This window comes from Ovis aries, chromosome 2 (assembly GCF_016772045.2).
Source record: "Ovis aries strain OAR_USU_Benz2616 breed Rambouillet chromosome 2, ARS-UI_Ramb_v3.0, whole genome shotgun sequence".
In the NCBI taxonomy this organism is placed as follows: Eukaryota; Metazoa; Chordata; class Mammalia; order Artiodactyla; family Bovidae; genus Ovis; species Ovis aries.
The window spans coordinates 27,371,345-27,510,390 of record NC_056055.1 but is presented as its reverse complement, the minus strand read 5'-3'; the positions used below and the strand labels follow the sequence as shown (position 1 = coordinate 27,510,390).

Here is a 139,046-nt window from a genome sequence, read left to right as displayed (position 1 = left end):
GAAGAGTTCTCTGTAGCCCAGAGGATAGAAGTCTACCTACTAGAAGAAGTTACAGGCCTACAAAAATTCAGCTCAGCAGAGTGGAAAGAGCCAAAACTGCACACATTCAGAACTTAACTACCATGGCTGAGCACATGCATTGGTTTGATTACTTCTCTTACCAGGCCAGGAGTGAAATACTTTTCATACTTGGCTGATGAAAGGATTCCCCTCTGACTGACTTTGAAGTATGTTCTCCTTCTTGAGGCCCTTTCAGCACTGGACTCCATGAGGGCATTACAGAGCACTGCATTATCCGTAACTTCAGTGGGAATATCCTACAAATTTTGTCCTCTGAAAAAGACTGAGCTCACTCTATTGCTATTATATATGTGTGTGTGATACACACACGCAAACATACATACATATATAGAAAGTGCATGATTTCTTGCCACTTCTGTTTTTTTCCTGTTTCAGAGAACTTGCTGATGCTCTTTGAGATGAAGTGCTGCTATTTTAAAGTTTCTTCATCTGTTTGCATAACTCAGAAACACTATGCTGATCTACTTTCTCATAGCTTCAACCAACTTCCCAGTTCTATCTGAGAAAGAGTATGTGCTTTCATCACTCTGGATTCCATGAAAATAAACATATATCATACTTCAATAGAGAGGAAGTTTCTGTATTTCTCTCTTAAATGGAGGACACTTGCTTATATGCTTGGGTGCTATTTCTGGCTGTTCTCTAGAGGTCTGAAAAAGTTTCCAGAGATAGTATATTGTAGACAGAGTGTGTGCCCCAAGTTCTTGATATCTGAAGGCCCCCAAATAATTTGAGGATAATTTGAGGAATTGTTTAAAAGTGACAGCTTACTCACAGGATCTTTGTTGTTCAAAATTATTAAGCATTGATACATTTTCAGTAAGAACCACACTTCCTTTGCTGCTTTTTATGAATGTGACCCAAGAGTAACACCTTACCCAAGGAGCCCTTTTCAGTATTGAAGTGAAAGTTGCTCAGTCGTGTCCGACTCTTTGCAACTCCCAGAATACTGGAGGAGGTAGCCTATTCCGTCTCCAACGGATCTTCCCGACCCAGGAATTGAACCAGGGTCTTCTGCATTGCAGGCGGATTCTTTACCATCTGAGCTATCAGGGAAGCCCTAATATCTGGGCTTCCCTTATGGCTCAGCTGGTAAAGAATCCGCCAGCAATGTGGGAGACCTGGGTCGATCCCTGGGTTGGGAAGCTCCCCTGGAGGAGGGAAAGGCTACCCACTCCTGTATTCTGGCCTAGAGAATTCCATGGGCTGTATAGTCCATAAGGTCACAAAGTCAGACACGACTGAGCGACTTTCAGTGTTAGGTGGTTGACAATTATTTACAGATAAAATGATAGGAGAAAGATTCAACAAATCCTGTTACACAGTGGTGGATTATTTTTTAGTTATGCTTTTAAGCATGAGCTGATCTCTGATTAGCCCAGTGCTGGCTGACAATAAAACTGATTTACAAGTAATCACAATGGAGCCATTCAACAGTAGAGCTGTAGTGAACCTTCATTCTAAATTGTCAATTAAAGTAGCTAGTCACTAAAAATAATGTCCCAATAAGATTTTAATATAATAAAATCTTTTGCCCTGAAAAATAAAAGTTTCATACATCCACTGCAATTTACATCACAAGAGAAGGCAATTATGCCCTTGCCTCCTGGCTTTCTTGATTAAAATTAAAAGATGTTTTACTCTTCAGATTGCCTCTTTGGGAGAAAAGTTATATTTTTAGAATACATTCCCACTTACCTAACCATTTGATTACAGTCTGCAAACATTACTTGGTTTTGATTTCGTGAATTGCCTTTTCATTTCTTTCTCCTCTTAAGAATAAAACAGACTACTCAGACATTGAATTATGTTGAACCATACTGAATGGCCATTTCTGCAGGTCAAAAATTATCAAATATGGGCCATTTTATACAGTTCAACCGAATACTAAATTTCATTTTCCCGGGGCCAGTAGGTGACATTTTCTAAATTATTTTAGCAAAGTTTAGATGATCAGTTACTTTCTAAGGATATCCTTTATGCTCAGAGTTCCAAAAAAAAGAAAGAGATTAATATAAAACTATTCTTTCAGCAGCTGATTTGTGCTCCTCTGAGCTTCCACTCTGCTGATGCTGGGGACACCCAGGAATCATTCAGTCATTCATCCCTCCATCAGGAGCCAGGTCTAGTGAGTGCAGGCCTGTGTGTCACCTGTTCATGCCGTCTCCTTCCATCAGCACCCAAAATGGGTTCTGCATTGTCTGCCACTTAGCTACCCGCTTCAGCCCACACCTGCATTCTTTCTATACAATGGTGGAAGAGTAATTCTCAATACTTCATTATTGTTAATTCTGAGTGTCCTTCAAAACTCAGCTCTGCCCCTTCAAACTATGTATTAATTAACAGTTTGTTAAATGTAATTAAATTCAACTACCTGATGACCCCCAGACGTAGGGAGGTGTCATGAGCTGAATTAAGTCCTAAAATTCATATGTTGAAATCCTAGCCTCTAGTACCTCAGAATGTGACTGTGTTTGGAGACAGGCCTTTTAAGAGGTGATAAAGTTTAAAAGCAAAGTCCTCCGTATGTGTGTCTCACGTGACTTAAACGTAAGATGCTGGATTTGTTGGTATTTCTTTTCATCCATGAAACTGCTACTCCTGGTGTAACACTGGTGCATAGGGAGGACTCAACAAATGTAATATGGGTAAAAGGGAAGAGGGTTGAGGAAAGGAAAGTAGAGCCCTGGTGTCAGTGTATATAGAAAAAAATACCTGGGTCAGTTATGTTTAAAAATGGGTTATTTGCAAAGCAGAGATAGAGACACAGATGTAGAGAACAAATGTTTGGACACCAAGAGGGGAAGGTGGGATGAATTGGGAGATTGGCATTAACATATGTACACTATTGATACTACGTATGAAATAGATAACTAACGAAAACCTACTGTGTAGCTCAGGAAACTGCAGTGCTCTGTGGTGACCTAAAAGGAAAGAAAACCCCCAAAATAGGGGATATATGTATATATATAGCTGTGCTTTGCTATATGGTAGAAACTTAACATAGTAAAGCAACTATACTCCAGTAAATATTAGTTTAAATAAGTAAAAACAAGGAAGTGGAGTGTATAGGGGCATAACGGAATATATCTTCGCTTTGCTATATGGTAGAAAATGTATAGTTGCTATACATTGTAAAGCAACTATATTCCAGTAAATATTAATCTAAATAAATAAAAACAAGGAAGTGGAGTGTACAGGGGCATAATGGAAGTAATGGTTCTCCACTTCATTCAACAGGCCTCCCTGATAGATCAGTTGGTGAAGAATCCACCTGCAATGCAGGAGACCCCAGATCAGTCCCTGGGTCGGGAAGATCTGCTGGAAAAGGGATAGGCTACACACTCCAGTATTCTTGGGTTTCCCTTGTGGCTCAGCTAGTAGAGAATCCACCTGCATTGCGGGAGACCTGGGTTTAATCCCAGGGTTGGGAATATCCCCTGGAGAAGGGAAAGGCTACCCACTCCAACATTCTGGCCTGGAGAATAAAACATCCCATGCCAGTAGACTAGCCAAGTTACATATATCTAGAGTAAGCACTAGGAAAACTGTAGTAATATACTCACTATAATCAAGATGGAATTTTTTGTATTTTCAAATAACTACAACAGGAAAGAGAAGAAGAATGAGGAATACAGAAAACAAACAAACACAAATAATAAAATGGCTGACAAATTCTAACAATTACCTAAATTCAGATGGTCTAAATGCACCAAAGACAGATTGGCTTTGTAGATAAAAATGACTAATAAATCCTGCCTTCCAGAAAGATTAAAATACAATGTTATAGATAGGTTATACATTACTTATTAAAAACAGAATGGTTTATTAGATAAAGTAGACTCTAAAGCAAAGAAAATTACAGAAACATTTGTTTCTGTTGTTTAGGCGCTAAATTGTGTCTGACTCTTTTGCAACCCCATGCAAAAGCCACAGCCTGCCAGGCTCCTCTGTCCATGGGGTTTTCCAAGCAAGAATACTGAAGTGGGTTGCCATTTCCTTCCCCACAGAAACGTTACACAGTGGTAAAAGGATCAGCCCACCAGGGACACATAATTCTGAGTAAGTCCACACCAACCATCAGAGCTTCCAAATACATGAAGCAAAATCTGGTAGAGCTGAAAGGAGAAATAGACAAAGCCACAGTTAGGCTTATAACTTTACCATCCCACTCTCAGCAACTGAGAGACTGTGCAAAGCAAAGAAAGCAAAGCTGTAGAGTCACTGAAACATGTGCATGCATACAACAGTGGCTTCCACATACACAAATGCACACGACAAACACAGGCTCCTATGCAGCAGTTCTGACTGGTTTATCTCAGGACCACTTTGCTCTCCTAAGAATCAATGAGTTCCTCAAAAAGCTTTTGCTTATTTCTATTATGTAATACTTATCCATTTTTATATATGTATTATATAATTATATATATTATATAATCATACATTATATAATATAATTATATAACAATTATATTGTTATAATATGTAATTATATAATATATAATTATACATATAATTATAACAATTATATAATTTTACATATTGTTATATATAATTATCTATTATATTTTATATATATATATATAGGGCTTCTCCAGTGGTGCTAGTGGAAAAGAACCTGCCTGCCAATGCAGGAGACAATAAGGGTTTGATCCGTGGGTCGGGAAGATCCCCTGGAGAAAGGCATGGCAATCCACTCTAGTATTCTTGCCTGAAGAATCTCATAGGCTGAAGAACCTGGTGGCCTATAGTGCATGGGGTCACAAAGGGTCGGACACAACTGAAGTGATTTAACATGCCCAGACACACCACACATACACACACACACACACATATATATATTAGTAATTGACCCATTCAGTACTTCTTAATATAAATATTTTTAAGTTAGTGGCATTGTTTTTAATTTTTGCAAATCTCTAAGTTCTGACAAGAGAAAACAACTGGATTCTCATATCTGCCTTGCATTCATTTTGTTATACTGTCACACATCTTGTAACCACTGGAAAACTACACTGTACATTCATGAGCATGAGAAATGCACATAACATCTTAATACTCTAATGAAAAAGTAAAGGTTGCAGACACCTGAGTCTCAGGTCCCCTACAGGTATCCCTGACAGCGTATGGCCTCTATCAAGTCAAAGCTAACAGCCCAAAGCTCCTTTCCAAAGCCTCCCACAAAGGTGATGCTGCTGGAAGTGGATTCAGTTTGACAAGGAGAGAGAAATGAGTGCAAAGGAAGAGGGAAAGGAAAGTTGGGAGAGGAATGGAAAGTATGAGGTTTTTTTGTTTGGGCTATTTTTTTCATCACTTTTCAAAAACCACAGAGAAAGACATCCTGAAACTATAAAGCTAGGGAAGCAGTTCTGCCCCATCTCATATAACATGAACAACAATCCCATATACAATTATTTTAAAAAGATTAATGGGTTAAATTTGGAATAACATTCCTATAAATAATGAAAGAATGCAGAGATATATGCTTGCAAAATAAAGACGTCTAATATTTAAATGAGCTTTAAAAATTAAGATTATAGGTGCTATGATAGGATAGCAAAAAAATAGAATATGAAAAATTCAGAAATGAGATGATTGGTTAAAAACAAGGTCTGGAAAAAAAAAAGATGAACTCGAAAGAATTAGAAATAAAGAGGAAAATTTTGAGAAACTGAATATTAAACTGATGGATGTGCTATGTGCTATGCTGCTTCAGTTGTATACAAATCTTTGTGACCCTCTGCACTGTAGCCCACTAGGCTTCTCTCCATGGGATTCTCCTGGAATGGGTTGCCATGCCCTCCTCCAGCAGATCTTCCTGACCCAGGGATTGAACCTGTGTCTCTTATGTCTCCTGCATTGGCAGGTGGGTTCTTTACCACTAGCACCACCTGGGAAGCAAAAAAGCAAATAAGTCCAAGAGAAACAAAGGAGGGAAGGAAGAAAACAAATTTACAAAGTAAAGTTTAAGAAGATTTGAGAAAAGTGATAGATACAGAGGACAAAGAAGATTCAACATAAGTATAACACGTATATCCGAAAAAGAAAGCTGAAATAATGGGAAAAAATAAATAATAATTTTTAAAACTACACTATCAAAAAAAATTGCTCAGTGAAAGAGCAATGTACTTACAAGTATATACTAAAAATTTACTCCATTTACGTGGAAAAATCAACCCAGACTGGTCAACAGTGACACATACTCTAGTAAAATCATTGGTTTTTAAAGGAAAAACAAAAGACTCTTTGGACAGACAAAAGACCAAGTTATTTAAGCTTCCAGTTCAAGATGGCAGATTAGAAGGACATGCACTCATCTCCTGCAAAAGCACCAAAATTGCAACTAGCTGTTGAACAACCATTGACAGGAGGATGCTGGAACCCACCACAAAAATATATCCCATGTCCAAAGACAAAGAAGCCACAGTGAAATAGAAGGAGCACAACCACGATGAAATCGAATCCTACACCTGCTGGGTTGGTGACCCATAAACTGGAGAACAATGATACAAAAGGAGTTTTCCCACTGTTGTGAAGGTTCTGAACCCCATGTCAAGCTTCCCAGCTTGGGGATCCAACAAAGAGACTGGGAATTCTCAGTCTTTTTGAAGGCCAGCAGGATTTGATTATAGGACTTCCACAGGACTGAGGGAAACAGAGTCTCCAGTCTTGGAGAGTACAAACAAAATCTTATGTGTACCAAGACCAAGAGAAAAGGAGCAGTGACCCCACAGGAGACTCAACCAAAGCTACCTGCTAATGTTGGAGGGTCTCCTGTGGAGGCGTGGATCGACAGGGGCTTACCACAGGGAAGGGGGCACTGGCAGCAGTAGTCCTGGAAGGCCCCCCTTGGCTTACACCCTCTTGAAGGTAACCATTAACCCTACCATAGAGCCCTAGACCCCAGGGATGGGTTGCCTCAGGCCAAACAACTAACAGTGAGGGAGTACAAAACCTCATCAGCAGATAATTGGATAAAATTTTACTGAGCAAGGCCCTGCCCACCAAAGCAAGACCCAGTTTTTCCCACTGCCAGGCCCTCCCATCAAGAAACTTACACAGCCCCTTAGCCTCCTCCATCAGAGAGCAAACAGAAGAACCAAGAAGAGCCACAATCCCACAGCTAGAATAAAAACTACATTTAGTCAGTTGGTCAGTTCAGTCACTCTTCATGTCCGACTTTGCAACCCCATGAACTGCAACACACCAGGCCTCCTGTCCATCACCAACTCCCGGAATCTATTCAAACTCATGTCCATTGAGTTGGTGATGCCATCCAACCATCTCATCCTCTGTCATCCCCTTCTCTCACCTTCAATCTTTCCCAGCATCAGAGTCTTTTCAAATGAGTCAGCTCTTCTTATCAGGTGGCCAAAGTATTGGAGTTTCAGCTTCAACATCAGTCCTTCCAATGAACATTCAGGACTGATTTCCTTTAGGATGGACTGGTTTAGTCTCCTTGCAGTCCAAGGTCCTCTCAAGAGTCCTCCAACACCACAGTCCAAAAACATCAATTCTTCGGTGCTCAGCTTTCTTTGTAGTCCAACTCTCACATCCGTACATGACTACTGGAAAAACCATAGCTTTGACGAGATGGACCTTTGTTGGTAAAGTAACATCTCTGCTTTTTAATATGCTGTCTAGGTTGATCATAACTTTTCTTCCAAGGAGCAAGCATCTTTTAATTTCATGGCTGCAGTCACCATCTGCAGTGACTTGGGAGCCTAAAAAAAATAAAGTATCTCACTGTTTCCACTATTTCTCCATCTATTTGCCATGAAGTGATGGGACTGGATGCCATGGTCTTAGTTTTCTGAATATTGAGCTTTAAGCCAACTTTTTCACTGTCCTCTTTCACTTTCATCAAGAGGCTGTTTAGTTCTTCACTTTCTGCCATAAAGGTGGTGTCATCTGCATATATGAGGTTATTGATATTTCTCCTGGGCATCTTGATTCCAGCTTGTGCTTCATCCAGCCCAGCATTTCTCATTTTGTACTCTGCATGTAAGTTAAATAAGCAGGGTGACAATATACAACCTTGACATACTACTTTTCCTATTTGGAACCAGTCTGTTGTTCCATGTCCAGTTCTAAATGTTGCTTCCTGACCTGTATACAGATTTCTCAGGAGGCAGGTTAGGTGGTCTGGTATTCCCACCCTTTGAATAATTTTGCAGAGTTTGTTGTGATCCACACAGTCAAAGGCTTTGGCATAGTCAATAAAGTAGAAATATGTTTTTCTGGAACTCTCTTGCTTTTTCAATGATCCAGTGGATGTTGGCAATTTGATCTCTGGTTCCTCTGCCTTTTCTAAATCCAGCTTGAACATCTGGGTTCACAGTTCAGGTATTGTTGAAGCCTGACTTGGAGAATTTTGAGCATTACTTTGCTAGAGATGAGTACAATTGTGTGGTAGTTTGAGCATTCTTTGGCATTGCCTTTCTTTGGGATTGGAATGAAAACTGACCTTTTGCAGTCCTATGGCCACTGCTGAGTTTTCAAAATTTGCTGGCATATTGTGTGCAGCACTTTCACAGCATCACCTTTTAGGATTTGAAATAGCTCAACTGGAATTCCATCACCTCCACTAACTTTGTTCATAGTGGTGCTTCCTAAGGCCCACTTGCCTTCACATTCCAGGATATCTGGCTTTAGGTGAGTGATCACAGCATCATGATTATCTTGGTCGTGAAGATCTTTTTTGTACAGTTTTTCTGTGTATTCTTGCCACCTCTTCTTAATATCTTCTGCTTCTGTTCATACAATTTCTGTGCTTTATTGAACCCATCTTTGCATGAAATGTTCCCTTGGTATCTCTAATTTTCTTGAGGAGATCTCTAGCCTTTCCCATTCTATTGTTTTCCTCAATTTCTTTGCACTGATTACTGAGGAAGTCTTTCTTATCTCTCCTTGTTATTCTTTGTAACTCTGCATTCAAATGGGTATATCTTTCCTTTTCTCCTTTGCCTTTGGCTTCTCTTCTTTTCACAGCTATTTGTAAGGCCTCCTCAGACAGCCATTTTACTTTTTTGCATTTCTTTTTCTTGAGGATGGTCTTGATACCTGTCTCCTGTACAATGTCATGAACCTCCGTCCACAGTTCATCAAGCATTCTATGTATCAGATCTAGTCCCTTAATCTATTTCTCACTTCCACTAAATAATCATTAGGGATTTGATTTAGGTCATACCTGAATGGTCTAGTGGTTTTCCCTACTTTCTTCAATTTAAGTCTGAATTTGGCAATAAGGTGTTCATGATCTGAGCCACAGTCAGCCCCTGGTCTTGTTTTTGCTGACTGTATAGAGCTTATCCATCTTTACCTGCAAAGAATATAATCAGTCTGATTTCGGTGTTGATCATCTGGTGATGTCCATGTGTAGAGTGTTCTCTTGTGTTGAAAACTGCATTACAAAAAGTTAATCAGGATGAAAAAGCATAAAGTTATGTCCCAGACGAAGGGACAAGATAAAACTGCAGAAAAGCAACTGAATGAAGTGGAGACAGCCAACATTCCAGAAAAAGAATTCCAAATAATGATAGTGAAGATGATTAAAGATCTTGTGAAAACAATGGAGAAGATGTAAGAACTGTTTACCAAAGATCTATAAGAACTAAATAACAAACAGACGAATAATACAGTGGGAGAAATCAATAGCAGAATAACTGAGAAAGAAAATCAGATAAGTTATATGGCGGAAATCACTGCCACAGAACAAAGAATACAGAGAAAAGAATGAAAAGAGAAAAAGACAGCCTAAGTGACGCCTGGGACGACATTAAATGCACCAACATTGGCATTATAGGAGTCCCGGGAGAAGAAAGAGAGAAATGACTAGCCTGAGAAAATATTTGAAGAGATGATATCTGAAAACTTCCATAACATGGGAAAGGAAACAGTCAATCAAGTTAGTAAACACAGAGAGTCCCAGGAAGGATAAACTCAAGGAGGAACACACCAAGACCCATAGTAATCAAACTCACAAAAATTAAAGACAAAGATAAAATATTAAAAGTAACAAGGGAAAAATGTCAAATAATAAACAAGGGAACTCCCATCAGGCTATCAGCTGATTTCTCAACAAAAACTCTATAAGCCAGAAGGGAATGGCATGACAATATATTTAAACTGATGAAAAGGAAGAACCACAAATACTCTACCCAGCCAGACTCTCCTTCAGATTTGGTGGAGAAATCAAAAGCTTTCCAGACAAGCAAAATTTAAGAGAATTCAGTACCACCAAACCAGCTTTACAACAAATGCTAAAGGAACTTCTCTAGGCAGGAAACATGGCAAGGAAAAGACCTACAGAAATTAAAACAATTAAGAGAATGGTATTAGGATCATACATATCAATAACTACCTTAATTGTAAATGGATGAAATGCACCAACCAAACAATAGACTGGCTTGGCAGATGAAAACATGTGCATGAATGTACTTACACTTACCACATCACTCTACTTGACCTCCTAAACTGTATGTAATTATTTTATATTGTTAGGTTAATCATGTTTGCATTATGATTTTCAACTGTAATTGTCTTATTTTTCAGTCTGGCTATTGATTGTGAACTAAAGAGCCTCTTGATGAAAGTGAAAGAGGAGAGTGAAAAAGTTGGCTTAAAACTAAACATTCAGAAAACTAAGATCATGGCACCTGGTCCCATCACTTCATGGCAAATAGATGTGGAAACAGTGACAGACTTTATTTTCTTGGGCTCCAAAATCACTGCAGATGGTGACTGCAGCCATGAAATTGAAAGATGCTTACTCCTTGGAAGAAAAGTTATGACCAACCTAGACAGCTTATTTAAAAGCAGAGACATTACTGTGCCAACAAAGGTCCATCTAGTCAAAGCTATGGTTTTTCCAGTAGTCATGTATGGATGTGAGAGTTGGACTATAAAGAAAGCTGAGCGCCAAAGAATTGATGCTTTTGAACTGTGGTGTTGGAGAAGACTCTTGAGAGTCCCTTGGACTGCAAGGAGATGCAACCAGTCCATCCTAAAGGAAACCAGTCCTGAATATTCACTGGTAGGACTGATGCTAAAGCTGAAACTCCAATATTTTTGGCGACCTGATGTGCGAAGAATTGACTCATTTGAAAAGGCCCTAATGCTGCGGAAGATTGAAGATAGGAGGAAAAGGGGATGACAGAGGATGAGATGGTTGGATGGCATCACCAACTCGATGGACATGAGTTTGAGAAAGCTCGGGGAGCTGGTGATGGGCAGGGAAGCCTGGCATGCTGCAGTCCATGGGGTCGCAAAGAATTGGACATGACTGAGTGACTGAACTGAACTGAACTGATTGTGGAAACTAATAAACCACTTTTACTATTGTTATTATGTAACTATTACTCACTTAACATCATTGTATCATGATCAGTCAACAGAAAAATAACAGAATACTATATCACTAAAACTACCATCTAATAGAAAAACCTGTAATCACTTTTTAAAATGCAGATGCATATCAGAATTATCTTGGAATTTTTTTTAAAATACAATGCCCAGATATTTCTTTTTTCCTCTAGAACTCCAGATACGTTTCTAATGAGCAGCCATGTTTAAAAGTACTGGACTCTATGATGATCTTTTACTTTTAGTTTGTTTCACTTTTTCTATTTCATATTCAGTGCTCCCATTTCGTGTAGCTTATGTTTTCAATTTCTACACCTCTTTTCTTGATGTTCTTTTTCAAACTTGTATCATGTGCAGTAGAAAAGCTGTTGTTCACATATATGTAAATAGTATATATAATATATGTATCTTAGAAAATGTATGAATTTTTGCCTAACTAAAATTTTATGACATTTTGACTCCACTTGTTTGACTTCAGTTCAGTTCAGTTCAGTCGCTCAGTCGTGTCCGACTCTTTGCAACCCCATGAATTGCAGCACACCAGGCCTCCCTGTCCATCACCAACTCCCGGAGTTCACTCAAACTCACATCCATTGAGTCGGTGATGCCATCCAGCCATCTCACCCTCTGTTGTCCCCTTCTTCTCCTGCCCCCAGTCCCTCCCAGCATCAGAGTTTTTTCCAATGAGTCAACTCTGCGCAGAGGTGGCCAAAGTACTGGAGTTTCATCTTCAGCATCATTCCTTCCAAAGAACACCCAGGACTGACTTAGTATGAATAAAATGCTAGATGTCTAATTTAAAAACAATAGATATGCAATAAGCAACAAAGATTTACTATATATCACAGGGAACCATAGCCAACATTTTGTAATAACCTATAATGGAAAATAGTCTGAAAAATAATATGTATGTATATGTATAACTGAATCACCTTGCTTTGCACCTGAAACATTGTAAATCAACTATATTTCAATAAAATATATATATTATGAAATGAAAAATTTTTTAAAAGACCAAGCCATTTAAAAGGGAAGTAAAATTAGATTGACTTCTGACTTTTCAAAAGCAACACCATGCCAGAAGCTAACGATACTCACACAAGTATCTTGCTAAGATGTCAATATTATCTAAGCTATGTACAGATTTGATACAATTCCAACAACCTTTTTTAAAGAGATGGAGAAAATTATTTTCTTTCCAAATCATGCAGCTTTTATATATAAAGGCCACACATGTGTATCAACATAAAATAACTCAGAGAATATTATTCACTTGAGTCCTTCCCGAGGAGTCTTCTATGACTCAGGGTCATTCTAAATCTAGCCCAGTGCTTGTCTGTGTACAATGCATGAGCCATAGGAAAAGTTTAAAATGTCCATGAGCCCAAGTTTATATAAATAAGTGAGCAATAAATAACTGGGAAGATGAGACAAACCTCCTATGAAGAATTCCAGATTAATTTAGGTAGATACTCTTCTCTTTCCCCGCTAAAATGCACTCAGTAAGTTGCTTCCAGAAAGTATAAGGTGGAAGGGGCTGGGGAAGGGAATCAGTTTACAGTGGCAAAAGCTGCAAACAGCTCCTGGCCAGAGAATCAGAGTCAGCATCATCAGTGTTAAGTCATGTTGATAGCATGTTCCCCTGATGTGATATGAGGAGAAAGGCACTTTACCTCCGTGGTGGTGGTGGTTTGCTTCAGTCACTAAGCCGTGCCCGACTCTTTGTGACCCCATGGACAGCAGCATACCCTGCTTCCCTGTCCTTCACTGTCTCCTGGAGTTCATTCAAATTCATGTCCACTGAGTCGGTGATGCCATCCAACCATCTCATCCTCTGTCGCCCCCTTCTCTTCCTGCCATCAATTTTTCCCAGTATCAAGGTCTTTTCCAGTGAGTCAGTTCTTCACATCAGGTGGCCAAAATATTGGAGCTTCAGCTTCAGCATCTGTCCTTCCAATGAATATTCAAGGTTAATTTCCTTTAGGATTGACTAGTTTGATATCCCTCTACGGTCATCCTCCCCAAAACCCATAATTCTACTCTAACCATGAGGAAAACATCAGGCAAACCCAAACTGCTGGACATTCATCAAAAAACCTGGGAAGTCCTTCTCAAAACTATCAAGTTAATCAAGGACCAGAAAATCTAAGAAACTGTCACAACCCAGGGGAGGCTAAGGAGACGTAATAACTAACTGTGATATCCAGGTTTGAATACTGGAACAGAAAAAGGACATTAGGGTTAAATTGTTGAAATCCAAGTAAAGTGTAGAGTTTAGTTAAGGGCAATGTACCAATGTTGATTTCTTAGTTGTGACAAACGTATTGTGGTGATATAAAATGTTAACAATAGGGAAATTGAGTCAAGAACGTACAATAACTCTACTATTTTTGAAACATTTGTGTTAGGCTAAAACTATTTTTTATTTCTTTTTTTGGTAGTATGGCAATTAAAAAATTTTTTATATTGGAATACAGTTGATTTACAAGATTCTATTAGTTTCAGGTATAAAGCAAAATGAATTACTTATGCATATATTTGCTCTTTTTTAAGGTTCTTTTCCCAGATAGGCCATTACAGAGTATTGAATAGAGTTTCCTATGATATACAGTAGGTCCTTATTAGTTAGCTATTTTACATAATAGTGCATATATATCAATCCTTGTCTCCCAATTTATTACCCCCCACCTTACCCCTTGGTAACCATTAAATTAGTCTGTGCATCTGCAACTCTCTTTCTGTGCTAACACTATTCTTTAAAAGCTTATTGTTTTAAAAAGACAATCTTAAGGTGTATTATGGACTAAATCTTGGTATCTGTCCAAAAAACTCATGTATTGAAACTGTAACCACCAATGTGTCTATTTGGACATCAGGCCTGTGAGGAGATGATAAAGGTTAACAGGCCCTAAGGGAGGGGCCCTAATCTGAGGGCTGGTGCCCTTATAAGAAGAAGAGACACCAGACTCTCTCTCTCTCTCTCCCTTGTAGGGATGCAGGGAGAAGATGGCTGTCCACAAGTCAGGAAGAGAGTCCACACCAGGAACCAAACCTGCCAGACCTTAACCTCAGACTTACACTCTCTAGAAATGTGAGAAAATAAATTTCTGTTGTTTAACTCACCCATTCTATGGTGCGTTGTTATAGCAGCCTCAGCAGACTAATACAAGGTGTATGATGATGTGTGGTAGTTGTGTGCACAAGAGGCAGTAGAGCACTACAGAGAGGGACAATCCGATTGTGAATTTGTGATGCTACGGTACAGAGCAACCTGCGAAATATTTGCCAAAACTAGAAACTGAATCCAGAAAAGGCAACGGCAACCCACTCCAGTACTCTTGCCTGGAAAATCCCATGGGTGAAGGAGCCTGGTAGGCTGCAGTCCATGGGGTCGCTAAGAGTCGAGCAAAACTGAGTGACTTCCCTTTCACTTTTCACTTTCATGCATTGGAGAAGGAAATGGCAACCCACTCCAGTGTTCTTGCCTGGAGAATCCCAGGGACGGGGGAGCCTGGCGGGCTGCCATCTATGGGGTTGCGCAGAGTCGGACACGACTGAAGCGACTTAGCAGCAGCAGCAGCAGCAGAAACTGAATCACATCTAAGTTTATCAGAGGATCATGTGGAAGACAACATGAGGATACAATCAGAATCTCCATTCTCTGAGAAACTACACAGGACAAATGACCTGGTTTCTTGAATAAAGCAGTCACGAAGGAAAAATTAAGGAGAGAATCTATAGATTTTAAAATACCTATCTGCCAAATGCAACATATAGACCTGGGCAGAATCCTGATATTAATAAACTATTATAAAACAGTGATGACAACATATAGATATTTGATGATATAATGAAACTGTCATTTTATGTTTTTTAAAAGTCATATTTTAGAGATATAAATCAAAGTACTTATACATAAAATGATGCAATGTTTGCAATTCATTTCAAAATTATCTAATGGGGGAGAGGGTCTCCTAGGATCTGGGCAGAGTTATAGATGAAGCAAGATTGGTCATAAATTAATAATTGTTAAAGTTAGTTGTTGAGTATATGGGGATTCATTTTTTTCTATTTTTGTATACTTTTGAAATTTTTCAAAAAGCAAAGTTTAAAAAAAGAAAAGCAATATGTGCAACATATTTTTTTTAACTTACATAAGTTTCTGTATATGATCTTCCCTTCTAGCCAAGATGGAAAAAAGCAGGGGCCATAGATATCTCACTCCTGTAACAAATACACACACACACACACATGGCCCATCACCACTACCAACAACAGCAACAATGACAATATTAGGAAACTGGACCTCAGGAAAAAAAAGACAGTGATCTCTGAGATATGGGAAACAAGTGCTTTGAGCCTCACTATTGACACAGCTTACTGCTCTGAGAAAGTTTCTGTGGCAGAGGAGAGGGGACTGAGAACAGCTTTGCAGCTTCCTACTGGAGGAAATGGAGCTGAGAGTCAAGAGGGACCAGGAAGCTAGAACTTTTGGACAGAGTGCCACCAAGGAGGGAGCTTCACAGGCCCAGAGATCTGCAGAGGGACCCCTTGGGTGCTCAGCTGAGTACTGATCATCTCTAGGATGAGGTCATTACCATACAAACAAAGAGAAAAGAAGAAGAAAAAAAAATGAGACATCATTGCCAAGGGTCAAGAAAGAGCATTTGACAAAATCCAACATCTATTTCTGATAAAAGTTCTCAGCAAACAATAGAAAAGAACTTCCTCGATCTGCCAAAGGGCATCTACAAAAAGCCTATAGCTGATGCCATATATAAGGATGCCATGTGTAAGGATGATGTCCCCATAAGATTAGGAACAAATCAAGGAGGGCTGCTCTCACCAGTCCCATTAAACATTGTACTGAAAGTTCTGGCAAGTACAGTCAGGCAAGAAAAAGATGTCAAAGGCATCAGGAGTAAAAAATAAATGGTTTCTGTTATTAGACATAACCATCTATGTAGAAAATCTGATGGAATTTGCAGAAAAACTATGAGAAAGTTTCATAAAAGTGAAAGGATACAATATCAATATATAAAAATCAATCCCACTTCTATGTACTAGTGATGAATAATCTGAAATTGAAAAATAAGGGCAGGGCATCCAAAAGATGAAATACTAAGGGATAAATCTGACAGAAGATGTAAACAACCTGTTGTATTAGATTTTTAGGGCTGCCAAAACAACTTATAACAAATTTGGTGGCTTAACAATAACAGTAATTTGTTCTCTCGCAGTTCTGGAAGCCAGAAGTCTGAAATCAAAGTGTCAGCAGGGCTGTGCTCCTTCCAAAAGCTCTAGGGGAGGATCCTTCCTCCCTCTTTCAGCTTCTGCTGACTTCAGGCACCCTTCAGTGTGTCTTGGCTTGTAGCATCATGACTCATGTCATTATCACTCATTATCTTCATGTCACCTTCTCCTCTCTCTCTTACTTGCCATTAAACTTAAGGCCCATCTGGATAATCCAGGATGACCTCCTCATCTCAAAACCTTTAACTATATCTACAAAGACCTTTTTACTAAATAAAGTCACACTCTCAGACTCTGGAGATTAGGATGTGGACATATCTTGAGGGCTGGAGCCGGGGCTGGGGGGCAATGATTTAATTCACTACACTTGTTCACTGAAAACTACAAAATATTGGCAAGAGAAACTTACACCTAATTAAGACAAGTTACACCTCTCCAAGAGTCAGAGGACTCAAGATTGCTAAAATGTCATTTCCCTCTAGGTTCTATGCAATCCTATCTAAAACCAACCAGGCTTTTCTTGTAGAAATTAACAAATAGATTCTAAACTTTAGGAGAACTTCCTGGCAGGCCAGTGGTTGGGACTCAGCTTCCACTGCAGGGAACATGGGTTCAATTCCAGGGAATTAAGATCTTGCAGGCTATACAGCACAGAAAAAAAAAATAAAATAAAATTTATATGGAAAGGCAAAGGACCTCATACATCCAAAACAACTTTGAAAAAGAACTAAATTGGCAGGCTAACACTACTTGATTTCAAGATTATTATAAAGCTACACTAATCAACTGGACATGGAACAACAGACTGGTTTCAAACTGGGAAAGGAGTACGTCAAGGTTGTATATTGTCACCCTGCTTATTTAATTTATATGCAGAGTATATCATGTGAAATGCTTGGCTGGATGAAGCACAAGATGGAAACAAGATTGCCAGGAGAAATATCAATAACCTCAGATACGCAGATGACACCACCCTTATGGCAGAAAGTGAAGAGGAACTAGAGAGCCTCTTGATGAAAGTGAAAAGGAGAGTGAAAAAGCTGGCTTAAAACTCAACATTCAAAAACACTTAGATCATGACATCCGGTCCCATCACTCCATGGTAAATAGATGGAGAAACAATGGAAATAGTGACAGACTGTTTTCTTGGGCTCCAAAATCTGTAGATGGTGACTAGCCGTGAAATTAAAAGACGCTTGCTCCTTGGAAGAAAAGTTATGATCAACCTAGACAGCATATTCAAAAGCAGAGACATTACTCTGCCAACAAAAGTCCATCTAATCAAAGCTATGGTTTTTCCAATAGTCATGTATGGATGTGAAAGTTGGGCCATAAAGAAAGCTGAGCACCAAAGAATGATTATTTTGAACTGTGGTGTTGGAGAAGATTCTTGAGAGTCCCTTGGACAGCAAGGAGATCAAACCAGTCAATCCTAAAGGAAATCAATCCTGAATATTCACTGGAAGGACTGATGCTGAAGCTGAAGCTCCAATACTTTGGCCACCTGATGCGAAGAACTGACTCATTGGAAAAGACCCTGATGCTGGGAAAGATTGAAGGCAGGAGGAGAAGAGGACAACAGGGGATGAGATGGTTGGATGGCATCACCGACTCGATGGATATGAGTCTGAGCAAGCTCCAGGAGTTGGTGATGGGCAGGGAAGCCTGGTGTGCTGCAGTCCGTGAGGTCACAAAGAGTCGGACATGACTGAGCGACTGGACTGAATTGACACTAATCAAAACTGTGATATTTTGTACAAATAGATCAAAGGAACAAAAAAGTCCAGAAACAGACCCGCATATACATGAACACCTGATTTTTTACAAAAGTGAAAGGCAATATAATGGAGTAAGGATAGTCTGCCCACAGATGGTGCTGGGACAATTCGGATATTTGGATATTTACATGAAGAAAAGTACTTGGATCCATATCTTGCACCATCTACAAAAATCAACTTTCAAATGTAAAATCTAAAAGTATAAACTTTCTAGGAGAAAATATATGTTACATTAGGTAAGCCAGAGGTTTAGATATGACACCAAGAGTGTTGCTGTGAAAGGGCTGGCTGCCTGACCTGCATGGAAGCCAATACTATGGTACAGACTTTTGAGAAAAGAAAAAACTTTATTGAAAGATCACCAGGTAAGGAGATAGGAGGCAGGGCTCAAATCTGTCTTCCCATCCAGGATTTCAGGTGAAATTTAAGGGGTGAGCTGGATTGACAAGTCTTGGATCAGTCCGTATATTGTGATCAGCTGCTGGAAACTGGAATTTCCTTACTGAAGGACTGCTCACTTCATAAAGGGCTCCAGTGGCAGCATTTCTATTCTTCGAGTTTTCTAGACTGAAGATTCTTAGTTCTGGTGTCATTTGGGAGACACGTGTATTGCAATGCACAGGGCTGTCTCTGTAAAGTAGCTCCAGGTTTGATTAATCAACTTGTTTTAAGGAAGAAAAATCTGATTAAACTACTCGGTGTTTAAAGCTTCTGCTCTTCAAAAACACTGTTAAGAAAATGAAAAGACAAGCCATAGACTAGGAGAGAATTTTGCAAGACATATAACTAATAAAAGGCTTGAATCCAGACTATATAAAACCTCTCAGAATTTAACAAAAGGAAAAAAAAAAACAACCTAAATTCTTTAAAGTGCAAAAAAGATTTGTATGCAACACCAAAGATACAAAGTTGACAGAGAAGCACAAAATGAGATGCTAAGCATTATCAGTCAGAGGAATACAAATGAAAGCCACAATGAGATATCACTTCACATCTTTCAAAATGGTTAAAATGAAAAAGACTGACCATACCAAGTGTTGGTGAGGATGTCAAGAAACAGGAACCAACCTGCACTGCTAGTGGGGATATAAAATGGTACACACTTTCGAAAACAGTTTAGCAACACCTTAAACAGTTAAACATGCACCTGCTATGTGATCCAACCATTACATCCCTAGGCATTTACCCAAGAGGAAAAAAATGTGTATGTCCCTACTAAGACTTCTACATCAGTGCTCATATCAGCTGTATTTGGAATATCCCCAAACTGGAAACAACACAAATGTACATGAGCGGGTATGGAGATAACTAAATTTTGGTTTATCTGCACATGGAATGCCATGCAACAATAAAAAGGAATGAACCACTGAAACAGCAACAGGAATGGAAAAAAGAAAGAAACAGGAATGAATCTCAGCCTAATTGTGCTGAGTAGAAGTCAATCTTCCCCCTACAAAAGTACATATTGATGATTTCAGTTCAGTTCAGTTCAGTCGCTCAGTCATGTCCGACTCTTTGCGATCCCATGAATCACAGCACGCCAGGCCTGCCTGTCCATCACCAACTCCCAGAGTTCACTCAGACTCGCGTCCATCGAGTCAGTGATTCCATCCAGCCATCTCATCCTCGGTCGTCCCCTTCTCCTCCTGCCCCCAATCCCTCCCAGCATCAGAGTCTTTTCCAATGAGTCAACTCTCCTCATGAGGTGGCCAAAGTACTGGAGTTTCAGCTTCAGCATCATTCCTTCCAAAGAAATCCCAGGGCTGATCTCCTTCAGAATAGACTGGTTGGATCTCCTTGCGGTCCAAGGGACTCTCAAGAGTCTTCTCCAACACCACAGTTCAAAAGCATGAATTCTTCGGCACTCAGCCTTCCTCACAGTCCAACTCTCATATCCATCCATGACCACAGGAAAAACCATAGCCTTGACTAGACGGACCTTAGTCGGCAAAGTAACGTCTCTGCTTTTGAATATGCTATCTAAGTTGGTCATAACTTTTCTTCCAGGGAGTAAGCGTCTTTTAATTTCATGGCTGCAGTCACCATCTGCAGTGATTTTGGAGCCAAAAAAATAAAGTCTGACACTGTTTCCACTGTTTCCCCATCTATTTCCCATGAAGTGATGGGACCAGATGCATAACTCTAGAAAATGGAAAAGTAATCTGTAGTGCCTGGAAACAAATGTGTGATTGTCTGGGGTAGGGCATGGCAGGAAGGGAGGAGTCACAAAGGAATACAAGGCGACTTTGGAGGAGATGGATATGGTCAATACATTGGTTGCCATATTGGTTTCATGTCAGAACCTATCAAACTGTACACTTTAAATACTGTATGTTGATTGTACCTCAATAAAGTTGTTTAGATAAAATAAAAATGTGCAGATGATGAAAGAACATTTTGGAAAGGAGTACATTAGATGTTCACAAAGGTTTTCTCTGGGAGGGGATTGGAATGGGTCGTTACTGTCAAAGGGGACTGGGGCTTTAAGCGCATTATTTGAAATTTTTTTTTAACACAAATAGACCCACATATTAACTATGTTATTTTTTAAAGTTAAAAAAAATGGCTGACACACAAGTGGGCTCTGATGTTTGTTGACTCAATCTTCAGAGAACCTTTATGAGCTTTAATATTTTTACAGTGGGAATTTTGTTTTCACAATCTAAAATACCTTTAAATGAATTGAAATGTATTTCTTATTTTAAATATTATTTTTCCTGAGAATTTCTGAAGGACTGAGTTTGGAAAAATCTGCTTTTTAACAGATGTCTTACGTTCTCTCCTCAGTATTTTTCTAGACTCTGACTAATGCATGAAATTTTTTGGCCACCACCCTCAGAACACAACCTCTGTTACCAGATGTTTGTCTTCCTGCTCTCTATATTTAAAGGATTCAGAGACGATGTGGCCGTTACAGCCGCATAAGGATTTTTTTCAACAATTAAAAATTTTGACAACCACAGTATCCACAAACTAATTAAATTGAGGCACAGAAACCTCAGTTTAATTAAAGAGCTTCAGAAAAAGTTCAGCCGGTTGCCTCCTGCAATAGCACTGATGCTGTGCCCAGGAGTCATCACCCCAGGAATTCTGATAGACAGAGATTCCTGGCTGCTGCCCAGGGACTGTGAGTCATGAAGAAACTCTGTATAAAATAAACCTTCAGGCAAATGAGAAATGGTCCTTTAGAAAGTACTGTCTGAGCCACAGAGCAGAAAGTTGAATTAAATATGGGACCATCTAAATTCTTTCTCTCTGGCATCATCCATTCAATCCTCACTTAAGCACCTTCAGGTCTCCTATCCCCTTCTTAGGAACTGGGGATACACAGCTGGCTCCCCTCTAGGGGAGGAGGAGGAGAGGCTCCCAGGCTGGGGAGGATACTTGAATGTGGCCCACAGAAAGTAGGGGGATGAGAATTCTAGACAAAGACACAATCATGCAAGGGCTTCTGGCCTTTCGTCCTGAGACCAGATCACTCTGTGCCTGGATTGTAGGAGAGGCTGGGCGAGAGAGAAAGCTAGAGATGGTTTTGGTGCCAGTTTTCAAGGGACTCCCTCCTTTTCCACTCTTTTAAATCCATATTCCTTTACTTTCTTTAGATCAATTCGGTGTTGACTCCAAGTCCCCATTTCCCCCCAGAGCTGATGAAATATCTGATTGAGGTTGTTCTGGGCCCCAAGATTTGGCTGAGGTTCATGGATCATTTGGAGCTGAGATGTTGAATATCCCACAGGCCTGGGACCTCTTCCCCGCTGGCCCACTGGGCTTGTGGCCTAGGTGCCTTCAGCAAGGCTGGAACACATATATATTTTCTCCTTTAAATACCGAATTGTGTCCTAGAGGCTGGCACCTCCCAAGCAGCCAGAGATTGAGCCACCTTCCAAGATGAGTGTATAGATGGCTGTACATGCTGTCTGCTTCCCTAGAAATCCTGACAAACGGCTCCAGGAGTGCAGAGACCTGTCTTCTGATTTGGGATCCGCTCTTGACCCTGAGGAAATCACTTTTCTTTGACCCTTTGTCTGACACTGGCCAAGGAGATGGCTTGTGCAGGAGCTCTTGTAACAGTCAGGAGAAGGTGAAAAAAGGACTGTGACCCTCTCCAGGGCAGCCATGGGGGGCATTCTGATGGGGAAGGGGGTCAATCATCTCCTGAAGCTGTCTCTGGCACAGAACACTGATGGGATGACCAGGAAGAAACGAGGACCTCCAGGATCTGTTCCTCCCCCAGCTCCAAAAACCAGGCTTGTCTGGAGAAGCCCCTTCCTGAACTCTCTCCCAGTGCCTGATCTCACATTTCATTCCTTCTCAGCCCTTCACAGCATAACCAGCCACCCTGGCTCAGCCACCTCCCTCAAGAAGGCTGTCACTCCAGTAGTTGCTTATTTTAAATTCAGGTTTATTATTAATATATATGGAGCTTCCCTAGTGGCTCAGTGGTAATGAATGCACCTGCAATGCGGGATACATGGGTTCAATCCCTGGGTTGGGAAGATCCCCTGGAGAAGGAAATGGTAACCTACTCCAGTATTCTTGCCTGGAGAATCCCATGGACAGAGGAGACAGACGGGCTATATAGTCCATGGGGTCACAAAAGAATTGGACGCAACTTAGTGACTGAACAACAACAAGAAATATTAGATATAATTAATTTACAGTCAAAGTTTCTGCTTTTCATGTTCTTGTTGTTCAATCACTAAGTTGTGTCCAACTCTTTGCGACCCCATGGACTGCAGCACACCAGGCTTCCCTGTCCTTCAACATCTCCCAGAGTTTGTTCAAACTCATGTCTGTTGAGTTGGTAATGCCATTGAATCATCTCATCCTCTGTCACCCTCTTCTCCTCCTGTCCTCAATCTTCCCCAGCATCGGGGTCTTTTCCAATGAGTGGGCTCTTTGCATAGATGGCCAATGTATTGGAGCTTCAGCTTCAGCATCAGTCCTTCCAATGAATATTCAGGGTAGATTTCCTTTAGGATTGACTGGTTTCATCTCCTTGCAGTCCAAGGGACTCTCAAGTGTCTTCTCCAACAATACAGTTCAAAAGCATCAATTCTTCGACACTCTGCCTTCCTTATGGTCCAACTCTCAGCTCCACACTCGACTGCTGGAAAAACCATAGTTTTGACCATATGGACCTTTGCCAGCAAAGTGATGTCTCTACTTTTCAATACATTGTCTAGGTTTTTCATAGCTTTTCTTCCAGGGAGAAAGTCTCTTTTAACTTCATGGCTGCAGTCACTACCCACTGTGATTCTGGAGCTCAAGAAAATGAAGTCTGTCATTGTTTCCCTTGTTTCCCCATCTATTTGCCATGAAGTGATGGGACTGGATGCCATGATCTTCATTTTTTGAATGCTGAGTTTTAAGCCAGCTTTTTCAATCTCCTCTTTCACCTTCAATAGGCTCTTTAGTTCCTCTTTGCTTTCTGCCATAAAGATGGTGTCATCTGCATATCTGAGGTTATTGATATTTCTCCCGGCAATCTTGATTCCAGCTTGTGCTTCATCCAGTCCAGCGTTTTGCCCGATGTACTTGGCATATAAGTTAAATAATAAGCAGGGTGACAATATACAGCCTTGACATACTCCTTTCCCAATTTTGAACCAGTCTGTTGTTTCAGGTCCAGTTCTGATTGATGCTACTTGCCCTTCACACAAGCTTCTCAGGAGGCAGGTAAGGTGGTCTGGTATTCCCATCTCTTGAAGAACTTTCCATGGTTTGTTGTGATCCACACAGTCAAAGGCTTTGGCATAGTCAATAAAGCAGAAGTAGATGTCTTTCTGGAATACTATTGCTTCTTCATGTTCTGCTGCTGCTGCTGCTGCTGCTGCTGCTGCTGCTAAGTCACTTTAGTCGTGTCCAACTCTGTGCAACCCCACAGAGGGCAGCCCACCAGGCTCTACCGTCCCTGGAATTCTCCAAGCAAGAACACTGGAGTGGGTTGCCGTTTCCTTCTCCAATGCATGAAAGTGAAAAGTGAAAGTGAAGTCGCTCAGTCGTGTCCAACTCCCAGGTACCCCAGGTACTGTAGCCCACCAGGACCCTCTGACCACAGGACTCTCCAGGCAAGAATCCTGGAGTGGGTTGCCATTGCCTTCTCCGTCTTCACATTCTAAGTTTTGACAAACACACACTGTCTCGTAATCACCACCACAGTCAGGATACAGGACTGCTCCATGCATAGAGAAAGCCCCTTCCTGTCCTTTGGCAGCCCTCACCCCCGGCCCTGCACCCAATCATCTGCTTTCTGTCCCTATGGTTTTGCGTTTCCAGAATGTCAGACAATATGCAGCCTTTGCAGGTCTGGCTTTTCTCAATTTCACAAAATCCATTTGCCATTCGCCAATGCTGCGTCCATCTGTCGTTTGCTCATTTTTGAGTTGAGGGAGTTTCTGTTGTGTGGACAGACCATGGAGTGTTTATCCATTCCACCAAGGACACTTGGGTTGGTTCTAGCTCTTGCCAATTGTGAATAAAGGACATGACGATACATGAGCTGGGGTAGGTTCTCCGCCCATAACTTGGTTTCTCTTGGTAAAAAGCCTAGGAGAGGGATGGCTGGGCCAGGTGGTAAGCAACTTTATAAGATGCTGCTCTTTTTAATTGTTTCCTCCAGAGGTTTTACTTTCTCACCTCTGCCTCCATTTCCTCCCTTCTCCTGCCCCGCCTTCACTTTGTCCACAGGTTCATGGGTAATTGTCTTTCAGCTCCATCCCTTTGTCTCCAACCCTCCTTCAGTCTCTAGGTTTCCCTCTACCCTCTCCTTGCTTTCTAAAGATGCGTCTCATCATACTCATCCCCCTCAGCCTCACTGGAACCTTGCCTTCTGGACACCAAACTGCCACCTGCACCACTCAGGACTCAGGGGTCTCAGGACCTCCATACCCTGAGCCCTCCTGCTCTGTTTTCACCCTTCCTTCAGTGACATCCATCCTCCTGTGTCCACCCAAGGGAAATCTTTCTCTGTGTGGCTTCCTGGGGCCCAGGTCAAGTGACAGCAAGAGTCTGGATGCAGACTGCTGCCTCCCTGACCCACCTGCTGTTGACTGCCAGGTCCTGGAAGGCAGGGGTGGCTTCTCATTAAAGTCTGATCCCCCATCCCAGTAGGCAGCTGGCACAGATTTGGTGTCCAAGGCTTGTGAGCCTGCCCAGCCATATGATTTAAGCATTGAGGACATTTACACTTTACCTACAAGAAGTCTGGAGCCAGCTCACTGATGTCAGTATCAATAGTCTGGATCAGTGTCTCTGCTGATCTTCAGGGATTTACCTATCATAGATGGCTGCTGTAGCTCCAAGATCATGTCTTTACACAACTGTCAGTTCAGTTCAGTAGCTCAGTCGTGTCCGACTCTTTGTGACCCCATGAATCACAGCACGCCAGGCCTCCCTGTCCATCACCAACTCCCGGAGTTCACTCAGATTCATGTCCATCGAGTCAGTAATGCCATCCAGCCATCCCATCCTCGGTCGTCCCCTTCTCCTCCTGCCCCCAATCCCTCCCAGCATCAGAGTCTTTTCCAATGAGTCAACTCTCCACATGAGGTGGCCAAAGTACTGGAGTTTCAGCTTTAGCATCATTCCCTTCAAAGAAATCCCAGGGCTGATCTCCTTCAGAATAGACTGGTTGGATCTCCTTGCAGTCCAGGGGACTCTCAAGAGTCTTCTCCAACACCACACATCAAAAGCATCAATTCTTCGGCGCTCAGCCTTCCTCACAGTCCAACTCTCATATCCATACATGACCACAGGAAAAACCATAGCCTTGACTAGACAGACCTTAGTCGGCAAAGTAATGTCTCTGCTTTTGAATATGCTGTCTAGGTTGGTCATAACTTTTCTTCCAGGGAGTAAGCGTCTTTTAATTTCATGGCCAAAAAAAAAAAAAAGAGTGGGATATTTCCCCTTTTTTATGGTGGAAAAATTTCCCAGTAACTTTCTGGCAAAATCCCCCTAATGTCTCATTGGAGAGAAGTGGGCCGTGTAATGAAGCTAGCCTAAAGATCTGAGTGACTGGGAAGGGAGATGACATTGCTTTTGGGGTCTTGCCTCAGTCAGAGACACCTCAAGATGGAGCACCATATTGTTCTTCATCCTGTTCGTGACGCTAATTGTCTTGCTATTCACACTGTTCGCTGAACTCATCGTAGATAAGGTGCAAGTGGGAAAGCTGGAAGAAAACTTGAGAAGCTGTAGGAACTGCAGACATGTTTATTCTTAACTGACTGATGCAGCGGCCGTAGCAGTTGATGCTCTATATTTTCTCCTCTGGTGGCTAACCCAATGGACACAGCCATGAGGCAGCGATAAATGCTTTCTAGGTGGAGCTCACATATCTGAGTACTGCACACAACCTGTGACCAAGTGAGTACTTCATGAAGGGCATGCGCAGTGCTATAAATGATCTCAGCCATTACACAGTCATTATTTACAAAACGTGGGGCCAGAGAGCCTGGATATGCCATCTTAGCTAATTTGCTCTTTCCCTACAAACACTCTGGAGTCTTTAGTGTAGTTGGGGACCTGTTAGCAAGACAGAAGACAACACCTCTGCAGAGTAAGCAACAAGCTCTGCTACACTGTCCACAATCCTTTCTGTTGTAAGATGGTATTCTCAAAATGCTTCTAGCTTATCACCATGGCTTATAATACTTGCTGCTTTGTTTTATCAGTTAGGATTGCAAACCCACTCCATGGTGGCTTTGCTTACTCATGTACATTGAGCTGGAGGGAGGTGAGTACCAGCATCAGTGCTGCTAATCACTGATGTTGGGCTTCGTATTTGTAAGCCTCATGGTTGCAAAGTGGCTGCTGCAACTCCAAGTTCTACATTTTCATACAAGGCAGAAAGATGAAAGAAACTGTGCTGAAATTTGCATCAATCTCTTTCATCAGGAAAGCAAGAAAGTTTCCCCCAAATCCTTTCAGCAGACTTCAAGGCAAGTCCCATTGGCCAAAAGCTTCTGATATGACCATTCCCCAATGTCAGATAGTTTGACGGGACAGAGTTGATATTTCTGGCCACTGTCTTGGAAGACAGTCAGAGAAGACATGGCTAGTGGGCTGCCTGGGACATCCACACCTCTCCTCTTATACCTGCCATCTCCTTTGGACTGCGAGCTCTCTACAAGCAAGGATTTGCCTTGTCTGTGTTCATGAATTAGAGTCAGTTACACAGGAGCCATGTGGTAAGTAAACAGGGTGGAATGTGCAGAGTATCCAGTCCTAATGAGCCTGTAGAGTGGCTGTCACTGTCATGAATAATGAGCATGTTAAGCCTCTATGTGACCCATCATGTGTCTCAGACGTGTTCAGTCCTTAATCTGTGTTTGTCAAATGGATGCTGAGAGCATATGTAATGGGTTTTTACTCCTTTCTCCCTGCTCTCCATGGTTTCATGAACACATCTAGGAGTGTAGGGAAACTGTATATCTCACTGGGAACATCTGTAGAAGGACCTCATCTCTTCAGCAACAGCCCATCAGAAGCAAAGGAAGTGTATATCACCAGCTCTGCCAACTTCATGAACTGAAGCCCTGGGCAGGTTATTCGACTTCTCCAGGCTTCAGTTTCAGTGATGCAGATGAAAGCTAATGACTTGAGCCTCTTCCAGTTGTGGAGATTAAATGACAGATAACAGTTCAATCCCTGAGTCAGGAAGATTCCCCTGGAGGAGGGCATGGCAATCCACTCCAGTATTATTGCTTGGAGAATCCCATGAACACAGGAGCCTGGTGGTCTACAGTTCATGGGGTTGCCCAGAGTCAGACACAACTGAGCTACTGAGCACTCAATGCAATGTGACCACTGCCTGGCCCAGTCTGGGTGTCCAATCAATGCTTCTTTTTAAGACTAGTTCATCTTCTGAAGAACCCACAGTCCAGCTAAGACCTCTAAAATTGCCCCCTTTGTGACAGGGGTGGAGGTTAGGAAAGCCAGAGACTAGATGCACAGAGTTACAGGGCTGGTAGGGATTAGCGAGGAACCAGTTCCACATATTGTGGGTGAAGAAACAGGAGAGGCTAGTAGTCACCGCTTATAATCACCCAGCTCATAGACTGTGAGCTAGATAGAGGCAGGCTTCCTGTTCCTCACTCAATCCCACCAAATCCTAAAGCTGAAAGTATGCATATGAGGTGGACTGGATTCCAGTTATGTTTATCTTCTAAATTAGGCACTGTCAGAAAACTCTTTCAGTAAAGAGCTGGAAAGTAAATATTTAAGACTTTGTAGGTCAAGTATGGCTTCTATTACATATTCTTGGGCTTTTCTCGTGACTCAGAAGGTAAATAATCTGCCTGCAATGTGGGAGACCTGGGTTTGATCCCTGGGTTAGGAAGATACCCTGGAGGAAGGGCCAGTATTCTTACCTGGAGAATCCCCATGGACAGAGGAGCCTGGCAGGCTACAGTACATGGGGTTGCACAGAGTCGGAGACAACTGAACGACTAAGCACATTACATATTCTTGCTTTTTTAGTTTGTTTTTTGTTTCTTACAATGCCTTAAAATGTGAAAAATATTTGCGGCTTGTGAGTTGTACCAAAAATAAGCTGTGGGCTGGATTTCCCTGGCAGGGCATGGTCTGCCACCTCCCTGCTAATACGTCCTGGGGCCCTGAGTGTCTGGAGGCCCCTTGCGCCTTCCATCCTCTGAGGAAAGCCCGGCTGGGTCTATTGTGACCGCATTCCACGCCTGTTCTAGAAGCCTGGCAGGGGCTGGCCGCCAGGAGAGGCAGACAGCTGTGGACGCCATGGAGGCCCTGGGTGCGGTACTGTCCTGCCCCGTGTGCATGGAGCTGTTTACGCCCCCCGTGCTCCTCCTCTCCTGCTCCCACAACTTCTGCAAACAGTGCCTGGAGCTGATCTTGGTGGGCCAGAACTGCACCCATGCCAACGGACAGTTCTGCTGCCCAGTGTGTAGGAAAGTAAGAGAGGCTTGGGCCCTTCTGCTGCTGACATAGCAGATTTCTTTCTGGTGGACACATCTTTGAATCTCTGTGATAAAAGAGCTAAGGTTATTTGGCCTGCAAAATGAAGACTGGCCAGAACTCACATCTGTGAAGGGTTATCAGCAGATTTCTGATAAATGGCAATCCACTCCAGTATTCTTGCCTGGAGAATCCCATGGACAGAGGAGCCTGGTGGGCTACTGTTCATGGGGTCACAAAGAGTTGGACATGACTGAGTGACTAAGCACATCAGTGGATTTTGGGGGGAGCAGGCTTAGAAGACTTGGTGGGACCCAGACAGGAGCTACAGGAAGATATGCACTGTGGTTTAATATTAGAAGGTTCTAACAGAACCACCACGAGATAAAATACACCAGCTTTCACTTATTCAGTATGTGCTGGGGTAGGGGGACATTTTCAAGCACCTGCTAGGGGCCTTGTCACTGTACCAGGATCCCAGGGATTCAGAGATAAGACACATCCTTGTAGGAGCCAGTGGCTGTCTATACAGTGAGAGGCCCTGCAGTGGAGACACAAAGGACTGCAGAGGAGCTGACAGCTGGGGAGAGACTACAAAGCAGCGCAGATGAAGACAGGATAGCAGATACCAAGGGCCTAAAGGGGGGCCTGCAGCCAGGTTGCTTGGAGTTGGTTAGTAAATAAGAAGGCTTTGGTGTGGGGTTGTGGGAACTGCCAGGAAACTTAGGGCATCCATTAGGAGGGCAGGTCAGGGCATGTTGAAGGAGGTCTTACATGTCATGCGGAAGGCTTTCTTTGCATGCTGTCCTGTAAGCAGTGGGCCCAGGAGAAATGTTTAACCTGGAAAAGGTCGTATAGCACTGGTGTTGAAACTGTACTGTTATCTGCATATGCATTCTCATGGAAACTTGTTGCACAATGACTTGTGCGGTGTTTCTCTCCCCAGGTGGCATGTAAGTACTGTGACTGGTGTTTCTCCAGGTCCTTTGGGTATTTGTGGAAGGAAGGAAGAAAATACAAAATGAATGGATTGCAGTAAGGGGGAAGTTATGTAGGGTTCTGTGTCAGTAGGAACAGAGGGTGGGCTGATTGGAGAGACAGGTGACGGCTCTCCAATGGTAATCAACTGAATATGGGGGCTAGGGTGCCAGTGAGGAGGTTGTGTGTGTATAGAGCTGCGGGGGCAGCAGTTCAAAAACACCAGATGCTTAGATTTACTTATGTTTTCATTTTGTACCGATGGCTAGTCTGGGGTTTAAACGCAGGATCTGCCCCTCTAAAGATGAATTTTTTTTCTCTTCCCAGAGGGACCAGGGAAATTCTGAGCAGGGTGTAATCCCTTTAGAAATGGCATGCTGGCTGAGGAGGGCTGAGCAGCCCAGCTCCTCCGTCTAGAGAGAGGGACAATCTTGGAAAAAAAATATGTTAACATTTACTATATCAGAATTATGGGCAAGATAATCTCTAAATTTAAGACTGCCCACTTTATGGAACTCACTCCCCAAGCTTAAGTAGGCACTCTTTTTCAAAGAAGTAACTGAAAATTCACTGTAACAATAATGATAATAATTCTTTTAATGCATATTCCCAAATAGGAATCTAAGCATTTATAGAGAGAATGGGCTGGATTTCTATTTGCAGATAATGAAACCGAGGCTGAAAATTCAAGTCACGATGTTTAAGCTCACCCACCTCTTTTTTCCCTTGAGGTATAAAATACACACAGTAAAGTGTGTGATGCACACATCTCAGGTATTTGTTGTTGTTGTTTAGTTGCTAAACTGAGGACATCTGAGGTACACTTGACCCCAATAAAGCACACATATATATTTCCATATAAGCCCCACCTGGACCACCCTCTAGAACATTTCCTTCACCCCATATGCTTCCCCCAAAGACACACGCACAAGAGACTGTTAAGACTTCTTTTACTGCGGGTTAGTTTTTGCACAAGAGACAACTGGGTCCAAGAAGGGTTTAGATTGTCTGGTTGGAAATCAGTGGCTATAGCTAGCACATTGGTTGTTTGGCATCTATTCCCCTCTCTAGTATATAAACCCCTGTGGGTAGGGCCAGGTGCATTGTCCTGTTCACTATCACATTCCCAGCACTGTAGGTGCTTAATGAAAGTTTATTAAACAAGTGGAACTTAAGGTTATTGACAGATGAGAGGACTGTGATGGAACCTCATGGTGGCATGTAGCCTTGGCTTTTTTTTCCTTGTTATTATTTGGATATGACAGCACTAACAGATCAGGAGATGATTGCCATTGAAAAATAGCTTGTAACTCATAGACCCCAAGAGGAGGGGCCACACCGCATCACAGTAGGCCACATGCGGAAATCAGAGTGGGTCAGGAAACAGGGGGATGGCGAAATGTGGACAAGAAAGACTTTTGTTTTGGTTTCTGCAGGAAGAAAACCAGTAAGGTACGGTGAGAAGGCTTAAGACTGGCCAGCTTGAATAATTTCAGTGGCCTCTGGGACACGGGGTTGCCCCTAGATATCTAGTATCTGGCCCTGAATGGCTAGGGCAGCCGGTAGGGGAACAGCAAATACAAAGGAGGTGGTTGGGGTGTGGAGCCCAGATTTGTCAGTTTGCATGTAAAATGCATGCCCCCAGGTGAATCCTTTACTGTCTCGAGGAACTGGCTAGCCAATGGGAAGGGTCTCATCCCAAGCCCCAGATGCCAGAACATCAGGACAGAGTAGATAAAAGCTAATATGCTTTGGTCTTCAATGCTTAATTTAGGCATCTTCTTGAGACTCCAGTCATGCTCTCTTCTTTGACCCCAAGGAGATTTAGTCCTTCCTTCTCTGTGCTCCCCTATACATCCAACCACACAGTCCTTCATGAAGGTCTGTCTTCCCACTGGCCTGAGTGTCCCCAGGAGACAGAGCAGGTGCTAACCAAGACTCACAAGGTCAAAGAAGGCAGGTTCCTGCTCCATCTGATGGAGCCTGTGATGACTGTCTCTGTAGACAGTGCACTTACTTGCTCAGGTGCGAGTGCTTTGGAGCAGGAGGAGATATTCTACAGGGATGAGGAGTCTTCACAGTCATTTCCTTTTGAAAGCCTGGAGGGGTGGCCTGGGCCGTCTTCCCGCTCACTGGTGTTTATGTGCAGGAAGGGTGGTGTCTCATCCTTCCCCATAACGATGTCAGTTGATGATGGGAATTTGCCACAAGCTCATGCCGGTTCTGTGTTTTAGGTCATTTATTTGAGGGGAAGGGGAACAAATGGATTGCAGAGGAACATCCTGGCTGAAAACATACTGGAGAAGTTTAAGGAAGAACTTGAGACGCTTCACACCAAGGAGCAAAATCAACTTGCTCAGACATGTGAAAAGCATGGAGAAAGTGTGAATCTGGTATTCAATCACACTTTTAATTTTATTTTATTCTTGCTTAGCTACCCAATCTGTCAAATTACTCAGCAACCTATTGTTGAAATCAGATATTTGCTCGAGAGTATAGTAGAGGATTATTTTCCAGACAAATGCACATACCAACGCTACCTTCATTCTTAGTGATGGAGTCCAGGGTTTGGTGTGTGTGTGTGTGTGGTATTCAGTCAGGTAAACTGCAGCAAGATTTAAGGGACCACAGATAGACAGGCTCACATAGTTACAAAGAAGTTGCACGATAGTCAGATCTATGAGAATTTAGCTACCCATGATCACACAGAGGGTAGGGTAAGATGGGACCAGGAACCTGCCATTCCTCCTTTTGGCCATATGCCATTTGGAGAGCTGTGTATGACTTGATGTTTAATCTTAAGCATGAGTTTTTGATACAACATGCCATATGAACTCTTTACTGTACTCTGTATGATGCTATACATGTTATATGTTTATACATACATGTCTACAGTGTGACTGAAATAAAACCATGTGTACCCCACTCTAATTCCATGTTCCCCAGCTAAGAGATCTTCACAGGTAATTTGACACATGTAATCTATGATCTCCATGTCAGATATAACTCAGATATGAATCAGACATAACACGACTTTAGCTTTCATTTTTCACAGTCAACAAAGCCTGTACACAACCCTGAGCCTGTTTGACTTCCCCAACAACCCTGGAGGGACAGAATGAGGCAGTTTCCATGTTTCACAGACTGTGCAGCACCAACCACCAGGTTTAGGTTGCTTTGATAATGGTCAGGGATGAAATAAGTTAGTGATTTCCTTGGAGAAGGTCAAAAGTTTTCCTGAGTCTTTATAATTGGCTCTAGCTTGAAGCCCTGCAGCCAACTCCTAAAGCATAGATGGAGCTCTGAGAAAGGGCTTCATAGCTCCAGGGCCCCCAGCACTTTGGGGCAGAATATCCAGGGTCTGTCCTGAGAGGGCAGGGCTTCTTTGCGAGTCACTGCCCTCAGCCACTTTCCCGGGCTGTTCTGAGCTCCACCAGCTTCTGCTCCGTTTCTTCCAGCCACCCCTCCTCGTGCAAGGACAGAAATGGCATGTTTGGGGCAGGCTAGCTCAGGCCACTAAGAGGACCCAAGAGAATACAACGTGATTTGGTTTTCTTGTTGAATTCCGCCTTTAAAAATCAGTTTCATTTATCACAAATTCTCAATGGTTCTGTTTCACCCTCAGCATAACCTCCCTTTCTGAGATTCCAAGTTTTCACTAGTAAGTTTTCATTTCATTCATAAGGTTTCATTCCAAGGCTCCCATTAGCCAAGTGAAAGGGCCAGCAGGACAGTGAGGGTCCTACTCAATCCCTTTCATCTAAAATAGGCCCAGTTTCTCTTGAGCCTGTAGCAGGGTCAACTTTTTGAGGTCCTTATGATATTATCAGTAGCTACCATATGTATAATGTCTGCCAAGTGCCAGATTGCGTACCAAGCATGTTCCATGCATCATATTTAATCTTTATAATAGCCCTTGGCTTGGCCAAGTGGAAATGACTTTGCTTCTAACTCCAGTTCTATACCTTCATGGCAATGTGTCCTTGGGCAAATCATTTAACAACTTGGAGACTTACCAGCTTTCTCACCTGTAAAATGGACACAATACTATCCAAATCAAAGGGTCATTATGAGGAGGCCAAGACATACCAAGTGTGGTATGTGCTTGCTAAATTACCATTCAAAAATCCTAGTACTACCACCATCTCTGTCTTCCATACATCAAGCCTCCTGTGCAATTGACTTTTGATACCTGCTTAAGAATACATTCAGAATGTCAGTAGCCTGAGGTTAGAGAAGGTTCTGAGTGTGTAGGACTGGAACAAGAAGGGAAATAAGTGTCATTGACTTTTCTGTTGTCGATCAGATGTGCCTAAGTGATGAAGAACCAATATGTGGAATATGCAAGCTCTTTGGGGACCACAAGTCTCACCCAGTAGCCAAGATTTCTGATGCCTATGCAGAGAGGAAAGTGAACTTTGCCAAGGATATTCAGCTGGTGCTGCAGAAATCTGAGAGTGCAGCACAGGCAGTACGGGTATGGCTCATATGGCTCATGTCTTTTCTCCAACAGCAGGGTAATGTTTGGCTTCCATTCAAATGATTGCTGTTCTCTTGAGGACACTACATTGACAAAAGCAGTATTTAAATATGAGGGAGAAGTTCTCTAGAGAGTGAGTCTCCTTAAGTGTGTTCTGAAATATGTCTATTTTTGAAATGTGCATGTTGAGAAATGGTTGAATTCTGTTTGCTTGAAGGGATTCCAAAATGATCATTTAATGGTCATTTTACTCTTTGGGGCTTCCCTGGTGGCTCAGCTGGTAAAGAATCCACCTACAGTGTGAGAGACCTGGGTTCTGTCTCTGAGTTGGGAAGATCCCCTGGAGAAGGGAATGACTACCCATACCAGTATTCTGGCCTAGAGAAGTCTATGAACAGTATAGTCCATGGGTCACAAAGAGTCAGACATGATTGAGTGACTTTCACTTCACTTTGCTCTTTTAAGATGATTAGGAAAAAAAAAAAAAGATGACTAAGTAAGATGCATCCTAGCTTCTATGGTATATTTTCCTTATTTTATGACTTTCCCCTGCCCCCCAAAACTTAGATATTAGGAATCAATCTCTGGATACATTTGTCAAAAGAACAAAATTTTCTAAGTCACACACACACACACACACACACACACACACACACACAGGAGACTAGATAGTCTTTGAGAAACAAATTCTAAACTTTAGCTTTTGTAGAGAAGGGCCATCTGCAGAATGGCCAAGGCAGAGGCTGCTGGGGACTGGGCCACACTAGCCACCTAACATTTGATATCATAGGTTGAGTCTCTGGAAACAGAAGCTGAGACCGAGATTGGGGGGCAAGATATCCAAGACTGCCAGCTGTAAGAGTAGGAGGAGGTAGATGAAACAGAGGAGAAGGCAAACTATGCCACAGGCCTGACAAGCAATGCCCGATCCAGCTTGCCCATCAGAGTACCCTATGTTGCATTGCAATGGGCAGGCGACTGTAGGTCCTTCTGCTCAGCCTCCTAATGTAGGCTGATGCGGGAAGGGCACAGCAATCCCAAAGGATCTGACACCTAGAGGCTGGTCATATCTCGACAGGCAGCAAGTCCTCTCTGGAAAGGGGGATTGGGGTAGAATATCTCTGTCTATCATGGCTGACTTTTATAGATTTTCTTCTAAGTACCAAATATTGGTTAAAATTGGATTTTTATTATTTCCTCACCTGACCCAGATAGAGTAACAAAGTCTGAATTTATTCTCCCTTCTGGAAAAATAAAACAAAATAAAAATATATGGAACAACAGTTTTCAAGACACTGGACCTCGGGCAATAAAAGATACTAATCTCTGAGAGACAGGATATACACAAGATTAGCTCTATAATGCTACAACTTACTGCCTTGAGAGAGCTTGAAAGGGTGGAAAGAGGGAGGCCAAGTAAAACCTGGCAGATTCATTGAGTTTAGGAGATGGAACTGAGCCTCTGGGGAGGTCAAGACATTTCAAGTGCATAAGACAGAGCCCAGAGAAGAGAGCACTGCACAGAGAGACAGACCAGAGATCTGCAGTCTCCTGTGAGTGTTCAGCAGAGCTCAGCACTTGTCTGTGAGAAAACTACCTCGTGCCATGAAAGGCTCCGCAGGCAAAGATTGAAGGCAGTGCTTGGAGCTCAAACAGAATCCCACTAAGATTGGAAAAACTTGTAAATCATGAGACATTGAAGTGAGTACTCAGGAAGTCTTAGTCCCAGAATAAGCATGGCTCCAGACTCACCTAACAAATAATGAAGCGAAAGTGAAAGTGTTAGTCACTCAGGGTGTGTCCAATTCTTTGCGACCCCAGGGACTATAGGCTCCTCTGTCCATGGGATTATCCAGGCAAGACCACTGGAGTGGGTAGTTATTCCCTTCTCCAGGTGATCTTCCCAACCCAGGGATCAAAATCAGGTCTCCTGCATTGGCAGGCAGATTCTTTACCATCTGAGCCACCAGGGAAGCAAGCACTAAAAGATCATTTTTTCCAAGTGACTTAACTGTATTCTCCCAAAATATTATGATTTATAGGAACGTAAAAATATACAACATCAAACAAGGTAAAAAATCACAATGTATGACATCAAAGATTACCAGGCAAGCAAAGAAGCAGGAAAATATGACCCATAATGAAAATAATAATTTGTTGTTTTTTCAGTTGCTAAAATATATTTATAATTATAATATTGTAATTGTAGTCCATATTTCAAAAAGTTAGAAACAAGGAAGATATAAAAAAAGATTCAAATCAAACTTCTGGAGATGAGAGAAAAATATGCTAAGTGGGATTAACAGCAGGTTAGTCACTGAGAAGAAAAGCTTGGTGAAATTGAAGACATAGCAATAGAAATTACTCAAAATGAAACCCAGAGAAAAGTGAGAATTTTTTTAAAAACAGAATTACTTAGTGGGGGAACAGCTTCATGTCCCAATATTTGAGTAATTGAAGTCCCTGAAGGAAATGACAGGATGGGGGGAGGACAGGAAAAATATCTTAAAAAATAATGCCCAAATATTGACCAAACTTGATGAAAACTATATATATATATATATATATATATATATATATATATATATAAAACACATCCAAGAAATTTGACAAATATCTAGTAAAATAAATATGGCTAAAACTATACCAGAGTACATCATAGTCAAACTGCTGAAGCTAGTGATAAAGAGAAAATATTAACAGCACCCAAAAGGAAAAACACACACACATTTCACACAGAAGAACAAAAATAAGGATGACATCTGCTTTCTTGTTGGAAACAATCCAAGCGTGAAGACAGTGGAGAAAAATCTTTAAAATATGAGTTTTAAAAAGTCAACCTAGAAGTCTATATCTAGTGAAAATATCTTTCAAAATATGAAGACAAAATAACAACACTTTCTGACATGCAAAAGCTGAAAGAATTCATAACCAGCAGATTCACACTATAAGAAATGTTATAGGAAGTTCTTCAGGCAGAAGGAAAATCTGAATCTAAAAGGAATAAAGGACACGAGAAATGGCAACGAAAACCATAACTATGTAAGATTGTTTTCATATTATTTAAATCTTTCAAAACATAACTCACTGTTTTTAAAATAACAATGTAATGTGATGTTTGTTACATGTAAAAGTAAAGCATGTGACAATAGTAGCATGAGCCTAGGAGAGACATCATGGAAGTACAGTACGATAAGGGTTTCACACTATAAGTGAAGTGAGATGAAGGTAGACTGGGATAAGTTAAAGATGTGTGCTATGAGCCCTCAAGAAAGTTGACAGTCCCTCAGTTGTGTTTGATTCTTTGCAACGCCATGGACTAAGCATGCTAGGCTCCTCTGTTTATGGGATTTCCCAGGCAAGAAGACTGGAGTGGATAGCCATTCCCTTCTCCAGGGGATCTTTCCGACCCAGGAATCAAACCTGGGTCTCCAGCATTGCAGGCAGATTCTTTACCATTTGAGCTACCAGGGAAGCCCATAAGCCCTCAAGCAACCACTAAAACAATAAAGAGTTATTGCTAATAAGCCAGCAATGGAGATAAAATAGGATTATAAAAGATACACAATTAATCCTAAAGAAGGTAGAAAGAGAGGAGGAAGGGAACAAAAACCAGATTGGACAAATAGAAGCAAATAGCAAGATGATAAAACTCAAATCTAGCCATATCAATAATCACATCAACTGAAAATGGTCTAAACACTCCAATTAAAAAGGCTTTCATCATAGTGAAAAAAATCAAGACCCAACTTGGATAAATGTGCTTTATATGAAGACACAAATAGGTGAAAAGTGAAAGAATGGAAAGAGACATGTCATGCTAACACGAGTCAAAAAAAGCCAGAGTGGCTCTATTAACATCAGGCAAAGAAGATTTCAGGCCAAATAATATTATTAATACCAAGGAGAAAGAAGGTAATTTCATTTTCATAAATGGATCAATTAATCAAGAGAATAAAAACAATCTGAAATGTTTATGCATTTAATAAGGAATCTTCAAAATATATAAAGCAAAAACTGATAAAACTACCAGGAGAAATAGACAAATCCATAATTTTCAATATCATTTTCTTGATAACTGATAGAACAGGTATGCAGGAATTCTGCAAATATATAGTTTGAACAACATTGTTAATCAGGCCTGACTAACATTTATGGAACATTTATGTTTCCCCCCCAACAAGAGCAGAACACATTCTCAAGTTCACACAGCTCACCAAGATAGACCACAAAACAAGTATCAACAAATTTAAAAGGATTGGGGGCTTTCCTGTTGGCTCACTGGTAAAGGATCCTCCTACCAATACAGGAGACATGGGTTCAATCCCAGGTCCAGGAGGATCCCACGTGCCATGGAGCAACTATGCCCGTGTGCCACAGCTATTGAACCTGTGTTCTAGAGTCTGGAAACCACAACCACTGAGCCCTCAAGCTGAAACTACTGAAGCCCACATGCCCTAGCGCGTGTACTCTGCAACAAGAGAAGCCACTGCAATGAGAACCCCGTGCACTGCAACCAATAGCAGCCACCACTAACTGCAACTAGAGAAAAGTCTGCAGAGCCAATAAATAAATAAATAAAATTATTTTAAAAATGTTTTTAAAAATTCAATTTATACAAAGTACATTCCCTGTTTAGTTGCTAAGTTATGCCCAACTCTTTGCAGCCCCATAGACTGCAGTGCACCAGACTTTCCAGTTCTTCACTATCTTCTAGAGTTTGCTCAAACTCATGTCTTTTGAGTCAGTGATGCTATCCAACCATCTCATCCTCTGTCACCCTCTTCTCCTCCTGCCTTCTATCTTTACCAGAATCAGAGTCTTTTCTAATAAGCTGGCTCTTCTCATCAGGTGGCTAAAGTACTGGAGCTTCAGCTTCAGCATTAGTCTTTCCAATGAATATTCAGGGTAGATTTCCTTTAGGATTGATTGATTTGATCTCCTTGCTATCAAAGGGACTCTCAAGAGTCTTCTCCAGCACCACTGGAGAATTCAAAAGCATCAGTTCTTTGGCATTTAGCCTTTTTCATGGTTCAGTTCTCACATCTGTACATGACTACTGGAAAAACGATAGCTTTGACTACATGGACTTTCGTCAAAGCAAAGTTGTCTCTGCTTTTTAATACGCTGTCTAGGTTTGTCATAGCTTTCCTTCCAAGAAGCAAGTGTCTTTTAATTTCATGGCTGCGGTTACCATCCGCAGTGATTTTGGAGCCCAGGAAAATATAATCTGTTTCTGCTTTTCCCCCTTCTATTTGCTGTGAAATGATGGGACTGGATGCCATGATCCTAGTTTTTCAAATGTTAAGTTTCTCTGACGACAACAGAATTAAATTAGAAATGAATAACATAAAGAATTTTGGAAATTAAATAACATGTACTGATAAACTCATAGGTCAAAGAAAAACCAAAATGGAGATTATCAAGTATTTTGCACTGGATAAAAATGAAAGCAAAGCACATTAGTATCATGGGGTGCCACTAAAGCAGCATTTAGTGGGAAATTTAAATTAGAAAATAATAAGACTTGGTATTACTGATCTCAGCTCCCTCCTTAGGAAAGTGCAAAAAGAAAGAGTGAAGTAATCCAAGTAAGCAGCATAAAAGAAATAATAAAGACAGAGCAGAAAAAAATGAGCTAGAAAACCAAAAACAATAGAGAAAAGAAAACCAAAAACTAGTTCTTCAAGATCAACAAAATTAAACTTCTAGCCAGACTACTCAAGGAAATAGAGACAGCAAGAGGAGAGAGAACATTATTTACCAAAACCAGGAATAAGAGAGGTAACATCACTACAAATTCGATAGGTATTTAAAATACAATAGTCAACTCTATGTTTAATGTTAAACTGCTCACAGGTTTTAAAGCCTTCCTTTTCCCTCTCCCCCTTCTGATCAAAATCTGGAAAAGCTGATAAGCAAACCTAAGTGCTTCCTTCTTTGGCACCTGCAGGATTTCAAACCACATAAGCCCAGCTTAGCTGTGGGAACCTTCCACAGCTCATAACCACCATAAAAATTCCAAACCAATCTGCTTTCTCGCTGTCTAAAGCTATTTTCAGACCTGGTTGGAAGCTGCCCTGTTCTCCTCCAGAAAGCTTCATTATGTAATAGCCCTTTTCATCACATCTTTGTTTGTGTGGTGACATCATCACTCTTCAGGTTCCTGAGAAGTGGCTCCAACAGATAATAAGGGACAATTGCAAACAATTTTATGGCAATAAACTTGACAATTTAGATTAAATTCTGTGAAAGACACAAATGATCAAAATTCTCCGAGAAGAAACGCTATAATAGCCATTTATCTGTTAAAGAAGTTAAATTTGTAGTTAAAGACTTGCTTGCATTAAAAACTCCAAGCCCATATAGGTTTGTTGATGATTCGACCAAACATTTAAGGAAGAAGCAATAACAAATATACACAAACTTCCAGAAAATTAAAGAAATGGAAATTTGTCCCAACTCTTTCTACAGGACCAGGGTTATCCTGAAGTCAGAACCAGGCAAAGAAAATTACAACCAATATCTTTTATGATGTAATATTAAATATTACTGTAATATTGTAATATTACTGATGTAATAATTCACTTAAAAATTTTGTAGATCATATCCAAAAATATATGAGAGGCCTAATACATTACAAGCAAAAGGGGTTTTTTCTCCAGAATACAGTGATAACATTCAAAACACAAGCAATGTAATTCACTATAATAACAAAAGAAAAATGAAAAATCATATGATTTCAGTAGACAAAATACTTTTTTGAAAGAATTCAATATTAATTTGATAAAACTAAGCAATCTAGAAATATCTCAGATGCTCTGGTTCTCAGAGGCCAAACTGATTGTCCAAAAACTTAATTCAGTTCTGACACTAACCATCTATAGTTAATAAAGTTAAGTGCTATCCTATAAGACTGCCCTCACTTCAGATTCCAGTCACAAGTCTGAAGTTGCCACCTGTACTTCTGACTAACTGGCTATAAACTTGGGTTTCCTACAACCCCCTTTTCAGGTTGATGATTCATTAGAATGATTCACAAATCTCAGGAAAGCACTTTACTGCTTGTACCTCTTTATTATAAGGATATAAATCAGCAACAGCTAAACAGAAAAGATACACAGGGCAAGGTAAGAGCGGTGGGGTATTTAGAGGGGTAGCTCGCATGACTTCATGTGTCCTGTCTTCCCAGCATAACAAAGTGTTCACTAACTGGAAGCTCCCTGAACCCTTTCTAAAGGGGTTTTTGAGGAGATTCCATTATGTAGGGCTGCTGCTGCTGCTAAGTTGCTTCAGTCGTGTCCGATTCTGTGACACCCCATAGAGGGCAGCCCACCAGGCTCCTCTGTCCATGGAATTCTCCAGGCAAGAATACTGGAGTGGGTTGCCATTTCCTTCCCCAATTATGTAGGGCATGACTGATCAAATCATTGGCCATTGGTGATTGAACTCAATCTCTAATCCCTCTCCTCTTCTCAGAGTTTTATACCGCCAGTTGAGAGCAGGGCTGAAACCCAGAGTCTGAGGGTAGGGCTAAAACCCAGAGATTGAGGGAAGGGCTGAAAGTTCCAACTCTTCAGTCATGTTTGGTCTTTCTGGCAACCAAGATCCATCCTGAAGATATTTAGGGACCCACCAAGAGTCACCTAATTAGTATCATCTCATATATTTTTGAAAAAGACTTATTATAAATAACAAAATCTATACCTATCACTCAGGAAATTCCAAGAATTTTATGAGCTTTGTACCAGGAACCAGGGACAAAGGCCATATATTTCCCATTATACCACAACATAGAAGATAATAAAAGGCATCTGTGAAAACCTGCAACTAACATCATGCTTAATCTTGCAACACTGAATATTCACCCCCAACAAGATCAGAAATAAGACAATGATATTGTTCTCATCACTGCAATTTAACATTGTACTGGAGTTCTAACCAGTACAACTAGGCAAGAAAAGTAAAAGCATTCAGATAGGAAAGGAAGAAGCAAAATGATATAACTATTGCTGAGAGAAATTAAGAGGATCTATTAGTAAATAAATGGAGGAATATATATACTCTTCATGCACAGCAAAACTCAATGTTATTGACATGTCAGTTCTACCCAAATACTTCAACAGATTTCATGCAATCGCAATTAACATCCCAGCATACTTTTTTTTTTAAATGACTGGGTGATTCTAAAGCTCATGTGAAAAAGCAAAGGTTATAGAGTAACCAAAACAATTTGAAATAAAGTTGTAGGGTTAACTCTACCTGAATTCAACAATTAATCTAAAACTCTGGTAATCGAAAGAGCATGGTATTGGCATAAAGACAGACAAATAAAACAATGGAACAAAATAAAGAATCCAGAAACAAATCCGTACACATATAGAACCTGAGTTTTGACAAAACTGCAAAAGCAATGCAGTGGAGAAAGACTAGCCTCTTCAACAAATGGTACTGGAACAATTGAAAATTTGTATGCAGCAATAGCAACAAAGAAAGAAAGAAAAGGAAGGAAAAGAAAAACAAAACTTCATCCATCCTTCACACTATATGCAAAAATTAATCCTACATAGACAGTAGACCTGTATATAACAACTAAAACCACACAATGTGTAGAAGAAAACATAGGAAAAAATATCTCTGTAAAAATACATCTGATAAAAGTGAAAGAATATATAAAGAACTCTCAAAACTCAACAATAAGAAAACAAACAGCTTGGGGACTTCCCTGGCAGTCCAGGGGTTAAGACTCCACGTTCCCAATACAGGGAGCACAGGTTCAATCCCTGGTCAGGGAACTAAGATCCTGCATGGCTCAGAGTGTGGCCAAAAAAGAAAAGAAAAGAAACAAATCAGTTAAAATAGGCAAAATATTAGCATAGACTTTTCACCAAATGAGCTATGCAGATGGCAAACAGTATATGAAAATATTCTCAGTTATTAGGGAAATCCAAATGAAAACCACAATGAGATACAGCTACACACCTATCCGAAATGATAGACCAAGTGTTTGTGTGGATGTAGGAGACTCTTGGTAAGGAGCTCTCATACAGTGCTGCTGGGAATGTAAAATAGTACAAACACTTTGGGAAACAATTTGGTAATTTTGTAAAAAGTTAAATAACTGGTTCAGCTCTTCCACTTCTAGGTTTCAAAACCCAAGAGAAAAGAAAATATATTAAAGTAATTGCAGTTTTGCATTGTTGAAATTTGCTGTTTGATATTGGAATACATTCTTAAATAAATGTGGTTATTTTATACATCATTTTAATGCAGACCTAAATCAAATCCCTTACAATTATACAGTGGAAGTGACAAACAGATTCAAGGGATTAGATCTGATAGACACAGTGCCTGAAGAACTATGGACGGAGGTTCATGACATTGTACAGGAGGCAGTGATCAAGACCATCCCCAAGAAAAAGAAATGCAAAAAGGCAAAATGGTTGTCTGAGGAGGCCTTACAAATAGCTGAGAAAATAAGAGAAGCTAAAGGCAAAGGAGAAAAGGAAAGATATACCCATTTGATTCTTCAGTGATCAGTGCAAAGAAATAGAGGAAAACAATAGAATGGGAAAGACTAGGGATCGCTTCAAGAAAATTATAGAGATACCAAGGGAACATTTCATGCAAAGATGGGCTTGATAAAGGACAGAAATGGTATGGACCTAACAGAAGCAGAAGATATTAAGAAGGGGTGGCAAGAATACACAGAAGAACTGTACAAAAAAGATCTTTACGACCCAGATAACCACAATGGTGTGATCACTCACCTAGAGCCAGACATCGTGGAATGTGAAGTCAAGTGGGCCTTAGGAAGCATCACTATGAACAAAGCTAGTGGAGGTGATCGAATTCCAGTTGAGCTATTTCAAATCCTAAAAGATGATGCTGTGAAAGTGCTGCACTCAATGTGCCAGCACATTTGAAAAACTCAGCAGCGGCCACAGGACTGGAAAAGGTCAGTTTTCATTCCAATCCCAAAGAAAGGCAATGCCAAAGAATGCTCAAACTACCACACAATTGCACTTATCTCATACGCTAGCAAAGTAATGCTCAAAATTCTCCAAACCAGGCTTCAGCAGTACGTGACATGTGAACTTCCAGATGTTCAAGCTGGTTTTAGAAAAGGCAGAGGAACAGAGATCAAACTGCCAACATCCACTGGATCATTGAAAAAGAAGAGAGTTCCAGAAAAACATCTATTTCTGCTTTATTGACTAAGCCAAAGCCTCTGACTGTGTGCATCACAACAAACTGTGGAAAATTCTTAATGCAATGGGAATACCAGACGACCACCTGACCTGCCTCCTGAGAAATCTGTATGCAGATCAAGAAGCAATAGTTAGAACCGGACGTGGAACAAAAGACTGCTTCCAAATTGGGGAAGGAGTACGTCAAGGCTGTATATTGTCACCCTGCTTATTGTACTATTATATTGTACTACTACTGTGAGCCACAGTGACATATATGAGACCTATAGAAGCATTTATCAATAGAATGGAAGAGTCTCTTCATCCTATGGAAGATGAATTTGTTAAGTGCCTACTACATGCTGGTCTGGTGTTAGGCACTATATGTCCATCATCTCATTTAGTTCTCTTAGCACCCATGATCTCCTTTTCTCAAGGCAGGAATCTAAGATGCAGGACTATTCAGATGTAAGAGCCACAAGCACACTTGGGGGCTGCCTGGCCTCACCGTCTGACCGCGTCTACACTGTTTCCCCTATACTCCTTTCCCCCGAGGGGAGACCTGATCACAGAGCTGATGCAGAGCTGAGGCTGACAGGATGAGCTGCAGGACAGGCCGACCAGACAGGGGAAGGGCACTGTAGGCCATGGAGAGTCCAGAGTAAAAGACCTTGACTTTTTCTAGCAAGATCACAATGGATGATTTGTGATTTCATTCCCTTCAAAATATTCAGGTAACTCCTTCCACGTGAGTATTCTTTTAGTAAGGGTGTACATTTGATTGTAATAGAAACTCACAAGCTGTAGTTTTTTAAAAAATTAGAGATTCTATTTAAGAGGGTGGCCAGGATGCTCCACCCTCTTCTCTCAGCTTTGCCGTTCGTGCTCCTGTCAGCACAAGGTTACCAGGAGCCTACTCCATGGGGCACTGACCCCAGGTCCTGGCAGGAGAAAGGGGAAGGATCAAGACTTGTTCCAGAAGCATCTGTCTACTTTTAGGCAGCTTTCCCAGAAGCCGCACCCAATAACTCAGACTTCTGCTTCTGTTGCACGCCTTGTCACCCCGAACTACAAGGAAAGCAGGAAATGAATGTAAGTATTTTTAGCTGCCCACACATCACGGGCTGGAAGAATCAGGGTTCTTTGGTAGGAAAGGGTTGAAAAAAGGGTAGTAGGCTAGCAGCTAGCAGTGGGCACCACTCCTAAGGAGTTCTTGGTTCAGTAGAGGAGAAGAAGCAATGCCATGAACCAGGTGTCCAGGCCTGAATGCTGAAGGTCTTTCCTAAGAAATGTTCATGCTGCCTCCACAGGACATGGAGAAGCTCATCAGGGAACTCTCTACCAGCGCCACTGACACACTGGCCATGATCGACGCCATTGGAGACAGCCTGCTCAGTGGCATCAAATGTCGGATTGCCACCTTGAAAAAGCAACTGCAGAGTGAGCATTGCTCCAAGCTGGAGAAGTTACAGCTGGTTGCCCGGGAACTTGAAGCCCCCCGAGAGCTTTACCAGCAGATGAAGATGCTCCTGCAGCATCATGCTAACGCAGTGCAATTTCTCCACGAGCATAAAAGGCTCAAGGGGGAGATGGAGAGACTTGTGGAGGGCAGTGTGTCTCTACCAGTCCCCACCAAGGACACTATTTCCATCAGGCGCTATTTTCAAGAGCTCATTAGAGGAATAGACATCACTGCCTTTGCCCTCCCTGAGACTGACCAAGTGCCGGCCAGCATGGCTGGGCTCCAAGAGGCCTGGCAGGCAGGCTGTGCCATGCAGGGCCGTCTGTCGCAACAAGTGCTTGAGGATATTTTGTGCAAGGCAGTGTCGGGCTCAGGGCCAAAACCAAATCAAGAGGCAAAGCTTCCTAGGAACCCGTCTCATGCTTACTCAGTACAAGGAAGTGAGATTGGGTCTAGAGAATCAACTGTGTAAGGTATTATTTTCGTCTCAAAACGTCAACAACTTTTATCGTTTTGTCTGTAACTTGAAAGTTGCTAGACTTTGCTTCTTAAAAAGAAAAAAAAAATTCTACATTGTGATTTCTCTTTTGATTTTGGTCTTGTGTTGATCATCCAAAGCCTTTCTTTTTTAAATGGAAATCTGCTTTAAAAACTACTTGCTTGAAGCTCACATAGGAGGGTTTGAATCATGGGGGCTGCTGGCTTGGCAGTCGGGGTGGGTGGTGCAGGAGGTGAGTTCTTGGCACAACTGAACAGAAAAGCTTTGTGTTCTGATGACTTAGTGTGCACTTTTAGCTCAATTGAGCCTCAGATAGTAGAAAGCACAATAGCAATGACTCCCCCAGAAATGAAAGCTTTGGCTAGCTCTGGACTGTGGCTTTTGTTGTTTTTCCATCACGATAAATACAATTTGTTGAATGCTTAGGACATAAACACTACTAGCCATTCTTACATTAATGAGTTAGTTTCATTCTCAAAATAACTGAAAAAGATGGGTTTCCTGGGAAGCTCAACTGGTAAAGAATAGGTCTGCAATGCAGGAGACCCTGGTTTGATTCCTGGTTCGGGAAGACACCCTGGAGAAGGGATCCAATATTCTTGGGCTTCCCTGGTGGTTCAGTCGGTACAGAATCTGCCTGCAATGTGGGAGACATGAGTTCAATCCCTGGGTTGGGCTGGGAAAATCCCCTTGGAGGAGGGCATGGCAACCCACTCCAGTATTCTTGCCTGGAGAAGTCCATGGACAGAGAAGCCTGGTGGGCTACAGTCCATGGGGTCGTAAAGAGTTGGATATGACTGGGCCACTAATGTACATGTCCACACACACACACACACACACAAAGGTGGAGGGAGGACTTTGTCCTGAGGTTGCCTCCACAGCAACTTTTGTGGACGAGAAGTGGGATCTGAGATGGCAAGGCCTCTGGTCGTTTGGGGTTGGCTACTTCAGGAACTCCAGCCGTGGAAGTCTGTGGGTCTTCTCAGGACTCCAGACCTCTTCCTTTTCCTGGCCCATCTTTCTGCTGCTCCCTCTGCTTTTCATATGGTCTACTGGTTAAGGCTCTCACTTCTGGACTCCTGCTGGTAAAGTTTCTATCCTTTGAGCTCAGCCTCCACTGTGAACTGCCCTAGTCTTTGCTTGTAATTCTACACTTCAAGAGAGAATAGAGCATCTACTGTGTGTACAGAGCCCTGTTCTAGAACATGGGGACACAGCTGTGAATATTCAGACAAGGTTCTTGCTGTCTTGTGGGGAGAACAAGAAAACAAGCAAGATGGGCTCAAAGTGGGCTAAAATGCCGAATGTGTTATAAAATAGAATGTGAGAGTGATGGTAGGAGTTAGACTGGGTGGTCAGGGAAGATCTGGATGATCACGACTGGCTAGGTGAGGATAAGGATGAGCATTCCAGGAGGCCTGAGCAGTGATAGGTGCTGGACTCTCACAAGCATTGGGAGTAGAAAGGGAGGTTGAAGCCAGGCTGGGGTAGGGTGAAGTATGGGGACAAACTCTAATTTGAACCTAAGACTTATGACAGGCTGATCTGCATTGCCAACAAGGTCATCCCCTTGGTGTGAAAGTGAAAGTCACTCAGTCATGTCTGACTCTTTGCAACTCCATGGAGTGTCCATGAAATTTTCCAAGCCAGAATACCAGAGTGGGTAACCTTTCCGTTTTCCAGAGGACCTTCCCAACCCAGGGATCAAACCCAGGTCTCCTGAATTGCAGGCAGATTCTTTACCAGCTGAGCTGTAGAGGAAGCCCAAGAATACTGGAGTGGTCCCAAGCAAGGATTCAAATGCAGCTCTTGCCACCCTTTCTCACAATAATTGTGAAGACAACCAGCTGCTTCTGTTCATCACTCAGCAGTTCCAAATCATACCCTACTATGATTTAATTGAACACACAGTCTCTGTTCAGGGGTGCCCTTGGGACACAGGAGCTAGGCCTTTGATCCGAGTTTGCTCTATTCCAAAAACTTCATGTTCTTCCCACAATATGCCCTCTCCATCTCTTAAGAATCCACACACACAATGAGAGCATACTGCATGAGCTTGCCCAGCTGGTCAGGCTGGCTTCCTATGAAAGTTTCTCCAAACTTAAGGGGCTTAAATAAGTCACATCTATTTCAAATTAAAGCTTAAGTGGAGAGCACCCTATGGCATCAGCAGAGGTCTGGGATTTGCTTCATCAGGTTCTCCACTATATTCCATTCTACTCAGGCATCTGGAAATCGGAAAAGCGGGGAGAGAAAGAGCAAGTCCCTCCTTTGGAGGGCAGAAGCCAGAAACTTCGTTCACGAAGTTTCTCAAGCCAGCACTTAATCAGATGGTTACATCTTAGGGCAGTCTAGTTCTGTTGTCACCTAAGAACATGGTTTCTGTTTAATACAGACAAAGGAGACAAGGGTTATGGGGGAACAACTACATGTTTCTGGATAACTTTTATATTTTTTTTCCTGATTATGAGAGCAATTCATACTTACTGCCAAGAAGGGTGTAAAGACAATAAAGTTTGCAAGTAATCCCAGAGATAACTGTTGTTTAAAATTTATGAGGTCAAGTCATATACCTTATTTCTCTCATAACAATGTAAGTCTCATAGTCTTCCTATATTGATAAATTTAGGTTTATATCACCATCATATTTATTCATGGAATGTTTAAGAGATGACCTATGATGACTGGGGAGACAACTTGATTTGTATTTATTTGATAGCTAATGAGATTGACAGTTGAACTGACAGTTTATATCCTTTGTTTATATTTTAATGGGTCATTCGCTTTTAACTACTGATTTGAAAAAAATCCACTTTATATATTAAGGATTAACATTAACAAACACTTATATAATGCTTTTATTATATAGCATTGTTCTAAGCACGTGTAAAGTTTACTATTTGATCCTTACAATACTATAAGGTAACTGATGTCAACCCCAATTTACAGATAACTCGAGACAGACAGAATAAGCGATTTGGTAAATCCATAGCTGTCTACTTGGGAAGAGGTAGAATCAGGGTTCAAAGTTAGCAGCTTGGTTTCAGGTCTCTGCTCCTGACCACTCAATTCAGTTCAGTTCAGTCCCTCAGTCGTGTCCGACTCTTGGCGACCCCATGATTCCCAGCACGCCAGGCCTCCCTGTCCATCACCAACTCCCAGAGTTCACTCAAACTCATGTCCATCGAGTCAGTGATGCCATCCAGCCATCTCATCCTCTGTCATCCCCTTCTCCTCCTGCTCTCAATCCCTCTCAGCATCAGAGTCCTTTCCAATGAGTCAACTCTTTGCATGAGGTGGCCAAAGTACTGGAGTTTCAGCCTCAGCATCATTCCTTCCAAAGAACACCCAGGGCTGATCTCCTTTAGAATGGACTGGTTGGATCTCCTTGCAGTCTAAGGGACTCTCAAGAGTCTTCTCCAACACCACAGTTCAAAAGCATCAATTCTTCGGCACTCAGCCTTCTTCACAGTCCAACTCTCACATCCATACATGACTACTGGAAAAACCATAGCCTTGACTAGACGGACCTTAGTCGGCAAAGTAATGTCTCTGCTTTTGAATATACTATCTAGGTTGGTCATCACTTTTCTTCCAAGGAGTAAGCGTCTTTTAATTTCATGGCTGCAGTCACCATCTGCAGTGATTTTGGAACCCCCAAAAATAAAGTCTGACACTGTTTCCACTGTTTCCCCATCTATTTGCCATGAAGTGATGGGACCAGATGCCATGATCTTAGTTTTCTGAATGTTGAGCTTTAAGCCAACTTTTTCACTCCTCTTTCACTTTCATCAAGAAGCTTTTAGTTCCTCTTCACTTTCTGCCATAAGGGTGGTGTCATCTGAGGTTACTGATATTTCTCCCAGCAATCTTGATTCCAGCTTGTGCTTCTTCCAGCCCAGCGTTAATTAATGTTTGTTTGCTATGTATTATACAAAATTGTTTTTCCAATTTGTCACTTTTCTTTTAACTTTAAAGGCCGTTTTTTTTTTTTTTTAAACTGAGTTTTCACTCATATGGACAAATCTATTAATCTTTTTCTTTATAGACTTCAGCATTGTTTGGTTGGCCTTCAAGAAATGAAGCACGGATTGGAAAGTAGAGGGTAATATAATTCTTATATACTTTCTCAAACTTACTAACCACTTGTAGGTGAACATGTGAAGAAAAGGTCACTAAAGTTCATAGTGCTGTGGGGTTTGTGTAGTTGAACCCCTATCACCTTTCATCTCAAACCTAAACAACATCCTGACCTGTTTCCTTTCTGCATTTTCCTCCCACCTCCTCAGCCTACATCATTGATATTCGTTCCATTCGACAGAATTTTTTACACTCCCAGACTGTCACACTTCTACTGTGCTAGATACTGGGGACAGACACGGGCGAGGACTCCCTCTCTACCGCGTAACTTCAGCCAGCAGAGTGGGCCTATGCTCTTCTTTCTGAATACATCTTCTTTCTATAAGTCCTAAATCATGTTCATCTTTCAGGTCCAAGTTCAAGTTTTCCTTCTTCATTTCTTGTTCATTTCAGCCCACAAAATTAACTAAGTAACCCCTTTGGCATTTTTTGCATGCACTAAGACGAATGCTAGCATAGTGCCATCTGAGATCATAAACGTAGACGCACCAGGTAAATTTTTAGTACCGTTAAAAACAGTTCTGTTATCCATGAGGATGCATTTTGTCTTTTTAGAAGCTCCAGTACTTTGGCCATCTCATGCGAAGAGTTGAGTCATTGGAAAAGACTCTGATGCTGGGAGGGATTGGGGGCAGGAGGAAAAGGGGACGACGGAGGATGAGATGGCTGATTGGCATCACCGACTTGATGGACAGGAGTTTGAGTAAACTCCGGGAGTTGGTGATGGACAGGGAGGCCTGGCATGCTGCGATTCATGGGGTCGCAAAGATTCGGACACGACTGAGCGACTGAACTGAACTGAACTGTGCACAAATTAGCAGTGAGTTAAGAGAAACAGCGAGGTCCAGGTGGTGGACTCCCAGCCATAAAGAGATCTGAAAGGGCACTCAACCAGAGCTTTCCGGAGTTTGGAAAGTTATCGGCATGGAGGTACCATGTTTTAAGCTATTATTAAGTTAGGAAAATTATGGATTACTTTGAAAAAACAAGAATCTTCAAAACCTGGGGCAACCGGCTGACAGGACTGCTTCACCTACTGGCGGGTAAACTGAGGCAAAGCGGGCCGGTCTAAGTCCTCGAGGGGAGGCGCGGAGGGGGTGATGGCGAGCGGGACAGTCCTTTGTGAATCTTGTGGTACAGTGTCCTAAAGCCAGAGCGCGGCGCACCACAGCCAGGCGCGATTTCGAAGGCCACGTGACAGCACTGGTCCTTCACGAGCGAAGGGCAGGATTCTGCGCCACCACTCTCCCAGCCGTCCAATAAGAAACGGGGAGCGGCAAAGTGGGCGGGTTCCGGGCGGATCCCGCCCGCCCCTCCTCCGAAGGCCGCCCAGTGCGGGGCGGGTCCAGATGCCGCCTCCAGTGGGGTCGGGCCAGCCCAACTCGGCTGAGGCAAAAGGGCGACACGCACGTCAGTCAAAAGGTTCCGCCAATGAGTTCGTGCGCTGCTCTCGAGCCCGCCCCTGCCTCGGCCTCCCGGCGCCCGCGCTGCTTTCCCTCTGGCCGCTGCGGCCCGCCGGCCCGCCCGCGCCTCCTCCATCCGGGTCCTCGTGTGCAGCTCTTGGGTGGCGGCGGGCGGCGGGCGCGAGGGCTGGGCTGTCCCCGCGGCGGGCAGCGGCAGGCGGTGGCTTCTTCCGCAAGCCTGAGGTGGGTACAGAGGCGGGACGGCGAGCGCGGGGCCGCCATTTTCCTTCTCTCGGACCCCCCCGGCGGCGGTGGGAAAACGGGAGTGTTGCGAACCGGTTGGTGGAGGCCTGAAGGGCTGGAGCGAGCTGGGCGGGCGGCTTGAGAGCAGAGGCCGCAATAGGCGGTGGCGCGGGTGGGGGATGGGCGCCGCGTGGCGTGGTCGGTCCCAACCCCCTCCGCTTCCCGCCCAGCGCCTCACGGACGGGGGGAGGGGTCATTCTTCACATTCTTCACCCCGCCCCTCCCCCAACTTCAATCAAACTTGGGTGGGGGAAGTCCCGCCCCCGCGCCTTGCCCATTGGCCAGCGTTCCCTCCCGCTATGGCGTGACTGGCTGTGGACAGCGCCAGGTCCCCTGACGTCACTTCCGCTATCAGGTTTGTGGGCAGGGGAGACCTTGGCCTTGGGGGCTGGGATGCCAGAGGGAAGGTAGGAAGTGCGGGGGAGGGCCGGGACAAGCGGGCGGGCAGGCTCTGGGCTACCTCCCTGCTGCTAATCCGCCGGCCTAACTCAGCCTCCGGTCCTGGAGCAGCTGTGCAGCCGGTCCACCCCTGCGGCCGTCCTTGGCAGTGGAGAGGGCGGGCGGGAGGAAGTAGGATCCCGGGGGGACGGGCTCATGCATGGCGACCTGGGCCCCAGCCAGCGGCCCCAGCCCTGACTTGGGGGCTGCACACCCTGGAAGCAGGTTGGCTGATACACGTTCCTGGAGGATTCCGGTGTGAGGAATGCGTAACCTTTATGTCCTTGGCTAGCAATGGCCTTCAGTCTTTCCAACTTTTACAGTATGGCCTGGCCCCCCTGCCTCTGTGTCAGAGGTCAACTCTAAAGCTTTTTAAAATAGACTTCTCAATTTTGAGAGGGCTGGCTAATGGGAAAAGGCATTGGGCATAGTGAATGTTGAATTCTTTAAGTAAATCAGAAGACTGGATGAGGGTTTTTTTTTTTTTGTAACTTTACTGGTGATTATTTTCTTGGCACGCAGTTGCTAGAGTAAAAACCGCATTAAGCAGTCCTCATTCATTTCTGATGGCCGGAAAATCATGCACTGGTTTAAAACGTTAAATTTTAAATTGAAACGTTCAGAAAATGTAATGATTGTCCAAGTTTTTCTGCTGTGTGGCAGTCTGGTTCGTTTATAGTATATTCAGGAAATACATGTAGTTAAGTAACGTTTTGTAAGTTACTTCGGTGGTTTTTTGAGGGTGTTTGATTTACTATACCCAGTTAGGTAGTATTGTGAAACTTGTAAACTTTGAGAGTGGAGCGGTTAGCATTAACTAGAATTTCTTGGTTTAGAGTACAGCACACTATAGATATTTGTGTGCTTTTTCTTTTAGCAGCTAATAGCTTTGTTTGTAGTGGCAATTGATCAAAATGAAGAATCCTAAACCAGATTCTTCAAACTGTAGGTCCTGACTTACTGGGTTATGAAATCAAGTCAGTGGGTGGTGGTCACAGTTTTTTAAAAACAGAAAATAGTATCAATAGTTTGTTATATGAAACTGATAATTCTGTTGTATAATGTTTATTCCTTCAAAAATACCTCTCTGAAGATGAGTATCAAAAAAGTTTGGAGGACATTTCTTTTAATGAGTTCTTTTTTTTCCATTTATGTCACTGGTCTTCAAGGAGTATTAAAAGTGGCCCTGATTATTTATACTTGGTGGAACATGTTCCTTTCACTTTTGTTTTCAGGAGCTAGCAATCCGTGGCCAGCATGCATTTTAATCACTTAATATTTTTAAGTCTGGAGAGGCTTTTATTTAGACATTAAAGGCTCTTCACCCCAGAATATTAACTGATGAATGATTTTTCCATATACATGCCCAGGTGGCGCTAGTGGTAAAGAATCTGCCTGCCAGGGCAGGAGAAAATAAGAGACACGGGTTCGATCCTTGGGTCTGAAAGATCTCCTGGAGGAGGGCATGGCAACCCACTCCAGTATTCTTGCCTGGGGAACCCACGGACTGAGGAGGCTGGTGGGCTCCATTGGATCGCAGAGAATCAGACACAACTGAAGCGACTTAGCATAGCACAGGATGAGAATAGAAGAATCTGGATCCCCAACAATGAGTTGTCAACATTCCCCTAATGTGACCTTGGGTGGAGTAAAGAAGGCTTGATCACTGTATGATCTTTGACTGTGGGTGTTCTAAACATTGCACAGTCATTTAGGATAAAAAGAGAGCCACTGTTATTTTTTTTTGCCGTATATTAAGTCTTTGAAATCCAGAGTGTCTTTTACGGTAACAGCACATCTCATTTGGAGCTAGTCACATTTCTGGTGTTCAAGAGTGACATGTGGCTACTACCACCCCAAATGGATAGTGGATTGCTTAGCTGCTCTTCAAAAATTGGCTTTTTCTGACTAAGTGTGTTTCAGATTATCAGCTGAAAATGTCCCCTCTGTCTGTGGCCTCATCTCAAATGTGAGGCAGTTTCATCAGTTGATTTCTTAAGCTCTTTCTGAGTATAAGATTTAAGGACTCTGAGGCAGCTGACAACTATGCTTTCATTAAGTATCACTTTTGCTTCTCTAGGAATGTTTTAAGAGATTTGGATGATTTGTTTTAACAGATATTAATGATGTTCTTTTAATCTGCTTTTTCTGCTTTGTGCCAGTATTCATTATCATGAAATTATATACTATTTGTTCACTTGGCGGTTTCTTCCCTTCTCCCCAGTTTTTTAGTCAGTTATAGAATATTTTTCTTGTACATTGTAGGCTAAGGATACAGTTGGTTATAGTAAACTGGGGAATCTGGGTTTAATGACAAGAACCCACCTTTTCTTGACTTTGGGGATTGTGTGAATTACACAGTGACATTTCAACCTGGGTACATATCAGTATAATAAAGGATAGAAAGGTCGAATATGATAGGATTGAGAAATAATGGTGTCTGTATAAGGACCACTAAGCAGAATAACTTACCCAAGTGGAGTACTCTGCTTTATCCTAAATATTTGTGTGCATTATAGGGTGTGTAGCAGAATATAGGGAGGTAGCTTAGAACGCACTTAACAGCAGGGATGTTGGCCCCAGATTAACAATTTGCATTGCAGAATCTTCAAAGGAATATTGGGAAATGAATTGACATTTTTTTTAACTTCAGAATTTAGATAATTTCATCTAATCTAGAATGCCTTATGTTGTGTGTCAAAGTGAATGAAAGGAAATGGTCCTTTTGGAAAACATGACCTAGTACTTAGCTTTTAAAACTTAACAGGAGTCTCAACATGAGTCTCAGGCTTAGTGCAGTATTTGGTAGGATAACAAATTTAGTGGATGTAGCTAGATTACTGTGATCATTTCAGTTACACAATAACAAATTACATTGTACACCTGGAACTAATACAATGGTATATGTCAATTATATCTCCATTTAAAAAAAATTCAGCCCCTCTCAAAAAAGAAATTAAAATCTTAGATTAAAAGTAGGTCAATTTTGTTAGTAAAACTTAGTTATAGCCAAAAACTTAATCTTGTCAATTTCACATGTCAACTTAACCTTGATGGGGCAATCCATGGCTAAAAATAATGCCTATATTCTGTCAAAGGAATCAAAATACAGTTGGAGAATCTGTATATGTATTTATGTTTAAATATTCAGCCATCATCATGAGATAATTTTATTAATATTCAACTGTTTGAAGAAAATTGTATTAAGTAGCCAGTGTTCTAATTTTGATTTCTGTTTATCATCAAGTGAAACTTGGTGATGAGACTAAAGGAAATCCTTTGTTGTATTTGTATAAAATTTGACCCCAAAAAATGAAGTTTAGTCACCTGTAAGATGGCATGGAGATATGTAAAAAGTAGAACTTTATGAGCTACTTTGTTTATAGGAGTATGTAAATACAAAAGGTGGGATATTAGATTGCTGGAGAAAACAACATTTTAGCTCAGAATATCAAACTGTTAATAGATATTAAGCATGTAGAAAAGATCGGGTATGCCTGTGTTTGGACTAAGTAGGAAAATTGATAAATGCAAAGGTGGTATTGATATATTTTAATTAATATGTAGCCTTTAGAATGTATATTCAGATGTGTTTTTAATGCCATGGCAGTTAACATTCTTTTGGTTATAGACTTTTTTGCAGATGTGGCAAAAGCTATGGAATCTTGCAGAGAAATTGTATATACAATTTCTGGTGGTTACTGAAGCTGGTTATGGATGCAGGTTAACTCTGGCCAGAGTTGACTATACAAGTATATTAAACTATATGATGTCATACACTATCGTTTACTAAGATATAAGTGGATATTAAAAGGGTTAGAAACTTTGATATAAATATATGAATAAGTAGGTTGCCTTTTCACTGCACATTTTAAATTGATGCAGCATGATTTCATTGAAGATAAGTATTTTTGACTGTCACAGGTTTACCCAGGAAGGTAAAATTAACGGTCTCGCTGTGCGTTGGACTGTAGCCCACCAGGCTCCTCTGTCCATGGTACTTGTCAGGCAAGAATATTGACATGGGCTGCCATTTTCTCCTCTAGGGGATCTTCCCAACCCAGGGATTGAACTTGCATCTCCTGTGTTGTAGGTGGAGTCGTAGTTTTTTTAGTTTCTCAAATAGGTTTAATTTATTAAGAAAAATGGTTACCATTTGTTGAGTATGTCAGCTAAGATGTCATTAAGATGGATCACTAGGATGATCTGTGTATGTTCTAATCCTCAGAACAATCCTGTGAGGTGTGGATGTTAGGTTCCAACTGGAGGTGAGAACTAAACCTCAAGGAGGTTACTTAACTTGGAAAAGAACACAGCTGCCAAGTAGTTGCTTGACCTGTAAACTCCTTTCCTGTACTACCATGTTGCACAGAAACATTTTGTGCAAGTTGAATTGAGACTTTTGGTCACTAGGGTATTTAATGGGGAGGGGAGAAGGTTAAGCTGCAGATTGAGGTAGTAAGTGAACAGGATAGAAAATGCATGTAAAGTTGTGCTACTGTTAGAAAAGGAAATATGTAAAAGGTCACATTCAGATAGTTTTAGCTGATAGTCTTGTCTAAGAATGTTTTAGAATTGTCTAATACTGATGGTTGTAGCTGAAAGTTATTGAGCATCCACTCTGCACTTGGTGGTATACTTTGTGGTTTTTGTGTTTTATTTCTAATCCCTCTTAACATCCTGTAAGATTTGTCTGATTTTTATGAGTTGAAATAACAAAAGCTGAGAGATTATCACTTGATGTGTCTGAAGACAAGGTAAATGAGAAACTGGGATTCAGACTGGATCTCTGATTCTGAAATACGCTTTAGAGGGAAAATCTCAAGGAATGAAAACACTCTAGTCAGTTACATAACTTCTTTCTCCAGCCAAAGATTGTATAGTTGTGATCAGTGTGTATGTTAAGAGTTTCACTTAATTGTATTTCTTACTGAACATTTCCATGGGTTCTTACAATCCATAAATTCTAGTTTATGGATTGTAGTCTGAAAGCTTGCTTAACTAAACATTACCTCCTTTTTGCTATTAGATTTTGGTTTCCAAAATTTGCTGTAATCAGAGTTAATCTGAAAAACTGAAGATTGAAAACCATCAGTGGATCATAAAGTCAATATATGTGTATAATAATGTATAAAAGAGTAGGAGTTGGTGTTCATTTGTGAACAGTATTGAATATTCGCATCTTACTATATTAGTTTAGTATTTGGCTTCCCTGGTAGCTCAGTGGTAAAGAATCTACCTGACAGTGCAGCAGACATGGGTTCAATCCTTGGGTTGGGAAGGAGAAAATGGCAACCCATTCCAGTATTCTTGCCTGAAAAATCCCATGGACAGAGGAATCCGAAGTGTTGCAAAGAGTTGGACACAAGTGACCACAGCACAAAGAGTCAGACATGACTTGGTGAGTAAAGCAACCGTAATACTAGTATTTAGTGTTACATATGTATAGACGTGTATGTGTGAGTACTGTTTAAAAATACAAAATATTTTTCTTGTGAATTATGAATAGTGATGCTACATAGTAGATACCTGCTCCCTGTGCTGCTCACCCATAAACTCCCAACTTATATAGTATGAAATAAGCAGGCCACACTTGCCAAGATTGAAAAATGAATACATTTTTAGATTCAGTGTTTATTTAATCTTAGATTCCTATGTTTGATGAAGGTTCAGACATTTAAGATGAGAAAACTGGGCTGGACTTGAGGGTTGTGGTAGAGGTGTCAGCTGGTTTTACTGTTGGCTGTCATTTTAAAAGTAAGGACTATGCTGGTTCAGTGTTCTCACTTACCGATACTTGTATTTAAGATATGGCATTGTATGTTGCATTATTACCCTTCATAGTAGACCTAAAATGAGAAGATGAATTTGTTCATTAATTTTCCAGATGGTAGGTGTGAAATGGTGCTTCAGAAAGTTGTCTTTATGTAAGTCCGTGTGTGTGAGTGTACGTGTACTTGGGCATAGATTTTAAGGTATAAACTGGCTCTTTCAGAATAGACCTGCCATCTGAAAATGGGAAGTTGGCACCTGAGATCTGCTGAAGAGTAGAAGAACTTGATGCAGGGTTGTTTTTTTTTAACCCCCACTGAAGTTAATAATGAATTTTTAATTTTAAAAATATATATTCAAAATTCATGTATTAGATTTTGAAAACTTTGGTAAAAGTTAAGAAAACAGTGAATATGTACTCACATTTTCAAGCCCATTACTTGTTATATTCTGCCAAAAATGGAATAGAGTGGGAGATGTAAACTGTTCTGTCTATTCAGTTAACAAAGTTACAAAGTTAACCCACGGACCAGTATTTGGGTTCATTCCTTGAGTTGGGACGATCCTTTGGAGGAAGAAATGGCAACCCACTGCAGTATTCTTGCCTGGAGAATCCCATGGATAGAGGAGCCTGGCGGGCTACTGTCCATGGGGTTGCAAAGAGTGAGACATGACTGAGTGACTTAATACAATACATGCTGGTTCTGGAGAAAGATGAGTTCAGTTCAGTCGCTCAGTCATGTCCGACTCTGCGACCCCATGAATCGCAGCACGCCAGGCCTCCCTGTCCATCACCAACTCCCGGAGTTCACTCAAAACTCAGGTCCATTGAGTCGGTGATGCCATCCAGCCATTTCATCCTCTGTCGTCCCCTTCTCCTGCCCCCAATCCCTCCCAGCATCAGGGTCTTTTCCAATGAGTCAGCTCTTCGCATGAGGTGGCCAAAGAATTGGAGTTCCAGCTTCAGCATCAGTCCTTCCAATGAACACCCAGGACTGGTCTCCTTTAGGATGGACTGGTTGGATCTCCTTGCAGTCCAAGGGACTCTCAAGATTGCCAGCACCACAGTTCCAAAGCATCAATTCTTTGGCGCTCAGCTTTCTTCACAGTCCAACTCTCACATCCATACATGACCACTGGAAAACCATAGCCTTGACTAGATGGTCCTTTGTTGGCAAAGTAATATCTCTGCTTTTGAATATGCGATCTAGGTTGGTCATAACTTTTCTTCCAAGGAGTAAGCGTCTTTTAATCTTAGGGCTGCAGTTACCATCTAGTGGCGTGTAAAGCCTTGACTTTTTAGGAGCAGTGTTTTGCATGTTCATACCTGAATCATCATCTGGCCTTGTAGAATTGAAATAGGCTCAGATATGGTAAGTTTGTAGATCTCAGTAATTTGGAACAGGTTATTAAACTTCTTGGCACCAGTTTCCACCTATGTAAAACAGAGATGATATGACTGTTAAATAAGATGGCACACATGAAGGGGCTTAATGTTGGGTCATACGTATATCGAGGGTATGGTAAATCTTTTTTCCCTTACCATTACAGATGATTTAGTCCAATTAATTGATGTTACAGAGACCTTAGAAAAGCTTAAGTTACTTGCACATGGCTTCAGTGGCAGTGAGTAGGCTGGGCCAGGGTTTGAACCCTGACTTGTTGACTCCAAATGCTGAGAACATTTCATATACAAGTTTTGTGTCTAATTTTCTTAGGAATATAACTATGAGTGGAATTAACTTTTTGATGAACTGCTAAACTTTCCAAAGCATCTGACCCATTTTACATTCCAACCATAGTTGGGAACATAATTTCTCTATATCCTCAACAATGCTTCCTTTCTTTTTGTTCTCTTTTGATTATGGCCATCCTAGTGGATCTCAAAGTGCTGTCCCATTATAATTCAGGTTTCCCTAATGAGTAATAAATGATATTGAGTGTCTATGTACTTTTTGGCCATTTTTTGCTTATTGATTATATCTTTGGAGAAATGGCTATTCTTTACCCTTCTTTAAATTATTCATTTTAAGTTACTTAAATACGGTGGGGGCCCAGATTTATTTTCTTGCATGTGGGTATTCAGTTGTCCCAGCACTGTTTGCTGAAAATTATTCTTTCTCCATTGAATTGTTGTGGCACTCTTGTTGAAAATTGGTTGACCCAATGTATAGGGGTTACTTCTGAACTTCAATTCCAATCATATGGAGCTGTATGTCATAAAAATGGTTTTGATTATAGGTTTTGGTTGTTACTAAGTCACCACTTAGTAATTTTCCTTGACATTAAATTTGGTGCATTCCTTAACAAATCAAGAAATCTTTGTGGTAGCTGTCTGTTAAGTATGAAGTTAGTAAATTGAAGACTGATGTTTAATATGATTTAGCTTTGTAAGATTTTTATTATAAAACTAAGCTGATCATATTGCTTAGTTCAGAGAGTACTGTACCAAAACATTAAATAGCTTGATTCCTCACTTTGATCTTCATAGTGCCTTTCTTTGCTGGCATGGAATACATGAGTAGGTTAATTTAAAAATTAGAATCTCTGTATTTTTTGCTGTTCCTTTAATCATGGATTATGCATACTGTACAGAACTTTTGTGTTTTAGAGGATCTTCTGTTCCTCCTTTGTAATGGAGTTTTTGGGTTTCTCAAGGGAAGGATAAGTGTTCTGGTAACTTAAGAAAATTAAAGTTGATAAGTAAGATGCAATAAAATGATTTCTGAATCTTATATGGATTCAGATAGCTAAGAATTTAGAATAATACTAATATAAGGAATAAAAGCACTGTTTAGATCATGAATATTGCTACAGTTTAAACTGCTGATTTTTGGAAGGTTTGTTTCAGTTCAACTTAGTTCACATTCAGTGAATGAAAGTAGTCTAACACTTTTTTTTTCTCCTTCAATCACACAGGAGAACCAGGATTACCTAGGAGAGAGCTTTCGTGTGGTGCGCAGCTGTGGTCCAATTTCAGCATCCTCCCTGGACGCTCTCTTCACTGTGGGATGAGGTAGTAGGTTGTATAGTTTTAGGGTCACACCCACCGCTGGGAGATAACTATACAATCTACTGTCTTTCCTAAGGTGATAGAAGAATCTGCACCCACGCAGCCTCACACAGTTGATAACTAACTGTACAGCATTTAAGATTGACTTGTGTAAAAATGCTGTAGTGCAGCATTTCTTACTAGTGTTCAAGTTGCTGCTTATTTTAGAGACTAGACTGATTGGGGATTGGGATACTTTTCGATTTTCATTTCTGCATGTTGGAATAAGTGTATATTTTATTTTGATTGATGTTGCTAATGCACCATAAAGAGATTGTAGTCTTCATTTCAGAAGAAAAGATTGCTCTATCAGAGTGAGGTAGTAGATTGTATAGTTGTGGGGTAGTGATTTTACCCTGTTCAGGAGATAACTATACAATCTATTGCCTTCCCTGAGGAGTAGACTTGCTGCATTTTGTTTTTTTCTAGATGATATTAAAACTCAGAAGAATTAATTTTGACATTGCTTTGTACTTAGCAGTTTACTTAAGTCCTTGTTAATAACATTCTCTGTTCAAGTATGATGTACCTGCAATAGACACAGTGATCTAGCATTTACATTTTTCACATATGGTATATTTCAGAAATTTGAAATTGAGCAAAAATCTCAGAGTGGAGAAAGTATATGACTTTTAAGAAATCTTAATAGGGTACCATGCATTTTTGTAATTGTGAATAGGTTAACTGCCCCTGGTACAGATGTCCAAGGTGAGATCCTAGGTGGGAAGGATAAATACTGAAAGAGTACTGTCTGAGCTAAATTGAAATCCGTTTGATTATGATTCAGCCCCCAATTTGGTGTTTATGTGACCTTAGGCATTGTTGTAACTACTGTTGCAGTGATATGTTGATTTGGACATCTTCACTCTCTAGCCTAGAAAAGGAGAAATGGTTTCACTGGTTCAGCTCTCGTTCCCTTTTTAAGTCCTTAAGATGTCAGCTTTGCCCTGGTCTCCAAAACCTGAAATGGGCCTTCATTCACAAAGGGAGGTCCTCTGAAGCTTGTCAGTTTAGAAAGTCTATAGTTTTAAAGAAAATGTGGGGATAATGCTTGAAAGGAATGTTTTAATTTTAACACCCTTGATTAGCCTTTTTCTAATCGTGGAACTTAAGGACTTTTCTAAAAAAGTCCATGTTTCAGCTTTTTTCCAATGGCCAAGTCATATGCTACCTTGAAAGTGAGTGAAGTTGCTCAGTCGTCTCTGACTCTTGATGATCCCATGGACTGTGGCCTACCAGGCTCCTCTGTCCGTGGAATTTTCCAGGCAAGAGTACTGGAGTGGGTTGCCATTTCCTTCTCCAAGAAAATGCTACCTTGGGCCCTTATAATCAGCTAACGCTCCCTTTTTTAAGTGCTTACCATTTGTTTTTATTTTGGGAGAAGAGAAAGAGGCAAAGTGTAGGTGAGAGAGAGGTCACCTCTCCCCAAATACTTCCATCTATCGTGAATCTTAGTATCTTAGGCAATCATTGTACAGGGCTCTAGGCTGCGGGAACTTTGCGTGAGAGAAAACATCAAATTCTCTCCTGGATGGGTCCAAACCAAGTGATTTACCCTGGGTCAGATTTATGGTTTTTTAGTTCATCCCTGGCATACATATAGATGGAAACCTGCATGGTTCCGGAATTGGTCTTCAAACTAGACATAGACATGTTGGGTAGGGGACCTTTTATAGTCATTGCCTTTTGGTGTGCCAAAGAAAAGTGGGAATGTTCGTGAAATTTTTGGCAAGTTGTTTTTGTGGGTTTCCAGTACATGTGCCTTCAGAATGGATATCATCACAAGTTTGCAATTGGAAATTTAAGTAATACCTAAGGTCTGGTGAAAAATGAATTTATATCTTTTATTACTCAGGGACACATTTCATACCCTTTTTGGTCAAGCCTAGCAATTGAATCAAATGGTTGAGTACTACGTTTTTAAAAACATTTAAAAGTACCTTATGGTACAGTGAGATAATCTCGGAAAGCTTGTTTTGATGGTGACAAAAACCATGATCAGAATGTGCTTCTGATTACTCTACGTCAAGAGTCAAAACCCCAAATAACCTGGGCCTGAAAGTGACTAGTTATAACTAGGAGACAGCATCTAAAGAGGACACACTGTGAGTGAGTTTGCTTCATTTGACAGTGGTGAGGAGGATTTATACATACTGTCAGCTAATTTTCTAGTTTATCAAAAGAGGTGGAGAGTTATGAAATTATATTTAAATTATATTTAAATTTTAGTACTCTGTTAAATGTTTTGTCTGTGGCACCAACTTTTTGTTTTTTGGCTGTATTACCTGAGGGATTTCAGTTTCCCCACCAGTGATTGAACCTGGGCCCTCGACAGTGAAAGCATGGAGTCCTAACTAGTGGACTGCCAGGGGATTCTGGCCAGTAACTTTGTAAAAGCTATCAGTGAGTGAATTCTAACTGGTTTTAATTTGAAATAAACCCCCCAAAATATGGCCTAATTTAACAGGTTAATTTGAAGTCCATCTACTAAGTAGAAGACCAGCAAGAAAAAAATGGGTTCCTAGGAAGAGGTAGTAGGTTGCATAGTTTTAGGGCAGGGATTTTGCCCACAAGGAGGTAACTATACGACCTGCTGCCTTTCTTAGGGCCTTACTATACCACGGTAACCGGTTTCCTTGGTACCTTGCTTTGGTGTAAACACATCTTTCTGGAGAGTTTCTCACGAGTGAAAACATTGCTGGCATACCAAAGAAGCAGTGCTTGCTTTAGTGATTTATAAACAGCAGCATTATATGAACATCAACTACTGAGAATTTAAGACTTGTGAAGTACAGTTGCTCATGTAATCTCACTTTGGGGTTGCTGAGAAGTTCGGGAAAGCATAGTTTTGTTTTTGGTCATGTTCCCTTTTCTGCTCAAGACACTGCCAGTTGTAGCCCCCTCTGTAATTCTTTATCCAAAAGGCATTTAATGAAACTTTTGAAATACTCTGCTTTTTCCTACACTGTGTTTATGCATTGCTAGTTTTTTTTGTTTGTTTTCTGGACTTCAAATTTGGAGCACTTCTTAGGGGTGGTATTGCATAGTGTGGGAATCCATCATTGCATTGAGCACCCATTCTGGTATATAATTCTGCGATTGAATCTATCTAATATGTGCAAGGACTGGAAGGGCAACAAAAATGAGAGGTTATAAGATACATATATTTTTTATTAAATATCTTTCTAATAAAAATAATACTTTTAAAACTTGTGCTTTTAAATCATTCTTAACCATCCTTTCAGAATTAGATGCAATTTTTTATTTGTATTTAGATTTAAGGTCTGTTAAAGTACTTAATATTTTTCTTTGCAGTAATTTGCTGATTCTACTATTCACAGATGTATATTTGTGAAGCTAACTCCAGCCGTACCCTACTGTTTCATTTTTGGAAATGCTTTTGTCTTTGTAGTAATTACATCTGCTTAGGACATCCTACTTTCTTGAAATAATTCTCATTCTAGTGAGTCTTCTAAAGTAGACACTACCTTGTTCATTATCCCTCCTCATTTCTCCAGCCTAGTTCAAACACTTAACCATACTGGGGAGCCGCTTAAATTTTTTCAAGTAATTTGAACAGTGCTATGTTTACAAGACTATTGGGCCAGTGAAGTTTCCCATCCTGTTTCCAATACTTCAGAGAATGATACAGTGGAAGCAAGGTCAGGAGGTCTAAGCATGTTCCACACCTCTGACCAATTGGGGCTTTAATTTCCTCTGTAAATTGATTTTAATATTTCACAATTTCCCTAATTTTGCTTATAAAGGTATTCTGAATGAACTTTAACCCTCTTATTGTTAAAATGTTTGGGCCACACCAGCCAACCTTCATTTTCCCCCCATCCCATTGAACTTGATTTTCCAGATTGTTCTTTCTTGTGCTTCCTATTTTGCCTCCTTTGGTTGGGATCTTGGTGGGAGGTCAGCTGGAAGGGGCCTCCTGGGGATTGGATGTAGTGCCTTCAGAAAAGTTTGATGGTTGAAAAGGCACATGGAAAGTGTTTAACATGGAGAAATTCAAAACCACAATTGAATATCCCCTCACATAAGTCAAAACGGCTATAAGCAAAACTACAAATAATAGATGGTAGAGAAGTTACGGAGAAAAGGGAAACCTACATTGTTGGTGGTGATGTTAATTGCTTCATCTTCTATGGAGAACAGTATGGAGGTTCTTAAAACAGCTACCTTATGGATCCAGCAGTGCCACTCCTGGACATACATCTGGGGGAGGAAAAACTGAAAAAGGTACAAGCCCCCTAGTGTTCAAAGCAGCACTGTTTACAATAGCAAGGACATGGTGACAACCCATCAATTGATTTAAGGTGTGTGTGTATGCAAACACAATGGAATATTACTCAGCAATAAAAAATGAGATTGCCATGTGCAGCAACATGAATGGACATAGAGAACTAAGGTGACATCAGATAGGATACCACTGATACATGTGAAAACGAAAAGATAATACAAATGAATCAACATATAACACTCAGAATTTTTAATTACAGATTATTCCAGAGAGGAAGTTGGGGGCTGATGGCAAAGAGATATGTATACAAACTACATAAAATACATACACAATAAGGATTTGCTGTATAATGCAGGGAACTATATTCACTGTCTTAATAACCTGTGAAAAATCACTGGTGTATGCCTGAAGCTGACACTATTTCAAATCAAAAAAAGTTCAGCTGTTGGCCCACCTGAGGGAAGCAGGTGTATTAACTTCTTGGGATTCATAACTTAAAATTTTGCTGTATTAATTTTTTGGAATTCATAACAATTTTATTTTGGTGTAAGGATGTTTTTTCTGTAAGAAAATCTATGGGTGGAGTAATTGAACTGCTGTTAACATCAGTAGCTTAGATAAATTTGCATTTCAAGTAAATATGACGATTACCCAGTGCTAGTAAGGAAACTTCATGATTGCTGCCTAGATTCTTTCTAGCTTTTCTAGAAAGATGTGTTTGAACTCCAGCACATGGTTTCCATTCTTAAGGTCTCTGTCACAATGACTATTGTTAATGCCATCACCCTTCTTTCAGGCAGGAAGACAAGGGGAAGGGCAAGAACATTTCAACCGCCAAACCAGTTTGAAGAGTGTTCCAGTGACACCAAGTAGTGACTCCTTTGTGAGTCATCAGTTGGTGCTGCAATACACTACTATGGTTGCAAGTAAGGCAGGAAAGTGACTTAACGGACCAGTTTTCAGACTGAGCAGGTAACAACAGGGAATTAGGAAAAACACTTGACATAAAGACTAATGGCTTCTGTTCCACTGCTGACTTACAGGCTTGAAGAGAAGTTTCAGTAGAAATGGAAAGGTTCAGTCAGAAGGGACTTTAAGGTGAAAGCTGGCTAGGGACCAGCAAGGACCCTACAATATATATACTCCTGCCACTAGGCATGGTACAAAATTAGACCTAATAAAGTTTTTTTTTCTTTAAACTTTTCTAAAGTAGCTTCATGTTCACAGCAAAATTGAGCAGGAAGTACAGAGTTCACATAATGCCCTGTGTCCCTTCATCCTGACCACAGCAGTACATTTAATAGGCGTGTTTTTGTGTTACCTTTGAAGTTCTTCCACCATTATAATTAGGTTAAAAAGCTTAGCTTAGTGCACCATGGTAAGTACATAACTCAGCAATGACCACAGGACAAATTATTGCCTTTGAGTGCCAAAATGGCCTCTGGAAAATTTAATGCCAGAAGCAGGTACTTTAAATGACTTTTTGTAATTTTGCATAAACTTATCTAAAGCTAAACCTGGAGGGCTGATAATGAGTTGCATAATGGCAACAGAGCAGAAGAAAATGGGTAATAAACTTTCCACCCCAAGAGGTTTACCAGCAGGTAAGGAGGGAATGGCGATAGGATGAGATGGATGGATAGCATCACCGACTCAGTGAATATGAGTTTGGGCAAACTCCAGGATATTGTGAACGACAGGAAAGCCTGGTGTGCTACAGTCCACAGGTTCACAGAGTGGGACATGACTTAGCAACTAAACAATGAGGAGGGAATGGGACTGCAGTTAGACTTCGGTGAGTGCTGGAGAAATGGTCCCTGTGCTTAGTACTCTGGGATGGGTATGGTGGGATTCTATAAATGGATTGGGGTGGAGATCCAGGGTCAGGCAGTTGCAAATTTCCCTTTCCCTACAGCATAGCTAGGAGACCTGTAGTGAAGACTGTACAGCCTGATAACCTCATCAGTAAGGGTTGCAGGGGTGCTGTAGCTATCAGTGGAATACTTACCCAAATGACTTCAGGAGAACCTCAAAAGTTCCTGAAGTATGGATTCTTCCTCAGGAAAGGTGCCTTCCTTCTGGGTGTAGGGGTAGACCAACAGCTGACCATTCAGATGTAAGGAGTGGAGAGGGAGAGGGTTTCATAAGAGGAATTTTTCTGAAGAAGAAACTGCCTTGTATTGGGCCCTGCTGCTTAACTTTGAATGTGATTGTGTGGTGACCAGAGCTGCTCTAGACAGCTTGAGACCACGGGGAAGGAGGGAGGTCATTGCCAACCCAGAATTCTGACATCCTTGAGCCTGTTGAGACTGTCCTCATTTGCCCACCTCCATACCTCTAGTTCTGTGAGAAGAATGAACTATCCCACAGTGAGTGAGTGAATATGCTCTTACAGAGAAGTCAAAGGAAAGCCCTTTAGTATGTGTCAGTCAGAAGGAAGTGAAGGTGTTCACTCCTACTCCTATTTCAACCAGACCATCAACCGGGAAGGAGTTTTGTGGCTGGGTAAGGATGACAGAGACTGGATCTCTGGTATCTGGAGACCATGGTAGAACCCTGAACAGAAGCATGACATGCTGTGGGGAAAAGTCTATAATGTCAAAGACCACGTTTCAAAATCCTAGATTTTGGAAGTGGCAGTGTGCAAGGACCAAGTTAAGACAACATGTGGACCAGAAACCACTTCCTCGTACTGAGATGTCAGCACCTTGGAAACAGATCACCGTCAATGAAAGTGGGTCAGGGAATAATCCTGAGCTTGGTAGACTATTAAACTGCTTTAAATAAAAATGATTAGAGTTTTCTGTTAGAAATGAGAGCATTTTGACATTCAGAAATTGAAAAAAAAATTGTTACATTTTTTGCTTTTGAATGGTAACAGCAGTTCTCTTCCAACATAGTATTGGAAGCCTTAGCCACAGCAATTAGACAAGAAGAAAATTTCTTAATATCCAAAGCTATCCTGGGGAACTCGTCAGTAGTTCAAGTAGAAGCACACAAACTCACACCTAAATTAAATGCACATACACCTTTGGGGGGCTTCCCAGGTAGCTCAGTGGTAAAGAATCTGACTGTCAATGCTAGAGATGCGGGAGAAGGCGAGTTTGATCCCTGGGTTGAGAAGATCCCTGGAAGGAGGTCATAGCAACCCAGTGCTGTGTTCTTACTTGAAGAATCCCATGGACAGAGGAGACTGGTGGCCTGCAGTCCATGCAGTCACACAGCTGAGGGGGCACACACACAGCTTTAGGGCACATCACATATAGTCAACATGGTCTTCCAGAAGAGAGACTTGGTTCAGAAAAGTAGTCACTGAAGCTAAGTCTTAGCATGGCCTCTCATCTCTCTAACCTCATTGATAGGAATCATAATAATCTACCTTATGGAGATCATTTGATGAATGAAATAATTACAGAGCATATTTTCTAAGATACGGGAACATAAGTAGTAGCTAAATTTTCAACCTAACACATTAAAAGTTATAAAACCTGATCTCTAAGGAGAAATTTGAATCTGCTGTGAGAGATCACACAGAATAAAAAAACTTCTTAATGCTGTTAAAAAAGTGAATCTAAAAAAAGGTCAACAGAGGACAATGTATTACATGAGGCCTACTGCTTATTTACAGAAATAGGAGAGCATAGAGTAGCAATGGAACTTAGAGTTTTACCTTCACTTAGCACATTTTTAAGTTAATTCACTGTGTAACATACATGAACATTCCTTTTTACTGCTGCATATTATTCTATCGTATGGATATATCACATTTAGATTATTGTTTAGTTGGTGTTTGGATTTTTTTCTAGATTTGGGGTTTTTTTGATTGATGTTACTATAAACACTATGTACCAGTCTTTCTGTGGACATCTGTTTTCATGACTAGGAGAAACTAACACCAAGGAATAGAATTGCAAGTCAAGAAACACCTGGAGTAACAGGCAAATCTGGCCTTAGAATATGGAATGAAGCAGGGCAAAGGCTAAGAGAGTTTTGCCAAGAAAACCTACTGGTCATAGCAAACACCCTCTTCCAACAACACAAGACAAGACTCTACACATGGACATCACCAGACGGCCAACACCGAAATCAGATTGATTATGTTTTGCAGCCAAAGATGGAGAAGCTCTATACAGTCAGCAAAAACAAGACCAGGAGTTGACTGTGGCTCAGATCATGAAATCCTTATTGCCAAATTCAGACTTAAATTGAAGAGAGTAGGGAAAACCACTAGGCCATTCAGGTATGACCTTAATCAAATCCCTTATGATTATACAGTGGAAGTGAGAAATAGATTTAAGGGACTAGATCTGATAGAGTACTTGATGAACTATGGACGGAGGTTCCTGACATTGTGCAGGAGACAGGGATCAAGACCATCCCCATGGAAAAGTGCAAAAAAGCAAAATGGCTGTCTGAGGAGGCCTTACAAATAGCTGTGAAAAGAGAAGTGAAAAGCAAAGGAGAAAAGGAAAGATAAAAGCATCTGAATGCAGAGTTCCAAAGAATAGCAAGGAGACATAAGAAAGCCTTCCTCAGTGATCAGTGCAAAGAAATAGAGGAAAACAACAGAATGGGAAAGACTAGAGATCTCTTCAAGAAAATTAGAGATACCAAGGGAACATTTCATGCAAAGATGGGCTTGACAAAGGACAGAAATGGTATGGACCTAACAGAAGCAGAAGATATTAAGGAGAGATGGCAAGAATACACAGAACTTTACAAAAAAGATCCATGACCCAGATAATCATGATAGTGTGATCACTCACTTAGAGCCAGACATCCTGGAATGTGAAGTCAAGTGGGCCTTGGAAAGCATCACTACAAACAAAGCTAGTGGAGGTGAAAGAATTCCAGTTGAGCTATTTCAAATCCTGAAAGATGATGCTGTGAAAGTGCTGCACTCAATATGCCAGCAAATTTTGAAAACTCAGCAGTGGCCATAGGAAGAAAATGTCAGTTTTCATTTCAATCCCAAAGAAAGGCAATGCCAAAGAATGCTCAAACTACCACACAATTGCACTCATCTCACACGTGAGTAAAGTAACGCTCAAAATTCTCCAAACCAGGCTTCAGCAATACATGAACCGTGACCTTCCAGATGTTCAAGCTGGTTTTAGAAAAGGCAGAGGAACCAGAGATCAAATTGCCAACATCCGCTGGATCATCAAAAAAGCAAGAGAGTTCCAGGAAAACATCTATTTCTGCTTTATTGACTATGCCAAAGCCTTTGAATGTGTGGATCACAACAAACTGTAGAAAATTCTGAAAGAGATGGGAATACCAGATCACCTGACCTTGCTCTTGAGAAACCTATATGCAGGTCAGGAAGCAACAGTTAGAACTGGACATGGAACAACAGACTGCTTCCAAATAGGAAAAGGAATACGTCAAGGCTGTATATTGTCACCCTGCTTATTTGACTTAAATGCAGAGTACATCATGAGAAACACTGGGCTGGAGGGAGCACAAGCTGGAATCAAGATTGCTGGGAGAAATATCAGTAACCTCAGATATGCAGATGACACCACCCTTATGGCAGAAAGTGAAGAGGAACTAAAAAGTCTGTTGATGAAAGTGAAAGAGGAGAGTGAAAAAGTTGGCCTAAAGCTCAACATTCAGAAAATGAAGATCATGACATCTGGTCCCATCACTTCATGGGAAATAGATGGGGAATCAGTGTAAACAGTGTCAGACTTTATTTTGGGGGGCTCCAAAATCACTGCAGATGGTGATTGCAGCCATGAGATTAAAAGATGTTTACTCCTTGGAAGGAAAGTTATGACCAACCTAGATAGCATATTCAAAAGCAGAGATATTGCTTTGCCAACAAAGGTTCGTCTAGTCAAGGCTATGGTTTTTCCAGTGGTCATGTATGGATGTGAGAGTTGGACTGTGAAGAAATCTGAGCACTGAAGAATTGATGCTTTTGAACTATGGTGTTGGAGAAGACTCTTGAGAGTCCCTTGGACTGTGAGGAGATCCAACCAGTCCATCGTAAAGGAGAACAGTCCTGGGTGTTCATTGGAAGGACTGATGCTGAGGCTGAAGCTCCAGTATTTTGTCTACCTCATGCAGAGAGTTGACTTACTGGAAAACACCCTGATGCTGGGAGGGATTAGGGGCAGGAGGAGAAGGGACGACAGAGGATGAGATGGCTGGATGGCATCACTGATTTCAATGCACGTGAGTTTGGGTGAACTTCAGGAGTTGGTGGACAGGGAGGCCTGGTGTGCTGCAATTCATGGGGTCACAAAGAGTCGGACATGACTGAGCAACTGAACTGAACTGACTGATGATAAGGTTATGTTTAAGCTTCTAAGAAACTGCCAGTTTTCTAAAATGTTTGTACCATTTTACATTCTCAGCATCAATATATGAAAGTTCTAGTTTCTTTTCATCCTCAAGTCAGTCAGTTCAGTTGCTCAGTTGTGTCTGACTCTTTGTTACCCCATGTACTACAGCACGCCAGGCTTCCCTGTCTATCACCAACTCCTGGAGCTTGCTCAAACTCATTCCTGTTGAGTTTATGATGCCATCCAACCATCTCATCCTCTGTCATCCCTTTTTCCTCCTGTCTTCAATCTTTCCTAGCATCAGGGTCTTTTCCAATGAGTCAGTTCTTTGCATCAGGTGGCCAAAGTATTGGAGTTTCAGCCTCGGTATCAGTCCTCTCAGTGAACACCCAGGACTGATCTCCTTTAGGATGGACTGGTTGGATCTCCTTGCAGTACAAGGGACTCTCAAGAGTCTTCTCCAGTACCACAGTTCAAAAGCATCAGTTCTTTGGCGCTTAGCTTTCTTTACGGTCCAACTCTCACATTCATACATGACTACTGGAAAAACCATAGCTTTGACTGTATAGATCTTTGTCGGCAAAGTAATGTCTTGGCTCTTTTATATCCTCATCAACACAATAATTCCTTTCTTATGGTGAAGAATCTGCCTGCTAATGCAGGAAACATAGGAGGCACAGGTTCAATCCCTGGGTTGGGAAGATCCTCCGGAAAAAGAAATGGCAACACACTCCAGTATTCTTGCCCTGGGAAATACCATGAACAGAGGAGCCTCTTTGGCTACAGTCCATGGGATCTCAAAAGAGTTGGACACAACTTAGCAACTATATCATCTCTAAGAGGTATTTAGTGGTATCTCATTGTACTTTTAATCTTCATTTCCATAATGATTTAATAATGTTAAGCATCTTTTCATGGGCTTACTAGCTATTCTTGTATCTTCTTTGGTAAAATATATATTCACATTTTCTTACTAATTTTTTTACTGACTTATCTTCATATAATTGAGTTGTAAAGATTCTTTTTATATTCAGAGTACAAGTCCTTTATCAGATATACTTTCAAATATCTTTTCTCAGGCTCTTCGTTTTCCTAATCGTATTTTTTTGAAGTACATGTTTTAAATTTTGATCAAGTCCAGTTAATCTTTTTTTTTTTCAATAGATCATGTCTTTGCCAACCAAGCTCATAAAGATTTCTTCCTATACTTCTAGAAGTTTTATTGTAGCTCTTACATTCATGTTTATGATCCATTTTGAGTTAAATTATGTGAATCCTATGAGGTAAAAGTGTAAATTTTTCTTTTTGGTTACCTAATTGTTTTAGCACCATTTGATGAAAAGACTATCCTCTTCCAGTTCTGTTCGCCTGGCACATTAATTGAAAACCAGTTCACCATACATATACTTTTTTTTCCCTTTATTTTTCCATCTTTATTAAGATATGATTGACAAATAATAATTATATGCATTTAAAGCTTACAATGTGATATTTTGTTATATGTATGCTTTATAAAATGATCACCACAATAAAGATAATTAACTTATCCATCACTTCATATACTTACCATTTGTGTGTTGAAAACAAGTTCTACTCTCATAGCAAATTTTAAGTATACATTATTATTATTTATAGTTACCATGTTGTACATTAGATTTCTAGAATTTATGCATCTTAAAACTGAAAGTTAATCAAAGTTTTAAAAAGTCAGCCCTGTGACCAATATCTCCCTGTTCCTCCATCTCCCAGCCCCTTGCAACCACCATAGTATATTCTATTTCTCCACGTTGGACTTTTTAAAATTCCACACATAAGTGATATAATGTAATATTTGTCTTTTTGTATTAGTTTATTTCACTTAACATGATGTCCTCCAAGTTCATGCACATTTTTGCCAATGGCAGGGTTTTCTTCACTCTCATAATGAAAATAATAGTCTATCACATGTGTATATCACATTTTTTATCCATCCTTCTGCCAACAGATATAGATTGTTATGTATCTTGGATATAGAAATGAATAATGCTATAATGAAAATGGGAGTGCAGGTATTTCTTCAAGATCCTAATTTCATTTCCTGTATACTCAGAACTGGGGTTACTGTATCACATGGTAATTTTATTTTTCATTTTTTGAGGAATGTTTATGCTGTTTTCCATAATGACTTTACCCATTTACATTCCCACCAACAGTGTACAAGGGTTCCCTTTCCTTTCCTTTTCTTCACATCCTTTCAAACACTTGTTTCTTGACTATTTGATAATCACCATCCTAATGGGAGTGAGGTAAAATCTCATTGTAGTTCCCCCACCCTCATTATTGAGATACAGTTGACAAATGACATTGTATACATTTAAGGTGTGTAGCATAATAATTTGATACATGTATATATTGCAAAATGTTTACTACAATAGTTAACACATCCTGCACCACACATAATTACCATTTTGTTTTTGTTGTTATTGTAGGAATATTTAAATTCTACTACGTAACTTTGAGGTAGACAGAGTATGAAGTATTACTAACTATAGTCACCATGCTGTACATTGGATCCCAGAACTTATACTTCTTATCACAGGAAGTTTATACTTCTGACTGACGCTTTCTCATTTCGCTTACCCCCGCAATCTCTGGTAACTGTCATTCTGCTTCTTTTAGAGTTTGGCTCTTTTAGAGTCTACATATAAGTGAGATCATAGTGCAGTATGTGTCTTTAACTTCCCTCACTTAGCATAATTCCTTTAAGGCCCATTCATGTTGTGGCAAATGTCAGGATTTCCTTCTTTTTACTGACCGAAAAATGTTCCTCTATGTATGTGTGTTTCTTTATTTTTCTTTCTTCATTCATCTGTCAGTAGAAATTTACGTTGTGTCCATGTCTTGGCTGTTGTGAAAAATGCTGCAATGAACATGAGTGTATGTATCTCTTTGAGATACTAATTTTATCTCTTTTGGGTATATACACAGAAAAAATGAGAGTGTTGAATCATACAGTAGTTGTTTTTTTTTTTAATCGAGGAACATTTATACTGTTTCCATAGTGGCTGCACCAATTTATGTTTAAACCAGCAGTGCACAAGGGATTCACTTTTTTCCACATTCTCATCAGCATTTTGTTATCTCTTGATATTTTAATTTTTAATTTAGATAGTAACCACCCTAACAAGTGTGAGATGATATTTTATTGTGGTTTTAATCTAAATTTTCCTGATGATTAGGGATGTTGAGCATCTTTTTGTGTGCTTGTTGGCCATTTGTATGTCTTCTTTGGGAGAATGTCTGTTGGAGTCCTCTGTCCATTTTTAAGTAGAATTAAAAATGTAGAATTTGCTTTTTGTTACTGAGTTGAAGGAGTTCTGTATATATTTTGAATATTAACCCCTTAGTAGATTGTAACAAACTGTGGAAAATGCTTAAACAGATGGGAATACCAGAATACCAGGTTTTTCTGTCTCCTGAGAAACCTGTATGCAGGACAAGAAGCAACAGTTAGAGCCAGACATGGAATGACAGACTGGTTCAAAATTGGGAAGGGAGTATGTTAAGGGCTGTATATTGTCACACTTCTTTAACTTATATGCAAAGTAAATCATGCTAAATGCCAGGCTGGATGAACCACAAGTTGGAATCAAGAGTGCTGGCAGAAATAACAATCTCACATATGCAGATGATACCACTCTAATGACAGAAACTGAAGAACTAAAGAGCCTCTTGATGAAAGTGAAAGAGGACGGTGAAAAAGCTGGCTTAAAACTGAACATGGTAAAACAAAGATCATGGTATCTATTCCTATCACTTCATGGCAAATAGATGGGGAAACAATGGAAAGAGTGACAGATTTTATTTTCTTGGGCTGCAAAATCACTGCGGATGGTGACTGCAGCCTCAAAATTAAAACACAGTTGCTCTTCGGCAGGAAAGCTATGACAAACCCAGACAAAGCAGAGACATTACTTTGCCAACAAAGGTGTTTATAGTCAAAGCTATGGTTTTTCCAGGAGTCATATATGGATTTGAGAGTTGGACCATAAAAAAGGCTGAACGTCAAAGAATTGATGCTTTTGAACTGTGATGCTGGGGACAACTCTTGAGAGTCCCTTTGACTGCAAGGAGATCAAAACAGTGGAAATCATTCCTGAACATTGGAAAGACTGAAGCTGAAGCTTCAATACTTTGGCCAGCTGGTGTGAAGAGCCAACTCACTGGAAAAGACCCTGATGCTGGGAAAGATTGAGGGCAAGAGGAGAAGTGGGTGACAGAGGATGAGATGGTTGGATGGCATCATCGGCACAATGGACATGGGTTTGAGCAAACTCAGGGAGATAGTGAAGGACAGGGAAGCCTGACATGCTGTAATTCATGGGTTCAAAAAGTGTCAGACATGACTTAGCAACTGAACAGTAATCTGCTATGAGATAGGTGGTTTGCAGATCTTTTTTTCCCCATCCTGAAGGTTATCTTTTCATTTTGTTATTGTCTCTTTTGCACAAGCTTTCTAGTTTTATGTATATAGTCCCACTTGTTGATTTTTGCTCTCATTACTTGTGCTTTTGGTGTCATATCAAAAAGAAAATCATTGCAAAGACTGATGTCAGAGATATTTTCCCCTATGTTTAATTCTAGGAATTTGACAATTTCAAGCCTCCATTTCAACTTGAAGGACTTCTTTCAACATTTCTTACAGGGCAGATCTAGTTGTAATGGACTCCTTCAGCTTTTTATCTGGGAATTTCTTAATTTCTCCTTTATTCTTGAAGAAGAATTTTGCCAGATATTAAATTCTCAGTTGGCAGGTTTTTTTTCTCCAGCTCTTTAAATGTATCATCCCATTGCCTTCTGGGATCCCTTACATATGATGAGTAGCTTGTCTTTTGCTGCCTTCAAGATTCTTTTTTGTGTGTTTGGTTTTTTTCATTATACATCTTGATTTGGGTCTCTTTAGATTTATCCTGTTTGGAATTGGCTGAACTTGAATTCAAAGATCTTTGTCTTTACTCAAATTTGGTAAGTATTCAGGTATCATTTCTTCAAATAATCTTTCTTCCCTTTTTTCTCTCTCATTTTCTGGGACTCTTATAATTATACATATTTTTCCTTTTGATGGCATTGCTAGATGGTATATTCATATATTTATAAATGATATAATTATAAATCATTTTTATTCTATTCACTTTCCTTCATTTTCTCTTCTTGATCCTCAGACTCAGTAATTTCAAATGACCTGTCTTCATGTTTACTGATGCTGCTGCTTTGGTTGCTATTGAATCCCTTCAGTGAATTTTTCAATTCAGATGTTTTATTGTCACCTCCAGAATTTTTTTTTTTTTTGGCTCCTTTCTACACTATCTCTCTTTGTTGATATTCGTGCTTTGCTCATAGGTTATTTTCCTGATTTCCTTTAGTTCGTTGTCCAAGTTTTCCTTTAGCTTTTTTGCATATTTAAATTGTTTTAAAGATGTGTAGCCAAAGTCAAAGGCTTTAGCATAGTCAATAAAGCAGAAGTACATGTTAAAAAAAAAAAAAGATGTTGTATAGCAAGTCTGTTGCCTGTATTTACTCAAGGATGGTTTCTGGAAATTTATTTTGTTCCTTCAAATAGACTCTTTTTCTTGTTCCTGCGGGTGCTTTATGCTCTTTTGTTGAAAATTGCATGAGAAAACAGCCACCTCCTCTGTCTTTGCAAACAAGCGTGTAATACCTTCAGTAACTGGCCAGGTATGTCCTTAGCCTTGGGATCTGTTTGGGATGAAGCTAACATTCTAGGATTTTCCTGGCTGCCGTCTTGCTTGAGCCATACGTGTGCACTTCCCCTGGCCCAGTTTCCCCAGAATATATGGCTGCTGCTAAATGTGTTAACTTCTCTGAGAACCTGCTTCTCAGGGCCCTCCATGTCCTGTTATATTCCTTTGCCTGTAATTCTTGCCTCAGGTCTCCATGGGTCAGTGATTTCCCCTGCAGGTTTCACGTACTGTTGTGCCTTCCACTTCTTTCAGTGACTCCTGCCAACCTGAGATTTGAGCTGCTCCACTGTTGCTCTCTAGTGGAGCTCTCAGTCAGCTGAGACAGAAATTAGTTCCTTGGGTATCCCACAGACTAGTCCTAGCCTGAGGGAGAGACTGGGAATTGGATTACTTCCTTTCAACCATGCCACACCTGGGAGAAAGTGGGGTGAGTGTGAGTAAAAAGGCTACAACTTCTCTAACTATTTGAATGTTGCTTTTTCTTGATTGGGCATTTGTTGGTTGCTTTCACTGTCTGAAGGCAGTGTACCTTGTGTGAGCTGGCTCTCTGCAGCTGAGGCAGTCACCAAACAGGGCTGACAGATGAGTGTTCCCTGCCAGCAACACTCCCAGCAGCTGGGATAACAATTCTTCCTTCCTAATGCGGGATCCCGGTGATGTGCCACAGCATCCACCTCAGACCTGAAGTCATAAAAAGCAGAGGAAGGTTATGTGTGAGTACAGGCCATACGCACATAGTGGCCATCCAGTGGCTCTTAAGCTGGCCAGCAGGTTGTCAGACATGGAGTATCAGTTCTGACCTTGACCCCAGAAAATTCATGTGTACCCTGACCTTTCATTATATGAGTTGGCTAGAAAAGTAGATGAATTGGAAATACCAGCACCATGAAATATGAGGGAAAAATGAGGACAGATTTTAAAAATATGAACACAGCATGGCCCAACCTAGAGTTCCTTTATTCCACCCATGCAGACAAGTAAAACTTTCTGGAATGTGTCTTCTACAGAGCAATTGTAGCAGAGGGGATATGACTTACAGGTACCAGGTGGGAATGGTATGTTGGAATAAAAACAGTCAGCTTAGGTGAAAGTCTGAATATTGAACAGGAGATCATTAGCCTCTTGGTACAAAAGCAACAAGTAAAACTATTTGTCCATTTAGCATGAATTAAGGCAGTGGCACCAATGTCCTGGTAGTGATTCTTTACTGCCACACACTCAAAGGTTTTTTAAAAAGTCAATTTCACTTAAGATTCTCTTTGATGAAGTAAAATTTATTAACTTTATGTAAATCTCGACTTCAGTAATGACTACAATATTCTGTGTGATGAAATAGGAAGTATACAAATGCATTCGAGTAATTGTTTGAATTTGTGACCTGAAGTAGTAGGTTTTTTTCATGGAAAACCACTTTTCCTGGAAAGCACTACTGACAGATAAACTATAACTATTCAAACCTGGGTATTGGTACTCATTTTCTCAAAAACAAAATGAGCCGGCTACTTATGACAGTGTTTGTGGCCAATGATAAAATTTAAAATTCTAAGTGAATTTATAATTGTAAATTCTAGTGAGAGTTTCCCAATATTTAAAATTTTTCTTATGGAATCAGTGGTGATATTAATGATATGTTTGATATTATATAGTAGAAAGTGTTACCATTTGCAAGACCTGCATATCTCAGTGAACCAGTATTTTCCTAGTGACAAAATGCATGATGTAACATGCATAATCTATGGGCAAAAGATTTATTCAGTATGTAAAAAATAGGATAAGGGATTTTAATGTAATGGTATGAGAAATTGATAGGTATTTAGATTCCGCATTGCAAATAACCTTTAGGAAGCAACCAGTTGTTGAATTTTGGTGTGGTGTCAAAGCATATACTGTGTATTGATACGAGGCTGGATTTTCTTCATACATCTTGACTGGAAATAACCTTTAGGAAGTGACCAGTTGTTGAATTTTGGTGTGGTGTCAAAGCAGATCCTGTGTATTGATACGAGGCTGGATTTTCTTCATACACCTTGACTGGAAAAGTGTATCACCATAAACTGAATGAGTACACAGATAGGAGAATCTATTTGTCTTCTAATAAGTCAGACATTAAAGAGATTTGCAAAAAACATAAAAACAATACCACTCTTTCCCCTATTTCTCTTGTTTTGAAAAAGTTATGTTTTTATAAAATGCTATTTACCTTAACATAAGATTATTATTATTTTAAAATCTTTTTTTCTGTTTTAATTTATAATATGATAAATTTTCATACATTAAACCCACTAAATAGAAATTTGTTGGTGTCTTCAATATTTTTTAAGTGTTTGAAGAAGTCCTGAAATCTAAACATTTAGAAATCACTGCTCTGGAGATACGGGTTTCCCTGGTGCTCAGCGGTAAAGAATCTGCCTGTGATGGGTTCGGTCCCTGGGTCCAGAAGATCCCCTGGAGGAGGGTATGGCAACCCACTCTGGTACTCTTGCCTAGAGAATCCCATGGACAGAGGAGCCTGGCAGGCTGCATGCATTCCATAGGGTCGCCTAGAGTCAGACAGGACTGAAGCGACTAAGCAGCAGCAGTAGCACCTCTGGAGACACATCTGTAACTGATCATTGTCTACCTTTAAGACAGTTCACGAGCAACGTAAGAGCTTTACAGCAGTGTGCTTCCAATTGCTATCCGTACTCTGTGCTCTGTTGAAGTATATCTTACTTTTCTATATGTTAAATCCCCCACATTGTATTTTAATTTTTACTTTAAACATTTGAGGTACCCATGGAAGTGTACTGCTCAGAGCTCCCTTTAAGGAAAAAACTCACTAGTTGTGAGGCTCACAGTTTCCTCCAGTTATAGTACCTTCAAAATCTCCCTCAGTTTTGGAACTGAGGACATGAGTTCTCAGGCAGTCCCCAGCAAATGATAAGAATGGCAGGTTTGCCGGAGTGTGACCATTTCACCAAGAACAGTGCCCTTCTAATAGGCTTTTTTTGCTATGGAGCTCCCTGTTGGATTGTCTGAAGTTTTAGTATATCTTCCTGCCAAATCCTGCTTCCTTCCGCATTCCTTTTTCAGATGTTCAATTTACACTGTACTCTGAAGGGTTCCCCTGCAATATTCAGACCCCTTGTCTTATCTTCAATAGACAACACTCTCGATAAACCTCTCAGATTCCTAACTCTATCTTGTTTGCTTCCTTGAAAGAGCCAACTGACATAGCACTCTTTCAAAAAGATTTTTCTACTGCTTTTAGATTTTCTTCTTGCAGAATTGAATTTCTTCATGTTATCATTTCTCTTCTTTATTTTTCCTTCATTTTTGAAGACTATTTTCACTGGATACAGAATTTAACTTGGCAATTTTTGTCTTTCATCACTTTAATGATGTAGTTCTATTATCTTCTGATTATGTCAGTCGTTTTTCTTTTCACTGTTTCCAACATACATTGTCTTTTATTCGGACTGCTTTCAGGATTTTTTTTAGTAGTTGTTGCTGCTGTTTTTCTCATTCTTCTTTCTGTTTTAAATTAAGAAAGATCCATAACACATTTATAGGAGACTTGGAAAATACAGAACAAAGTTACGTATAGTTCCAGTATATATTACAATTATTTTTTAGGTAGCTAAATTAAGATTTTTAATTATGGTTTTAATATCAAACTCTCAAAAATTAATAGAATGAATAGACAGAAAAGTAGAATATATCTAAAAAGCACCATGAACAAATTCAACATAATTAAGATTTATACAACTTTCACACGACAGTAAGATACAGGTTCTGTTCAAGTTCCTATAGACTATAAACTTGGAGACACTGGAACATATCCAGGGATGTAAAACAAGGTGCAAAATTTTCATGGTCTAAAGGTATTGAAATCATACAAAATCTGTTCTCTTATCATACAAAGTCTGTTCTCTTATCACTGTGGAATTATGTTGAAAATCAATATCAAAAGATACTTGAAAACAATCCATATATTTTCAAGTGCAATGTGACATTTACCAAGAGAGATCTTTGTCTTAGCCACTGAAAACCTCAGTAAAGTTAGAAGACTGAAAAAATGCAGAGGTTGCTTGTAGAGAAGAAAGCATTTAAATGAGAAATTAATATCAAAATGAGAAATTAATATCAAAGATATTTAAAAAACGTGTATTTTTAAATTAAATGTCCACTTTTAAATGATGGGTCTAAGAAGCCATAACATGGAAAATTAGAAAATATTTCTAACAGAATAAAAATGAAAAAAGAATTTACCAGAATTTGTCGCATGTAGCTGAAGCTTCTCAATGCAACTAAATACAATGTGGAACCTTAAGGTATAAGAACAAATAATGGACACTAGCACAAAGTTTTGTGAAATTTGAACAGAATCTGTACTTTAGTTAATAATACTGTATCATATGTTAATTTCCTGTTTTTTTTTTTACAACATAGTATTTCTTTATGTTCTCAGAATTGAGATTAGAAGTTTCGAACCTCCTTCAGTATTTTAAAAATCACTATAAAATTTCTAGACTTTTAGCAGTAGTACTAGATGCTGAAATACATGGAACTCTATCAAAGTTTTGAGTGAATATGAATTAGAAATCTAGTGTTCTATTCATGCTAAGTCAAACAAGTGGAATCAAAATGTAATAATTTTTTTTAGCTGGGCAAAATTTCTTGGAAAAAAGGTGGAAAAGTGAAAGTGTTAGTCGCTCAGTCATATCTGACTCTTTTTGACCCCATGGTCTGTAGCCTGCCAGGCTCCTCTGTCCATGGAATTCTCCAGGCAAGAATACTGGAGTGGGTTGCCATTTCCTTCTCCAGGGGACCTTCCTGACCCAGGGATTGAACCCAGTTCTCCTGCATTGCAGGCAGATTCTTCATCATCTGAGCCACCAGGCAAAAATTCATAAGTTTTCTGAAATACATGTTTTATACATACTATTTACGTATATATATACATAAAAGACTTTCTACTCTGCTTGATAAAGGTTTGAGAACAACAAAAAAGAGAGAAATTAGAAAACATAAGTAAATGAAATGGGAGGACTGAATATGAAATAGAAAAAGTGCAAAAAACTAGATAAAAGTAAAAGATCATCATATAGTCCGGTCGTTTCTAAACATGGCTGCTCATTAGAAACACATCTGGCGCTTTGGAGAAAAAAAGCAATACCTGGGCATTTGTATTCTTCAAAAAATTCCAAGATAATTCTGATACACATCTTGATTTTAAAGAATGATTACATGTTTTTCTATTAAATGGTAGCTTCAGAGAAATAGAATTGTGTTATTTTCTGTTGATCAATCATGATACAGTAGTATTAAGTGACTAATAGTTACATAATCACAATAGTAAAAGATGTTTATCAGTTTTCACAGTCAATAGCCAGACCAAAAAATAAAAGATAATTACAATTGCAAGCCACTCTGGAAACAATCTAACCTAACAATGTAAATTAATTACATACAGCTTGGGGGTTAAGTAGAGTGATATGGTAAGTGGGAGGGCATACATGCACATATTTTCATCCACCCAGCCAGTCTATGTCTTTTGGTGCGTTTAATCCATTTACATTTGAAGTAATTATCAGTATGTATGATCTTCTTACCATTTTCTTGATTGTTCTGGGTTTATTTTGTGTGGGTCTTTTCCTCCTATTGTGTTTCCTTTGTAGAGAAGTTCCTTTAGTAGTTCTTGTAAAGTTGGTTTGGTGGTGCTGAATTCTCTTTTGTTCGTCTGGAAAGCTTTTGATTTCTCTGTCAAATCTGAACCAGAGTCTTGCTGCATGTACTATTCTTGGTTGTAGGCGCTTCCCTTTCATCACTTTAAATATATCATGCCACATTCCCTTTTGGTTTAGAGAGTTTCTGTTGAGAAATCAGCTGATAACCTTATGGGGGTTCCCTTTTATGTTGTCATTTTTCCCTTGTTGCTTTTAATATTTTATATTTGTCTTTAATTGTCAGTTTGATTACTGTGTCTTGGTGTGTTTCTCCTAGGGTTTATTCTACCTGGGACACTCTGCTTCTTGGAGTTGGTTGACTATTTCTTTTCCCATGTTAGGAAAGTTTTCAGCTATTATCTCTTCAAATATTTTTTCTCTGGTCGTTTCTCTCTTCTCATTCTGGAACCCCTAAATGCAAGTGATAGTGCATTTAATGTTGTCCCAGAGCTCTCTTGGGCTTCCCAGGTGGTGCTAGTGGTAAAACATCTGCCTGCCAATGCAGGAGACATAAGACACTTGGGTTCGATCCCGGGATCAGGAAAATCCTCTGGAGGAGGGCGTGGCAACCCACTCCAATATTCTTAATTGGAGAAGCCCATGGACAGAGGAGACTGATGGGCTGAAGTTGATGGGGTCGCAAAGAGTTGGGTATGACTGAAGCAACTTAGCAGGCACGCACACATTGGAGGGGGATTATGTGGAATAAATGAGATAATCATAGCACAAGGTCTGGCATGAAGCCAGCCCCCAACAAAGTCTTATTTCCTGGTCTTCCCTTGGGACAGTCTTCCCTCTAGCACTAACCATTCACAGACAGTATGTCTGAGGACACAAGCCAGCTGTCTTCCACTTGTCCAGTGTGCGGGCATCACCTGAGGGGTAGGGCACTCAGTGTTTGCCTTCAAGAACACACAGGCAATCCGTGAACAGAACAGAGATGACCGGCAGTCCAGATTTCCGCTACAGTAGTGAGCATGTAGTTCCTTTTTCTTTGAGGCCTCAATGTGCTCGTGAGGATAGCAGTGTGATGCAGAGGAAGACACAGTCTGCGTCTAATAGTAGTGGTGTAGTGTTAGTCGCTCAGTCGTTTCCAACTCTCTGTGACACCATGAACTGTAGCAGGCCAGGATCCTCTGTTCATGAGACTTCCAGGCAAGAATACTGGAGTGGGTTGCCATTTCCTTCTTCAGAGGAGTCTGCATCTCGTTACGTCTGATTACAACTATTAAGAGTCACCAGCTGGAGGATTCAAGCAGGTCCCTCCACTTCTCTGATCCTGTTTCTTCATTGAAATTGGTTTAACATGAGGGGTCAGTGAGAGAAAACAGGTGAAGGGCTGCATATTGTTTACTACTGCTAGTGCTGAATGAGGGTTGCCTTCTCTCACATGGATTCTTTATAAGATCCAGTGGAGGGGAGAGCAGTCAGGATGGTCAGAGAAGCTCCTGGTTGCTCTCAAGGACTTACTGTGGCCTGGACCTTTGGGACTGAGTCTTCTGTGATGGTGAGGCAGTTCTGTGATATCCGTGTGCCATGTGTCTCTCCGTCTTAGGGCATAGGCAGAGGCACCAGGATCTTGACTCTGCCCATTCTGTTGGGAGGTTTAACAGAGGGTCTAGCACAGCACCGTCCAGTAGAAATATAAATCACGTGTAAGTTTAAATTTACTAGTAATCACATTAAAAAGAATGAAAAATAGGAAAATTTAAATGTATTTATTTAAATTAGTATACAGGAGACTTAAGAGACACAGACTTGATCGCTGGGTCGGGAAGATGCCCTGGAGGAGGAAATGACAACCCATTCTAGTATTCTTGCCTGAAGAATCCCATGGACAGAGGAGCTTGGTGGGCTATGGTCCATGGGGTTGCAGAGTCAGTTGGACATGACTGAAGCAACTTAGCATGCACCTAAAATATTGTTTCAACATGTAACCAATATAAAAACATTTATTAATGAGATAAATTGTTCTTTTTTCATACTCTTCAAACTGCCATGTGTATTTTATATGTACAATAATCTTAATTAGGACTAACCACAGTTCAAGGACCCTAATATTAGATAGGACAGATCTAGTGGGACGTGACCTCCAGGAAATAGAGCCATGCTGCCATCTCGTGGTTATACTATCAAATAGCATCCTGAGCACCCACAGGCCAGGCCTTGTGCTGGCACCAAAAGCACAGAAGTTAAATGCTTCTGGTCCTGGAGTGCCTTTATCATCCTAGTGAGAGAAAAGGCACCAACCTTCTGAGAGTCCAAAATTCCAGAAGAGAAGGCTCTTACAATGCTCTGGGATTTGGAAACACCAGGGATATCAGTTCAGTTTAGTCGCTCAGTCCTGTCCGACTCTTTGCGACCCCATGGACTGCAACACGCCAGGCCTCCCTGTCCATCACCAACTTCCAGAGCTTGCTGAAATTCATGTCCGTTGAGTTGGTGATGCCATCCAACCATCTCATCCTCTGTCGTCTCCTTCTTCTCCGGCCTTCAGTCTTTCCCAGCATCAGGATCTTTTCCAATGAGTCAGTTCTTCGTGTCAGGTGGCCAAAGTATTGGAACTGCAGCTTCAACATCAGCCCTTCCAATAAATATTCAGGACTGATTTCCTTTAGGATTGACTGGTTTGATTTCCTTGCTGTCCAGGGGACTCTCAAGAGTTTTCTCCAACACCACAGTTCAAAAGCATCGATTCTTCGGTGCTCAGTTTTCTTTATAGTCCAACTCTCACATCCATACATGACTACTGGAAAAACTATAGCTTTGACTAGATGGACATTTGTCAACAAAGTGATGTCTCTGCTTTTTAATATGCTGTCTAGGTTGGTAGATCCGTGGTAGCCCACAGCACCAGGGGTGATAGTCAGCCAGATATGTGAGAAGCCTTTAGAGACAAGGAGGCAGTTCATTTGCTTTTTAAAAACAACTTATCTCATTGCTCAGATTTTATATTTTTTCATTTGTTTCAAAGATTTTGTACTTGCTTCTTAAAGTGTTTTTATAATGCCTGCTTTAAAATTCTTGTCATAAATTCCATTATTTGATTTATTCTGGGGTTTGATTGTCTTGGCATTTGTGGATAATTGATACTAGATAGGAGCTTCTGGATTCTATCTTCTTTTTTTAGGAGTTGGGGTTTAAAATAAGGACTAGCTGAATGCAGCTGTTCAGCTTCCCACTGGGCCCCAGAAACACTTCCTTGGCAGAATGGAGCACTTACACTGTGCCACTGCAGTGGATAGGTACCTTTCAAGCCTATGTGGGTCACCAGTTCACATCTGCTTACTGCCTGTGAGTGAAGGTTTTGATTGGCACCACTGACACTTGGAGAAAGAGGGTCAAGCAAAGTGCTAGTTAGACCTACCACCTGTCATCTTACTTTACCTCATTAATCCCAGGGAAATGGAAACTCACTTTCCCAATTGACCCCCTGGTACCAGGAGAGGACTGAAGCAGAGTGATGACTACCCTCCCTAGCACCATCTTTTTCTGCCTTACTAATGCCACCTGGGGTGAAGGCTCAGGTTTCTAGGGGTCCTCTTGATGGGGTTTCACGGTGAGTGAACTGCTTACTAACTGTGATTCACTCTCTGCCTGTTTAATCTCATTGCCGGCAGGTGAGGGTGGAGGTTTAGCTCCGTCTTGGACTCTGCTGATACATCAAGCGGAGTGGGGGAGAATGGATTACTCACTGGATCAGAACTGCATTGTTCAGTGTGGATATGCATGCAGACACTAGGCCTTACTGATCAGCCGGGATGGGGTAGGGAGGGAGCAGGTATTAGTGTAGTGTGACTAGCCTCATTATTGTATCTTGTCATTAAGTTTTGTTACTGTCAGGTGAGGAGGAGGTTCAGATTGCTGTAGGACTCCACTTAACACTGCTCTAGGGGTGAAGGTAAGAAAGTGGGGGAATTGGAGCACTGCCTGTTTACCCCAGTGCAGGATGGAAGATCAACTCTCCACCCAGCCTACTGACACCATTTGAAGCTGGAGGGCAGCTTGTAAGGTGGAGGATGATAAGTGGAAGATCCTCCTCTGCTTGGCTCTATGAACCTATGAAGCAGGATGAAGTTTCTTCATCTGTTCTTGGTTAGAGGAGGGTGAGTATTGCCAGAAAGGTTTTCTGATGTTAAACAAATGTTTTCCTAGTCTTTGGCTAGGGGGAACAAAGTTTTCTTTTTCTTGGAGGTTTTTTGGTCCGTGCTTTGTTGGGCTGTTCCTGCTTGGAGGCTTCTTCAGCACTCTGTCCCAGTATATATAAGGGGCAATAGAAACAGAATCCACTACTGTATGGAGCCTCACATCCCATGGCCCAGTGACAGTCTTCCTTCTTCCTGTTCCATTCCGATTCTGCCTATACTTGTGTTATGTCCAGTATTTCTTAGTGGTAGGAAGAAGAATTGGGGAGGAAGGTTTTGCTGAAATTCAAAATGCATTTTTCCTTTATTTTACTAAATCATAAATGTACAATAGCATCCTAACTCTGTGGTGGTGGTGGTGGTTTAGTCGCTAAGTCGTGTCCGACTCTTTTGCGACCCCATGGGCTGTGCACTGCCAGGCTCCTCTGTCCATGGGATTTTTCAGGCAAGAATATTGAAGTGGGTTGCCATTTCCTTCCCAACCCAGGGATTGAACCTGCGTCTCCTGCATTGGCAGGTGGATTCTTTTTTTTTTTTTTTCATGTAAATTTATTTATTTTTAACTGGAGGATAATTGTTATAATATTGTGTTGGTTTCAGCTATATATCAACATGAACCAGTCAAAGGTATGTGCTATGCTGTGCTTAGTTGCTCAGTCATGTCTGACTCTTTGTTACCCGGTAGACTGCAGCCTGCTAGGCTCCTCTGTCCATGGGGATTCTTGAGGCAAGAATATTGAAGTGGGTTGCCACGCCCTCCTCCAGGGGATCTTCCCAACCCAGGGATCAAACCCAGGTCTCCCAAATTGCAGGTGGATTCTTTACTGTCTTAGCCACCAGGGAAGCCAATCATAGAGCTCTGTGGCAACCTAGAGGGATGGGATGGAATGGGAGGTAGGAGGGAGGTTTAAGAGGGAGGGGGCATACATATGTATACCTACGACTACATACGACTTCCCTGGTGGCTCAGATGGTAAAGAATCTGCCTGCAGTACAGGAGACCTGGGTTCCATCGCTGGACTGGGAGTATCCCCTGGAGGAGGACATGGCAACCCACTCCAATATTCTCGCCTGGAGAATCCCATGGACAGAGGACCCTGGCAGGCTACAGCCCATGGGCCACAAAGAGTCAGACACGACTGAGTGACTAAGCACAGTACATCTATGACTACATATGTATGTCCCCCTCCCTCTTAAACCTCTCTCCTACCTCCCACTCCATCCCACCACTCTAGGTTGTCACAGAGCACTGGATTTGAGTTCCCTGAATCATACAGCAAATTCCCACTGCCTATCTATTTTACGTATGGTAATATATATGTTTTAATGCTACTCTGTCAATTTATTCCACCCCCCACTGTGTTTACCTGTCTGTTCTCTATGTCTGTATCTCCACTGCTGCCCTGTACATGGGCTCATCAGTACCATCTTTCTAGATTCCATATATACGTGTTAATATATGATATTGGCTTTTTTTCTTTCTGACTTACTTCACTCTATATAATAGACTCCAGGTTCATCCACTTATTAGAACTGAGTCAAATGCATTCCTTTTAAGGCTGAGTAATATTCCATTGTATATATAAACCACATCTTCATTATCTATATATCTGTCAATGGATATCATGTTACTTCCATGTCCTAGCTATCGTAAATATGCTGCATTGAACTTTGGGGTACATGTGTCTTTTTTCAACTTCTTGGTTTCCTCAGAGTATATGGTTAGTAGTAGGATTACTGAGTAATATGGTGGTTTTATTCCTAGTTTTCTAAGGAACCTCTATACTGTTCTCCACAGTGGCTGCATCGTCTTAAATTCCCACCAACAGTGTAAGAGAGTTGCCTTTTCTCTACACCCTCTCCAGCATTTATTGTTTGTAGATTTTGATGATGTCAATTTTCACTCCAATCCCAAAGAAAGGCAATGCCAAAGAATGCTCAAACTACCACACAATTGCACTCATCTCACACGCTAGTAAAGTAATGCTTAAAATTCTCCAAGCCAGGCTTTAGCAATACGTGAACCGTGACCTTCCAGATGTTCAAGCTGGTTTTAGAAAAGGCAGAGGAACCAGAGATCAAATTGCCAACATCTGCTGGATCATCGAAAAAGCAAGAGAGTTCCAGAAAAACATCTATTTCTGCTTTATTGACTATGCCAAAGCCTTTGACTGTGTGGATCACAATAAACTGTGGAAAACTATGAATATGCCATGAAGATGGGCATACCAGACCACCTGACCTGCCTCTTGAGAAACCTGTATGCAGTCAGGAAACAACAGAACTGGAATTGGAACAACAGATTCCAAATAGGAAAAGGAGTATGTCAAGGCTGTATATTGTCACCCTGCTTATTTAACTTAAATGCAGAGTACATCATGAGAAATTCTGGGCTCGAGGAAGCACAAGCTGGAATCAAGATGGCCGGGAGAAATATCAATAACCTCAGATATGCATATGACACCATCCTTATGACAGCTTCCCTGCTGGCTCAGACGGTAAAGCATCTTGCCTGCAATATGGGAGACCTGGCTTCGATCCCTGGGTCAGGAAGATCCTCTGGAGAAGGAAATGGCACCCCACTCCAGTACCCTTGCCTGGAAAATCCCATGGACAGAGAGACTGGTATGCTACAGTCCATGGAGTTGCAAAGAGTCAGACATGACTGAGAGACTTCACTTATGGCAGAAAGTGAAGAGGAACTAAAGAGCCTCTTGATGAAAGTGAAAGAGGAGAGTGAAAAAGTTGGCTTAAAGCTCAACATTCAGAAAACTAAGATCGTGGCATCCAGTTTCATCACTTCATGGCAGATAGATAGGGAAACAGTGGAAACAGTGTCAGACTTTATTTTTGGGGGTTCCAAAATCACTGTAGATGGTGGTTGCAGCCATGAAATTAAAAGACACTTACTCCTTGGAAGAAAAGTTATGACCAACCTAGACAGCATATTAAAAAGCAGAGATATTACTTTGCTAACAAAGGTCCGTATAGTCAAGGCTATAGTTTTTCCAGTGGTCATGTGTGGGTGTGAGAGTTGGACTATAAAGAAGGCTGAGCACCGATGAATTGATGCTTTTGAACTGTGGTATTGGAGAAGACTCTTGAGAGTCCCTTGGACTGCAAGGAGATCCAACCAGTCCATCCTAAAGGAGATTAGTCCTGGGTGTTCATTGGAAGGACTGATGTTGAAGCTGAAACTACAGTACCTTGGCCACCTGATGCGAAGAACTGACTCATTGGAAAAGACCCTGATGCTGGGAAAGATTGAGGGCAGGAGGAGAGGGCGACAACAGAGGATGAGATGGTTGGATGGCATCATCGACTTGATAGACATGGGTTTGGGTGGACTCCGGGAGTTGGTGATGGACAGGGAGGCCTGCCATGCTGCAGTTCATGGGGTCACAAAAAGTCGGACACGACTGAACAACTGAACTGAACTGATTCTGACCAGTGTGAGGTGATCTCATTGTAGTTTTGATTTGCATTTTTCTAATAATGAAGGATGCTGAGCATCTTTTCATGTGTTTATTGTCCATCTGTATGTCTTCTTTGGAGAAATGTCTGTTTAGGTTCCCCACTTTTTTATTGGGTTGTTTGTTTTTCTTGTATTGAGTTGTATGGTGGTTTAGTTGCTAAGTAGTGTCTGACTCTGGCGACCCCATGGACTGTAGCCCACCAGGCTCCTCTGTCCATAGGATTTTCCAGGCAAGAATATTGGAGTGGGCTATTTCCTTCTTCAGTTGAGTTGTATGAGCTGCTTGTATATTTTTGAAATTAATCCTTTGTCAGTTTCGTTTGCTATTATGTTTTCCAATTCTGAGGCTTGTGTTTTTACTTTGTTTACAATTTCCTTTCCTGTGCAAAACCTTTTAAGTTTGAATAGGTACCAGTTGTTTATTTTTGTTGCTATTTCCGTTACTTTAGGAGGTGGGTCATAGAGGATCTTGCTGTGATTTATGTCATAGAGTGTTCTGCCCGTTTTCCTCTAAGAGTTTTATAGTTTCTGGTCTTACCTTTGGGTCTTTAATCCATTTTGAGTTTATCTTTTTGTATGGTGTTAGGAAGTATTCTGGAGAAGGCAATGGTATCCCACTCCAGTACTCTTGCCTGGAAAATCCCATGGATGGAGGAGCCTGGTGGGGTCGTGAAGAGTCGGACACGACTGAGCGACTTCACTTTCACTTTTCACTTTCATGCGTTGGAGAAGGATGGCAACCCACTCCAATATTCTTGCCTGGAGAATCCCAGGGACAGGGGAGCCTGGTGGGCTGCTGTCCATGGGGTCACACAGAGTCGGACACAACTAAAGTGACTAAGCAGCAGCAGCAGGAAGTATTCTAATTTAATCCTTTAACACATAGCTGTCCAGTTTTACCAGCAGCACTTATTGAAGAGACTGTCTTTGCCCCATCGTATATTCTTACCTCCTTTGTCAAAAAATAAGGTATCCATAGGTACATGGGTTTATCTCTGGACTTTCTATCTTGTTCCATTGGTCTATATTTCTGTTTTTGTGCCAGTACCATATTATCTTGATGACTATAGCTTTGTAGTATTGTCTGAAGTCAGAAAGGTTGATTTCTCTAGCTTGATTCTTCTTTCTCAGGATTGCTTTGTTCTGCCCACTTTTTGATTGGGTTATTTATTTTTCTGGTATTGAGCTGAATGATATGTTGTGCAGTCAAAAAGTAAAAAAGAAAATAATAAACACAACACCTCTTTTCTTTCCAAACTGCCTAACAGTAATTATCTCAAATGACATCAACTTTTCCATACTCCTTGCCATAATCTCTAAGCCGATGTTCCTTAGTATCTTCTTTAATTCCACCAACAGTCTCTTCACAGTGCCAGATTTTCCAGATTTCTCTTTGGTTATGGCCCATTATGGCTAACTCACTTGTTCATCAGTTGAATGAGATTTTGCAGCCACAGCAGGATCAACCTCAGTTATGGATGAAAAAGTTCCAAACCAGATACTCTTGATCCTTTGGTGACAGGATCCCTCATATTACACAGTCTGTAAGTTTCCCCTGTGGCTTATAGTAGCTCCTTAAATTTCCTTCTGTGATTTCAAAGGTTGGTGGTGGTTTAGTCACTAAGTTGTGTGCGACTCTTGCGATCCCATGGACTGTAGCCTGCCAGCTTCTGTCCATGGGATTCTCCAGGTGAGGATACTGGAGTGGGTTGCCATTTCCTTCTCTAGATGATCTTCCCAACCCAGGAATCAAACCCTGGCCTCCTTCATTGCAGGCAGATTCTTTACCAACTGATCTATGAGGGAAGCCCCTTCAAAGCTTAAGCCACCAATAATGTTTACAGAAATGTCCTTTTCTCTCTAAACAGGAGACTCAGTCACTTCAGCTGGATTTCAATTCAGACAGATGAGAGCTATCCACCAAGGAGTATGAACATACTTCTCCTGGCACTGTTGCCTTGAGGCATTCATTTTTTGATGGTCGCTGCTTTAGTATAATGCATGTAAAGACCTTCCGTACCACAAAATGGTTTTCAAAATAATTTACATTTCACATTAGATCTCTGATATCTCTATTAGTTTTTTCATTTTACAAAGATTGTTTATTTTCCAACGTGCTGGTACATGGCAATGTGTTCTCAGTGGATTTATTAATCAAGGTACTATCCAATTAAAAACTTTTTCTAAGAAGTCATCTTCGCAAAGGTAATTTAACTTCTACATTTATACTTAACCTTGCATTGTGACTTGTGAGAAGACCCTGCTAGTGAGAGAGAGAGAAAAAAAAAAAGATCATTAGCTGCTATTATTAAATCACAAGAAAATAATTCAAATATGCCTTACTTTATCAACCAGCAGGTCAAAAACACATTACTGTGGGTAGATACTAAAGTTCTATTTAACAAATTTGTAACATTAATTCCCAGGTGTTAAAGCTTTATATTTCTTTTGTGAGCTAGCTTAATTTCCCCCAAATAACTATTTTTCTCAAGCATACCAAAATGATTTGAAATCACCTTTTTCAATTTTCCTCCCTCTCTCCCTTCCTGGTTACCTTATTAACTTTCGCTTTAGTACCATTTAGCTGACTTGCATTACTGTCACATTACAGTTTTATATTAAAATGCTAATAATAGAGGAAATTGGGTTTTATTATTTACCACCATTTTTGTTCTTTTTAAAAAATTTATTTTGTTATTGAAGGATAATTGCTTTACAGAATTTTGTTGTTTTCTGTCAAACCTCAACATGAATCAGCGGTACGTATACATATATCCGCTCCCTTTTGAACCTCCCTCCCATCTCCCTGCCCATCCCACCCCTTTAGATCAATACAGAGCCCCTGTTTGAGTTTCCTGAGCCATACAGTAAATTCCCATTGGCCTTCTATTTTACATATGGTAATGTAAGTTTCCATGTTACTTTTTCCATACATCTCACCCTCTCCTCCCCTCTCCCCATGTCCATAAGTCTATTTTCTATGTCTGTTTCTCCATTGCTGCTCTGTGAATAAATTCTTCAGTATCATTTTTCTAGGTTCTGTATATATGCATTAGGATACTCATATTCTAGATAATAATGAATATAATATAAATAATATTCTGTTATTAATATTATAAATAATGTATTATTATTATTATTATAAATACATATTTATCTTTCTCTTTCTGACTCACTTACTTTAATAGGTTCTGTGTTCATCCACCTCATCAGAACTGACTCAAATGTGTTCCTTTTTATGCTGAGTAATATTCCATTGTGTATATGTACCACAACTTCTTTATCTATTCATCTGTCGATGCACATCTAGTTGCTTCCATGTTCTAGCTATTATAGTGCTGCAAAGAACAATGGGATACATGTGTCTTTTTCAGTTTTGGTTTCCTCAGGGTATATGCCTAGGAGTGGGATTCCTGGGTCATATGGTGGTTTTATTCCTAGTTTTTTAAGGAATCTCCATAACATCTTCCAAAGTGGTTGTATCAATTTACATTCCTACCAACAGTGCAAGAGCGTTCCCTTTTCTCAACACCCTCTCCAGCATTTATTGTTTGTAGACTTTTTGATGATGGCCATTCAGACTGGTATTTACCACCAGTTTTGAATAAATATCATCAATATAGTCATCCAAATAAATATTAGAATTACTTTGTGGTGTTGAAATATGCAAATACTCTTAATTGAATTATTTTAAAGTTACTGCTCATTTCATGGAAAAACTTGAATTTAGTATTCTTTGAGATTTTATTTATATAAGAATATGTATATTTCTGCTTATAGGATTCATGTAAAAATGAAAGTGACTTTAAGATTTCTGAAACATATTTTACATACTTCTCTCCTAAATTTAACATAAAGATTTTCTCAATCAAGCATTTTGGCTTAATTTTGCCCCTGTCATTGAGGCAAAAATCCTTGTGAGTACTTTGATTCCTCACCATGTGAATATGATTTCCACTCTGTTTGGCAGGTACAGGCACTATTCCTGGCCTTATGTATGCTCAGACACTTTCCACTAATCTTTTTCAGTTTCTTTCCTGGGAGTTGCACCACTGCATGTTGGTAGGCACTCAACTGATACTTGAGGAAGAAGTTCCTCCACTCTGATTTCCCTTTTCTGTCCTGTGACCTGAAATTTCTTAAGGCTCACCTGGCTCCTTACCCGTTTCTCAGGGTCCATTGCTCTTCATTGTCTTATGTCCAATGTCTTCAAAGTCATTTCACATTTTTCATTCTTTTTAAGGTTGTTTTAGGCAAGAAGTTAAATCTGGTTCCCATTACTTCATTTTGAGTATTGAGTAAATAACAAGTTATTTGAAAACATTTTTGTCAAATTTCTAGAAAAAGAGTATGTCTGTTTATAAATACTTCAAAATGTTTTTAAGCTTCCTACTCTGTTACATCTAATCAGGAGATTTTTTGTATTAGTAAAATAATTTTAATTTTAGTTAAAGCTTTAAATGTCTTCAAGCTTAGTTTTTCTTCGTTTTCTTCTAATCATTATTATTATTAATAAACCAGAATTTTCCTGTTTAAAAAAGGAAAAATGCCAAGACTTTTGGCATATTTTAGAAGTACATTCATTACACGCTGTTATTAAACTATAAAGACATTCGGTCGAATCTGTAGTATGAAGGACAGGTACACATCCAGGTGACTAAAAACTAACGGGACCCTTCGTTTAAAAAAACAAAGGAAGATTTTAGTGCTCACTTGAACAACCCTTCTGATATACCTGAAAGTCACTTTGACTTTAATTGTGCTAAATCGCTTCAGTCAGGCGAACTCTGTGCCACCCTGTGGACTGCAGCCCGCCAGGCTCCTGTCCATGGAATTCTCCAGGCAAGAATACTGGAGTGGGTTGCCCCGTGCCCTTCTCCAGGGAATCTTCCCAACCTAGGGATGAAACGCACGCCTTTTACATCTAACCTGCACTGACAGAGGGTTCTTTACCACTAGCGCCACCTGGGAAACCCCATGAAGATGGAGGTGCCAGGGATTGAAACAGGGATCTCATAAATGCGAAACACACACTCCACCACAAATCCACCAACCACCACCTCACATCTTGTCTACTCTGTAGACTTGTGTGCTGTGCTAAGTCGCTCAGTCGTGTCCGACTCTTTGCGACCCCATGGACTGTGGCGCGCCAGGCTCCTCAGTCTACGTCGATTCTCCAGACCAGAATACTGGAGTGGGATGCCATGCCCTTTTCCAGGGGAACTTTCCAACCCAGGAATCGAACTTCCGAACCCAGGTCTCCCGCATTGCAGGCGGATTCTTTACCGCCTGAGCCACCAGGGAAGCTCTTGTCTAGTTTTTCACAATTTCTCCTAGGGCCCAAGTGACTGTAATTTTGAAACTTGAGCGAGAGAGTACTACAGTTAAAGAGCCAGGTCCAGTTGGGAGGCATGCCCTTGCCCTTGGGCATTGTGGGTAGTGTAGTCCCGAGCCCCTAGCTCACTGAGCGCAGTCTTGAGCTCTGAAGAGTTTAAGGTGGTGCCATCTTGCGGCCCGGGGCACTTTGGGAATTGTAGTCCCCGCCCCGAGGTGTTGTGGGTAGCGTAGTTCCGAGCCGCCCTGTCGTATTTTTGGATGTGGTGACAGTCTTTCAGCGCTTTTGGTGAGCTATCCCGCCTCTGGCTGCTGAGTCCGAGGGATAGAGGCTCCGGAAAGCCGGGAGAGGGTGGGCGCCCTGGTTTGGTACGCCCTGTCCGCGGGTTCTTCGAGGTTTGATCCGCCCCCTCCCCCCCCACCACGGGGTCAGGCGCGGTCCACTTCGGAGGAGCTGTTGGCAGAGGTCTCGGGTCGCTCAGTGTGCAGCGGTGCTGGGTACTCAGTGCCCTTCCTGAGGGGTCGAAACTGGTGCGGGTGGCTTGGTGGACACAAGTAACCTTTGGCCGGAGCAGACGTCCCCATTGCTGAGCGCGTGCCTTGGACATTCTTCCTTGGTGTTAACTGGGGGAGCGCGGCTGGATGATTCCTACCTGGCAATGGAGGCGCTGCTTGGCCCCAAGGACCTAGGTTTTGCTGGGAGGACTCGCGTGGGGCAGACACTCAGACTTACCTTGACTGACGATGGTGATGGGGGCAACTTGGTTCAGCGGCCTCGGGCCCCACGAGCTCTTGAGGGAGTTGGAAGGGCCTGGTGGGAGTCAGACGCCCCGCGTTTGCGTCGGGTACCCTTGTGCTCACATCTGCGACTCCTCCCGAAGTTGTCTGACTCCTCCTCTGGTGCTCTTCCAGCAGCGTGGAGTGGAGCCCACAGGGCGGGAAACTTTGTTCAAGCCGTAGGGGACTGGTGGGCTGACTCCCTGAATTACTGGGAATGAGAGAGTGAGAAGAGGGTGGTAAGACGTCCAGACTTAAGTTTTATTTTAAATTTTGCTGTATGAAAACATTGTAAACACGCAAGGAAGTAGCTGTGAGGTCTCCTGCATTCCTCACACAGATTCATCACTTCTCAACGCGAGCCCTGTTCTTTCTCCCACAAATCTGCAACCTCAGGTGTATATCTCTTTGGGCATTTCTTCTCCCTGGGGACATATGTCAGGCCTTTTGTGGGAGCCCTGGCCTCCATAGGGAGAGTTCACATACAGGTCTGCCTGTATGTGAGTGTCCTTGGGCAAAGTACTGAATCTCCTGGAGCTGTTGGGAGTGTGGAAAGAGGTATAACAGGGGTCTCATACGTGTTAATGTACTGTTCATTTATGTTTTTAATAACCTTTATAGGCACATAGAAGATTAACATCATGCTGGATTATCAGCATAACATTCAGTTCAGTTCAGGCACTCAGTCGTATCTGACTCTTTGCAACACTCAGTCCGGTCTGACTCTTTGTGACCCCATGAATCACAGCACGCCAGGCCTCCCTGTCCATCACCAACTTCCAGAGTTCACTCAAATTCACGTCCATCGAGTCGGTGATGCCATCCAGCCAATTCATCTTCTATCGTCCCCTTTTCCTCCTGCCCCCAATCCCTCCCAGCATCAGGGTCTTTTCCAATGAGTCAACTCTTTGCATGAGGTGGCCAAAGTGTTGGAGTTTAAACTTCAGCATCAGTCCTTCCAATGAACACCCAGGACTGATCTCCTTTAGGATGGACTGGTTCAATCTCCTTGCAGTTCAAGGGACTCTGAAGAGTCTTCTCCAACACCACAGTTCAAAAGCATCAATTCTTCGGTGCTCAACTTTCTTCACAGTAGAACTCTCAACTCCATACATGACCACTGGAAAAACCGTAGCCTTGACTAGATGGACCTTTGTTGGCAAAGTAATATCTCTATTTTTTAATATGCTACCTAGGTTGGTCATAACTTTCCTTCCAGGGAGTAAGCGTCTTTTAATTTCCTGGCTGCAGTCACCATCTGCAGTGATTTGGGAGCCCCCAAAAATAAAGTCTGACACTGTTTCCACTGTTTCCCCATCTATTTCCCATGAAGTGATGGGACCAGATGCCATGATCTTCGTTTTCTGAAAGTTGAGCTTTAGGCCAACTTTTTCACTCTTCTCTTTCACTTTCATCAAGACCATACACAAAGATAAACTTGAAATGGATCAAAGATCTAAAGGTAAGACCAAAAACTATAAAGCTCTAAAGGGAAAACATAGGCAGAACACTCTCTGACATAAATCACAGCAAGATCCTCCATGACCCACCTTCTAGAGTAATGGAAGTTAAAAGAAAAAATAAACAAGTGGGGCCTAATTAAACTTAAAAGCTTTTTACAGCAAAGGAAACAATAAATAAGATGAGAAGACAACCGTCAGAATGGGAGAAAATAACTGCAAATGAAGTAATTGACAGAGGATTAATCTCCAAAATCTATAAGCAGCTCAAACAACTCAATATCAGAAAAGCAAACAGCCCAATCAGATAGTGGGCAGAAGACCTAAACAGACATTTCTCCAAAGAGGACAAACAGGTGGCTAATAAACACATGGAAAGATGCTCAACATCCCTCATTATTAGAGAAATGTAAATCAAAACTACGATGAGGTATCATCTCACACTGGTCATCAAAAAAATCTGCAGTCAATAAATGCTGGAGAGGATGTGGAGAAAAAGGAGCTCTCTTGTACTGTTGGTAGGAATATAAATTGATATAGCCACTATGGAGAACAATATGGAATTCCTTAAAAACTAGGAATGAAATTACCATATGACCCAACAATCCCACTTTGGGACACACAGTGTGAGAAAACCATAGTTGAAGAAGACACATGTACCCCAATGTTATTACAGCACTATTTACAGTAGCTTGGACATGGAAGCAAAGTATATGTCCGTTGACAGATGAATGGATAATGAAGTTGTGGTACATATATACAATGGAATATTACTCAACCATATAAAGAAACACATTTGAGTCAGTTCTAATGAGGTGGTTGAACCTTGAGCCTATTATACAGAGTGAAGTAAGTCAGAAAGAGAAAAACAAATTCATATATTAATGTGTATATATGAAATCTAGAAAGATGGCACTGATGTACCTGTTTGCAGGGCAGCAGTGGAGACACAGACATGAAGAACAGACTTGTGGACAGAGTTGGGGAAGGAGAGGGTGGGGCAAATTGAGAGAGTAGCACTGAGACATGCACATTACCATATATAAAATAGATACCCAGTGAGAGTTTGCTGTGTGACTCATCAAGCTCAAACATAATCTGTGACAACCTAAAAGGATGGGATGGGGTGGGATGTGGGAGGAGGTTCAAGAGAGAGGGGACATATATATACCTATGGCTGATTCATGTTGATGTATGGACGAAATCAACACAATATTGTAAAGCAATTATCCTCCAGTTTAAATTTTAAAAAAACTCTGGAAAATGTAGTTGTAAGAATTCTTTGATGACAAAATGCAGATCAATGGCTGTTGGGGAGGGGAGTGAAAAATTACAAAGGAGCACATTAGTCATTTTTGGAAATGACTAATAAATTTACTCTCCTCAGTGTTGTGATGTTTTCACAGGTGTATAAGTATTTCAGACTTACTAAGCTGTATACTTTAAATACGTGTATAATTGTGTGTCAAATATATGCCAACAAGACATAGTTTTTTAAATTAAAAAAAGAAGGGGTGCCTCTGATGCCATCTTCAACCTGCTTTCCTTCCTTCCTTCTTGCCTCTGCTAAACTAGGAGGCTGGATAGATGGGTACTCCTCCCACACATCCCTTTCTTCTCTTCTCTTTCTCCAGCTCAGCCTATACAACGAGTCTCCTCTAGGAAGAGCACTCACCAGACTAAGAACATGGCCCCAGGGCTCCTGACTACCAGGGATGAGGTGAGTCCTAAAATTTCTTCCTAGCTCTTATAGGATGGACCCATTTCTTTTATCATGTACTAGAGCTGCCTTGATGGTGTTAGGCTGTACCTAGCCCTGATCTTGGAGGTGATCCTCTCGTTGAGAAGTGGTGACACGACTGAGCGACTGAACTGAACTGAACTGATACTTAATATAAAATTTTCACCATTTTAAAATGTCCAGTTCAGTGGCATTGTTTATTCACACCATTATGCAGTCATCACCATTCATTTCCAGAACTTTTTCATCTTCCCAGGATGAAACTATCCATTATGTAATAACTACACTTTCCTAGCCCACTCCCCTTCCTAGCTCCTGGTAACCTCTGTTTTACTTTGTCTCCATGAATTTGCCTATTTCAGGTACCTGCTGTAAGTGGAATCAAACAATATTTGTCATTTGTGACTGGCTTATTTCACTTAGCATAATGTTTTCAAGGCTAATCTCTTGATTTAGCATGTATCAGAATTTCTTTCCTTTTTAAGGCTGAATTATGTACAGTTCAGTCAGTTCAGTCATGTCCGACTCTTTGCGACCCCATGAATTGCAGCACGCCAGGCCTCTGTGTCCATCATCATCTCCCGGAGTTCACTCAAACTCATGTCCATCAAGCCGGTGATGCCATCCAGCCATCTCATCCTCTGTCGTCCCCTTCTCCTCCTGCCCCCAATCCCTCCCAGCATCAGAGTCTTTTCCAATGAGTCAACTCTCCTCATGAGGTGGCCAAAGTACTGGAGTTTCAGCTTCAGCATCATTCCTTCCAAAAGAACACCCAGGGCTGATCTCCTTCAGAAAGGACTGGTTGGATCTCCTTGCAGTTCAAGGGACTCTCAAGTCTTCTCCAACACCACAGTTCAAAAGCATCAATTCTTTGGTGCTCAGCTTTCTTCACAGTCCAACTCTCACATCCACACATGAGCACAGGAAAAACCATAGCCTTGACCAGACGAACCTTTGTTGGCAAAGTAATGTCTCTGCTTTTGAATATACTATCTAGGTTGGTCATAACTTTCCTTCCAAGGAGTAAGCGTCTTTTAATTTCATGGCTGCAGTCACCATCTGCAGTGATTTGGGAGCCTCCCAAAATAAAGTCTGACACTGTTTCCACTGTTTCCCCATCTATTTCCCATGAAGTGATGGGACCGGAGGCCATGATCTTCGTTTTCTGAATGTTGAGCTTTAAGCCAACTTTTTCGCTCTCCTCTTTCACTTTCATCAACAGACTTTTTAGTTCCTCTTCACTTTCTGCCATAAGGGTGGTGTCATCTGCATATCTGAGGTGATTGATATTTCTCCCAGCAGTTTTGATTCCAGCTTATGCTTCTTCCAGTCCAGCGTTTCTCATGATGTACTCTGCATATAAGTTAATTAAGCAGGGTGACAATATACAGCCTTGACATACTCCTTTTCCTATTTGGAATCAGTCTGTTGTTCCATGTTCAGTTCTAACTGTTGCTTCCTGACCTGTATATAGGTTTCTCAAGAGCAAGGTCAGGTGATCTGGTATTCCCATCTCTTTCAGAATTTTCTACAGTTTATTGTGATCCACACAGTCAAAGGCTTTGGCATAGTCAATAAAGCAGAAATAGATGTTTTCTGGAACTCTCTTGCTTTTTCCATGATCCAGCAGATGTTGGCAATTTGATCTCTGGTTCCTCTGCCTTTTCTAAAACCAGCTTGAACATCTGGAAGTTCGCGGTTCACATATTGCTGAAGCCTGGCTTGGAGAATTTTGAGCATTACTTTACTAGCGTGTGAGATGAGTGCAATTGTGTGGTAGTTTGAGCATTCTTTGGCATTGCCTTTCTTTGGGATTGGAATGAAAACTGACGTTTTCCAGTCCTGTGGCCACTGCTGAGTTTTCCAAATTTGCTGGCATATTGAGTCCACGCTTTCACAGCATCATCTTTCAGGATTTGAAATAGCTCAACTGGAATTCCATCACCTCCATTAGCTTTGTTCATAGTGATGCTTTCTAAGGCCCACCTGACTTCCCATTCCAGGATGTCTGGCTCTAGGTGATTGATCATACCATCATGATTATCTGGGTCGTGAAGATCTTTTTTGTACTGTTCTTCTGTGTATTCTTGCCACCTCTTCTTAATATCTTCTGCTTCTGTTAGGTCCATACCATTTCTGTCCTTTATCGAGCCCATCTTTGCATGAAATATTCCCTTCGTATCTCTGATTTTCTTGAAGAGATCTCTAGTCTTTCCCATTCTGTTGCTTTCCTCTATTTCTTTGCAGTGATCTTTGAGGAAGCCTTTCTTATCTCTCCTTGCTATTCTTTGGAACTCTGCATTCAGATGCTTATATCTTTCATTTTCTCCTTTGCTTTTCGCTTCTCTTCTCTTCACAGCTATTTGTAAGCCCTTCCGAGACAGCCATTTTGGTTTTTTGCATTTCTTTTCCATGGGGTGGTCTTGATCCCTGTCTCATGTACAATGTCACGAACCTCCGTCCATAGAGTATCAGGCACTTTGTCTATCAGATCTAGTCCCTTAAATCTATTTCTCACTTCCACTGTATAATCATAAGGGATTTGATTAGATCATACCTGAATGACCTAGTGGTTTTCCCTACTTTCTTCAATTTAAGTCTGAATTTGGCAATAAGGAGTTCATGATCTGAGCCACAGTCAGCTCCCAGTCTTGTTTTTGCTGACTGTACAGTTATGTGTATATATGTACTACATTTTCTTATCTGTTTGTCTGTTGGTGGACATTAGGGTTGTTTCTACCTTTGGGCTATTGTGAATAATGATGTTATGGACATTGGTGTATGAGTATATTGAATTCTTGCTTTTGATTCTTTGAAGGTATACACCCACGATTCAAATTGCTTGATCATATGATAAATTGAACTTTGTTTTTAAAATTGATATATTTTACTTTTGAGGAACTGCTAAACTCTTTCCCACAGAAACGACATCATTTTACTTTTCCCACAACAGTAAATAGAGGTTCCAGTTTCTCCATGTGTGTGTGCTCAGTCATGTCTGACTCTTTGTGACCCCATGGGCTGTAGCCTCCCAGGCTCTTCTGTCCATGTAATTTTCACGGCAGAAATACTGGAGTGGGTTGCCATTTCCTACTCCCGTTTCTACTCCTATTTCTACTCCAGTTTCTCCACATCCTCCCAAAATGTTCTTTCCTGTTTCTTTGGTAATAGCTATCCTAATGAGTATGATGTGGTATCTTTGTGGAGCAGTATTTTAATGCTTTGAGTCATTATGTTTCCTTCTCATTCAAGTACAAGGCAAGGGTGTCTGTTCTTACCACTCTTATTCATTATTGTGCTAGAAGTTCTACAGTAAGGCAAAAACAGGAAATAAAATACATATAGATTATAAGGAATTGTCTACATAGGAAATCTTAAGGAATCTAGGAGAAAAAAAACTAGAGCTAGTGAGTTCCACCAGGTTGCCAGATTCAGGATAAGCATACAGTTTATTACTGTATCATGGCAATTGTTCTGTATCATGAACAATTGGTCACTAAACTAAAAATACAGTACCATTAAAATCACTAAAAAAAGAAAAAGGAATTTTTAGGTATCAGTTATTTAACAAAGCATATGTAGATTTTTATACTGAAAACCACAATAGCTGTTGAAAGAAATCAAAGAACATCTCGGTAAATGGAGAGACATCTCATCTCATGTTCATAGATTTGAAGAGTCAACATGATAAAGATGTCGGTTCTTCCTAAATTGATATGCAGGTTTAATGCAAATCTTGTACAAATTCCAGAAACATTTTTTAGTAGATACAGGTGAGATTATTCTAAAATTTTTTGTGGAAAGGAATATGCCTTAGAATAGCTAAAATAATCTTTTAAAATGAAGACTAAAGGAGGAAGAATCCATCTATCTGATTTCAAGACCTATGGTATAGCTGCATTAATCAAAACAGTGTTTTCCACAGCATCATAGATTTAGAGATTGATAGAACAGAATAGAGAACCCCTGAATAGACACCCCCAGCAATGTGGGAAGAGGTTTAGTAGTCTTGAATACATAGCAAAGGATTCCGGTTGAAAGCAGGGTCTATGGGTCTCACCTGATGCCCCATGCCAGCCTTATTGCTGCGTCAGCCCTGGTTGGTAACTTAGGTTAAGTTGACTAGTGGGCCTGTGTGGTTTCTGGGTGAGCAAGGATGTGTTTGTGTTATAGGCATTAATGGCCTTCAGGGATGTGGCTGTGGCCTTCACCCAGAAGGAGTGGAAGCTACTGAGTCCTGCTCAGAGGACCCTGTATCGGGATGTAATGCTGGAGAACTACAGCCATATGGTGTCGCTGGGTAAGGATGACCTGTCCCATGTCTCAGACTCTGCCTGTAGGTCTCTTAAGATTTAATGGAGTAGCCACCATGCTTTTGGCTCAGAAAGAAACAATATTTTCTCTATACCTCAGAGAATGTCTGGATTCTGTAGAGTTGGAAATGGTGAAGTCGTGCATGTGTGTGTATTTGTGTGATATGACACTGCATTTCTAGGCCCCTTCCAAGGCCAGGCCCTCCTCTAAAGTGATCTTGCTTTAGATAGCAGAGTATTTGTATTCATTCAAGCACAGGGGAGAATCATATACTGCCTTTAGATCCAGGAGTCCTCCCACCCCTTAGTCATCTTTTCTCAGCATTCAGAGAATGCTTTGTCCCCATCCATGTCCCCTGCCTGGCTTTCCTAACCGCTTCTGAGTCATTGCATTCCCTGGCTGACTCTGAATTCTGTGATAGCTTCTTAAGCCACTAACCAAAGGTCACCTTGATTTTTTTCCCCTGTGAGTAGGAATTGCCTTTCCTAAACCAAAACTCATCATACAACTGGAACAAGGAGATGAGCCCTGGAGAGAGGAGAGTGAATGTCTTCTGGACCTTTGTGCAGGTAAGTGGAAAACAGCAGGCAGACAAGGATCAGGGCAGTGAGGTGCTCAGCAGGTAAGGAAAGAGGAGCATCTGTAAGTTTAGAGGAGGAAGCTCTTCCTCAGGCCTGCCTTCCATGCCATCCTCCTCAGCCCAGAGAGGGCTTCCCTGGCCACCCCCTTCAACAGAGCAACCTCCACTGACTTGGTGTCCCTTGTCCAACACTTCTAAGATCTTCCCATTCTTGAACTTTTGTTGGTTGATCTGATCTTGAACATAACACTTGTCCTCTGAGACTAAGTCATCTTTCCCTGCTAGATTCTGTCCAGTTTTTGTTTTTAAACTGGTAATGTTTTCATGCAGCAGTTCTACCCCATAATTTCCCATAATTTTATTTCTTTTATGATGTGTTATTTAAATTAGAAGAGCGTGAAGAATTATATAATTAGTGCCAGTTTGCCTTCCATGCAGCCTAAGTGGTGGTGGTGATTTAGTCACTAAGTCATGTCTGACTCTTGCGACCCCATGGACTGTAGCCCATCAGGCTCCTCTGTCCATGGGATTTTCCAGTCAAGAATACTGTAGTGGTGTTCTGCTGAAAGTTTTCACTTTTGTCTCAGGTTCAAAGGATTTGTCAACAAAATAAGCCATGCATTATATACAAATAAATAATAAAAATATTTATTAGAGAATTATCTGGCTTACTTTCAATATACTAACATTGAAAGAAGAGTGAAAGAGAGCAGAAGATACATCACCAATTTGGATTTTCACCAACATTCAGACTTAAACGGTGCTGGGAAGTCCCATGTCACAGGACATCTGGAGTCCCAGTTGGGAAAAGGTCCCAGGCAGAGTGTCTGCTCCGTGGGTGAGACTTCAAAGATTGCAGTTTGGGGTTCCCGTTTATAATCCCAGGATGCAAACAGGATGCTCATCATCAATCTGTGAGCAAATTCCAATTCTGGTTTCATGTTATGCTGTTTGTTTTGTCATGTAAAAGTCTGAATGTTGTTAAGGTCAGGGCTTGGTTGGCCAAGCCCCCTCCAGGAGCTTGATAAATTCCAAGATCTGCTCCCTATCGATATCTATTGTGTTTCTCTTCTGACACTCACAGCGAGTGTGGCTGACACTCGGAGCAGGTGTAGCTGACACCCATAGCAGCAGTCAGGGCAGTGTCCAGGTAGGTCAGAAGCAAGGGCAGAGGCCCGCTCTGCTCTTTTGCCTCTGAAGCCTGGACAAGACTACTTCTATTTTATTTCTTTAACAAGTGGGTTGCCATTTCCTTCTCTAGAGAATCTTCCTGACCCAGGGATTGAACATGGGTCTCCTGCACTGCAGGCAGATTCTTTACTGACTGAGCTACCAGGGAAGCTTGCAGACTAAGAAATATACCATTATATAAGACCAGGTGATAGCTGATACCTTTCCTGGTTGTGTCTCGCTCCTTCGCCCTGCCTCTGAGAATCCGACTTCTGTATTAGCATGCCTGTGACTGCCCTTAGCTTTTTTATCCCTTCAGTGGATCTTTTAACCATATAGAGAGTTCTTTTGCATGTTGGTAAACTTTTCTGCACATAGTACTATATTGTATACCTCCTTCACCAGCTATATGTGAGATTCATATTAAAATGTGCAAGTTTAGTTTATACTTTTAACATTGGTTATATATTGATTTCATTATATGAATATTTTAATGCAGTTGAATTATCATTTCTTTTGACATTTGAATTATTTCTAATTTTTGTCTATGAAATAATGTTGCTGTATATTCTTATTTCTTCCTTGGAAATGCATGCAAGGGTTTCTTTCAAGATGCATACCTAGGAGCACAGAGACTGGTTCATGGGTGTGGGTAGCCTCAACCTGATTAGGTTATACCACATGTGTTCTGAAGCTGTTCAATGCCATATTACACTCCCAGCAGCAGTGATGAGTTCTTGTTCCACATCCTCACATTTTTCACCCATCTGTTCAGTTTGTGGTGAAATATCATAGGGATTTTGCTTTCCAGAGAGCGTGAGCATCTTTTCCTGTATTGACTTGGTCATTGGTGTTTCCTTTTCTGTGACTTGTCTGTTCAGGGTATGTTCCTCTTTTGATTTGGGCTATTTCTGATATTGAACTGTACAAATTCAATATACATTCTGGAAACATTTAGATCTTTAATCCAGGTGGAATTAATTTTATGTGAATGTTGGGAGGTAAGTATAAATTTCTGCCTTTTTTTTTCATTCTTTTATTTTCAACATTCTTGGCATTTTATTTGTTGTTATTTATTTATTTTTGCTTCTAAATACAACCATATATCTATACTTGTACTTTATAGCAAACTCAAAGTTTTTTTCTTTTAAGAAAAGAACTTTTATTAAACTATAATAGAAAAATATTATTATGGTATAAGGTATTATATCTTATACTAGGAGGTATAAGGTATCCTACCTTATGCTAGGAGGTATAAGGTATCATACTGTATGCTAGGAGGTATAAGGTAAAATTTGTTAAGTTTTGATATCTGCACAGTCATAAAACCATCACGATAATCCAAATTCTGAGCATACCTATCACTGCAGAGTTTCCTTGTGCCTCACTATAATTTCTAGCTCCTGCCCTTCCCTGTCCTCCCCTCCCTCCCTTACCCGGACAGCCACTGACTGCTTTCTGTCATAGACTTGTTTGCATTTTTAGAATTCATGTAAATTAATCATGTTAATTCTTTCACCCCATATAATTATTTTGAATTTTATCCACAATGTTGGGTGTGTCAACAGTTCATTTCTTTTGATTGCTGAGTATTAATTTAGATATCACAATTATTTAGCCATTCATGGGCTAAAGAAATTTCAGTAGTCTCCAGTTTTGATGATTACAAATAAAGACTATATGAACATTCATGAAAAGCATTTGTGTAAGCATGGCTTTCATTTCTTTTGGATAAGCACCTGGGAGTGGAATGGCTGGGATGGATGATACAGGGTATGTTTAATTTTTAATGAAACTCAGCAAGTAGCTGCTCTATTTCACATTCCCACCAGCAGTGTGTGAGAGTTCCGAATGCTTCACATATTTGTCAACACTTGGTATTATGATTTTAATTTTAGACACTTTTATAACTGTGTAGTAACATCTTATATGGTTTTACCTGACATTTTCTTAATGACCTGTGATGTTGATAGTCTTTTCAAGTGCTTATTTGCTGTCTGTATATCTTCTTTGGTGATATCTTCTTTGTCGTCTCAAATCTTTGGCCAGTTTGAAAAGTTGGTTTCTTATGTTCGTATTGAATTTTGCAAGTTCTTCATATAGTCTGTTTAGAAGTCCATTATTTGATTTTTAAGTATTTTCTATGTGGCTTGCTTTTTATCTTCTTAGTAGTGTTTTTCAATGAGAATTTCTTAATTTTGGTGAAGTCCAAGTTTCAATTTTTCTCTCATGAATTTCACTTTTGGTGACTTATTTAGGAAATATTTCCAAAATGAAGGCCAAAAAGAGTTTCATATATTTTTCCTCTCAAAAGTTTTATAATTTTTACTTTTCATTTAGATCTAAGTCTTATTTTGAGTAAATTTTTTTACTTGCTACCAGGTCTGGATTTAAGTACAATTTTTCTTTGTATTTTTTTTTCTTTTGTATACAAATATCCAATTTTTTCTAGCACTATTTATTGGAAAGACAACTCTTCCTTTGAATTTCCTGTGCACCTTTGTGTAAGTTAATTGTGTATGGGTCTATATCTAATATATACTCTCTTTTTTTCCACTCTTCTCTTTATCCATCTTGATGTCAGTACCACATAGTCTTGATTACTACAGCCTTGTAAGAAGTCTGGAACTTAGTATAAATCCTCGAACATTTTTTCTTTTTTAAAGTTGTTTTATTTGTGCTAGATTCTTTGCATTTCCACATGGATTTTAGAATCAGCTTGACAATTTTCAACAAAATGTCTGTTGGAATATTGATTAGGATTGAGTTGAATCTACGTCAGTTTGAGGAGAATTTACATGTAAGTCATATACTCTGTCATCCAGTACATGAACTCAGTCCTTCTATTTTTATGGGACTTAATATTTGTCAGCATTGTTTTATAGTTTTTCATACAAAGGTCTTATGCATCTTATCAGGTTTATCCCTCTCTGTTTCATATTTTTCATGCTATTTAAAATACTTTAAAATTTCAATTGTTTGTTGATAGCATATAGAAATAAAATTAATTTATCTATTCTGATCTTGTATCTGGTAAACTTGCAAAACTTGTCATCCTAGTAGTTTTGTAGATTCTATATGATTTCCTACATAAATGACTAATTATTTGTAAGTAAGTATACTTCACTTCTTTCCATTCTTCGTGTCTTCAATTTCTTTTTCTTGCCTCATTGCGTAGGTGAGAACATGAGTGCAATGATGAATTTAAATGGTGGTGAAAGGAGACATCCTTTCCTTGCTCCTGATCTTATGGGGAATGCTTTCCTACTAAGTGTAAGTTTTATAGCTACTCTTCATCAGCTTGACAAGCTTCCTTTTTACTGGGAATGGATATTGGATTTTGTCATTTTTTTGTGGCATCTTTACAGATGACCATTTGTGTTTTTCTTTTTTAGGCTTTTGTTATAATTTAGTAAATTATACATTTTTGTTGTTAAATCAGCCTTTTATTTCTGTTAATGCAATGCACTGACATTCAGATTTCATCAGTTTTACCTTCATTTTGTGTGTATGTGTATATTTATTTAGTTCTTTGAAATTTTATATATGTACATTCATGTAACTACCACTGTATTCCAAGATACAGGACAGTTCCATCACAAGAATCCCCCTTCTGCTACCCTTTCATCGTCACAGCCTACACCCTCACTTCTCCCCTCTCTTCATCTGGCAACCACTAATCTATTCTCTGTCTATAGTTTTGTCATTTCAAGAATGTTATATAAAAGAAGTTACATCATATGTTAACTTTGGAGATTGCTTTTTTTTCTTTTGATATCCATACAAATTGTTGTATGTACTAGTATTTTATTTCTTTTATTGCTGAGCAGTAGTCCATGGTATGAATGTATCAATACTACAGTTTGTTAAACCGTTCAAGAACATTTGAGTTCCTTTTATTTTTGGCTATTAAGAATACAGTTGCTGTGGACATTTGTGTGTAGGTTTTTGTGTGAATATATGGTTTTTATTTCTGGCATAAATGCCCAAAAGTGAAAATTGCTGGCCTAAATGGTAAATACAGGTTTAGTTTTATAATAAAATGCCATACTCAATTTCCAGAATGGCTATACCATTTTATATTCCCATCAACAGTGTTTGAATGATCCAGTTTTTCTGCGTTTGTGTCAGGATTTGGTGTTAACATTATTAATATTATTTTTAATTTTAGCCATCCTATCAGATATCTAGCAGTATCTCTTTAGTTGGTGGGAGTAAGAAGTTTAGTTCAAGCAGTTCTTCTTTGAGGAGAGCTGAGTAGCTCAGCGTATCTGAGTAAGTTCACTGCAGCAAGGCTTTACTCTTCTTGCAAAGAGACTTGCATTCTCCCCATGGGTAGATTAAGAGCTTATGAGGACCTGTTCATAGGTGGATATTGCTGTCATTTTATGAAGTCTTCCTGGCATGTCCTTAGCATCTACTATTCTCCTCAGACAATCATTTTCCCTGAGTGGTTGGCAGGTGTGAGTGTGTCTTAAGATCTAATCTAATCTGATTACCAAGTGGTTCTGGCAAAGACAATCTAACAAGTGGTGAGAGGAAAGACATAGTTTCTTCCTAGGTTAGCTCATACTGGTGGTCAGCAGGCAGGGACCTACAGACTCAGGTCCAGGGTGTCCACTTGAGCATCTTTGAACACTGCAGTTTTAAAAGGGCCAACTTCTGATAGTTCATTTTAGCTTGGTAGGCACGGTTAAAGTTGATTGGCCCCAGGAATAATGGATAGCATGAATATATTAACTAGAGTTGTTTGTTTCTTTTAAGGTAGAATTTATTTACTGGAAATGCAACATTTTAAGTATACTAGTCTGTGAATTCAAACAATGCATACATCTCTATAACACAAACTTTATCAAAATGCAGATTACTGTTATCCAGATAGTTCCCTTGTGGCCCATCCCAGTAAACTCCTGCTTCCACCCCTCAGAGGTACCATTGTTTTTCTGATTTTATTTCACCATAGATTAGTTTTGCCTGCTGTACAATTTTGCATAAAGGGAATCATATAATACTTTCTTTTTTGTGTAAGGCTTCTTTCACTCAGTATATTTTTTAAGCATCATCCATGCTGTGGCATACATCATATGAATATATATATATATGACTGTTTATCCATTCTCCTTGAGAAACACCTTGATGGCTTCAGTTTTACGTTGTTAATATTCTTATGGTAATTTTTTGCTTGTTTTCAACAAACCTTTGTTTTCCATTTGCTTTGGATACATACCTAGGATGTATTAGTTTCCTAGGGTTGATTTAATTAGTTACCACAAACTGAGAAGCTTAAAAAAAGAAATTTATTCTTTCACAGTTCAAAATCAACCTGTTGATGGGGTTGGTTCTTTCCGGAGGTTCTGAAAGGGAGTCTGTTCTCTCTCTTCGCTTCTCGTGGTTGTTGGCAATCCTTTGTGTTCCTTGTCTTATAGCAGCATCACTCTAATCCCTGCCTCTGTGGTTATACAGCCCTCTTCCTTCTAAGTGTCTGTGTATCCCGATCTCCCTCTCCTTGTAAGGATACCAGTCATTGGATCAAAACTCAGTCTAATTGGAGTATAACCTCATCTTAACTTGATAACATCTGCGAAGACTCTTTGAAAATAAGGCCACATTCATATGTTCCAGGTTGACATTCATTTTGGTGGGATACTATTTAGTGCATACACTGAGTCATAGGGTAACTGTACATGTAGTTTTATAAGAAATGACTAGACCTTTTCCAAAGTGGTTGTACAATTTCTTATTTCCACGATCAACAAACATGTGAGAGTTCTTGTCACTTCACATCCTCCCCAACAGTTTTCATTTTATCTTTGGTCATGGATGTGTAGAGTTATCTCATAGGGGGTTTCCATTTTGCTCATGGTTAATGAGGTTGAGTCCTTCTGTGTGCTTTTTGATCTTTTATATATATCATATACTTTGTGAAGTATACATTCAAATATTTCTTTCAGTTTTTCTGCATTGATTTTTATAATTAAATTTATTTATTTTTAATGGAAGGATAATTGCTGTACAGTATTGTCTTGGTTTCTGCCAAACATCAACATGAATCAGCCATAGATATACCTATGTCCCCTCTGTTGAACCTCCCTCTCACCGCCCTCCCCATCTCACCCCTCTAGGTTGTTACAGTGCTCCATTTGAGTTCCCTGAATCACACAACAAATTCCCATTGGCTATCTATTTTACATATGATGATGTATTTGTTTCCATGTTACTCTCTGCATACATTCCACCTCTCCTTACCGCCTCCCACCACCTGCATTATTTTTCATTATTGAGTTTTATGAATTCTTTATTAATCCTTGATACCAGTCCATTGTCATTTGTACATTTTGCAAATATCTTCTCAGTCTGAAGCTTTTGTGTTCATTTTCTTAACAATAACTTTTGATATTTTAATATTGAGGAAGTCTTTTTCCTTACTTAAATTTTTTTGTCATCTATATTTTCTTTTAAATGCTGTTTAGTTTTAGCTGCTTTTATACTTAGATCTACAGTTCATCTTGAATTGACTTTTGGTGTGAGGCAGGAATCAAGGTTGTTTTTTTTTTCCCCCATGTGGATACACAGTGGCTCTAGCCCCATTTGTTGAAAAGTCTTGTGTTTCTCTCATTGGATTGCTTTGTTGAATATCTAATCACTGGCTAAGATTGGGTTTATTTTACATTCTTTCTTCTATTCCTTTGATTAGTATGTCTATCCTTAAACCAAACCATACTGTCTGTGCTACTGTAGGATCACTGAAAACCTTGAAGTCAGGTAGTGTAAGTCTTATCCTTTTTTTTCAGGGTTGCTTTGGATAGTCCTCTGCATTTCCACTTAAATTTTAGGATCAGTTTCTCATTTGCAAAAAGAAAAAAAAGAAAACCTGGGTAGTGTTTATTTTGAGATTTTACTCTACCTATAGGTAACTTGAGGTAGAAATTGCATCTTACCAATATCAACTCTTACAAGCCACTACCTAAATCTTTTCAAATTCGTCTCGGCAAAATAAACATTTGTGAGATGCAGCTAAAGCAGAGTTTAGAAGGAAATTTATAGCCTTAAGTGCTTATTTTAGAAAAGGTCTATGATCAGTGACTTAAGAAGCTAGAAAAAGAACAAAGTAAATGCAAAGTGAGTGCAAGGAATGGAATAAAGAAAATAAGAGCAAAAATCTGTGAAATATAACACTTTATTAGCAGAAAAATTTGCCAAGAAAATGTTGAATGTCTGAAAAGAAAATTACATATTGCTACTAAATTATATATTGCTGCATAGACTAATCAAGAGAAAAATAAGACATAAATAATTCAAGAGTGAAGGGGAAGTTACTACATATTCTTGATACTTTAAAAGGATACTAAGGGGATATTGTGAACAAGTTTATATTAACAAGTTTAATACCTTATATGAAATGAATGAATTTTTTAAAAATGCTACAGATACAGGATGGGACAAAATCTGAATATAGTACATTTTTAAAGTAATTAAGTTGGTGGTGGGTCCCCGAACCTGCGCAAGCGATAAAAACATTCCATATTTTAAAAGAATTACACACCATGCCCAAATGGAATTTATTCTACTTATGCAAAGCTCAGCATTAGAAACTCTGTACTATAGATTAGTCAATTTATATATCCTCTGAGAGAAGCTTTTTCTCCAGCTCTCTTCCTTTCTTTTTAAGTCCTCAGCAAACTCACGTTTACCATCCATATTTCTACCAGCAGTCTCTTCTTGCTTTTTCTAGTATGTACCCCAACTCTTTCAGCCTCTAATTGTCACCTAGTTCCAAAGCCACTTCCGCAAAGTTTGCTGCTGCTGCTGCTAACTCACTTCAGTTGTGTCCGACTCTCTGCGACCCCATAGACGGCAGCCCACCAGGCTCCCCCATCCCTGGGATTCTTCAGGCAAGAACACTGGAGTGGGTTGCCATGTCCTTCTCCTCCACAAAGTTTAGGTATTGGCTATAGCAGCATCCCACTTTTGGTATCAAAATCAGTCTTAGGGTTATTGAGTAACAGAACCATTTGGATGTATGTGTATACACACACACACACACACACAAGATGTATTATAAAGAATTGGCTCATGTGACTATGGAGGCTGAGAAGTTCCAAGATCTGCAGTTAGCAAAATGAAGACATATGAGAGCCCATGGTTCTCTTAGGCTCTCAGTCTCAACACCCAGTAAGAACTACTGTATCAGATCAAGTGTGATAGCAGGAAAAACAAAACAACTCCATCTGTCTCCTCTCCACCACCCACCCTCCCATGTCCCAGCCAGAAGGCAGTTAGCCTGGAAGAATTCCCTCTTATTTGGGATTTGTTGTTCAGTCAGTCACTAAGTCATGTCTGACTCTTTGAGACCCCATGGAATGCAGCACACCAAGCTTCCATGTCCTTCACTATCTCCTAGAGTTTCCTCAAACTCATGTCCATTGAGTCAGTGATGCCATCCAACCATCTCATTCTCTGTCACCACCTTCTCCTGCCTTCAGTCATTTTTAGCATCAGAGTCTTTTCCAGTGAATTGGCTCTTTGCGTCAGGTGGCCAAAGTATTGGAGCTTTAGCTTCAGCATCAGTCAGTCCTTCTACTGAATATTCAGGATTGATTTCCTTTAGGATTGACTGGTTTGATCTCCTTGCTGTCCAAGGGACTCTCAAGAGTCTTCTCCAACACTACAGTTCAAAAGCATCAGTTCTTCAGTGCTCAGCCTTCTTTATGGTCCAGCTCTTACATCCATGCATGACTACTAAAAAAACCATAACTTTAATGTCAGCAAAGTGATGTCTCTGGTTTTTATTTTTTTATTTTTTATTTTTTTTTTGTCTCTGGTTTTTAATATGCCGTCTAGGTTTGTCATTGCTTTTTTCCAAGGAGCAAGCATCATTTAATTTTGTCACTGTCTGCAGTGATTTTGGAGCCCCCAAAATAAAATATGTTACTGTTTCCACATTTGCCCCATCTATTTGCCATGAAGTAATGGGACTGGAAGCCGTGATCTTTGTTTCTTGAATGTTGAGTTTTAAGCCAGCTTTTTCACTCTCCTCTTTCACCCTGATCAAGAACCTCTTTAGTCCCTCTTCACTTTCTGCCATTAGAGTGGTATCTGCACATCTGAGGTTGTTGATATTTCTTCTGGCAATCTTGATTACATCTTGTTGAGTCATCCAGTCCAGCATTTTGCATGATGTCCTCTGCATGTACGTTAAAGCAGGGTGACAATATACAGCCTTGACGTACTGCTTTCTCAATTTAACCAGTTTGTTGTTCCATGTCTGGTTCTGACTGTTGCTTCTTGACCTACATTCAGGTTTCTCGGGAGACAGGTAAGGTGGTCTGGTATTCCCATCTTTTTAAGAATTTCACAGTTCTTTGTGATCCACACAGTCAGAGGCTTTAATGTAGTCAATGAAGCAGAGTAGATATTTTTTTGGATTTCCCTTGATCTTTCTATGATCCAACAGATGTTGGCAATTTGATCTCTGATTCCTCTGCCTTTTCTAAGTCCAGCTTGTACATCTGAAAGTTCTTGGTTCATGTACTGCTGAAGCCTAACTTAAAGGATTTTGAGCCATTACCTTGGGAGAGGTTCAGTCTTTTGTTCTACTCAGGTCTTTCAGCTGCTTTACTCAGTCTCTTAAGTGTTAAAGTCTTCCAAACACACCCTCACAGAAACACCCAGCTGCTGCTGCTGCTGCTGCTAAATCACTTCAGTCGTGTCCAACTCTGTGTGACCCCATAGACACCCAGAATAGTGTTTAAATGTTTGGGCAACCTGTGGCTAGAGCACTTAATACATAAAATTAACTGTCACATATTTTAATATTTCTTTTATATTGTCTTAAAATCATGGAGATGGCATATTATGAAAGTTGTCTAGTTTTCAGGGATTAATTCAGATTCTTATCAAAAGTGTTCCCTTTTTTCACATGTGGACCAAGTCTTAAAATTCTTTTAATTGTTTAAAAGCAGTGAATGGATCGATACAGGATACAGGATGCTTGGGGCTGGTGCACGGGGATAATCCAGAGAGATGATATGGGGTGGGAAGTGGGAGGGGGGGTTCATGATTGGGAACTCATGTACACCCGTGGCGGATTCATGTCAATGTATGGCAAAACCAATACAGTATTGTAAAGTAAAATAAAGTAAAAATTAAAATTAAAAAAAATAAAAGTAGTGAATGCACAGCATTCTTTCTTCTATTGTAATCTAGTACCTATGGCATCCGTTTAACTCACTGCTATAATTCTATTCCTTACAATTACAGCTGCAGAAGGAAAAATTTCTTTAAGAAGCCGTTCAGTTCAGTTCAGTTCAGTCGCTTAGTCATGCCCGACTCTTTGCGACCCCATGAATCACATCACGCCAGGCCTCCCTGTCCATCACCATCTTCTGGAGTTCACTCAAACTCGTGGATTTTTTTTTTCGGTTTCCTTTGGGATGTTTGCTGAACATCCCAACGTGGACAGTTGTTGAAATACTTATTGGTCTGAAAAATCAATTGGCATGAGAGTAGCTGTAGGTTATAAAAGAGTTTATAAACTGATCTTTTTTTTTATATCTTCGAAACTTTTATGATTAACTGAAAAGAATTACCTTGGTAAAATTTTATTTCTTCTTTTATTGAGGAATTTGGATGCTTAAAGCCACAGTGAACACTGTAACTGTTAATCATTTTTAGTTAAAATTTGTCACGTTACTAGATAGGCATAAAAATGATGATGAGTCAACAGCCTTAGTAGAGACTAAGACTCCCATAAGGACAGCGTTAACTGTATTTAAATCAGTCACTGTATTTAATACAAAAGACACTGAACAGCATACCTGTAATGGAGTAGTTTACCACTGGCCTTAGACTTTTTGCCTAGCTGGGAGTAAAACAGGTCAAGGAGAAGGCAGTGGCTGCTTTTCTCTTCCTATCACAAAAAGATCATATATAAGGAGACAACAATGCAATACTGAAAGCTCAGCTTTCAGAGCTTTAGAATTACAACAAAATTATTTCTTGGAAACTGCTAGCCAGAAATGTACATGCCTGCCATGAGTTTTGAAAATGTGTACAGCCTAGATTAACAAAATAAACTCACTCATGGTTCAGTGGACTGAGCTAAAGACCAACCATGGTGGGATCCCTGATGGCCAGAACTGTATACAAAGACTGAAAGGATATTCACTTTCCTTGGAAGTCCAGTAGGGTCAGCACTTATGAGTGATTCAGTTCAGTTCAGTTCAGTCACTCAGTCGTGTCTGACTCTTTGTGACCCCATGAATCGCAGCAGGCCAGGCCTCCCTGTCCATCATCAACTGCCAGAGATCACCCAAACTCACGTGCATCGAGTCAGTGATGCCATCCAGCCATCTCATCCTCTGTCATCCCCTTTCTTCTCCTGCCGCCAATCCCTCCCAGCATCAGAGTCTTTTCCAATGAGTCAACTCTTCGCATGAAGTGGCCAAAGTACTGGAGTTTCAGCCTCAGCATCATTCCTTCCAATGAACACCCAGGACTGATCTCCTTTAGGATGGACTGGTTGGATCTCCTTGCAGTCCAAGGGACTCTCAAGAGTCTTCTCTAGCACCAAAGTTCAAAAGCATCAATTCTTTGGTGCTCAGCTTTCTTCACAGTCCAACTCTCACATCCATACATGACCACTGGAAAAACCATAGCCTTGACTAGACAGACCTTAGTCGGCAAAGTAATGTCTCTGCTTTTGAATATGCTGTCTAGGTTGGTCATAACTTTACTTCCAAGGAGTAAGCATCTTTTGATTTCATGGCTGCAATTACCATCTGCAGTGATTTGGGAGCCCCCCAAAATAAAGTCTGACACTCTTTCCACTGTTTCCCCATCTATTTCCCATGAAGTGATGGGACCAGATGCCATGATCATCGTTTTCTGAATGTTGAGCTTTAAGCCAACGTTTTCACTCTCCTCTTTGAGGCTTTTTAGTTCCGCTTCACTTTCTGCCATAAGGGTGGTATCATCTGCATATCTGAGGTTATTGATATTTCTCCTGGCAATCTTGATTCCAGCTTGTGCTTTTCCAGCCCAGCGTTTCTCATGATGTACTCTGCATATAAGTTAACTAAGCAAGGTGACAATATACAGCCTTGACATACTCCTTTTCCTATTTGGAACCAGTCTGTTTTTCCATGTCCATTTCTAACTGTTGCTTCCTGACCTGCATACAGGTTTCTCAAGAGGCAGGTCCAGGTGGTCTGGTATTCCCATCTCTTTCAGAATTTTCCAGTTTGTTGTGATCCACAGAGTCAAAGGCTTTGGCATAGTCAATAAAGTAGAAATAGATGTTTTTCTGGAACTCTTCTTGCTTTTTTGATGATCCAGTGGATGTTGGCAATTTGATCTCTGGTTCCTCTGCCTTTTCTAAAACCAGCTTGAACATCTGGAAGTTCACGGTTCACGTATTGCTGAAGCCTGGCTTGGAGAATTTTGAGTGTTACTTTGCTAGTGTGTGAGATGAGTGCCAATTGTGCGGTAGTTTGAATATTCTTTGGCATTGCCTTTCTTTGGGATTGGAATGAAAACTGACCTTTTCCAGTCCTGTGGCCACTGCTGAGTTTTCCAAATTTGCTGGCACATTGAGTCAGCACTTTCACAGCATCATCTTTCAGGATTTGAAATAGCTCATCTGGAATTCCATCACCTCCACTAGCTTTGTTTGTAGTGATGCTTTCTAAGGCCCACTTGACTTCACATTCCGGGATGTCTGGCTCTAGGTGAGTGATCACACCATCATGATTATCTGGGTCATGAAGATCTTTTTTGTAAAGTTCTTCTGTGTATTCTTGCCACCTCTTCTTAATATCTTCTGCTTCTGTTAGGTCCATACCATTTCTGTCATTTATCGAGCCCATCTTTGCATGAAATGTTCCCTTGGTGTCTCTAATTTTCTTGAAGAGATCTCATTAGTCAGGTCTACTTCACAGGATCCTTTAGATTTATCATCATCACACACACACACACACAATAAAGTTTACTGAATAGTTTGCTGAGGAGGAAGTGTAGGGCCTTTTAAGTGTTAGGAAGGGTTTTCATGGTAGCTATTATTGTTAGTATTAAAAGCTGCCATCTTAGACAAAACAGAATGAGTAACTTTCTGTAAAAGGGTCAGATAGTAAATACTTTAGGCTTTGTAGTCTTTTTTTGTTGTTGCAACTACTCACCTTTGCTTTTGTATGTGAAAGCTGCTATAGACACAACATAAAGATTGAATGTGGCTGTGTCCAATAGACTTCTTTACAAAACACGTGGTTGGCTGTAGTTTGCTGACCAGTGTTATTGATTGTTTGTAAAATACATCTCAGTTTTGATTGGTGAAGAAAGAAACATGCATGTCTGGAAAGGCCTGGTGTACTGAGTTTATTTAAGTATTTTACTTAAGTATCATGGTATTTTTCATCAGCTTCAGGTGGATAGAAGCAGTGTGATAGAACAAGGCATCCAAATTTGATATCTACAAAAATTATTTTAGGATGAAAGTTTATATTTACAATTTGTATTAAAAAAAAAAAAAAGCAAAACACTGAGAAGAGCAGGTCTTAGTTTGATTGGGGTCACTGGGAGCCAAAATCATGTAAGAGGTTGTAGGCCTAGACTATGTCTCTGTTTCACTTGCGAATCCATGCACCATCTTAGAGGACCCACCACATAATCCTCTAGGAAATACTTGTTTAGGACAGGGGAAGCACTTCCCACATGGATCTCTGACCTGTCCTCTGTACTGCCTCCACTAGTTAGTTCAGTTCAGTCACTCAGTCGTGACCGACTCTTTGCGACCCCATGGACTGCAGCACGCCAGGCCTCCCTGTCCATCACCAACACCCAGAGTTTACTCAAACTCATGTCCCTTGAGTTGGTGATGCCATCCAACCATCTTATCCTCCGTCATCCCCCTTCCCTTCCCTCCTTCAATCTTTCCCAGCATCAGAGTATTTTCTTTTTTTTTCTTTTTTAGGGTCTTTTCGAATGAGTTGGCTCTTCACATTAGGTGGCTGAAGTATTGGAGTTTCAGCTTCAACATCAGTCCTTCCAATGAATATTCAGGACTGATTTCCTTTAGGATGGACTGGTTGAATCTCCTTGCTGTCCAAGAGACTCTTAAGAGTCTTGTCCAACACCACAGTTCAAAAGCATCAATTATTTTGCACTGAGCTTTCTTTATAGTCCAACTATAGAGTGACTCCCTTTTTTGACCCCATCTTTTCTTATAGGAAAAGTCCCTAAAGAAATTTGTTATAAGTTATGTATTTTAACTCTCAGTAAAAGCATATGTTTGTAGATATTGTTTACACTGCTGTTAATGTCTGTGGCTTATAGGATAATTGTATTGGGGGCACATGTATAACTCTGATGGCAGTGACATATAGGGCTAGAGCTGCCTGTGATGCTTTCTTAAAACTCCTTAAGCTGGGCTGATACTTAGAGCTGGCTTATTATGTGGGTTTTATGCGTTATAAAAGGTATGCATTAATATGTCACCATGGGTTGGAAGGAAGGTCTTTGAAGGAAGTCTTTGTGTGGGAGCATCTGAGGAATGAGAGCTAGACAAGTGTTAACCATCCACAAGATACCTTTGGTGATTTTGACTGACACTTTCTCTCCAGCAGAACGAAGAACGGAATTCCAACCCTGTCTCTCCTGCCCAGTGACTTTTTCCAGTCCACAGGTCCGCCATCAATATGTGCTTTGTGGTCACTCCCTTCAGATCTTCCCAGGTTCATCTTCAGAAAGCCACTTCCTACTAGATGCTCCAAGCTGCTTGAATGACAAAGCAGAAGATGGAGAGAGAGAAGGCTCTGGCACCGTGTTTGGGAGGCTGCGGCTGAGTGGGACTTCAAGTGCATTTTTCAGCTCATCTCAAGGTCAGCCAGTAGACCAGGGAGGCAATAGCAGTGGAAGAATAGACCAGGGGATGATCTCTGATGAGGCAGATGCAGTATTGACAGAGACAAACATCTCAGAATCTGGAGCAGTCATATGTGAAAACTATAGACTAGGATTTAGCAGAAAATCAAGCCTCTTTAGCTTCCAGAAGCGTCATGTGTGCCCTGAATGTGGCAGAAACTTCTGCCAGAAATCAGACCTCATCAAACACCAGAGGACTCACTCAGGAGAGAAGCCGTTTAGTTGCAGAGAGTGCGGGCGAGGCTTTGGCCGCAGGTCCTCCCTCACTGTACACCAGAGGAAGCACTCAGGGGAAAAGCCCTATGTGTGCCAGGAGTGTGGGCGACACTTCAGGTACACATCCTCCTTAACTAACCACAAGAGGATACACTCCGGGGAGAGACCCTTTGTATGTCAGCAGTGTGGGAGAGGCTTTCGCCAGAAGATCGCCCTCATCCTGCACCAGAGGACACACTTGGAAGAGAAGCCCTTTGTGTGTCCAGAGTGTGGAAGAGGCTTTTGCCAGAAGGCATCACTCCTTCAACACCGTAGCTCGCATTCAGGCGAGAGGCCCTTCTTGTGCCTGGAGTGTGGGCGTGGCTTCAGGCAGCAGTCACTGCTCCTCAGTCACCAGGTCACACACTCAGGCGAGAAGCCTTATGTCTGTGCTGAGTGTGGGCACAGCTTTCGCCAGAAAGTCACCCTCATCAGACACCAGAGGACACACACAGGGGAGAAACCTTACCTGTGCTCCGAGTGTGGGCGTGGCTTTAGCCAGAAAGTCTCCCTTATGGGCCACCAGAGAACGCACACAGGTGAGAAGCCTTATGTGTGCTCTGAGTGTGGGCGTGGCTTTGGTCAGAAGGTTACCCTCATCAGACACCAGAGGACGCACACAGGGGAGAAGCCTTTTATATGTCCTGAGTGTGGACGTACCTTTGGCTTCAAGTCACTTCTCACCAGACACAAGAGAATACATTCAGGGGAGGAGGCTGATGTGTACAGAGTATGTGAGCAAAGACTTGGTCTGAAGATCCAACTCACCTCTGACCAGAGGACACACTCAGGAGAAAAGCCATGTGTGTGTGATGAGTGTGGACGCAGCTTTGGCTTCAAGTCAGCCCTCATCAGACACCAGCGGACACATTCAGGAGAGAAGCCGTATGTGTGCAGGGAGTGTGGTCGTGGCTTTAGCCAGAAGTCTCACCTCCACAGGCATAGGAAAACCAAGTTCGGCCACCATCTCCTGCCACAGGAGCCATTCTCTTGACATTTCCTTTCCTTCCCCATGAATGTCTAGGTGGCAGAAGTCACTAGGAAATGTTCCACTTCCCTTAAAATGCAGTTGAGAAAAAAAAGTTGCATCTTTTCAGTGATCATAAGATAAGTTGATTTATGGTTTACTTCCTACACTGGCAATGTATTTTAATTTGCCAGGGCTGCCATAACAAAATACCACAGACTTGGTAGCTCAAAGAACAGAAGTTTATTTTCTCATAGTTCTGGAGACTAGAAGTCCAAGATCAATGTGTAAGCAGTTTGATTTTTATTGAAGTCTTTCCCCTTGGCTTGCAGATGATTGCATTCTTGCTGAGTCCTGAAATGGACTTTTTTTTCCTCTGTGTGTACACTTTTCTGGTAACTCTCTTCTTTCTGAGGACACCAGCCATACTGGGTTAGGACTTCAGCCTATGACCTTGTAAAGGCCCTGTCATCAAATAAAGTCATGACTTTATATGTTATGTTATGACTTCAATATGTTAATTTTGGGAAACAATTCAGTCTTAACAACTTAGTCCTCTGGACCCCCTATATTCACATTCTTCAAGTAAAAAATACATTCACCCCAAATTGACAGCAGCAAAAGTCTTAGCCCATTTCAACTTCGTCTCTACATTCAAAATCTCACCCAAGTTTCATCTAAGTCGAGTGTGGATGAGACTAGAAGTGCATTTCATCCTTTCCAGCTGTGAACCTGTGAATCAGACAAGTTATTTGCTTCCAAAATACAATGATGGGACAGGCAGAGAATTCACATTCCCATTCTAAAAGTGGAAAGGATTGATTGGTCCCAAGCAAGTTTAAAACATTACAAGGCAAATTCTATTAGTTTTCAAGCCATGAGAATGGTCTCTGGTTGTATCTTCTGCCCTCTGGTCTGGCTGGTGTGGTAGAGGTGTATGTGGCCCACTGAAACCATGGAAGAACCATACTGGCTCCCCAGACTTACTGTCTGGGCCTGTTTTGGAAATGGCAGACCTGCTGGTCTCTGTTTCACCTTTGGGGTCATTCTTCCCTCTTCTTGATGGATAGTGTAGTCAGATAGTTAGCTCTATTCCCCCGTCTTGTAGAATCCCAGAAGTCTAACAGCCTGCCTTCATTTTGTCCCATCTGTGTCACCTTTAGTTCTACATCTGAGATGGTTGATTGCTTCCAAACTTAACTCTTTATTAAACCATGTCTAACTACACCATAGTATTCTTTCCAGAACATGCTTCTCATTTTCTGCAGCATAGATATCCATAGGCTGAGAATTTTCCAAACCTCCAAATTCTAGTTCGCAGAATTTTGTTTAACAGTTCCTTCAATTTATCTTTCTACTCTCACATTTTACTGTAAGGAGGGAGAAACCAGGTTGCATCTGTAACACTTTGCTTAGAAATCTCCTTAGCTAAAAATTTGTTGCTTATGTCACAATTTCTACTTTCTATAAACACTGAAACACAGGCCAGGTTCTTTGCCACTTTATAACAAGGATTGTCTTTCCTCCAATTTCCAGTAATATGTTCTTTATTTCTGAGACTGCACCAGAATCACTTTTAATGTCCATATTCCTATCAACAGTCTCTTTTAGACAATTAAGGCTTTTTATAACAAGTGCCTCAAACCTCTTCCAGCCTCTGCCCATCACCCAGTTCCAAAACTATTCCATATTATCAGATATTACCCTCAGTGCCAAAATTGTATTTGTTTGCTAAGACTGCCATTACAATACCAGAGGTTGGAATGACTAAGTGACAGAAATTTATTTTCTCAGTTATGGAGGCTGCAAGTCCATTAAGGTGTTGACAGGGTTGTTTTGTATTTAAGTGTCTCTCCTTGGCTTGCAGATGGCTGCCTTCTTGCTGAGTCATTATGCAGGCTTTCTTCTGTACATGTGCTGGAGAGAGAAAGTGAGCTCTGGTATCTCTTACTCTTATAAGATACCAGCCCTATTGGATAAATATCTCATCCTATGCCACTGTTTAATCTTAATTACATCCTTATAAGCCCTATGTCCAAATACTGGAGAGTTAGGGGTTCCCAGCCTGAGATGCTTGCACTGGCACTTCCCATCCTGAGACGCTTGTATGCACCCTGACCATGGCCAGTGAGGGCTGGGTATCAAGGCTTAGGCTTCAGAGGTCAGACTCCAGGGAGAAGGCTGGGGTTGACTACCATGAAGACAGTCTGAGGGGGGCTAGTACAGCACATTTGAGGAAGTCTAGGAAAAGGCTTGGCCTGCCAGAGAGGCAAGAGATCACTGTTTTTCAGTTTAGTTCAGTCACTCCGTTGTGTCTGACTCTTTGTGACCCCATGGATTGCAGCACACCAGGCTTCTCTGTCCACCACCAACTCCTGGAGCTTGCTCAAACTCATATCCATTGTGTCGGTGATGCCATCCAACCATCTCATCTTCTGTCATCCTCTTCTCCTCCTGCTTTCAATCTTTCCCAGCATCAGCGTCTATTCTAATGAGTCAGCTGTTCACATCAGGCAGCCAAAGTATTGGAGAAACATGCAACAGATGAAGGAGCATGGTAAAAGCCCACCAGACCAAACAGATGAAGAGGAACTAGGCAGTCTACCTGAAAAAGAATTCAGAGTAATGATAGTAAAGATGATCCAAAGTCTTGGTTTAAAATGGAGACACTGTGATGGGTTGAAGAGATACAAGACATGTTTAGAAACGACCTAGAAGAAACAACAGACAATCAGCAATGAACAACAAAATGACTGAAATAAAAAAATATATTAGAGGGAACTAATAGCAGAATGTGGCAGAAGAATGGTGAAGTGACCTGAAAGAGAATGATGGAAATAACTGAAACAGAATAGAATAAAGAAAAAAGAATGAAAAAAAAAAATGAGAATAGTCTCAGAGACCTCTGGGACAACATTAAGTACACCAATATTCAAATTATAGAGGTCCCAGAAAGAGAGAAAAAGGGTATGAGAAAATATTTGAGGGATTAGAGTTGAAAATTTATCTAACATAAGAAAGGAAACAGCCAGCTTAAGTCCAGGAAACCCAGAGAGTCCTATAAAGGGTATACCCAAGGAGACACATGCCAAGACACATATTAATCAAACTAACAAAAATTAAATGCAAAAATGTTAAAAATCAGCAAGAGAAATAAAAACTAGCATACAAGGGAATGCCCATAAGGTTAATAGCTGATATTTCAGCAGAAACTATTCAAGTCAAAAGGGGTGTACTTAGAGTGATGAAATGAAAATGCCTACAACCAAGATTACCCAGCAAGGATTTTGTTTGGATTTGATGGAGAAATCAAAAGCTTTACAGACAATCAAAAATTAAGAGAATTCAGCACCACAAAACCAGCTTTACAACAAATGCTAGAGGAACTTCTCTAGGTGGGACACATAATAGAAAAGACCTACAAAAACAAACACAAACAATAAAGTAAATGCTAATAGGATCATACATATCAAGAATTCCGTAAACATAAATGGATTAAATGTTCCAACCAAAAGACACAGACTGGCTGAATGAATACAAAAACAAGACTCCCATATATGCTGTCTATAAGAGACCCATTTCAGAGCTAGGGACCCATGCAGACTGAAAGTGAGGGACTGGAAAAAGATATTCCATGCAAACGGAAGTCAAATAAGAGTAGCGATACTCAGATAAAACTGACTTTAAAGGTCATTACAAAAGATATTGAAGGACACTACATAATGATCAGGGGATCAATACAAGAAGAAGATATAACAATTATATATGCACAGGAGCGCCTCAAATGCTAGCAGGGGAATGCTAAAAGGGGAAATTGGCAGTAACACAATCATAGTGGGGGACTTTAACACCCTACTCACACTAATGGACAGATCATCTAGACAGAAAATTAATAAGGAAACACAAGCCTTAAATGACACATTGGTCCAGAGAACCTAATTGGTGTTTTCAGTATATTCCATTCAAAAACTGTAGAATACATTTTTTTCTCAAGTACACATTGAACATTCGCCAAGATAGATTACATCTTGGGTCACAAACCAAGCCTTGGTAAATTTAAGAAAATTGAAATTGTATCAAGATTTTTTCCTGACCACAACAATATAAGATTAGATATCAATAATAGGAGGGGAAAGACTGTAAAGAACACAAAAATATGGAGGCTAGACAATACATTACTAAATAATCCAGTGGTCACTGAAGAAATCAAAGAGGAAATTAAAAAAATACTGAGAAACAAAAGAAAATGAAAACATTACAACTTAAAATGTAAGGGATGCAGTAAAAGCAGTGCTAAGATGGAAATTTAAGCAATAAAAGCCTACTTCAGGAAATGAGAAAAATGTCAAATAGACAACCTAACTTTATACCTAACTTCAGTTCAGTTCAGTCGCTCAGTTGTGTCCGACTCTTTGCGACCCTATGAATCGCAGCACGCCAGGCCTCCCTGTCCATCACCATCTCCCGGAGTTCACTCAGACTCACGTCCATTGAGTTCGTGATGCCATCCAGCCATCTCATCTCGGTAGTCCCCTTCTCCTCCTGCCCCCAATCCCTCCCAGCATCAGAGTCTTTAACAATGAGTCAACTCTTTGCATGAGGTGGCCAAAGTACTGGAGCTTCAGCTTTAGCATCATTCCTTCCAGAGAAATCCCAGGGTTGATCTCCTTCAGAAAGGACTGGTTGTATCTCCTTGCAGTCCAAGGGACTCTCAAGAGTCTTCTCCAACACCACAGTTCAAAAGCATCAATTCTTCGGCGCTCAGCCTTCTTCACAGTCCAACTCTCACATCCACACATGACCACAGGAAAAACCATAGCCTTGACTAGACAGACCTTAGTCAGCAAAGTAATGTCTCTGCTTTTGAATATACTGTCTAGGTTGGTCATAACTTTTCTTCCAAGGAGTAAGTGTCTTTTAATTTCATGGCTGCAGTCACCATCTGCAGTGATTTTGGAGCCCCAAAAAATAAAGTCTGACACTGTTTCCACTGTTTCCCCATCTATTTGCCATGAAGTGATGGGACTGGATGCCATGATCTTCGTTTTCTGAATGTTGAGCTTTAAGCCAACTTTTTCACTCTCCTCTTTCACTTTCATCAAGAGGCTCTTTAGCTCCTCTTCACTTTCTGCCATAAGGGTGGTGTCATCTGCATATCTGAGGTTATTGATATTTCTCCCGGCAATCTTGATTCCAGCTTGGGTTTCTTCCAGTCCAGCGTTTCTCATGATGTACTCTGCATATAAGTTAACTAAGCAAGGTGACAATATACAGCCTTGACATACTCCTTTTCCTATTTGGAACCAGTCTGTTGTTCCATGTCCAGTTCTAACTGTTGCTTCCTGACCTGCATACGGATTTCTCAAGAGGCAGGTTAGGTGGTCTGGTATTCCCATCTCTTTCAGAATTTTCCACAGTTTGTTGTGATCCACAGAGTCAAAGGCTTTGGCATAGTCAATAAAGCAGAAAGAGATGTTTTTCTGGAACTCTCTTGCTTTTTTGATGATCCAGCAGATGTTGGCAATTTGATCTCTGGTTCCTCTGCCTTTTCTAAAACCAGCTTGAACATCTGGAAGTTCGCGGTTCACGTATTGCTGATGCCTGGCTTGGAGAATTTTGAGCGTTACTTTACTAGCATGTGAGATGAGTGCAATTGTGCGGTAGTTTGAGCATTCTTTGGCATTGCCTTTCTTTGGGATTGGAATGAAAACTGACCTTTTCCAGTCCTGTGGCCACTGCTGAGTTTTCCTAATTTGCTGGCATATTGAGTGTGGCACTTTCACAGCATCATCTTTCAGGATTTGAAATAGCTCCACTGGAATTCCATCACCTCCACTAGCTTTGTTCATAGCGATGCTTTCTAAGGCCCACTTGACTTCACATTCCAAGATGTCTGTCCCTAGATTAGTGATCACATCATCATCATTATCTGGGTCGTGAAGATCTTTTTTGTACAGTTCTTCTGTGTATTCTTGCCACCTCTTCTTAATATCTTCTGCTTCTGTTAGGTCCATACCATTTCTTTCCTTTATCAAGCCCATCTTTGCATGAAATGTTCCCTTGGTATTGCTAATTTTCTTGAAGAGAGCTCTAGTCTTTCCCATTCTGTTGTTTTCCTCTATTTCTTTGCATTGATCACTGAAGAAGGCTTTCTTATCTCTTTTTGCTATTCTTTGGAACTCTGCATTCAGATGCTTATATCTTTCCTTTTCTCCTTTGCTTTTTGCCTCTCTTCTTTTCACAGCTATTTGTAAGGCCTCCCCAGACAGCCATTTTGCTTTTTTGCATTTCTTTTCCATGGGGATGGTCTTGATCCCTGTCTCCTGTACAGTGTCACAAACCTCATTCCAGAGTTCATCAGGCACTCTATCTATCAGATCTAGGCCCTTAAATCTATTTCTCACTTCCACTGTATAATCATAAGGGATTTGATTTAGGTCATACCTGAATGGTCTAGCGGTTTTCCCTACTTTCTTCAATTTGAGTCTGAATTTGGCAATAAGGAGTTCATGATCTGAGCCACAGTCAGCTCCTGGTCTTGTTTTTGTTGACTGTATAGAGCTTCTCCATCTCTGGCTGCAAAGAATATAATCAATCTGATTTCAGTGTTGACCATCTGGTGATGTCCATGTGTAGAGTCTTGTCTTGTGTTGTTGGAAGAGGGTGTTTGCTATGGCCAGTGCATTTTCTTGGCAAACTCTATTAGTTTTTGCCCTGCTTCATTCTGTATTCCAAGGCCAAATTTGCCTGTTACTCCAGGTGTTCCTTGACTTCCTACTTTTGCATTCCAGTCCCCTATAATGAAAAGGACATCTTTTTTGGGTGTTCTAAAAGGTCTTGTAGGTCTTCATAGAACCGTTCAACTTCAGTTTCTTCAGCATTACTGGTTGGGGCATAGACTTGGATGACTGTGATATTGAATGGTTTGCCTTGGAGACGAACAGAGATCATTCTTTCGTTTTTGAGATTGCATCCAAGTACTGAATTTCGGACTCTTGTTTTCCATGATGGCTACTCCATTTCTTCTGAGGGATTCCTGCCCGCAGTAGTAGATATAATGGTCATCTGAGTTAAATTCACCCATTCTAGTGCATTTTAGTTCGCTGATTCCTAGCATGTTGACGTTCACCCTTGCCATCTCTTGTTTGACCACTTCCAATTTGCCTTGATTCATGGACCTGACATTCCAGGTTCCTATGCAATATTGCTCTTTACAGCATCGGACCTTGCTTCTATCACCAGTCACATCCCCAGCTGGGTGTTGTTATTGCTTTGGCTCCATCCCTTCATTCTTTCTGGAGTTATTTCTCCACTGATCTCCAGTAGCATATTGGGCACCTAATGACCTGGGGAGTTCCTCTTTGGTATCCTATCATTTTGCCTTTTCATACCATTCATGGGGTTCTCAAGGCAAGAATACTGAAGTGGCTTGCCATTCTCTTCTCCAGTGGACCACATTCTGTCAGACCTCTCCACCATGACCCGCCCATCTTGGGTTGCCCCACAGGCATGGCTTGGTTTCATTGAGTTAGACAAGGTTGTGGTCCTAGTGTGACTAGATTGACTAGTTTTCTGGGAGTATGGATTCAGTGTGTCTGCCCTCTGATGCCCTCTTGCAACACCTACCATCTTACTTGGGTTTCTCTTACCTTGGGTGTGGGATATCTCTTCACGGCTGCTCCAGCAAAGCACAGCCGCTGCTCCTTACCTTGGACGAGGGGTATCTCCTTACCACCGCTGTTCCTGACCTTCAACAAAACCCTAAAGCAACTAGAAAGAGAAGAGCAAAAAACCCCCAAATTTAGTATCAGGAAAGAAATCATAAATATCAGAGCAGAAATAAATGAAGAAATGAAGGAAATATTAACAGAGATCAATAAATCTAAAGACAGTTCTTTGAGATAATAAACAATATTGACAAACCATTAGCCAGACTCATTGAGGCAAAAAGGGAGAAGACAATAAAATTAGAAATGAAGTTACAACAGAAAAGGCAGAAATACAAAGGATAATAAGAGACTGAAAAGTGAAAGTGGAGTTGCTCAGTCATGACCAACTCTTTGCGACCCCATGGACTGCAGCCTCCTAGGCTCCTCCGTCCATGGGATTTTCCAGGCAAGAGTACTGGAGTGGGTTGCCATTGCCTTCTCCAGGGGATCTTCCTGACTTAGGGATTGGACCCAGATCTCCTGCATTGCAGGCAGACGCTTTACCCTCTAAGCCACCAGGGAAGGCTTTAATAAGAGACTACTACAGGCAACTATATGCCAATAAAATAGACAACCTGGAGGAAATGGACAAATTCCCAGAAAGTACAACCTTCTAAGACTGAACCAGGAAGAAATGGAAAACATGAACAGACCAGTCACAAGCACTGAAATGGAAACTCTGATCAAACATCTTCCAGCAAACAAAAGTCCAGAGCCAGATGGCTTCACAGGCCAATTCTATCAAACATTTAGAGAAGAGATAACACCTATCCTGCTCAAACTGTTCCAAACAATTGCAGAGGGACAAACACTCCAAAACTCAGTCTGCGAGGCCAATATCACTCTGATTCCAAAACCAGATAAAGATATCACAAAAAAAGAAAATTACAGATCAGTTTCATCCATGATGAACATAGATGCAAAAATCCTCAACAAAATACTAGTGAACAGAAGCCAACAACACATTAAAAGGATCATTTACCATGATCAAATGGGGTTTATCCCAGGGATGTAAGGATACTTCAATATATGCAAATCAATCAATGTGATACCCCATATTAACAAACCGGAAAAAAATAAAAAACATGATCATTTCTATAGATGCAGAGAAAGCACAAGACTATTATTCAATCTAATTTTGGAAGTCCTAACCACGGCAATCAGAAATGAAAAAGAAGTAAAAGCCATCCAGATTAGAAAAGAAGTAAGCCTCTCATTGTTTGCAGCTGTACTTATACTATATGTAGAAAACCCTAAAGATGCCACCAGAAAATTACTAGAGCTAATTAATGAATTTAGTTAAGTCGCAGGATACAAATTTAATACACAGAAATCCCTTGCAATCCTATACACTAACAATGAAAAATCAGAAAAAGAAATTAAGGAAACAAGTTCATTTACCATTGCATCAAAAAGAATAAAATACCTCAGAATAAACCTACCTAAGGAAGCAAAAGACCTGTCTTCAGAAAACTATAAGATATTAATGAAAGAAATCAAAGATGACAAAAAGGCGGAGAGATATACTGTGTTCTTGGGTTAGAAGAATCAGTGTTGTCAAAATGACTACACTATCCAAAGCACTCTACAAGTGCAATCCCTATCAAATTACCCATGGCATTTTTAAAGCAGAATTAGAACAAAAATTCTAATTAGAAAAAAATTAGAAAAAAATTCAAAATATGTAGGGAAACACAAAAGAACCCAAATAGCCAAAGTAATCTTGAGAAAGAAAAATTGTGCTGGAATAATCAGGCTTCCTGCCCTCAGATTATACTACCAAGCTGCAGTAATCAAAATTATTTTGTACTAGCATAAAAACAGAAATAAATCAATGCAACAAGATAGAAAGCTCAGAGGTAAACCCACACACCTATGGTCACCTAATCTATGACAAAGGAGGCAAGCATATAAATGGGAAAAAACAAAAAGCAGTCTCTTAAATCAGAACATCCCCTAATACCATACAAAAAAGTAAACTCAAAATGGATGAAAGATCTAAATTTAAGGCTGGATACTATGAAACTCTTAGAGGAAAACAGAGGCAGAACACTTTTTGATGTAAATCATAGCAAGATCTTTTTTTGACCCACCTCCTAGAGTAATGAAAATAAAAGCAAATGGGACTTAATTAAACTTAAAAGCCTTTATACAGCAAAGGAGACTGTAAACAAAATGAAAAGACAACTCTCAGAATGGGAGAAAATATTTGCAAATGAAGCAACCGACAAGGGATTAATCTCCAAAAGATAACAAATAACTCATGCTGCTCAATATAAAAAATACAACCCAATCAAAAAATGGGCAAAAGATCTAAAGAGATATTTCTCCAAAGATATACAGATGGTCTAAAAACACATAAAAAGATGCTCAACATCACAAATTATTAGAGAAATTCTAACTAAAACTACAATGACATACCACCTCACACCACCCAGAATAACCATGATTAAAATGTCTACAAATAGCAACTTCTGGAGGTGGTGTGGAGAAAAGGGAACCCTCCTATAGTGTAGGTGGGAATGTGAGTTAGTGCAGCCACTGTGGAAAACTGTATGCCTTAACAAAGTAGAAAATACTTAATCCAAGGCCAGCAGATGGGAAAAATAATAAATAATACAGCATACATAAACAAAACAGAAAATAATAGAAGTCAATGAAACCAAGAGTTGGTTCTGAGAAAATATCAACAGGTACCTCAAGATTGTGACACAAGAGACTCCCGAATTTCCCTCCTTCCATGGATGCACTGAATTTACAGCTACACACGGATCAGTTCCCTCTGAGAGAAGCTTAGAAATTGCTTGAGTGACTCCTACACATTGGGAACTGAGAAAATACCCACATGAAAATGTATAGTGAAGGGTGAGACACTTCTATAAACCCCACCCCAGAATAATGCCTTATAATCTTTCCAAAACCATCAATTCCCAGCCCCTTCTTGATCAGTAAAGTGTTTGGGCACATTTCTAATGCCCCAGATTTTAAGCCTGTCACCTGAGGGATGGACCCTCAAATCATCTAGCTCTGAGAACCAAAGGGCTTCCATTCACAAGTCCCACGGTGTTATAGCAAAGAAGCAATTGTTATTAGGTGCTTGAGCACTCCCTGTGGCTATTTCCTCAAGCTTAGGGCAGAGGGAGTAGATTGCATTTGAGCTGAATCCTCCCCAGAGCCACAAAGAGCCAGTGGGTACTTACCCTGCCCTCTCCCTCCATCTTGCTCCAACAATGAAACCAAATCCTGCATGTCCCTAGAAGGAACTTTCTACACGTTTACAATCCTGACTTTTAAAACTGCCGCTTGAGGGATAGACTCCAAAATAACCTACCTCTGAAAGCCAATGGAGTTTACATTCATGAATCCTACAGTACTATAGCAAAGAAACAGTTTTTGAAAGGATGCTTGAAGACTCCCTGTAGTTTATATACCCAGGCCCAGCATGGAGGGAGAAAACAAAAATGCACATCTCCCAGTTAGTCCCTGGAAAGAATTTGTGTATTTTTCTAGCTGCTGCCGTGGTTCTGGCTTCTAGTCAGTCTGCATGTAGGAGCTGACTGGGATCCTCTTGTAAGCCTGGTAAAGCTGGTGGGCTATCTCCCCCAGCTCCAACAGTAAGACCAAGTGTTCATTTTCACTCCTGAAAGCTGGTCCAGACATTCCACACCCCGATTTTCAACTACCACCCAAGGGACTAGCCCCCAAATCATGTAGCTTTGGGAGCTGACAGGGCTCATCATTCATGAGTCCCTGGGACAACTAAAAACAAAGGCTATTTTATTTGGACACAAAAGCACTTGCAGAAACGTTTCCCCTGATTCAGCAAAAACTAAAGTGAAAGTGAAAATGAAGTTACTCAGCCGTGTCCGACTCTTTACGACCCCATGGATTGTAGCCTACCAGGCTCCTCAGTCCATGGAATTTTCCAGACAAGAGTACTGGAGTGGGTTGCCATTTCCTTCTTAAAAACAAAGGCTATTTTGTTTGGACACAAAAGCACTTGCAGCAACCATTTCCCCTGATTCAGCAAAAAGTAAGTAAGCAAAAACGCCCAACTCCTGGATTCTTCTTGATGGAGGATAGACTGCATATCTAATGCCCTGATTTTCCCAGTTCCTGCCTGATAATTGGGCTTCCAATTAACTTGCATCGGGGAGTTAAAGGGTCTAGAAGCCTAAATAGGCATAAGAAGGTTTCCCACATCTTTGGGGACACTGATGAGTATTGGCACACCCTTAACTATAGGAAGCCACCAAGGAAAAAGACAGGATTTGATCATAAAACTTTTAGAGACAATCAGGAGCTCAGGCCAGGCTGATTATGGAGGTTCATCTACGCAAGGCCAATGTGTCAATACTGGGAAAAGTGGCTGTTTTATACAGAAACCAACACAGAAAATCAAGAAAAGTAAAGAAATGAGGATGTTTCAAACAAAATAACAAATCTCTAGGAACTTACCTTAATGAAGTAGACGTAAGTGTTTTACCCAATAGAGAGTTCAAAATAATGGTAATAAAGATGCTTATTGAGGTCAGGAGAATAATGCATGAACAAGGTACAAATTTCAACAAAAAGACAAAATGTTTTTAAAAACTACCAAACATAAATCATGGACATGAAAAACACAATAAATGAAGAACTCAACAGAGATGTTCATAAGTAGACCAGATCAAGTGGAAGAAAGAATCAGACAAGGGAGTGGAAATCATCCAATCAAAAGAGTGAAAAGAAAGAATGGAAGAAAGCAAAGATAAGTTAAGGGTCACCGCTTAGTGAACCAATGTAGGTATTCTAGGTCTTCAAGAAAGAAAAAGAGAAAGGGCAGAAGGCATATTCAAAGAAATAGTGCCTGAAAACTTCCTTAATATGGAAAAAGAAAGATATCCAGATTAACGAAGTCCATAAAACGTATAACAAGATTAATTCAAAGAGATCTACCCAGAGACACACTATAATGAAATTATCAAAAGTTAAAGATAGAATCTTAAAACCAACAAGAGATAAGTGACTTTATACAGGGAATCCTCTTTAAGCCTATTAGCAGATTTTTCAGTAGGAATGTTACAGGCCATTGGGAATGGGATGATTAAAAAAAACCAAAAAAACTGCTAAGAATACTCTACCCAGTAAACTTGTGCTTCAGAGTTGGAGAGACAGAGAATTTTCATAAACAAACAAAAGCTGAAGGAGCTTATATGAAAGTTGTTAAAGGGAATTGTTTATTCTGAAATGAAAGCATGTAAGTTAGGAATATGAAAGCATATGAAAGTATAAAGCTTATGGGCAAATAAATAGTTAAATTCAGAATGATATTGTGATGGTGATGGTTAAATTTCTTAAAACTTTAAAGGTTAAAATATAAGAACAACTCTAACTGCAATACTTTGTTAATAAATATACAATACAAAAAGATGTAAATTGTGACATCAAAAGCATAAAATGAATAGAGTGTAAAAATGTAGATCTTTTTTATGTATTAATTTTCAAAATTCAGCTTATCATTTTAGCCTGTCATGAATATAAGATGTTGTATGTAAGCCTCATGATAACTAAGAATCAAAACCTTTAGTAGATACCCAAAAGACAGGGGCAGAATCAAGGCATACCACAACAAAATCATCAATTCACAAAGGAAGGCAGCAATAGAAGAGTAAAAGAATTACAAAAACCCAGAAGCAATTAAAATAATGGCCTAAGCCCTTACCTATCAGTAATTCCTCTGTATGCAAATGGATTAAATTCTTCCATTAAAAAATGTAGAGTTGTTTTATGAATTAAAAAACAAGACCCAACTATACACTGACAACAAGAGACTCACTTCAACTTTAATAACAGTAAAGGAATGGAAAAAGATACACTATTGTAATGAGAAATAAAAGAAAGCAATAGCTATAATTACATAGATTTGATAGCTATAATTATAGAGACTTGAAGTCAAACACTGTAACAAGAGACAAAGTCATTACATAATGATAAAGAATAAATTTACAAAGAGGACATATTAATAGAATTTTTATTCATCCAACATCAGTCAGTTCAGTTCAGTTCAGTTGCTCAGTCATGTCCGACTCTGCGACCCCATGAATTGCAGCACACAGGCCTCCCTGTCCATCATCAGAGTACCTTAAATATAGAAAGCAAATATTATTTCCTGACTTGAAGCAGGAAATAGGCAGCGATATAATACCATGGAACTTCAATACCCAACTTTCAACAGTGGACAGAACATCCCCAAAGAAAACCAATAAGGAAATATTGGACTTAAACTACACATCAGATCAGATGAACCTAACAGACATATGCAGAACATTTCATCCAATACCCCTGGAATACACATTCTTCTCAAGCATACATAGAATACTCACCATGGTAGATAATGTGTTAGGTCACAAAACAAGTCTTAACAAATTTAATATAGTTGAAATTACTCTTTCTTTTCCAACCACAATGATATGACAATCCATAACAGTAGGAAAGCCAGACATATCACAGGTGTTTTTGTTGTTTAGTTGCTAAGTCATGTCCAACTCTTGTGACCACATGAACTGTAGCCTGGCAGGCTCCTCTGTTCATGAGATTTCTCAGGCAATAATAACTGGAGTGCATTGCCATTTCCTTCTCCAGGGGATATTCCTGACTCAGGAATCAAATCCATGTCTCCTACATTATAGGTGCATTCTTTACTGCTGAACCACTAGGGAAGCCCATCACAAATATGTGGAGATTAAGAAAACATGTTCCTGAATGACAAAAGGGTCAAAAGAGAAATCAAAAGGAAATTGGAAAGATATTTTGAGACAAATAAAAATGAAATACAACATACTAAAACTTATGTGAAGTTCTAGAAAGCAAGTTTATAATGATAATAGTATACATTAAGAAAAAAGAAAGCTCTCAAATAAGCAACCTAACAACAACAACTAAGAACATCAAGGAACTAAACAATGAATTAAGCTGAATGTTATCAGAAAGAAGGAAATAAAAATTAGGCCAGCTATAAATGAAAAAAAGGACTAAAAATACAAAAGGAAAGACCACTGAAACTAAGAGCTGTTTTTTAAAAAATTACAGTATGTATATTGGCTTTTCAGATATTCTATTGCATATTAACAGACTACAATATTGTATAAACATATCTTTAATATGCACTGGGGAACCCAAAAATTCATGTGGAGTGTTTTGTTGTGATATTCACTTTATTTTTGTTGTCTGGAACCACACCTGCAATATCTCCAAGGTATGCCTGTACACAATGGAATATTAATCAACCTTTAAAACAGCAGTGCCCAATCTTTTTGGCACCAATTTTGTGGAAGACAATTTTTTCACAGGCTGAGTCGGGGATGGTTTCAGGATGATTTAAACACATTACATTTACTGTGCACTTTATTTCTATTATTACATATAATGAAATAATTATATAATTTACCATAACGTAGAATCAGTAGGAGCCCTGAGCTTGTCTCCCTGCAGCTAGATGATCCTATCTGGGGGTGATAGGAGACAGAGACACCTGAAAGTGTGTTGCTTATGTCCAGTCTACTCCACGATCTTGTTTTGGTCACTGTCACTGCAGAAAGCCCTGCGTCACAAAGATAGGATGTTGGAAATGGAAGCAGACTTTTCAGTGCTTTTGTGGCAATCTCAGTATATTCTGCCTTGACTTTAATTCAAAATGTATAGAGATTTGAAGTTGTCTCAAACATAGCTTCTCCCCCCTCTGGGTTGGCAGTTAAATTAAAAAAAAAAAAAGCACCCCAGTTATCTCATTGTCTTCCTTGTCCATTATTTTTCTTAAGTTACAAAAAACTGGGGAGAGGGTATGAGTTATCTTTGCAGACTGACATACTTGCAGAGGACTCCTGAATAATGATGATGATTCAAAAGCTCTTAGGTTAAGATGCATAGAGTCAGACAGGATTGAAGTGATTTAGCAGCAGCAGCAAGCTTCCATTTGTAGAAGGCGATGGCACCCCACTCCAGTACTCTTGCCTGGAAAACCCCATGGACGGAGAAGCCTGGTGGGCTGCAGTCCATGGGGTCGTGAAGAGTCAGACATGACTGAGCAACTTCACTTTCACTTT

General features: G+C 40.5%; 2 protein-coding genes and 2 non-coding genes across 7 annotated transcripts; all 4 read left to right on the top strand.

The window, feature by feature from the left end:
• Nucleotides 1-45,463: 45,463 nt before the first annotated feature.
• LOC132659289 (uncharacterized) lies at nt 45,464-47,133 on the top strand. Its single transcript, XM_060410822.1, has 2 exons — nt 45,464-46,151; nt 46,370-47,133. The coding sequence occupies exons 1-2, from the start codon at nt 46,146-46,148 to the stop codon at nt 46,991-46,993; spliced, it is 630 nt and encodes a 209-aa protein (XP_060266805.1). The 5' UTR covers nt 45,464-46,145; the 3' UTR covers nt 46,994-47,133.
• Nucleotides 47,134-52,644: 5,511 nt separating this feature from the next.
• On the top strand, nt 52,645-123,752 carry ZNF169 (zinc finger protein 169). 4 transcript variants are annotated; one of them, XM_060410821.1, is made up of 5 exons: nt 52,645-62,092; nt 100,945-101,030; nt 105,225-105,351; nt 105,839-105,934; nt 121,734-123,752. In XM_060410821.1, the coding sequence occupies exons 2-5, from the start codon at nt 100,998-101,000 to the stop codon at nt 123,278-123,280; spliced, it is 1,803 nt and encodes a 600-aa protein (XP_060266804.1). In that variant the 5' UTR covers nt 52,645-62,092; nt 100,945-100,997; the 3' UTR covers nt 123,281-123,752. The 4 variants fall into 4 exon arrangements, with proteins under 4 accessions (XP_060266804.1, XP_042098917.1, XP_004005279.1 ...); XM_042242983.2 differs by having other exon boundaries at nt 121,731-123,752; XM_004005230.6 differs by having other exon boundaries at nt 52,645-97,362.
• Nucleotides 62,084-62,163, top strand: MIRLET7A (microRNA let-7a). Its single transcript, NR_107935.1, has one exon. It is a non-coding gene; the product is annotated as a microRNA let-7a (primary transcript).
• MIRLET7D (microRNA let-7d) lies at nt 64,649-64,735 on the top strand. Its single transcript, NR_107936.1, has one exon. It is a non-coding gene; the product is annotated as a microRNA let-7d (primary transcript).
• Nucleotides 123,753-139,046: the final 15,294 nt, after the last annotated feature.

Excerpts from the sequence above, each read along its gene's own strand:
- ZNF169 (XM_042242983.2), top strand. The coding sequence starts at position 100,998 with ATGGCCCCAGGGCTCCTGACTACCAGGGATGAG. Across the intron at positions 105,352-105,838 it reads CAGCCATATGGTGTCGCTGG|GAATTGCCTTTCCTAAACCA; the intron begins GTAAGGATGACC and ends CCCTGTGAGTAG. Across the intron at positions 105,935-121,730 it reads TCTTCTGGACCTTTGTGCAG|CAGAACGAAGAACGGAATTC; the intron begins GTAAGTGGAAAA and ends CTTTCTCTCCAG.